The sequence below is a fragment of the Pseudophryne corroboree genome, chromosome 11 (genome assembly GCF_028390025.1).
Source record: "Pseudophryne corroboree isolate aPseCor3 chromosome 11, aPseCor3.hap2, whole genome shotgun sequence".
Lineage (NCBI taxonomy): Eukaryota > Metazoa > Chordata > Amphibia > Anura > Myobatrachidae > Pseudophryne > Pseudophryne corroboree.
In genome coordinates this window covers 197,845,924-197,979,963 of record NC_086454.1, presented here as the reverse complement: position 1 = coordinate 197,979,963, position 134,040 = coordinate 197,845,924, and the positions used below count along the sequence as shown (strand labels likewise).

At 47.9% G+C, this 134,040-nt stretch overlaps 1 protein-coding gene across 6 annotated transcripts; it reads left to right on the top strand.

Moving 5' to 3' along the window:
- Positions 1 to 15,515: 15,515 nt before the first annotated feature.
- Positions 15,516 to 70,409, top strand: ZNRD2 (zinc ribbon domain containing 2). Of its 6 annotated transcripts, none has more exons than XM_063945184.1 (4): positions 15,516 to 15,645; positions 18,341 to 18,453; positions 18,542 to 18,626; positions 69,938 to 70,409. In XM_063945184.1, the coding sequence occupies exons 1-4, from the start codon at positions 15,519 to 15,521 to the stop codon at positions 70,246 to 70,248; spliced, it is 636 nt and encodes a 211-aa protein (XP_063801254.1). In that variant the 5' UTR covers positions 15,516 to 15,518; the 3' UTR covers positions 70,249 to 70,409. The 6 variants fall into 6 exon arrangements, with proteins under 6 accessions (XP_063801254.1, XP_063801253.1, XP_063801256.1 ...); XM_063945183.1 differs by having other exon boundaries at positions 15,517 to 15,645; positions 18,308 to 18,453; XM_063945186.1 differs by lacking the exon at positions 15,516 to 15,645 and adding an exon at positions 15,688 to 15,944.
- The last annotated feature ends 63,631 nt before the right edge of the window (positions 70,410 to 134,040 follow it).

Genomic DNA, 134,040 nt, shown 5'->3' with positions numbered 1-134,040 from the left:
TGCTTTGAAGCAGGTGCACCCAACTTGTTGGGCGCATACAGGATAAATAGCGAGTCAGTCTTTCTGACTCCAGCTGTCCTGGAAACATATATTTTCAGGGCCCTGACTACGTCCAACAACTTGGAAGCCTCCAAGTCTTTTGTAGCCGCAGGCACCATGATAGGTTGGTTCAGATGAAACGCTGATACCACTTTAGGGAGAAACTGGGGACGAGTCCTCAATTCTGCCCTATCCATATGGAAAATCAGATAAGGGCTTTTACATGACAAAGCCGCCAATTCTGATACACGCCTGGCCGAAGCCAAGGCCAACAACATGACCACTTTCCACGTGAGATATTTCAAATCCACGGTTTTAAGTGGCTCAAACCAATGTGACTTTAGGAAATCCAACACCACGTTGAGATCCCAAGGTGCCACTGGAGGCACAAAAGGGGGCTGAATATGCAGCACTCCCTTAACAAAAGTTTGAACTTCCGGTAGTGAAGCCAGTTCTCTCTGGAAGAAAATCGATAGAGCCGAAATCTGGACCTTAATGGAACCCAATTTTAGGCCCATAGTCACCCCTGACTGTAGAAAGTGCAGGAAACGGCCCAGCTGAAATTCTTCCGTTGGGGCCTTCCTGGCCTCACACCACGCAACATATTTTCGCCATATGCGGTGATAATGGTTTGCGGTTACTTCTTTCCTAGCTTTAATCAGCGTAGGAATGGCTTCCTCCAGAATGCCCTTTTCCTTCAGGATCCGGTGTTCAACCGCCATACCGTCAAACGCAGCCGCGGTAAGTCTTGGAACAGACAGGGCCCCTGCTGCAGCAGGTCCTGTCTGAGCGGCAGAGGCCATGGGTCCTCTGAGATCATTTCTTGAAGTTCCGGGTACCAAGCTCTTCTTGGCCAATCCGGAACGATGAGTATAGTTCTTACTCCTCTTCTCCTTATTATCCTCAGTACCTTTGGTATGAGAGGAAGAGGAGGGAACACATAAACCGACCGGTACACCCACGGTGTCACTAGAGCGTCCACAGCTATCGCCTGAGGGTCTCTTGACCTGGCGCAATACTTTTCCAGCTTTTTGTTTAGGCGGGACGCCATCATGTCCACCTGTGGCCTTTCCCAACGGTTTACAATCAGTTGGAAGACTTCTGGATGAAGTCCCCACTCTCCCGGGTGGAGGTCGTGCCTGCTGAGGAAGTCTGCTTCCCAGTTGTCCACTCCCGGAATGAACACTGCTGACAGTGCTAACACGTGATTTTCCGCCCATCGGAGAATCCTTGTGGCTTCTGCCATCGCCGTCCTGCTTCTCGTGCCGCCCTGTCGGTTTACATGGGCGACCGCCGTGATGTTGTCTGACTGGATCAGTACCGGCTGGTTTTGAAGCAGGGGTTTTGCCTGACTTAGGGCATTGTAAATGGCCCTTAGTTCTAGAATATTTATGTGCAGGGAAGTCTCCTGACTTGACCATAGTCCTTGGAAGTTTCTTCCCTGTGTGACTGCTCCCTAGCCTCGAAGGCTGGCATCCGTGGTCACCAGGACCCAGTCCTGTATGCCGAATCTGCGGCCCTCTTGAAGATGAGCACTCTGCAGCCACCACAGCAGAGACACCCTTGTCCTTGGAGACAGGGTTATCAGACGATGCATCTGAAGATGCGATCCGGACCACTTGTCCAACAGGTCCCACTGAAAGGTTCTTGCATGAAACCTGCCGAATGGAATCGCTTCGTAGGAAGCTACCATTTTTCCCAGGATCCGCGTGCAGTGATGCACCGACACCTGTTTTGGTTTTAGGAGGCCTCTGACTAGAGATGACAGCTCCTTGGCCTTCTCTTCCGGGAGAAACACTTTTCTCTGTTCTGTGTCCAGAACCATCCCCAGGAACAGTAGACGTGTCGTAGGGACCAGCTGTGACTTTGGAATATTTAGAATCCAGCCGTGCTGTTGTAGCACTTCCCGAGATAGTGCTACCCCGACCAACAACCGCTCTCTGGACCTCGCCTTTATCAGGAGATCGTCCAAGTACGGGATAATTAAAACTCCCTTCTTTCGAAGGAGTATCATCATTTCGGCCAGTACCTTGGTAAAGACCCTCGGAGCCGTGGATAGACCAAACGGCAACGTCTGGAATTGGTAATGACAATCCTGTACCACAAATCTGAGGTACTCCTGGTGAGGATGGTAAATGGGGACATGCAGGTAAGCATCCTTGATGTCCAGTGATACCATGTAATCTCCCTCGTCCAGGCTTGCAATAACCGCCCTGAGCGATTCCATCTTGAACTTAAATTTATTTATATATGTGTTCAAGGATTTCAAATTTAAAATGGGTCTCACCGAACCGTCCGGTTTCGGTACCACAAACATTGTGGAATAGTAACCCCTTCCTTGTTGAAGTAGGGGCACCTTTACTATCACTTGTTGTGAATACAGCTTGTGAATTGCCTGTAACACTGCCTCCCTGCCTGAGGGAGTGGTTGGCAAGGCAGATTTGAGGAAACGGCGGGGGGGAGACGTCTCGAATTCCAGCTTGTACCCCTGAGATACTACTTGAAGGATCCAGGGATCCACCCGTGAGCGAGCCCACTGATTGCTGAAATATTTGAGACGGGCCCCCACCGTACCTGGCTCCGCCTGTGAAGCCCCAGCGTCATGCTGTGGACTTAGAGGAAGCGGGGGAGGACTTTTGCTCCTGGGAACTGGCTGTATGCTGCAGCTTCTTTCCCCTACCTCTGCCTCTGGGCAGAAATGACGCGCCTTTAACCCGCTTGCCCCTATTGGGCCGAAAGGACTGTACCTGATAATACGGTGCTTTCTTTGGTTGTGAGGGAACATTGGGTAAAAATGTAGACTTCCCAGCTGTTGCTGTGGAAACGAGGTCCGAGAGACCATCCCCGAACAACTCCTCACCCTTATAAGGCAGAACTTCCATGTGTCGTTTGGAATCTGCATCTCCTGTCCACTGCCGAGTCCATAACCCTCTCCTGGCAGAAATGGACATTGCACTAATTTTGGATGCCAGCCGGCAATTATCCCTCTGTGCATCCCTCATGTATAAAAGTGCGTCTTTTATATGCTCTACGTTTAGCAATATAGTGTCCCTGTCTAGGGTATCTATATTTTCTGACAGGGAATCTGACCACGCAGCAGCAGCACTGCACATCCAGGCTGAAGCAATAGCCGGTCTCAGTATAACACCTGTGTGTGTATATATAGATTTCAGGATAGCCTCCTGCTTTCTATCAGCAGATTCCTTCAGGACGGCCGTATCCGGAGACGGTAGTGCCACCTTCTTTGACAAGCGTGTGAGCGCTTTATCCACCCTAGGGGATGTTTCCCAGCGTGACCTATCCTCTGGCGGGAAAGGGTACGCCATTAGTAACCTCTTAGAAATTACCAGCTTTTTATCAGGGGAAGCCCACGCTTCTTCACACACTTCATTTAACTCTTCAGATGGAGTAAAAGCTACTGGTAGTTTTTTCTCTCCAAACATAATACCCTTTTTTGTGGTACCGGGGGTAACATCAGAAATGTGCAACACATTTTTCATTGCCACAATCATGTAACGTGTGGCCCTACTGGAAGTTACATTAGTCTCATCGTCGTCGACACTGGAGTCAGTATCCGTGTCGACATCTGTGTCTGTCATCTGAGGTAGCGGGCGTTTTAGAGCCCCTGATGACTTTTGAGACGCCTGGGCAGGCACAGGCTGAGAAGCCGGCTGTCCCACATTAGGTATGTCGTCAAACCTTTTATGCAAGGAGTCGACACTGTCGCGTAATTCCTTCCACAGCACCATCCACTCAGGTGTCGACCCCGCAGGGGGTGACATCACATTTACAGGCATTTGCTCCGCCTCCACATAAGCCTCCTCATCAAACATGTCGACACAGCCGTACCGACACACCGCAAACACACAGGGAATGCTCTGACAGAGGACAGGACCCCACAAAGCCCTTTGGGGAGACAGAGAGAGAGAGTATGCCAGCACACACCAGAGCGCTATATAACACAGGGATCCCACTATAAATGAGTGTTTTCCCTTATAGCTGCTTTTTTATATATCATATATATATATCTATACTGCGCCTAAATTTAGTGCCCCCCCTCTCTTTTTTTACCCTTCTGTAGTGTTCAGACTGCAGGGGAGAGCCAGGGAGCTTCCTTCCAGCGGAGCTGTGAGGGAAAAATGGCGCCAGTGTGCTGAGGGAGATGGCCCCGCCCCTTTTTCGGCGGACTTTCTCCCGCTTTTTCTGGAATACTGGCAGGGGTAATTTTACATCTATATAGCCTCTAGGACTATATATGATGTAGATTTGCCAGCCAAGGTGTCATATATTGCCCTCAGGGCGCCCCCCCCCCCCCAGCGCCCTGCACCCATCAGTGACCGGAGTGTGAGGTGTACATGAGGAGCAATGGCGCACAGCTGCAGTGCTGTGCGCTACCTTGGTGAAGACCGAAGTCTTCTGCCGACGATTTTCTGGACCTCTTCGTGCTTCTGGCTCTGTAAGGGGGACGGCGGCGCAGCTCCGGGAACGAACACCAAGGTCGGGTCCTGCGGTCGATCCCTCTGGAGCTAATGGTGTCCAGTAGCCTAAGAAGCCCAAACTACCACCTGTTAGGTAGGTTCGCTTCTTCTCCCCTTAGTCCCTCGCTGCAGTGAGTCTGTTGCCAGCAGATCTCACTGTAAAATAAAAAACCTAAATATACTTTCTTTCTAGGAGCTCAGGAGAGCTACTAGTGTGCATCCGGCTCAGCCGGGCACAAGATTCTAACTGAAGTCTGGAGGAGGGTCATAGTGGGAGGAGCCAGTGCACACCAGTTAGACCTAAAGCTTTCTTTATAGTTGTGCCCAGTCTCCTGCGGAGCCGCTATTCCCCATGGTCCTTACGGAGTCCCAGCATCCACTTAGGACGTCAGAGAAAAACTGTTAAATCCTTGTTCCAACATGTTTGGAACAACCTCCCTGCCGAGTTCCTTTAAAAACTGTGTGCAAGTGTACCTAGAGGAATTGATGCTGTTTTGAAGGCAAAGGGTGGCCACACTAAATATTACCGGCCTGTGTCCAGGAGGGGTGGGGTGGGGGGGTGTATCAGTTGGGAGGCTCCTGTCACTCGCTGCCCTGTTTACGAGAGCAGCGGTGAATAGACACTGGGGTAAATTTACTAAGATGGGAGTACTAATTAAGATGGGATGTTGCCCATAGCAACCAATCATATTCCAGGTATTATCTTCTAGAACAGGCTTTTTCAACCAGTGTGCTGTGGCACACCAGTGTGCCGCGACCAGTTGCAAGTTGTGCCGCGGAGCCAGAGCAGCTTCCTGCACCTTCAGAGTGAACTGTTGGCCCAGGCTCTTCTTAGAGGATCATTCATGCTCCGGCTGTGACCTGTGCCTTGATGATGCGGCGGTGTGATATCATAGGTCACGGCCGCCGCATCTCACCACCCAGCCAGCCCACCCTGCATACACATCTTCCAATTTCCGCCTGCATCCATAGCTTTCCTTGCCCACTGTTAGGGTCTCCTGCCCTGTGCTGCCACGTCGTCATGGCAACCGGGAGACAAGTGCTAGCGGAGTAACCTGAGCGCAGCTGATACTCCGGTTCGGGTCTTTTGCTGTGCAGTGGTTACAGGCAGGGGATCCGGTGCTGGTTTTTGTGCTCACAGTCTGTGAGGTCTGAGGGGGGCGTGGACAGCACCTGCTTTATAAGGCCTCTTCTCAGGTTAAGCAGATGCTGCTGAATCTTTGTTGGTTAGTCAGTTCCTGAAAGTTAGCCAGTACTGTGTAGCTTTGTATTTGTTGTTGCTTACTGCAAATAGGCCTGGGGATTTGGTACTACACTCTGCCAATCCAGACCTAGCAGTAAGACTGGAGTCAGTCGTTTAGCCTGCTGAGGTTCTTTTGCTATTCTGTGAACCCAGCAGGTTTGTGGCTGTACTTTCAGACCTGCCTGCTTAATCCTCTCTCACTGTGCAGGGCGTCCATGTGTCAGTTTAGTGGCAGTAAGCTGAACCTGGGCCCTGCAAGTGAGAATTAGGATTGTGGAGACTCTCCTTGTGTCTATTATTCCATCTCTGACCAAGGAGTTTACTGCCACACCCGTTGGTAACCCTTTAGGGTTTTGCTGTTGCCCTTAGCAACAGCATTTCGGGTTCTCTACGTATTAAAACACAACATCTTGCTTTTTCCATCTGAGCATTTCTAATACTAGGGAGACACCCAATTTCTTAGCCTCTGGGCTTCTCTGTTCACTCTGTGTTGGTTTTGTTACCCTATCACCTTCTGTGTACGTTATGTCATATTTCCCAGTCTGTCTGTGAGTTCATTTGTTTTGCATCCCTCTCTGTTCAAACACCAGTACATTCCTGCAGGCACTGGTGTGCATAACATATTCAGCAGCCCAATACTCCTGTTGAAATTTGTGGGAATATGGAGCATACCCCTCAAAATACGTTGCAACAGGTGGTCGATCAGGTGCAGGTCCTGACTCGTCAATTTAATGATTTGTCCATTAAAATGCACACCTCCCAGGCCGCTGGCGGAGCTCCCGCAGCAGCAGCACCTTCAGGGGTTAAGGAGCCGAAAGTAAATCTTCCGGATCGTTTTTCTGGAGATCGCTCGCAGTTCTTTTGTTTCAAGGAAAGCTGCAAGTTATATTTCCAGCTTAGGCCTCAGTCTTCTGGGTCAGAGATTCAGCGGGTGGGCATAGTGATTTCCTTGCTACAAGGAGACCCACAGGTCTGGGCATATGGGTTGCAGCCTGACTGTCCGTCGCTTAAAAGTGTTGATGCTTTTTTTACGGCACTGGGCATGTTGTATGATGACCCTGACAAGACGGCCTCAGCCGAGGCTCAGATTTCGATCCTTAAGCAAGGGCGAAGGCCAGTTGAGGTTTACTGTACGGAGTTTCGGAGGTTGGCCCATGATACCCAGTGGAATGACCCAGCCCTGAGACACCAGTACCGAAGAGGTCTTTCTAATCAGATAAAAGACCAACTGGTACAATATCCCTTGCCTGATAGCTTGGATCAGCTCATGCAGTTATCCATCCGGGTGGATAGACGGCTGAGAGAGCGTAGGCTTGAAAGGGAGACCGAGGTTTCCTTCTTTCCCAAGGGAACCTCAGACTCTGAGGAATTTTCCGAGGAGCCTATGCAGATTGGGGCTACCCACCTCTCCTCGCGTGAGAAGATGCGGAGGAGACAGCAGGGGTTGTGTTTGTACTGTGGGAATAAGGGTCATGTGGTAGTATCATGCCCAGAAAAGCCGGAAAACTTCAGGGCCTGAGGGTGATGGGAAATATCCTGTCAGGCCAGAAGCCAGAATTTCCCAAGAAGACTTTTATCATTCCGGTGACCTTGAAGATCCTCGGTCAAACTGTCAAGACTGAGGCCTTTGTGGACAGTGGGGCCGACGGGGTTTTTATGGACCGCCAATTCGCCCTGAAACACTCTGTTTCCTCAGTACCCTTGGCGTCGGAAATTGAGATTTGTGGGTTAAACGGGGAACCATTATCCCAGGGTAAAATTACCTCTTGCACTAGCCAGATTTCTTTGTTTATTGGAGCCACACACTCTGAAAAATTGTCCTTTTATGTGACTGTCTGTACTTTTGCCCCATTGGTGTTGGGGTTACCCTGGTTAAGGGCCCACAATCCTCAATTTGACTGGGTCTCTGGGGAGATTCTTAGTTGGGGTACTGATTGTTTCAGGAGTTGCTTGAGCCTTCCAGTCAGGCTCTCGCAGCTAAGTTTGCCAGGATTGCCAGGGTGTTATGCAGATTTTGCGGACGTGTTCTCCAAAAAAGTTGCAGAGGTACTACCTCCCCATCGCCCCTATGACTGTGCCATTGATTTGTTGCCGAATGCTAAGCTTCCCAAGAGCAGGTTGTACTCCCTGTCACGTCCTGAGACTCAGGCTATGGCAGAGTACATTCAGGAGAACTTGGCTAAAGGATTTATCAGACCTTCACAGTCTCCAGTTGGGTCGGGGTTCTTCTTCGTGGGTAAAAAGGACGGTTCATTGCGACCCTGCATCGACTTCAGGGAATTGAACCGTATCACGATTAAAAACTCATACCCACTGCCTCTCATTTCGGTCTTGTTTGACCAGCTTCGTACTGCCACCATTTTTTCTAAGATTGACCTACGCGGTGCGTACAATCTAATCCGAATAAGAGAGGGGGATGAATGGAAGACTGCCTTTAATACCCACTCAGGGCATTATGAATATTTGGTGATGCCTTTTGGGCTCTGTAATGCCCCGGCAGTCTTCCAGGATTTCATGAACGATGTGCTCAGGGAATATTTGGATAGATTCTTAGTTGTATACTTAGATGACATCCTAATCTTCTCCCATTCCCTGGAGGAACATCGGAAGCATGTACGCTTAGTCCTCCAGAAACTCAGAGACCACCGGCTTGGGGCGAAGCTGGAGAAGTGCGAATTTGAAGTTCAGCAAATCGCATTTCTAGGATATATTATCTCCCCAGAAGGTTTCCAAATGGAGGGTTCCAAGGTACAGGCAGTCCTGGATTGGGTGCAGCCCACTAGTTTGAAGGCGCTTCAGCGTTTCCTGGGCTTTGCAAATTTTTATAGACGATTTATCGCTGGATTTTCGTCTATAGTGGCGCCCTTGGTGGCACTCACTAAGAAAGGGGCGGATGTTGCTCACTGGTCTCGTGAGGCCAAAGCGGCTTTTGCCCGTCTCAAAAGGGCATTTGTCTCGGCCAAGGTGCTGCGACACCCAGATCCAGAGCGTCCTTTTGTGGTGGAGGTGGATGCCTCGGAGATGGGTATTGGGGCAGTGCTCTCTCAGATGGGAGTGTCTGATAATCGCTTTCATCCCTGTGCTTACTTTTCCCGTAAATTTTCGCCTGCCGAGATGAATTATGACGTGGGTAACCGGGAATTGTTGGCTATTAAGGATGCACTCGAGGAGTGGAGACACTGGCTTGAGGGGGCTAAGTTTGTGGTCTCAATTCTCACCGACCATAAGAATTTGGCATATTTAGAGTCAGCGAAGCGTCTCAATGCCAGGCAGGCACGATGGGCTTTGTTTTTTGCTCGCTTTAATTTTTTGATAACATATCGCCCTGGGTCAAAAAACATCAAGGCTGATGCGCTCTCGCTGAGTTTTGCTCCAATCCAGGAGACCACCGAGGAGCCGTTGCCCATTGTGTCCCCATCATGTATTAAAGTGGGCATTACCCAGGACCTCTTGTCATTAGTCCTTAGAGCACAGGAGCAGGCTCCTCCAGACCTTCCGGTAGGTCTTTTGTTTGTGCCTCCTAGGTTAAGACAGCGAGTGTTCCTGGAATTCCATGCCAAGAAGTCGGCAGGTCACCCGGGTATTGCCAGAACTCGGGAGTTGATATCTAGGGCGGTGTGGTGGCCCTCGGTGGCTAAGGATGTGGATCAGTGGGTTCGGGCATGTGACATCTGTGCCCGAAATAAGACTCCTAGAGGGGTTCCTGTTGGCCCATTACATCCACTCTCTATTCCATCTAAGCCATGGACCCACATTTCAATGGATTTTGTTGTGGACTTGCCCAAATCCTCGGGGATGACAGCCATCTGGGTTGTCGTTGACAGGTTTTCGAAGATGGCGCACTTCGTTCCACTGGTTGGGCTGCCATCGGCAAGACGCCTGTCTGAATTATTTATGCTGCATGTTGTGCGTCTCCACGGGTTGCCACTTGATGTGGTCTCTGACCGCGGATCCCAGTTTGTGGCCAAATTCTGGAGGGCATTTTGTTCCGATCTCCAGATTTCTGTCAGCTTGTCGTCAGGCTACCATCCGCAGTCTAATGGGCAGACTGAAAGGGTGAACCAGTCCTTGGAGCAGTTCCTCAGGTGTTATGTCTCCAAGTGTCAGACTGACTGGGTTGCTCATCTGTCAATGGCGGAGTTTGCCTATAACAACGCGGCTCACTCTGCTACAGGGATCTCTCCCTTCCTTGGTGTGTATGGGCATCATCCTAAGGCTAATTCTTTTGACCCCCTGGACTCCACGCCTGGTGGTTCCTCTGTCGTTTCGGTCCTTAGAGGTATTTGGAGGAAAGTGAAGAAAGCCCTTGTGTCTGTGTCATTAGAGACCAAAAGGGTTTTTGATAAGCGGAAAAGACCCTGCAGCTTCAAATTAGGAGATTTCGTCTAGTTGTCTAACAAGAATTTGAAGTTGAGACAGCCATCTCATAAGTTAGGCCCCCGGTTCATCGGCCCTTATAAGATCACCAGGGTTATCAATCCGGTGGCATTTCAGTTAGATCTGCCCCGTTCTTTGGGTATCAATAAAACATTTCATTGTTCCCTTTTAAAACGGGCGATTAGTAATCCTTCTTCCAGAGGAAGACCTTCCCCTCTTCTGATACGTGGCCAGAGGGAGTTTGTTGTTGAAAGGATTCTTGACTCCAAGATGGTTCGGGGTCGGCTGTCATTTTTGGTGCACTGGAAGGGGTATGGCCCGGAGGAGCGGTCGTGGGTGCGCAGTTGTGATCTTCATGCCCCCAGACTGATACGCTCTTTCTTCTCGCAGTTCCCCGATAAACCCGGTGGTAGGGGTTCTTTGACCCCTCGTCAGAGGGGGGGTACTGTTAGGGTCTCCTGCCCTGTGCTGCCACGTCGTCATGGCAACCGGGAGACAAGTGCTAGCGGAGTAACCTGAGCGCAGCTGATACTCCGGTTCGGGTCTTTTGCTGTGCAGTGGTTACAGGCAGGGGATCCGGTGCTGGTTTTTGTGCTCACAGTCTGTGAGGTCTGAGGGGGGCGTGGACAGCACCTGCTTTATAAGGCCTCTTCTCAGGTTAAGCAGATGCTGCTGAATCTTTGCTGGTTAGTCAGTTCCTGAAAGTTAGCCAGTACTGTGTAGCTTTGTATTTGTTGTTGCTTACTGCAAATAGGCCTGGGGATTTGGTACTACACTCTGCCAATCCAGACCTAGCAGTAAGACTGGAGTCAGTCGTTTAGCCTGCTGAGGTTCTTTTGCTATTCTGTGAACCCAGCAGGTTTGTGGCTGTACTTTCAGACCTGCCTGCTTAATCCTCTCTCACTGTGCAGGGCGTCCATGTGTCAGTTTAGTGGCAGTAAGCTGAACCTGGGCCCTGCAAGTGAGAATTAGGATTGTGGAGACTCTCCTTGTGTCTATTATTCCATCTCTGACCAAGGAGTTTACTGCCACACCCGTTGGTAACCCTTTAGGGTTTTGCTGTTGCCCTTAGCAACAGCATTTCGGGTTCTCTACGTATTAAAACACAACATCTTGCTTTTTCCATCTGAGCATTTCTAATACTAGGGAGACACCCAGTTTCTTAGCCTCTGGGCTTCTCTGTTCACTCTGTGTTGGTTTTGTTACCCTATCACCTTCTGTGTACGTTATGTCATATTTCCCAGTCTGTCTGTGAGTTCATTTGTTTTGCATCCCTCTCTGTTCAAACACCAGTACATTCCTGCAGGCACTGGTGTGCATAACACCCACCCACATCCATACCTTCCCGACCGCCGGCTGCTCAGTATTCGCAGCAATCCACTATGAACAACCCCCGCCACTGAGAGACAGGGAGGAGGACAGCTGACAGGTAGGGGCTAATATTTGTTATGTTATTTCTCCTTTGGGGAGCAATAGGATTTATGGGGGGAACAATGTGAATAATTCATGTGGGAAGCAATAGGATTTATGTGGGGAGAAATGTGATTGATTTATGTGTGAGCAACATGATTTATGTGGTGAGCAACATGATTTATGTGTGGAGCAACATGATTTATGTGGGGAGCAATGCCATTGTTTTTTTCTGTGTAGACCAGGGGTGGGGAACCTTTTTTCTACCGAGGGCCATTTGGATATTTATAAAATCCTTCGGGGGCCATACAAAAATTCTCAACTTAAAAAATTACCCTGCCCCCCAGTAGGTCTGCCCCTTAAAATGGGTGTGGCCAGTTAAAATGGGACGTGATACACATATGCCCCCAATAGTGCGGTGCCAGATCCACAATTGCCCCCACAGTGCCAGGTATACAGATGCCCCCACAGTGCCAGGTATACAAATGCCCCTCACAGTGCCAGGTATACAGATGTCCCCACAGTGCCAGGTATACAGATGTCCCCACAGTGCCAGGTATACAAATGCCCCTCACAGTGCCAGGTATACAGATGCCCCCACAGTGCCAGGTACACAAATGCCCCTCACAGTGCCAGGTATATAGATGTCCCCACAGTGCCAGTGTCAAAGTCGAAAAATATAGAAACCTACATTGCCTTGTTTTATCCCCATGCGTGTGCCCGCTGCACATGCACAGGCCCTCCCGTGTGTGCGCATATTCGCAGTCGCGTGCACGCTCAGGCGCACGGTATGTGCATTTACGGTAGAGTTTGTGCGCGTCTAGCATGCGACTCGATCGCTACATATTTAATCAAAATAATGTATTTTAGAAGTTAATATTCCCCTGAGTTCAGCAGGTATCAGTGGGTTTAAAATGGCTCTTTGACCTTAGAGATTCCCCTTTGCATGTTGGGAGGGCTTCACATGTTCTTATGCATAGTTAAGCACAGAAATAGTAATTGAAGATTCATTGTATTCCGAATAAATTACACCTAAGACCAGTCAGTTTCTTTCCCGCAGACGGAATACAATAGCCTTTAATTACACTAAGCTTTGAGATTCTATGTAGAGGGCTGACACCTTTGTTTACGAATGGGTTTAGGTTTCTCTCCAGAAGAATGATTGCTGAGATGTCATTGTCTCAACTGAAAGTGGACAGTGAGAAAACAAAACAAAACCCAGAGACAGGGTTTGTTTTGTATTCCCCAAACAATAGCTTCCCACAAGACAGGAATTTGAAATAATAACAAGTGTTAGTCATCACCTAACGTTTTGAATAACCAAGATCACATGGCCAGCTCAGCTCACTGATGCAGCTGGCCCGCATGCTGTGAAAGACACACCCACAGGTTGCATGTATACCTGAGAACTTGATATCAGAGCCGACTCTCCCAAAACCACTGAGGCAGATGTACAGTAGCTGCACACAGCTACACAGCTCTCAGAAGCATGGCTTGCTCATCACCAGGACCGATCTCCTTACTAAGGCTAAGTATCATACCCAATATCTCATAGATAAATAACATAGAATAGTTAAATATGTGTTTGTGGTAAAGTAGTTGTGAAATGATTATCATAGAATAGTTGAAATGGAGATACAAATGGCTTGGGGTTGATGGTGCTTGTGCAGTTATGTGATTGTTGTGTGTTTATGATGATACTCTATGAAATCTGTAATGAATTGGAACAGTAGACGATCTGTAGCATAGCATCTCTGGTATACATTTATGGATGGTGATTTATAACAGATTATAGTAGTTTTACATGATGCATCTTGCTGAAGGTTAGAAGTCAAAACATACTTCCTTTTGTTACTGTAGTCATGTGCTTGTAGCAATAGCAGGCTGATACTTGTGGGTACCTGGTGATCTGGTCTTGTGATGGCTCATATGGACAGCATGAGATATGTGGTGCTGATTCTGGAAAGATAGCATAGTCAACATACCATATGCTCTGGTTATTGAGATACTGTGTTGGCTTGAAATTGTGAAAGGTGATTAGATGGTTTGGAATTGTAAAATCAGCACATATGCATTATATTGAAGCTTAGACATTTTGGAAAATAGTGGAGTCTTATGTCTTCTGCTAAGTGATTATGGTGTAGCAAAGAATGCCATGTGTTTGGACTTGCAAATCTAAAATGGCTGCTGGCATTCCCTTTTGAACCATATGTTACAGACTTTGGAATCATGGGAGTTTTTCCCAAAATGGAGTCTAGCTTCTGTCCCATGCGGTATTGTAGGGACCATTGTATTGTTACTGTATGTTGTGTATATAAGGACAGCCAGCCTGGGTGAGCTCACTTTTCTCTCCACAAAGGTTCTCAGCATTGACTAACTGCGCAGCGATCATTCCCACATGTGTAAGTTCTTTGCAGACATTTTACCTCCTATTTGTTGTAAGCCATTCTCTCTCTCCTTCCCCTTAAATGTAATTGTGCCACTATTGTATATTAACGTGTAGTTCTTCTGTTAGGTATTTATGTTAGCATGGTAGTGTATAAACTGTATTGTATATTCTTTTGCAATTGAACTTTCATTCTCTCCCTTAAAGGTGTTAGAACCTTAGACCGGTATTTGAGTGTTTATTATATTGCTAAGGGTTCTCTGAGCGTCTCAGTCGCTCATACAGCTTTTAAACTAACAAGGTTACACTGCATTGCATCTACACATTATCACTGCACAAAGGTTTACAGTATAAGTACATTCGTTAAGGTATCGTTATTAAGGTTTAATTCTGTGAGCGTCCGTGCCGCATGTGTTCGTTTCCTGTTCACAAGCGTCCGTTACGCTATTAGCGTAACATTACGGTGATCAACCGCCTACAGTGTGCCCGATATCAACAGCGTATTCTCGCGAGAGTTTGTGTCGCTCGAGCGGCTCGCTCCCGATACAGCATCCGCTACGCTAAGGGCGTACCCTTACGGTACCACGTGCGCCAATTGCGTACTGTGTCTCTTAACCTTTTAGAGTGTTTAATATAGGATATATATTAGGCTTTATCACCAGGTATACAAATGCCCCTCACAGTGCCAGGTATACAGATGCCCCCACAGTGCCATGTATACAAATGCCACTCACAGTGCCAGGTATACAGATGTCCCCACAGTGCCAGGTATACAGATGTCCCCACAGTGCCAGGTATACAGATGCCCCCCACAGTGCCAGGTATACAGATGCCCTCCACAGTGCCAGGTATACAGATGCCCTGCCCCCCCCTCCCCTCCCCTCCGTGCTGCTTTCGGCGGGACACGGAGGAGAGCGCGGCTATGTTGGGCGGCGGCGGCATGTAGGACTTGAAACCAGCCGCCGGTTCGACAGCCAATCAGAGCTCGCGGACCGGCAGCTGCGGCTTCATGATTGGCTGCCGGTCCGCGAGCTCTGATTGGCTCACGAACCGGCGGCTGGTTTCAAGTCATACACGCCGCCGCTCCCACCCGACAGCCGCGCTCTCCTCCCTGTTCTGACAGCTGAGACACGCTGCCGCCAGACTGAGCGGCAGCGTGTCTCACTGACACAAGCTGGTGGGCCGGACCAAACGGCTTTGCGGGCCTTATACGGCCCACGGGCCGGAGGTTCCCCACCCCTGGTGTAGGCCAATGTATGTGTGGATTTTTTATTACTGTGAGGGCCAATGTATGTTTTTTTTGGGGGGGGTTCTGTGGGGAACGGATGGTGTGCCTTGGCAATTTTAAAACATTGTTTGAAGTGCCGCGAGTAAAAAAAGATTGAAAATCACTGTTCTAGAAGGTGCTAGATAAATGAGAAGTAGAATCTGATTGGTTGCTATGGGCAACATCCCATCTTAAATAGAACTCCCATCTTAGTAAATTTACCCCACTGTGCGCATGCGCACAGCGTCTATTCACGGGAGACGGCGGAACAGGGTGATTGCTAGCAGCTCAAAGGACGCTGGGCATGCCCCCTCTGTGATGAAAGGGGGGGGGGGGGCATACGTTGGTGGAATCCCTGTGAAGCCACGCCCGTTTAAAATGCCACGCCCCTTTTCGAGCGCAAGGAGTCCCGCATTCGAGAGAGAGAGACAGACAGTGTGTGTGGGTGGGTGTTTTGTAGGTATTTATATGCTTCCATAGTGATGACACAATCCCGATCACTATACATAAATGAATAAATATGAACAGTGTATGCAGCACATTAACCTCAACAGCCATATCAGTGGTAGTGATCCGGTGGCGGGACTGTCCTATGTGCTGCTGCTTATTGGCTGACCAGAGTGTCCTTTACTCTGCTGACAGCCAGTGTACCCAGCAGCAGTAGAAGTCTGCACAGTCGGATTAGTACTTTCATGTTCCAGGTCGGAGACAGTGCTTCCGGTTCTGTCGGCATGGCTCTGCAGGGTGAGCATAAATGTTTGGGTGTGCGGTATATGGTGAAGTTAGAGGATATTTACATGAAGCTGGAATCTAAAGAAGTAATTGGCGCTGTACATATGGAAAATGGAGGAAAACACGATCTGTGAATGGAAGCTATGTAACTGCTCGTGCTTTAAGCTGTAGGGCTAGGGATAATGACCCGTGCACAATCCTGTTTCCAAGTCAAAGCCATTGCTGGAAAACAGGGCAATGGACTTGTCACCGTATGCTGCAAAATACATAAACTGGTATGAAAACAAGAAGTGTATGGTGCTGGAATTATATGCTTTTATATAACGCTGACATATATTCTTGTACACACATTTATCTCTCTGAATTTGGTGACAGTAATTAACACAAAATGTTTATGAAATATGCAAGCTGGGCGCTTTTACCCAGTGTTTATGCATAGCGATGATTGTGAACATTGCTGGCAGGAAAACAGCTCAGTGCATACACAATGAGCTATATTCCCTGTGCCAGCGATGTTCACGGGAGGTTGGAGACTGTGGAAAGTACTTCACTCGGCTGTACAAACAGCCCGACGGACGGCGGCTAGCGATGATGCGGGAGCGCGCATTAGCGCTCATCACTAGCCCATACACACTGGATGAGTTTGAGCAAAAAATGCCAAAAGTGAGCTTCTTTAAGCTCAAAAAATCGCCCAGTGTGTATGGGCCTTAAGTAGTTGTGTAAAAACTTTTTAAAGCCGTTGCTCCAGTAACTTGTGGCTCAGTCTTGTGTCTGTTCCCATTCAAGATATTGCAAACACATTCTTTTCTGCAAAACTGACTTATATTTATACTTGCGCTATATGACTTTTTGTTTGGCTTTCTCATATTTATTAACAGTTGCTTTGTATGTATGAGGGGTGTGCAATATTTTTCCGGATGCACAAAAAGTATTATATTTACATACAAAGTGAACGTTCCATTTTTTTCAAAGTATTCATCAGAGGAGTCAATACAGAGTTGCATGCGCTTCATGCACTTTGTGAAGCAGCTGCACCAGTCAATAGCAGGTACGTCTTCTGCATGCTGGATGGAGGTCTCCATTGCAGCTTCCCAGTAACTCCAAACGAATCCCAGGATTCTTGCTCTTGATTTGTGGGAACATGAAGAAGTTGCAGGAAGCCAGATTTGGACTGTATGGAGAATGACAAAGCTCCTGGATGCATTCATGGGCCAGAGCATACAACACTTTCCTGGGCTTGTGGATGGGTGCATTGTCCTGATGGAGGAGGGCGAGTGCTTAGGAATGGCTTTCAGCACTTGTGGCAAGCATTGGGTGGTTTACCAGTCCCCAGTGACGGTGTGCTGCTGCACGAGTGGTAAGGTAACTTCATGACTAGTCTTGGTCACAGAAACAACCACCATCTGCCTGGCCACGCTGCACTCGCATCAGAACTTCTGTGGCGGTGCACCTACACCTGGGGTCCACTGGGCCAACTTGTTTGGTTTCAGGGTCGAAACTGTAGATCCAGGATTCATCGCCACTGATGATTTCCCAGACAGAGTTTGAGCAACCGTCATCAAATCTCTCCAGGATGTTGCTGCGCCAAGTCACCCTAGCTGCCTCCTCTTGAGTCAGCTGATGGGACACCCAGTGTGCAGAAACCTTGCTCAGGCTAAGCTTTTCGTGGAGTAGCAAGTGGATGGATCCCAATGAGATGTTATATCCTTCTCATGGTCATCCTGGCGTCCGCCTCAACTATGGCCCACATGGCAGCAATGTTGTCCCCAGTGATGGCGGACACGGGTCGGCCGCAACACTTTTCGACTTCCAGGAACTATGTCCTGTGCCGAAATTTTGCAAATCGCTCAAACATAGTTGTTTGGGACGGTACTTCTTCCCCTAAAAACAGCTTGCAGTTGGTCAAAACTCTCCTGCTGTCGCAGATCACTATTGTAGTCGTAAAAGATCATGGTTCTCCAGTGGCCTCTGCTGAGCTCCATAACAGGCTCGTGCCTTGACATATCACAAGAACTTTAGTCAGAGATTACTGTTCACAACCAGTCAAATTATGTCTACTCTACCTATGCACTGCACATCCAGAAACTTAGTGCACACCCCTCGTATAACCCAGATCAACATTGCTGCGTTACTGGATCATCTGTGCAGTCTGGCTGGACCAATATAAAATACAATATGTAGCGCTTGACTCCTGTATTAAGCTCCCTATGCTTATGACCAGTGCCATTTTACCTCTCACTCAGTCTCATTTTATTGGTGGCCTCCCACTTGTAAAGCCCAATGGAATATGCAGATGCTATATAAATAAATGCTAATAATGATATTGCCTCACTTCTGTACCTTGCATACTTTGTTATTCCTGTACTTTTTGTCAGGTGATGATACGTGGTCTCCCCCATCTGACTCAGATATGAAAATTTTGAGAGCACGGCGAGACCGTCAGGACAAGATTAGCCGATTGATGGGAGATTACCTGTTGAAGGGATACAAAATGCTTGGAGACTGCTGTGATTCATGTGGGGTGAGTGAATGCAAAGTGAAGAAAATACAATCCTTTTGCTGAAGTGCATTGAACTGACAAGTTTTGTTTTCCTCCACACCTCCTATAGACAATATTATTGCAGGACCGACAAAAACAATTACTCTGTGTCTCGTGTCAAGATCTTGATTCTGATACGGAGAAGGATAACCCAGGTAAAGAAATATCATTATGTTGACCATGGTATTTGCTGTTCTCTGCTTACCCAGTTTATTTCTGACATTTTAAGGGATTGCTTCAGAGTGTGGTATATTAGGTCGACATTCAGACTAGACTGTACATGGTCTGAATGTCAACATGTTAAATGTTGAAACTGACATAATGATGACATTGTGAGATTCGACAGTCCGCATGTCAACCAATGTGATTTGCAATGGCTTACTGCAACCCTACAATTTCCCTGTTGCCTGCATACTGTTGCACCATTCCCTAATCACAAGGGTTGGAGTTTTTATTACAGTCCTGGCTGGTCGCATGTTGTTGATTTGGTCCTCAGTCCATGTTAGACAAGATTGGAAAATCAACAGTGCTTAGAGTCTGTAGATACTACTTATACCCCTTTCACACCGCACAAATAACCCGTTATCGACCCGGCATATTGCCGAGTCAGCGTGCGGTGTGAAAGGGGTATAGCCGAAATCCCGGGTCGCCTTACCCGGCAATTCGACCCGAGAATATAGCAGTGTTATTCCCGGGTTGAATACCGGGTCAATGGCAGCGTAAACGGGCTCCTGGGTCGATGGGACCTGTTCACTACAACAGGGAGAGGCGACGCGGAGATGATCTCATCTCCAAGCTCCGCCTCCACCCCTGCTGCCGGCACCGCCGCTACGGCAACCCGCCAGGCATATTGCCGGGTCATGGAATCCAGCGGCAGCAGCCAATGCCGGATCCCACCCGGGAAGGATCCGTTTCCAATTCCCGGGTGGGATCCGGCATTGGCAGTGTGATAGGGGTATAAATGTTCTTTCTGCAGCAGGGTACATTGTGTTCCACAGGGAATACATCGGGTTGTAGAGTGGATCTTGATCCAGGCACCAACAGGTTAAAGCTTTAGCTGTCCCAGGATGCATTGGGGCCTCGTCTATCACCCCGCTTCCAGGCACTGTGAGCTCAGTTTCGAGTTGGTGCCTGCAGAGCGGGCTTGTCAACAGGGGGGCTGCGCTGGGCAGTCCTGAAAAAAGCTTTCTAAGAAGACTTCAAGGGCCTCGGCACTGTTATATGTCAGTGACATTCAATGCTGCAGCTCCATCACCTCCCAAGCGGCGTCGCATACTCCCGCGGCTCAGTTTCCGGGTACTTGTGGCGGAGACGCTCCGACTCTAGGCACACGGTCGCAGACGCTCTCCTGGTTCGCGTGGTTGCTACAGGGAGGAGGTAAGATGGTCCCCCAGACAGGACCAGTTACTAAATCGCGTTCCGATCGCAGTCTAGGGAGACGGACTGCAACGCTGGTGTGGACACTGTTGCACACAGGGACCCCACTATATATTGACCTGTAGCCCCTCCCCCGGCCCAGGGCGCCATCTCTGAGCAGATTTTCCCACCCTGGAGCTGCCTTCCACTCTTCCTCAAAGCCGCCTGTCTACAGCGCTGTGACTTTTTACAAACACTTAAGTATGTGTGTGTGTGTATATGTATGTATGTGTGAAATTGGCGCCAGAGGGTCGTATCAACACCTAATCATTAAAGCATCCCTAACCTGGATTCGCACATTGTATTTTTACAAATGACAATATGTTCCTTTAAAACATTTTTTATATAATGTCTTTGATCATACAGAAGTAGCAACAGTAACTTCCTCCCACAGTTGACACAATTCGATGGTCACATTGAGAATTATATGTAAGAAAAATAATTTGCAAGACTCCTCCTTTTCCTTACTGTAGATTGGAGGTCACGACTATTAAGTAGATAACCCAACACGTGTAGTCTTAAACTAAGACTTCATCAGGGTTAAATCTACAATTGTAGAACAATAATCAGGACATTTTACTTATACAACATTGAACAACAATTAAAATATGCAATTTACGATAAGAACATATAAAAAGGATGTACAGGCCATGATTTAACAGAGGAAACAGTGGGCGGGATTCAATTCTTTTCACCCCTTTCCACATCCGTTCTGTTTCTGCCCGCAGGGACGTTGTATCATTATTTCAGCTCGCTACCCCCGGAGTAGCGATGCACCCAACCCTTTACACAGCTAAACCTGTTTACTATGGGCGCAATATGCGCAATAACGGAGATCATTTTAGAAATGAAATTGGGCGTGATATATCATTTGAATCTCACCCAGTGAATACAAACATGAATAAAATACGATTTCATCAAAGAAAACATACCTCAATTGATAAATACTGTTAAATGTATAAATAAAGCAATGGGAAGAATAGTTCTCGTCCACTTGATATGACCAGGTGGACCACCAGGGCTTTAAACGTTTGGTCCAACAAAGCCTAATTGAAAACTATGTATGGAGGGAAGGGGACATTTGGCTTACAGTCGATGTCCAAACCTTATATTCGTCAATCCCACACGACAAGGGTATCTATGCAGTTAAAAAGACCTTGGAATTAGATCCGGGGAAAACTAGAAGAAATTTAATTCATTCTACACAGTATTGAATACATCTTGCAGCACAACTATTTCCAATTTGGAGACGCCCGCTACCTCCAACAGCAGGGGACTGCGATGGGACAAAATTTGCACCATTGTATGTGAACCTGCTGATGGGGGAGTGGGGAGGACCTCTTTGTCTATGGTACCCATTTTTTCTCAAAGAATATCAGATTCTATGAGCGTTCTATTGATGATCTGATATTTATATGGAACGGTGATCCACAAAGTCTAGCTTCTTTTATAGAAGCTATTCATCAAAACCAATTTAATCTAAAGTTCACCTATAAAAGGGATATCTCTCTAATTGAATATTTCTCTGGCTGGGTCCACAGGATTATCCACAGGATAACATTGGGACATTGTCGAGCGACAGCGAAAATGGCACCAACACGGTCACGAGCTTTCTGGCCTCCCAGGATGCATTTGGGCCTCCACTATATAGTCCCGCCCACTGACTCAGTCAGATCAGTTTTTTGCTTGGTGCGGCAGGAAGCCGCATGGTCACAGGGCTGCTGTGAACGCAGCCTTAAGTTTTCATTACTTTATTTTTATAGACTTACTATAATGTTTTTTAGAGCGACTTCTCTTAACAGCGTCTTAAACGCATATTAGAAGGAGTCGCTCCAACAACTCCCCACCGCGTCGCAACAACGCTAACCTCCGCGGTACAGTGCTGTCTCGACGGTCGTCTGTGTCGGCTGTTCTAGCAGGTCCAGCAGACGTAACCAGGTTGTGGCCGGAGCATGGGGAGACGGTGAGTCTATGGACTTCCTCTTACTAGAGGGGTCAGGACACAGCTACACTGATTTGGTGGAGACTACAAACAGTGTGTTGATGCGCCGAACATCTCGAGTGTGACAGCTCTACGCTCCGGGGATCATAGGCGCCAGGACTAGGTAGAGGCCGCGATCCTGGGAGTTTAAGTTAACGGGGGGATTCAGACGCTCTCCTGGCCGTCCCTCCTCCGAGTTCATGGCCAGTTCCCGCGTGTCTCTCGTTTCATGAACTTAATGACCTCACTTCCGGCTTAGACACTACCACGAGGGTACTCGGTCGCAGCTTAGACGCTGCGGTTGTGTACACTGGATATAAACCCGCCCAGACCGAGTCGCAGGCCTTTAGCGTCTGCATACACGTGGAGTCGCTCAGCGTCCGTGTCCGTTGGTGAGCGTCCGTGTCCATTATCAGTTACCAAGAGCGGCAGTGTACACCAGTAGCGTCTGAATCCACTCAGCGTCTTACGAGCGTCTTTGCTTGGATATGGAAGTGTGGTGAGTCTCCCTGTATCCCGCTCTCTGGAGGCAGGGTATACAGTACTAAAAATTCTTTCTACTTTTTAGTATGCATTGTTAATTTTTAGTACCTATTGCATATGAGACCTGTATATTACTGTGTTTTCTGCATGTTATGTTGAAACTAGAACCAGTTAAAACAGAAGTACAATTTTACTACTTATGTTTAAGTTATTATGGAGGTTGTATTCTCATATGACAATGTCTAATGCTTTAACATGTGACTGACTGCTAGTATGTGTGCTGACTTTTCTGGGTAATGTCAGTCCTGTTCTGACCCTCAAATCAGGTGAACTGTGGTCAGATTGATCTCAACTCTATATACTGACATATAGGGTGTTTTTCAGTCACAAAGTGTGTAGTCGATAACGGGTTAATACCATGTCTATGAGCGGCAAAAGTGATGAGGAGAACTTACCAAGCACTCCTATAACCCTAACATGCTTATCTTGTAAGTCTGGGGTAATTGATATGAATCAATTGGTCACTTATGAGGGTTTGTGTGCAAACTGTTTCGCTTTTCAGCGAAGTAAAAAACAGGAGTTAGTTCAACCTCCAGTAGAGCCACCATGGAATATGTTCGCAAAGGCTCTGTCTTCAATAGCGGACAGGTTAGCTCCGGTAGCACCACCTCAGGGGTTAGGTTACACTATGAACCCATACATGCAGCTCCCTTCCTATGGTTTGGTTCCAGTAGCCTCTACAAGCAACCAAGCGGCAGGTAAGACTAAGACAGATACGTCTGTATGGCAGACTACACAAGATGATACATCGGATGATGATGCGGAAACAATAGATTCAACTCCGTATGATGATCAGTCGCAGAGCTTTAGTTCAGAAGAAGTAGCTGAACTTATTAATGCAGTGAAGGCTGTGCTTTCTCTGGAAGAGCCAGCCAAGACAGCGTTAAAAGCAAAAGCACCTGTATTCAAACGAACAAAATCAGTGAAAGCTGAATCTCCAGCGTCCGATGAGTTGACGGAAATGATGGATGAGTCTTGGGCAGCGCCCAGTAAAAAGTATAAGATTCCTTAGAGATGGGATTCTTATTATCCATTTCCTGCTGTGGATTGTTCGAAGAGAGAAGTTCCTCCAAAAGTAGATGCACATGTTCTGCGACTCGTGCATAAATCTGCTTTACTACGGTCATCTACCTCATTGATGTCACAGACAGAAGGGTAGAGAGCCTATTGAAAAATATTTTCTCTGACGTCCTAGTGGATGCTGGGAACTCCGTAAGGACCATGGGGAATAGCGGCTCCGCAGGAGACTGGGCACAAAAGTAAAGCTTTAGGACTACCTGGTGTGCACTGGCTCCTCCCCCTATGACCCTCCTCCAAGCCTCAGTTAGATTTTTGTGCCCGGCCGAGAAGGGTGCATTCTAGGAGGCTCTCCTGAGTTTCTTAGTAAAAGTTTAGTTTTAGGTTTTTTATTTTCAGTGAGACCTGCTGGCAACAGGCTCACTGCATCGAGGGACTAAGGGGAGAAGAAGCGAACCTGCCTGCTTGCAGCCAGCTTGGGCTTCTTGGCTACTGGACACCATTAGCTCCAGAGGGACCGAACACAGGCCCAGCCTCGGAGTCCGGTCCCAGAGCCGTGCCGCCGGCCCCCTTACAGAGCCAGAAGCAAGAAGAGGTCCGGAAAATCGGCGGCAGAAGACATCAGTCTTCACCAAGGTAGCGCACAGCACTGCAGCTGTGCGCCATTGCTCCTCAGGCACACTTCACACTCCGGTCACTGAGGGTGCAGGGCGCTGGGAGGGGGGCGCCCTGAGCAGCAATAGAAACACCTTGGCTGGCGAAAATACATCACATATAACCCCCAGGGCTATATGGATGTATTTTAACCCCTGCCAGAATACAGCAAAAAACGGGAGAAAATTCCGCAGAGAAGGGGGCGGAGCCTATCTCCTCAGCACACGGGCGCCATTTTCCCTCACAGCTTCGCTGGAAGGACGTCTCCCTGACTCTCCCCTGCAGTCCTGCACTACAGAAAAGGGTAAAACAAGAGAGGGGGGCACTAATTAGGCGCAGTATAAATAAAACAGCAGCTATAAGGGGAAAAACACTTCTATGAGGTTATCCCTGTGTATATATATATATATATATATAATATAGCGCTCTGGTGTGTGCTGGCATACTCTCCCTCTGTCTCCCCAAAGGGCTAGTGGGGTCCTGTCCTCTATCAGAGCATTCCCTGTGTGTGTGCTGTGTGTCGGTACGATTGTGTCGACATGTATGAGGAGGAAAATGGTGTGGAGGCGGAGCAATTGCCTGTAATGGAGATGTCACCCCCTAGGGAGTCGACACCTGAGTGGCTGAGCTTATGGAAGGAATTACGTGACAGTGTCAGCTCTTTACAAAAGACGGTTGATGACATGAGACAGCCGGCTACTCAGCTCGTGCCTGTCTAGGCGTCTCAAAAGCCATCAGGGGCTCTAAAACGCCTGTTACCTCAGATGGCAGATACAGACGCCGACACGGATACTGACTCCAGTGTCGTCGATGAAGAGACGAATGTGACTTCCAGTAGGGCCACACGTTACATGATTGATGCTATGAAAAATGTTTTACATATTTCTGATAATACAAGTACCACTAAAAAGGGTATTATGTTTGGTGAGAAAAAACTGGCTGTAGTTTTTCCTGCATCTGAGGAATTAAATGAAGTGTGTGATGAAGCGTGGGTTTCCCCCGATAAAAAACGGATAATTCCTAAAAGGTTATTAGCATCATACCCCTTCCCGCCAGAGGATAGGGCACGTTGGGAAACACCCCCTAAGGTGGATAAAGCGCTCACACGTTTGTCAAAACAGGTGGCACTACCGTCTCCTGATAGGGCCGCCCTTAAGGAACCTGCTGACAGAAAGCAGGAGAATATCCTAAAATGTATATACACTCACACGGGTGTTATACTGCGACCAGCAATCGCCTCAGCCTGGATGTGCAGTGCAGGGGTGGCTTGGTCGGATTCCCTGACTGACAATATTGATACCCTAGATAGGGACAGTATATTACTGACTATAGAGCATTTGAAAGATGCATTTCTATATATGCGTGATGCACAGAGGGATATTTGCCGACTGGCATCAAGAGTAAGTGCGCTGTCCATTTCTGCCAGAAGAGGGTTATGGACGAGGCAGTGGTCAGGTGATGCTGATTCCAAAAGGCATATGGAAGTATTGCCTTACAAAGGGGAGGCGTTATTTGGTGTAGGTCTATCAGACCTGGTGGCCACGGCAACTGCTGGGAAATCCACATTTTCTCTAACGTCCTAAGTGGATGCTGAGGACTCCGTCAGGACCATGGGGAATAGCGGCTCCGCAGGAGACGGGGCACAAAAAGTAAAAGCTTTTGGACCTAGGTGGTGTGCACTGGCTCCTCCCCCTATGACCCTCCTCCAAGCCTCAGTTAGATCTTTGTGCCCGGCCGAGAAGGGTGCAATCTAGGTGGCTCTCCTGAGCTGCTTAGAAGTAAAAGTATACTTAGGTTTTTTTTATTTTCAGTGAGTCCTGCTGGCAACAGGCTCACTGCAGCGTGGGACTAAGGGGAGAAGAAGCGAACTCACCTGCGTGCAGAGTGGATTGGGCTTCTTGGCTACTGGACATTAGCTCCAGAGGGACGATCACAGGCCCAGCCATGGATGGGTCCCGGAGCCGCGCCGCTGGTAGGAAGGCTCCCTGAATCTCCCCTGCATCCTGCACTACAGAAACAGGGTAAAAAAGAGAGGGGGGCACTTATTTGGCAAAATAACAGATATAAGCAGCTATAAGGGATAGACACTTATTGTAAGGTTGTCCCTATACATATATAGCGCTCTGGTGTGTGCTGGCAAACTCTCCCTCTGTCTCCCCAAGGGGCTAAGTGGGGTCCTGTCCTCTATCAGAGCATTCCCTGTGTGTGTGCTGGGTGTCGGTACGTGTGTGTCGACATGTATGAGGAGGAAAATGATGTGGAGGCGGAGCAATTGCCTATAATGGTGATGTCACCCCCTAGGGAGTCGACACCTGAATGGATGGCCGTAATTAAGGAATTACGTGACAGTGTCGGCACGTTACAGAAAACTGTTGACGACATGAGACAGCCGGCAGCTCAGTTAGTGCCTGTCCAGGCGTCTCAAACACCGTCAGGGGCTATAAAACGCCCGTTACCTCAGTGGGTCGACACGGACCCAGACACAGACACTGACTCCAGTGTCGACGGTGAAGAAACAAACGTATTTTCCAGTAGGGCCACACGTTACATGATCACGGCAATGAAGGAGGTTTTGCACATCTCTGATACTGCAAGTACCACGAAAAGGGGTATTATGTGGGGTGTGAAAAAACTACCCGTAGTTTTTCCTGAATCAGATGAATTGAATGAAGTGTGTGATGAAGCGTGGGTTACCCCCGACAAAAAACTGCTAATTTCTAAAAAATTATTGGCACTATATCCCTTCCCACCAGAGGTTAGGGCTCGTTGGGAAACACCCCCTAGGGTAGATAAGGCGCTCACACGCTTATCAAAACAAGTGGCGTTACCGTCTCCAGAAACGGCCGCCCTTAAGGAGCCAGCAGATAGGAGGCTGGAAAATATCCTTAAAAGTATATACACACATACTGGTGTTATACTGCGACCAGCAATCGCCTCAGCCTGGATGTGCAGTGCTGGGGTGGCGTGGTCGGACTCCCTGACTGAGAATATTGATACCCTGGATAGGGACAGTATTTTATTGACTATTGAGCAATTAAAAGATGCATTTTTATATATGCGAGATGCACAGAGAGATATTTGCACTCTGGCATCAAGAGTAAGTGCGCTGTCCATTTCTGCCAGAAGAGGGTTATGGACGCGACAGTGGTCAGGTGATGCGGATTCAAAACGGCACATGGAGGTATTGCCGTATAAAGGGGAGGAGTTATTTGGGGTCGGTCTATCAGACCTGGTAACCACGGCAACGGCTGGGAAATCCACATTTTTACCTCAAGTCACCTCTCAACAGAAAAAGACACCGTCTTTTCAGCATCAGTCCTTTCGTTCCCATAAAGGCAAGCGGACAAAAGGACAGTCCTATCTGCCCCGGGGTAGAGGAAGGGGAAAAAGACTGCAGCAGACAGCTTCTTCCCAAGAACAGAAGCCCTCTTCCGCCAAGTCCTCAGCATGACGCTGGGTCCTTACAAGCAGACTCAGGTACGGTGGGAGGTCGTCTCAGAAATTTCAGCGCGCAGTGGGCTCACTCGCAAGTGAACCCCTGGATCCTGCAAGTAGTATCTCAGGGGTACAAATTGGAATTCGAGACGTCTCCCCCTCGCCGGTTCCTGAAGTCTGCTTTACCAATAGCTCCCTCCGACAGGGAGGCGGTATTGGAAGCCATTCACAAGCTGTACTCCCAACAGGTGATAATAAAAGTACCCCTCCTACAACAAGGGAAGGAATATTACTCCACACTGTTTGTGGTACCGAAACCAGACGGTTCGGTGCGACCGATTTTTAAATCTAAAATCTTTGAACACTTATATCAAAAGGTTCAAATTCAAGATGGAATCACTCAGAGCAGTGATAGCGAACCTGGAAGAAGGGGACTATATGGTGTCTCTGGACATCAAGGATGCCTATCTCCATGTCCCGATTTGCCCTTCTCACCAAGGGTATCTCAGGTTCGTAATACAGAACTGTCATTATCAGTTTCAGACGCTGCCGTTTGGATTGTCCACGGCACCCCGGGTCTTTACCAAGGTAATGGCCGAAATGATGATTCTTCTTCGAAGAAAAGGCGTATTAATTATCCCTTACTTGGACGATCTCCTAATAAGGGCAAGGTCCAGAGAACAGTTAGAAGTCGGAGTAGCACTATCTCAAGAAGTACTACAACAGCACGGGTGGATTTTAAATATTCCAAAATCGCAGCTGATTCCGACGACACGTCTGCTGTTCCTAGGGATGATTCTGGACACAGTCCAGAAAAAGGTGTTTCTCCCGGAGGAGAAAGCCAGGGAGTTATCCGAGCTAGTCAGGAACCTCCTAAAACCAGGAAAGGTGTCAGTGCATCAATGCACAAGGGTCCTGGGAAAAATGGTGGCTTCTTACGAAGCGATTCCATTCGGCAGATTCCACGCAAGAATTTTTCAGTGGGATCTGCTGGACAAATGGTCCGGATCGCATTTTCAGATGCATCAGAAAATAACCCTGTCTCCAAGGACAAGGGTATCTCTTCTGTGGTGGCTGCAAAGTGCTCATCTCCTAGAACAATGCTCTAAGCCTAGCAAAGCCTCTGCTTCAGGGTCAGCCGGTGTTGATCCAGTCGGACAACATCACAGCAGTCGCCCACATAAACAGGCAGGGCGGCACAAGAAGCAGGAGGGCAATGACAGAAGCTGCAAGGATTCTGCAATGGGCGGAAAATCATGTGATAGCACTGTCAGCAGTGTTCATTCCGGGAGTGGACAACTGGGAAGCAGACTTCCTCAGCAGACACGACCTACACCCGGAAAAGTGGGGACTTCATCCGGAAGTCTTCCTCATGATTGTGAACCGTTGGGAAAAACCAAAGGTGGACATGATGGCGTCACGCCTCAACAAAAAACTAGACAGGTATTGCGCCAGGTCAAGAGACCCGCAGGCAATAGCTGTGGACGCTCTGGTAACACCTTGGGTGTTCCAGTCGGTGTATGTGTTCCCTCCTCTGCCTCTCTTACCCAAGGTACTGAGAATTATAAGACGGAGAGGAGTAAGAACTATACTAGTGGCTCCGGATTGGCCAAGAAGGACTTGGTACCCGGAACTTCAAGAGATGCTCACAGAGGACCCGTGGCCTCTGCCGCTAAGAAGGGACCTGCTTCAGCAGGGACCCTGTCTGTTCCAAGACTTACCGCGGCTGCGTTTGACGGCATGGCGGTTGAACGCCGGATTCTGAAGGAAAAAGGCATTCCAGATGAAGTTATTCCTACCCTGATTAAAGCTAGGAAGGATGTAACCGCACAGCATTATCACCGTATTTGGCGAAAATATGTTGCGTGGTGCGAGACCAAGAAGGCCCCGACAGAGGAATTTCAACTAGGTCGTTTCCTACATTTCCTGCAAACAGGACTGTCCATGGGCCTACAGTTAGGGTCCATTAAGGTTCAAATTTCGGCCTTGTCGATTTTCTTTCAGAGAGAATTGGCTTCATTTCCTGAAGTTCAGACTTTTGTAAAAGGGGTACTGCATATACAGCCTCCCTTTGTGCCCCCAGTGGCACCTTGGGATCTCAATGTAGTTTTGGGATTCCTAAAATCACATTGGTTTGAGCCACTTGCCACGGTGGAATTAAAATATCTCACATGGAAAGTGGTAATGTTGTTGGCCCTGGCTTCTGCCAGGCGAGTATCTGAATTGGCGGCTTTATCCTATAAGAGCCCTTACCTGATATTTCATTCGGATAGGGTGGAATTGAGGACTCGTCCTCAATTTCTTCCTAAGGTGGTTTCAGCGTTTCACCTAAACCAACCTATTGTGGTGCCTGCGGCTACTAGGGACTTGGAGGACTCCAAGTTGCTGGACGTTGTCAGGGCCCTGAAAATATATGTTTCCAGGACGGCTGGAGTCAGGAAATCTGACTCGCTGTTTATCCTGTATGCACCCAACAAGCTGGGTGCTCCTGCTTCTAAGCAGACTATTGCGCGTTGGATTTGTAGTACAATTCAGCATGCACATTCTGTGGCAGGCCTGCCACAGCCAAAATCTGTAAAAGCCCATTCCACACGGAAGGTGGGCTCTTCTTGGGCGGCTGCCCGAGGGGTCTCGGCTCTACAACTTTGCCGAGCAGCTACTTGGTCAGGGGCAAACACGTTTGCTAAATTCTACAAATTTGATACCCTGGCTGAGGAGGACCTGGAGTTCTCTCATTCGGTGCTGCAGAGTCATCCGCACTCTCCCGCCCGTTTGGGAGCTTTGGTATAATCCCCATGGTCCTGACGGAGTCCCCAGCATCCACTTAGGACGTTAGAGAAAATAAGATTTTACTCACCGATAAATCTATTTCTCGTAGTCCGTAGTGGATGCTGGGCGCCCATCCCAAGTGCGGATTGTCTGCAATACTTGTACATAGTTATTGTTAACAAAATCGGGTTTTTGTTGTTGTGAGCCATCTTTTCAGAGGCTCCTCTGTTATCATACTGTTAACTGGGTTCAGATCACAAGTTGTACGGTGTGATTGGTGTGGCTGGTATGAGTCTTACCCGGGATTCAAAATCCTTCCTTATTGTGTACGCTCGTCCGGGCACAGTATCCTAACTGAGGCTTGGAGGAGGGTCATAGGGGGAGGAGCCAGTGCACACCACCTAGGTCCAAAAGCTTTTACTTTTTGTGCCCTGTCTCCTGCGGAGCCGCTATTCCCCATGGTCCTGACTGAGTCCCCAGCATCCACTACGGACTACGAGAAATAGATTTATCGGTGAGTAAAATCTTATTTTTACCCCAGGTAGCCTCTCAACATAAGAAGACGCCGTATTATCAGGCGCAGTCCTTTCGGCCCCATAAGGGCAAGCGGGCAAAAGGCTCCTCATTTCTGCCCCGTGGCAGAGGGAGAGGAAAAAGGCTGCAGCAAACAGCCAGTTCCCAGGAACAGAAGCCCTCTCCCGTTTTTTGCCAAGTCCTCAGCATGGCGCTGGGGCTTTACAAGCGGACTCAGGCACTCCCCTAAAGTCTGCTTTACCGACGTCTCCCTCCGACAGGGAGGCGGTATTGGAAGCCATTCACAAGCTGTATTCCCAGCAGGTGATAATCAAGATACCCCTCCTGCAACAGGGACAGGGGTATTATTCCACGCTGTTTGTGGTACCGAAGCCGGACGGCTCGGTGAGACCTATTTTAAATCTGAAATCCTTGAATACATACACAGGTTTAAATTCAAGATGGAGTCACTCAGAGCGGTGATTGCGAACTTGGAAGAAGGGGATTATATGGTGTCTTTGGACATCAAGGAGGCTTACCTCCATGTCCCAATTTACCCTTCTCACCAAGGATACCTCAGGTTTGTGGTACAGAACTGTCACTATCAGTTTCAGACGCTGCCGTTTGGTTTGTCCACGGCACCCCGGGTCTTTACCAAGGTAATGGCCGAAATGATGATACTCCTTCGAAGGAAGGGAGTTTTAGTTATCCCGTACTTGGACGATCTCCTGATAAGGGCAAGATCCAGGGAACAATTGGTAGTCGGGGTAGCACTATCTCAAGTAGTGTTGCGGCAGCACGGTTGGATTCTCAATATTCCAAAATCGCAGCTGATCCCGACGACACGTCTTCTATTCCTAGGGATGATCCTGGACACAGTCCAGAAAAAGGTGTTTTCTCCCGGAGGAGAAAGCCAGGGAGTTATCCGAACTAGTCAGAAACCTCCTAAAACCAGGCCAAGTGTCAGTGCATCAATGCACAAGGGTCCTGGGAAAAATGGTGGCTTCCTACGAAGCAATCCCTTTCGGCAGATTCCACGCAAGAACTTTCCAGTGGGACCTGCTGGACAAATGGTCTGGATCGCATCTTCAGATGCATCAGCGGATAACCCTGTCACCAAAGACAAGGGTGTCTCTCCTGTGGTGGTTGCAGAGTGCTCATCTTCTAGAGGGCCGCAGATTCGGCATTCAGGACTGGGTCCTGGTGACCACGGATGCCAGCCTGCGAGGCTGGGGAGCAGTCACACAGGGAAGAAATTTCCAGGGCTTGTGGTCAAGCCTGGAGACATCACTTCACATAAATATCCTGGAGCTGAGGGCCATTTACAATGCCCTAAGCCAAGCAAGACCTCAGCTTCAAGGTCAGCCGGTGCTGATCCAGTCGGTCAACATCACGGCAGTCGCCCACGTGAACAGACAGGGCGGCACAAGAAGCAGGAGGGCAATGGCAGAAGCTGCAAGGATTCTTCGCTGGGCGGAAAATCATGTGATAGCACTGTCAGCAGTGTTCATTCCGGGAGTGGACAACTGGGAAGCAGACTTCCTCAGCAGGCACGACCTCCACCCGGGAGAGTGGGGACTTCACCCAGAAGTCTTCCACATGATTGTAAACCGTTGGAAATAACCAAAGGTGGACATGATGGCGTCCCGCCTCAACAAAAAATTGGACAGGTATTGCGCCAGGTCAAGGGACCCTCAGGCAATAGCTGTGGACGCTCTGGTAACACCGTGGGTGTACCAGTCAGTGTATGTGTTTCCCTCCTCTGCCTCTCATACCCGAGGTACTGAGAATTATAAGACGGAGAGGAGTAAGAACTATACTCGTGGCTCCGGATTGGCCAAGAAGGACTTGGTACCCGGAACTTCAAGAGATGCTCACAGAGGACCCGTGGCCTCTACCTCTAAGAAGGGACCTGCTCCAGCAAGGTCCCTGTCTGTTCCAAGACTTACCGCGGCTGCGTTTGACGGCATGGCGGTTGAACGCCGGATCCTGAAGGAAAAAGGCATTCCGGAAGAAGTCATTCCTACCCTGATCAAAGCCAGGAAGGATGTGACCGCAAAGCATTATCACCGCATTTGGCGGAAATATGTTGCGTGGTGCGAGGCCAGGAAGGCCCCAACAGAGGAATTTCAACTGGGTCGATTCCTGCATTTCCTGCAAACAGGAGTTTCTATGGGCCTAAAAATTAGGATCCATTAAGGTTCAGATTTCGGCCCTGTCGATTTTCTTCCAGAAAGAACTGGCTTCAGTTCCTGAAGTTCAGACGTTGTCAAGGGGGTGCTGCATATACAGCCTCCTTTTGTGCCTCCAGTGGCACCTTGGGATCTCAATGTAGTTTTGGGGTTCCTAAAATCACATTGGTTTGAACCGCTTAAATCTGTGGATTTGAAATATCTCACATGGAAAGTGGTCATGCTGTTGGCCCTGGCTTCGGCCAGGCACGTGTCAGAATTGGCGGCTTTATCTTTATAAAAGCCCTTACCTGATTTTTCATACGGACAGGGCAGAATTGAGGACTCGTCCACAATTTCTCCCTAAGGTGGTTTCAGCGTTTCACCTGAACCAGCCTATTGTGGTACCTGCGGCTACTAGGGACTTGGAGGACTCCAAGTTGCTGGACGTTGTCAGGGCCCTGAAAATATATGTTTCCAGGATGGCTGGAGTCAGAAAATCGGACTCCCTGTTTATCCTGTATGCACCCAACAAGCTGGGTGCTCCTGCTTCTAAGCAGACTATTGCTCGTTGGATTTGTAGTACAATTCAGCTTGCACATTCTGTGGCAGGCCTGCCACAGCCAAAATCTGTAAAAGCCCATTCCACAAGGAAGGTGGGCTCATCTTGGGCGGCTGCCCGAGGGGGTCTCGGCTTTACAACTTTGCCGAGCAGCTACTTGGTCAGGGGCAAACACGTTTGCTAAATTCTACAAATTTGATACCCTGGCTGAGGAGGACCTGGATTCTCTCATTCGGTGCTGCAGAGTCATCCGCACTCTCCCGCCCGTTTGGGAGCTTTGGTATAATCCCCATGGTCCTTACGGAGTTCCCAGCATCCACTAGGACGTCAGAGAAAATAAGAATTTACTTACCGATAATTCTATTTCTCGTAGTCCGTAGTGGATGCTGGGCGCCCATCCCAAGTGCGGATTGTCTGCAATACTTGTACATAGTTATTGTTAACTAAATCGGGTTATTGTTGTTGTGAGCCATCTTTCCAGAGGCTTCTCTGTTATCATGCTGTTAACTGGGTTCAGATCACAAGTTGTACGGTGTGATTGGTGTGGCTGGTATGAGTCTTACCCGGGATTCAAAATCCTTCCTTATTGTGTACGCTCGTCCGGGCACAGTATCCTGACTGAGGCTTGGAGGAGGGTCATAGGGGGAGGAGCCAGTGCACACCAGGTAGTCCTAAAGCTTTACTTTTGTGCCCAGTCTCCTGCGGAGCCGCTATTCCCCATGGTCCTTACGGAGTTCCCAGCATCCACTACGGACTACGAGAAATAGAATTATCGGTAAGTAAATTCTTATTTTTTCTCTTGTAAGAGCAGTGGTAAGACCTGCTATGGCTTCGGCCTGGGTAGCAAAGGCAATGGGCGAATGGATAGAGGAACTAGAGAATGACATCCCCTCTCCTACTAGGGAGCAAGTGGATCGTTTTTGCCGTTTAAGACAATCTGCCCAGTATTTAAAAGAAGCAGCAATTGATATAGGTACAGTTGCTTCTTTTTTTTTTAATATTAAATTTTTATTGAGTTTTCATACAAATTATAAGTACATGTAAAGTGGTAAATGAGAAATAAAACAGAAAAGGGGGGGGGAAGACATGTACACAACAGAACTAAAAAAGACAAGGGAGAGGAAGGGTAGATATCAGGGACATCATAATACAACAATAAAATCAGAGTATGATGAAGGGGAAGAGGTCTAAAGCCCGTAGCAAATTAAGGTCCAGTGTGGTTCGGGGAACTAAGCACAGAAAGATCAGGTAGGTCAGTCGCGGCACCGGATACACCCATTTGGCCCGATCTCTCCCTATATAGGAACCACTTATACCACTTCTTACTCATAGTGGTTGTCCCTAGGGAACAGTCGCCCTCTGCGGTTTCAAACACATAGTGTTGGTGAACTTTTTGTTCTATCATCGATAACTTAGGGACGACCGCCGACTTCCATTTGGAGGCAATGGCGGCCTTAGAAGCTATGAGAATGTGGCCTAGAAGATATTTGTCACAATTGGACATCTCACCACGATAATAGTGAAATAGTGCCAATAGGGGGTCAGGTATGAGGACTACTCCCAGGACATGGGAAATAAAAAGGAACACCTCCATCCAGAGCGACCGGATTGCCGGGCATAACCAAAAAATATGAAGGATATCTCCCACCATCCCACAGTTCCTCCAGCAACTAGCGGAGACATCAGGCCAAATCTTGTGCAAACGTTCCGGTGTAAAATATACCCTATGGACCAATTTGTAATACATTTCACAGTGATTTACACATTTAGAAATTTTAAAGCAAGATTTTAAGACAGCTTTCCAGATATCCTCGGTGAAGACCGCAGGGAGGTCTTTTTCCCATTTAGTCTGTGAGGGGAATACCCCCTGCCGGGACTCAGTCACAAGATATTGGTACCATCTAGAGATGCCTCCTCTATTACCGCTAGGCATCAGAAGGGACATCAGCAATTTAGGGAAGCCAATATGGGGGACTCGGTTGAGAGAACAACTTTGAAGCCAATGCCTCAGTTGCAGATATTTATGAAAATCTTGTTTAGGTACCTGAAATTGGTCCTGGAGTAAGGAAAAGGGAACTAAAACACTGTCTCGAAGGACATCCTTCAGGGTGGAGAGGCCCATGTCCCGCCAATGGTGTAAGTGTAGGTCTGGGATCAAGGTGGCTATGGCGTGGAGAGACAATTGGGGGGAGGGCAGAACCCCGGCAGGGAGTGATTTAAGTACGGTTCTCCATGCTAACAACGTTGCTTGGACCGCTGAATATTCAGCAACTCTGGAAGGGATAGAAATAGTAGGCAACCAGAACAGGTCTGGCAGTAGAAAGGGGGATACAGCACACCGTTCCAAGGATACCCATGGTTTAGGGGTGTCCTGGGTGAACCAATCTCTGGCCTGGGCGAGTAAACATGCATCATGATATCTCTCTAAATCCGGATATGCCACTCCCCCAGCACCCTTCAGAGCAATTAAGGTGGATTTTGCTATTCTCGGTTTCGAGCCCCCCCACACATAGTTGGATAGCAATCTGTTAAATCTATTACAGATATCTTTAGGGAAGGTCCTGGGGATGGTACGAAAAAGGTACATCAATTTAGGTAAGAGAACCATCTTCGCAGCTGCCACTCGTCCAACCCAGGATACCTCCTGCACCATCCAGTCTTTAATAAATATCTCAAATGTTCGAAATAGGGGGTCGTAATTACATCCCATTAAATCCCGCCCTCTGGATATATGCACACCCAAATATTTAAGCGACCTGAGTTGCCATGCGTACTTGTAATCTTTCTTTAGACGCCTAAGAGCGTTATCAGAAACATTCAAAGGGAGGGCCTCAGTCTTAGTTGTGTTCAGCTTGTAGTAGGAGACCGCTGCATATGAGTCTAAGAGAGAGTGTAAATGTGGTAAAGACGATTCAGGCTCACTAAGGCAGACTAAAATATCGTCAGCAAAAAGACAGATTTTATGGTGCAGCCCTCCCACCACTGGACCAACAATGGAGTCCAGCGCCCTAATCCGCTCCGCCAGGGGCTCAATAGCCAGAACAAAGATGAGGGGTGATAGGGGGCAGCCCTGACGAGTCCCATTGGTGATTTCGAATGTGGATGAATTGCAACCATTGGTGAAAACCGAAGCCGAGGGCGAGGAATACAGAGCCAAATGGAGTCTAGTATCCTACCAGCAAATCCAAAGCAGCCCAGGGTAGCCCGTAAATAGTCCCAGTGGAGCCTATCAAATGCTTTTTCTGCATCAAGAGAAAGGAGCAAGAGAGGTTCGCCTCGGGCCTGGCAGCGTTCAATCAAATTGATAACTCTACGTGTGTTATCTGACGCTGGCCGTCCCAAAACAAAACCCACCTGGTCAGGGTTGATCAAACTAGACAAGAGAGGGGATATCCTATTCGTGAACAACTTAAGGTCAGTGTTCAGCAATGCTATTGGGCGATAGTTCTGGACCACTGCAGGAGATTTACCCGGCTTAGGGATGGTAACTATCCGGGCCTCTAACATCTCTTTCGGGAAACATGCGGAGTCCGAGGCTTCATTGAAAACTGACATCAAAAGTGGGGCAAGAGTTGGTTTAAAGGTTTTGTAAAAGTTAGAGGGGTACCCATCTGGGCCAGGGGCCTTATTTACTGGACAGGAATCAATGGCTGCCTCGACTTCCTCGAGCACCCAGGGCGCACTAAGGGATTCACGGGCCTGAGAATCAATAGTGGGGAGGGACAACCCCTCCAGAAACCCAGCTATATCTACTAAAGAGGGCTGAGGGGTATCAGGATCATCTCTGAGGTTGTACAGCTGCGAGTAATATTCAGCAAACGCATTCGCTATCTCTACCGGGTCGGTTACTTTAACTCCCGAAGATGTATGGATAGCATGTATGCGTTCCTTCGCTCTACGACCCCTTAGTTTACGCGCCAGCAAACGTCCCGCTCTGTTACCAAGTCTATAGTATTGTTGATTGAGTCGCTGCAAGTTACGATGAACTTCAGATAAAGCAAATGTATTCACCTTGTCTCGGGCAGCAAGGAGTCGCTTAAAGAGGGCTTTATTATCAGGGCTACTTTTATGTGCAGATTCCAGTCGGGCAGCCTCACTTTCGGCTGAGGCTTGTCTGCTTCTATACTCTCGTTTAAGTCTAGCCGCTATTTGGATTGCAGAGCCTCTAACCACGGCTTTCAGAGAACACCAATGGGTGAAAACGGTTGTATCCTTGGGACAATTAGTGGCTAGATATAAATCTAAAGATTGCTGGATGGCCTGGCGAGCCTCAGGGCGGGCTAGAAGGTACGGGCCTAGTCTCCAGGGGCCATAAGGGACCACCCTCTTATCGGCATCCCAAACCACAACAAGTGGCGAGTGATCCGACCAAGACATAGGTAATATGTCCACCTTACTGATAGCCGCTAGCGTCCACTTATCAACTAATGCTAAGTCTATTCTAGAGTACGAGCTATGCACGTGGGAGAAGAAAGTGTAATCTCGTTCTGCTGGGTGTTTGGCTCTCCATGCATCATACAACGCATACTCAGCTAGCAATTGACCAAATTTGCCTGAGGGATCCTGGGACGGACTGCTACGAAGAGTTCGGGTTGGGCGGGAGCGATCTATATTGGGGTCCAGCACCATGTTGAAGTCTCCAAGGATCAACAGGGCTCCTCTAGTATGCTCTTGGAGAATTCTACAAAAGGTTCTAAGAAATGCAATTTGTTTGGTATTAGGCGCGTAGCAAGAGACCAGAGTGGTCTCTACATTATCTAGCTGACCTACTAAGATTAAATATCTCCCGTCAGGATCTTCGTATTTAGAGGACAGAACAAACGGGCAGTGTTGTGCTATAAGGCGAGCCACGCCAGCTTTCTTGGCGGGTCCATTTGCAGTATAGCAAAGGGGGTAACGTGAATTAGTGAAGAGGGGGGGGGGGGTTTGACTCTGAAAATGGGTCTCCTGTACCGCAACCACATGTGCCTTAAGCTTATGAAAGTAATTCAAGGCTACTCTTCGTTTTTGGGGAGAGTTAAGCCCTTTGGCATTAATGGAGACTATCTTCACTATATTCAACTACAAGTAGAACTGATAACTCCGATGACCAATTCCTGTGCTGAAACCGATATACCTGATGGGGGGGGGGGGGACGGGACGGGGGGACGGACACATTGGAGAACATGAGCGGAAACAAAGGAAAAGTAAAAAACAAAACAAAACTAAATTGATCTCCCATGAGATCACAGCCAGTCGCCATAATGTGGCGACTGTGTAGACTAAAGGAGGGGTTAGTGGCATAACTCCCACCCCCCGCCATTCTTTTTTACTCTAAACCAAAGAATATAGGAACGTCTTGATAACATAAGAGCAGATGAATGCACATATGTGCACACGGAACCCTAAGAACAATAAGAACAAATAAGGCGGAACAAAACAAAAAGCTCCAACATGGGAACAGAACATATAATTCTAACATTAGAACCAGTCCAGCGACTCGTACTGCGTGTCAAGCTCTTAAACCAACCCACCAGGCCGACATTAATGTAAACAGTTATGTCCGGGGAGGCGCCAGGCACAGCACCCCAAATAGAGGGCAACTAGTAAAGCAAAATGAGTAATCAGTGAAATATTTCCAAAACATGAACACATCTCCCGCTATACTCGGCGCCCCCCCCCCGACACACCACGGCCCCTCATGCAGGGGCAGAGGCAACAGTGACCTAACAAACCCCTTTATCTGGAGAGTCACTGGAGTCCTAACAGTAGGAACATAACAGCAATATAAGATGTCCGACCCAAAGCAGGCATCCTCACTTCACCGACAACCAGTCCTGCTGAAGTCGACGGGGGGAGGAGTCCGCCACGGGTTCTGCAATATTCCACGATTTAAGCAACTTTTCTCCTTCATCTGCAGTAGCGATAGAGACTGTAGAGCCATCTCGGTGAACCAGGAGCTTGGTGGAGAAACCCCAACGGTATGGAATATCAGCCTTCCTGAGGGCCGCAGTGATCTGATGAAATGATCGCCGTTTATAGAGGGTGGCTGCAGACAGGTCACCAAAGAGTTGAAGTCCTTGAAGAGCTGAAGATGTATCAGACGTCGGTCTAGATGTTTTCAATAAGGCCTCTTTAACATGAAAGTAGTGCATCTTCATTAGGACGTCTCTAGGTGCATCGCCTGGGGCTGCTCTGGCCTTCGGTAACCGGTGTATTCGGTCAATAAGGAAGTCTGCAGATGGTGACTTAGGCAATAAAGCTTTAAAGAGGGCCACCGCGTAATCGTGCAGACTGCTGTGTGACACAGACTTGGGTACTCCGCGTAATTTAAGATTGCTGCGACGCGATCTGTCCTCCAGATCTGTGACTTTGTCCCGTAAAAGCTTCACCTCTGCTTCTAATGCATCATGAGAGTCCAGTAGGCCGTTGTGGGACCCCACGACTTCCTCCATTTTAGTTTCCAAATGGTCTGTGCGGCCACCCAGGTCATCTATAGATTGTTGGCATGCCGTTAACGTGGTACGGAACTCAGCCGCCACCTCCTCTTTAAAACGGGACAGAAGGAGCTTCATAGTGCCCACAGTGAGGGGCTCACCATCTCCAACCCTATCCAGGGTCGTAGCAGCCGGAGGCACCTCCAGTGAAGGAGGGGTCTGGGGGACCGCGCCTTTTGTAGAGGGCCCGGCGACTTTAGAGCCAGACATTTTCGGAGATGACTTGAAAAATGACAGCTGCTGTGCAGGCTTTGACGGTTTGCTGCGCCTAGTAGGCATAATAAGGCCCAGAAGAAGATAGCTCAACGGATCCAAACACGGAAGATGGAAAAATCTGAAGGCTCCACTTTCTTAGAGACGATCAAGACATTACGTAGATAATGGCAGGGGTAGGAGAAATCTCTTGGTTTACATTGGCATGAGCAAGGTAGACAGGGCTACACGGCTAGCCATCCTCTCGCGGATACAGAATTCCCGGCAACTTCCGGTGCAGACACAGGGGTGCATCCCATCCACAAGGAATGATTCCAGCCAAATGGGTGACAAGACGATAGGGCTAAGGACCAAGTCCTTCTTATTTGCCCCCTCGGTTGCGGTATGTTGGGCTTCTATCCTCAGCTGCGTCGACCTCCCGAACCGCCCGGCAAGCCACCCACAGCCGTGGGATTTCACCCAGAGGGGCGGGGGCGTCACAGGACCCCCAAACGTCTAAAGGGGAACCAGAGGGGGGAGGAGGTCCCTGCTGCCCACAGGGGCCCGCTCTCTCCCCAGGACGCGGGAAGGCGCTGCTGACGGGTCCCAGATACACGGGGGGGGGGGGGGGTATCCACAGTGAGAGCCGCTGATCTGAGCTCCAGACAGGCAGGGGGGCCGCGGTCAGACCACAGCCGCACGAGACGGGCGCCCGGCAGGAGTCTACGGGAGGGGAAGAGAGGTGTGCTGTGACCTCGTCTGAGCCGGGTCTGCCAGTCGCACTCACCCGGGGGGGGCCGCCGGACGTCTCCTCCGCGCTGCGGCTGAACTTCTCTCCTGTGATCGGCTCCCAAGATGGCCGCCGCCCGTGTCACGGAGCGCGCTGTTTGGCCCCGATCCGGAGCACCCCCGACACCCAGCAAAGGGCACTGGGCAGGCTTTAGTGGGGCTTCAGCAGGTGCAGGGCCCAGGCGGGCCTCCCAAACGTCCCGGGAGGGCAGCGGCACGGCCGGGGGGTATGTGTAGAAATTTAGGCCCCGGCTTCAGGGCAAGGAGTAGGCCGCAATCCGCGGGAGCCAGGAAACCGGCTCCCCGACTCCGCAGCACCACTTCCTCGCCTTCTCACTAACTTAGTACAGTATCCAGAGGACACAGGGCATAAAATAAAACTTGGGAAGGCTAGTTTTATATATATATATATATATATATATATATATAAACTCCCAGATCCCTGAGAGCTCATATGGAGTGCTGCTTGCTCATTCAGCCTCCAGGCCACGCCCCCGGTACAGTTGCTTCTAAAGCTTCAGCCTTGTCAGTAGTCACTCGCAGAGCAGTCTGGCTACGTACCTGGAAGGCGGATGCGGAATCCAAGAAGAAATTGGAAGCATTGCCTTTTGTAGATAAAATATTATTTGGAAAACCGTTATCGGATATCCTAGAATCCGAGGCTGAATCGAAAAAGGTCAGATTTCCGGCTACCTATAACCCTAAGTCCAAGGGTTTAAAATGTCGCTCTTTTCGTTGGCAAAGCAAAGCGAGAGCTAAAGAGGAGCCTAAGCAGCCCCAGTTTAAATCCAGGGGTAGGAAGCAGTGGGCTAGCAAAAAGCGAGCTTCCAAACCTGAACAGAAACCCTCAGCCTGAAGAGACGGGCCTCCGCCTGGAGGATTCCAGGGTTGGGGGCCGACTCCTTCAATTTGCACACATGGCAACAGTCAACAACAGATGCCTGGGTGCAGAAGGTAGTATCTCAGAGGTATGGGTTCCCATTCAGGAGGCAGCCTCCTCAAAGATTTTTTTGCACCAGCCCGTCTCGTATAGAGTCGAAGGCCAATGCCCTGCAAGAAGCAGTCCAAAAATTACTGCAGTCAGGTGTGATTGTCCCAGTACCTCCATCACAAAAGGGACAGGGGTATTACTCAAATCTATTTCTAATCCAGAAACCAAATGGGTCATATCGACCAATTCTAAATCTGAAAATGTTGAACAGATACATATGGATTCCGAAGTTCCACATGGAGACGTTACGCTCCAGAATGTTGGCTATGGAACCGGGAGACTACATGGTATCTCTGGATGTACGGGATGCTTACCTACATGTGCCTATAGCACTATCACATCAGTGTTACCTCAGGTTTGCCATCCTCAAGGAACACTTCCAGTTCCAAGCTCTGCCCTTCGGGCTAGCTACAGCACCCAGGGTGTTTACCAAGATCATGGTGGTTATGGCAGCTTGTCTGCGCAAGCAAGGGATAAGAATATTCCCATACCTAGACCTATTAATCTTAGCCCAGTCGCAAGATTTACTGTTGAGCCATCTCCAACAGACGATAGTTTGTTTACAGAGACACGGGGGGCTCATAAATTGGGAGAAGTCGTCCCTGAATCCGTCACAGCGGATGGTTCATTTGGGAGCCATATTGGATTCAGACCTACACAGAGTTCTCTTACCAGAGAAAAAAATAGTCAAGGTGCAGGTCATGGCTCAGGAAGCGTTGCAAGCCCAGACAATGTCAGTCCATGCAGCAATGCGACTGTTGAGTCTGATGGTATCAACCTTCGACATGGTGGATTATGCGCAATTCCACTCCAGACCGTTGCATCATCTCATTTTGACCAAATGGAACGGAAATCATCAAACGATAAAGAAGCAGATGATAAAGATTCCACTAAATGTAAAAAGGTCTCTAGCATGGTGGCTACAGACAGACCATTTAAACAAGGGGAGACCCTTTTGAATAAAAGCGTGGCAAGTCCTGACAACAGATGCCAGCCTGCAAGGCTGGGGGGCGGTACTCTGAAGCCTAGGGTTCCAGGGAAAATGGACCGCAAGGGAAAGTCGCCTGCCGATAAATCTGTTAGAAATAAGAGCCGTTTACTGGGCTCTGGTTCAGGCAAAGGACAATATACAAGGAAGACCAGTCCAGATCTGCTCAGACAATGCAACGGCAGTAGCATACCTCAATCATCAAGGAGGAACTCACAGCAAGAGTCTGATGGAGGAAGTAACTCCCATTCTAAAATGGGCGGAACTCCATCTCCCGGCATTGTCAGCAGTATTTGTCCCGGGTGTACTAAATTGGGAAGCGGATTTTCTCAGTCGGCACACCATTCAGGAAACCGAATGGGCACTACACCCAGAAGTGTTTCAGACACTGGCGAACAGATGGGGTCTACCAGAGATGGACCTTATGGCGTCTCGTCTAAACAACAAAGTTCCGAGGTACGTATCAAGAACCAGGGACCCAGGAGCGGTCCTGGTAGACGCACTGTCAGTAGAATGGAGGTTTCAGCTGGCATATCTGTTCCCTCCAATATCTCTGCTACCCAGAGTAGTGAGAAAGATAAAACAGGCAAAAGGAGCAATCATTCTAATAGCTCCAGCTTGGCCAAGAAGGCATTGGTACACAGATCTGTTGAGAATGTCCGTGGAAGCACTGATACTGCTCCCTCATCGTCCAGATCTATTAATGCAGGGTCCTTGTTGTCACAGTCATCTGGATCGCCTGTCTTTAACGGCGTGGCTGTTGAAACCTCTATCTTAGAGGCTAAAGGATTTTCAAAGCAAGTAATCCAAACCATCCTTCGGCCCGTGTGTATCCTAGAATATGGCAAGCCTATATTCATTGGTGTTCTGGAAAAAATTACAATCCGAGATCTTTTAAAGTAGCTAGGATTTTGGATTTCCTGCAGGCAGGATTGGATAAAGGGTTGAAGGTTGCTTCCTTGAGGGTGCAAGTCTCAGCGTTGACTGTATGGTTTCAGCAGAAGATTGCTGACCTACAGGATGTACGTACGTTTTTCCAAGGAGTAGTACATATTCAACCTCCATTTGTTCCTCCTGCAGCTCCCTGGGATTTGAATTTAGTTCTTAAATTTCTCCAGGGTCCTCTGTTTGAACCACTTGAGAGAGCAGATCTTAAGTGGTTAACGGTTAAAGTTCTTTTTTTACTGGCAATGGCGTCAGCCAGAAGAGTGTCAGATTTAGGAGCATTATCATGTAAGTCTCCTTTCCTAAGTTTTTTTTCCAGACCGTGCAGTTCTCAGAACGAGATCTAGTTATCTTCCAAAGGTGGTATCAAAATTTCACCTGAATGAAGAGATTGTAGTCCCAGCTTTTCAGGTATCGGGACTATCTGCGGGAGAAGCGTCGCTGGACGTGGTCCGGGCTTTAAAAATCTACATAGATCGTACTAGTGCCATCCGGAAAACAGATTCCCTCTTCATCCTCTACGGATTCCATAGAAGAGGCTGGCCTGCTAGTAAACAGACGCTGGCGAGATGGCTCCGAATGGTAATATCTGAAGCTTATTCTCATGCAGATCTCCCTATTCCGGCTAATGTCTCTGCACACTCTACACGTAAGGTAGTTCCTTCTTTGGCAGCACAACAGGGTGCATCAGCAGAACAGATATGTAGGGCAGCCACATGGTCTTCCATAAACACATTCATCAGACATTATGCCTTGGATACTTTTGCCTCTCATGACGCAGACTTCGGGCGAAAGGTCCTCCTGTGCAATCAGGAGCGTCCCCACCACTAAAATGGCTTTGGGAATCCCAATGTTATCCTGTGGATAATCCTGTGGACCCAGCCAGAGAAATGAACGTTATGGTAAGAACTTACCGTTGATAACGTGATTTCTCCTATGTCCACAGGTATCCACAGGGATCCCACCCTGACGCATCTGATTTGAGGATCTAGACAATCACTAAAACCTCTTCCTTCTTGTATGGAAGGGTGTGCATGTGTGTTCTTATCCCCTGTACAGGTCTCTACCTAATGTTCCTGCCTAAAATCGCTGTGGAAAGAACTGATCTGACTGAGTCAGTGGGCAGGACTATATAGTGGAGGCCCCAATGCATCCTGGGAGGCCAGAAAGCTCGTGACCGTGTTGGTGCCATTTTAGCTGTCGCTCGACAATATCCCAATGTTATCCTGTGGATACCTGTGGACATAAGAGAAATCACGTTATCAACGGTAAGTTCTTACCATAACGTTCATTTATATATCAAATTAAAAGTAATTGGGCCATTTTGTCTCGGGTGTGTTTTCTGGTGTGAGGGTATACTTACAGGTGACAGCAGTTATAAGAACCTACACCGTGGAAGAATATTCATTGTAAATACAGGTTGAGTATCCCATATCCAAATATTCCGAAATACGGAATATTCCGAAATACGGACTTTTTGGAGTGAGAGTTAGATAGTGAAACCTTTGTTTTCTGATGGCTCAATGTACACAAACTTTGTTTAATACACAAAGTTATTAAAAATATTGTATTAAATGACCTTCAGGCTGTGTGTATAAGGTGTATATGAAACATAAATGAATTGTGTGAATGTACACTCACTTTGTTTAATGCACAAAGTTATTATAAATATTAGCTAAAATGACCTTCAGGCTGTGTGTATAAGGTATATATGAAACATAAATGCATTCTGTGCTTAGATTTAAGTCCCATCACCATGATATCTCATTATGGTATGCAATTATTCCAAAATACGGAAAAATCCGATATCCAAAATACCTCTGGTCCCAAGCATTTTGGATAAGGGATACTCAACCTGTACTAAAATCTGAGTGTTTCAGAAGGCTATACACTAAGCGCATTTGGTTTTTGTTTTGTATCTGTTATCTTTTGGGAGTCCACTAACGGGGGCTCTCCAAATTGCTGCTGGTGACTTGAGCGCAAGGTTAAAGACATTTTTGTATTTGTGTGTATTTGTGCACTCCTCTATAGTATATTGTCTATATATGGTGTTTGTCACTGATGCATTTTATTGTTTTTGTGGTTACATGTATGTATTTTGATATATATTTCATACTTGTTGCTTTGTGTCCTGTGGGTACAATTTATATTGGAAAGTGGTGTACTACATCAAGTCTATTGTCTATACCTATTTGATAGGGTTTTTGGTCTGTTGATACAATACAGACATGGTTGTGATAAATAATTACATACCGCATTGGGGTTTATTGTACCGTACCTACAGGAGACATTCATATGGTGACAGCAGATGTTTGTTAACCTTATTGTTATGAGATGGTACTGTTGTTGTGGGATACAGTTTTGTCTAATGGCCTGTCTGGCTCCTTTTTATCCCACACCTTTTAGATATAGAATTGCCTTGTCAGTTCTTTAGAGTATTTATGCAGACTGACAGTTTATGGAACATTGATACATTTTATATTATATCTTACTTAGGAATTGTAAATGAGCAACAATGTGCCAGCTGTTATGGTTGCTTGGCAACTGTTAGTGGCGCTTATTTTAACCCTTTAGGTGTAGAAGTGCCTTGTCCATACTTTAGAGCAGTGTTTTTAAACCACTGTGCCGTGGCACACTAGTGTGCCCTGAGCAGTCTCCAGGTGTGCCGCCATAGAAACACAGCCAGGCCCGTCAGTGTTTTGCTGCTACTGAGGCCCTGGAATGATCAATATTGGTGGGTTTAGTGGTTGCAGAGCCAGTTCTAATTTTGGGCTCGGGCAGTGTTGGGCTCTTCTGGCTTTCTCAGATGTGGCTAAGGCGTTACCTATGGAGAAGCTGCGACATGACATGCAACTGCATCATGCATCACCATTATTTCTCATACGTCCTAGAGGATGCTGGGGACGACATCAAGACCAATGGGTATAGACTGGATCCGCAGGAGACATGGGCACTCTAAAGACTTTTCATTGGGTGTGAACTGGCTCTTCCCTCTTTGCCCCTCCTCCAGACCCCAGTTTTAGAAATGTGCCCAGGTCGACTGGATGCACTCTTAGGAGCTCTACTGAGTTTCTCTGAAAAGACTTATGTCAGGTTTGTTATTTTCAGGGAGAACTGCTGGCAACAGACTCTCTGCTTCGTGGGACGGAGGGGGCAGAAGTAGGAACCAACTTCCTGAAGAGTTTCATGGCTCTGCTTCTGGCTGACAGGACACCATTAGCTCCTGAAGGGTACTGAACGCTAGCCGTGCCTAGATGCTCACTCCCACAGCACGCTGTCACCCCCCTCACAGAGCCAGAAGTCAGAAGACAGGTGAGTAGAAGAAGATAGATCTTCTATCAAGAAAAGTGACGGCTGAGGTACAGGGCGGCTGGCGGGAGCGCAGCGCGCCATTGCTGCCCACACACAGGCACTGCAGGCAGCAAAAACACCTCTATAAACTGGCAAATAGGGGGCATAAGATGCCTAGTCACAGCCCTACCCCCTGCCAGTATAAATATTAGGAAAAGTTTCTGAGGTAAAGAGGGCGAAGCTTCTTCCTCAGGCAGCCAGCACACTGCTCAGTGCCATGTTCTCTCTCCTCAGGCTGCAGAGAAATCGCTGGTCCTTCTTCACTTCTGACTACAAGTATCAGGATGCAAAACAGGGGGGGGGGGGGGGGGGTCACAAGCGATTTTGGTGCTTTACAAGTGTGTTTTACTGTGTAAAAAGCGTTGCATGTCAGTGGGCATTCTGTGTTCACAGGCATTAGATACTGGCGCTGGGGTTGTGATCTGGCTGCTCCTAAACGGTGTCCCTCTGACAGATTTTACTGTGGGTCTATCCCCTAATAAGTCCCAGTGTGTCTGTGTGTGTGTTGTACACGTGTGTAAGACATGTCAGAGGCAGGGAGTTCCTCCCCAGAGGAAACCATTTTAGGGACACAGAAGTGTAATGTGGTGACGCTGCCGGCACACCAAGAGCCTGCATGGGTGAAAGAAATACGTGATAGTATGCATCATATCAACAGGAGATTAGATAAGTCTGAATCTCATGCCGATTGCTGGAGAAAATCTGTGGAAGATGTGATTTTTCAGGGCTCTGTTCTTTCATCCGCAGGCGACCCCTCTGGGTCACATAAGAGACCATTTGCAAATATTGTGAATACTGATACCGACACGGACACTGATTCTTGTGTTGACGATAGTGACTCCAGGGAAATAGATCATAAATTGGCAAAAAATATACAATATATGATTGTGGCTATAAGGGAAGTTCTGGAAGTCACGGAAGCCACTCCTGTACCTCAGGAGAAGGCTTATTTCTATAAAGAAAAGAAATCTAAGGTCACTTTCCCTCCTTCCCACGAGCTTAATACACTCTTTGAAGGGATGTGGGTGAATCCCGAAAATACATTTCGTATTCCCAAGAGAAATCGGATAGCTTATCCTTTCCCGGTGGAGGACAGGAAAAAATGGGAGTCACCCCCTGTGTTAGACAGTGCACTGTCCAGGTTGACAAAGACGGTAATTCTCCCTGCACCTGGCACGGCTTCACTAAAAGAGCCGGCAGACCGAAAGATAGAAACTACATTGAAATCCATTTATGTTGCCAATGGTACGCTGCTCAGGCCCACAATTGCTTGTGCGTGGGTGAGTCGCGCTATTGAAAAATGGTCAGAAAGCGTGTCTTCAGAAATTGACACGATTGATAAAGATGAGATATTCCTTAAGTTAGGGAATATCAAAGACGCTGCCGCATACATGCTAGAAGTGATGAAAGATATTGGACTCTTGAATTCACAAGCCGCTACCATGGCAGTATCTGCTCGGCGGGCGTTGTGGATTCGCCAGTGGAACGGGGATGCAGATTCCAAAAGAAATATGGAGGCTCTCCCATATAAAGGTGAGGCCTTATTTGGCGATGGACTGGATGCATTTGTCTTGGCGGCTACCGCAGGTAAGTCGACATTTTTGCCGCCTGCACCGGCAAAAAAGACATATCACCCGCACATGCAGTTCATTCGGCCCAATAAATACAAAAAAGCGAGAGGTTCCCCCTTCTTTGCGGGTAGGTGAAGGGGAAAAGGAAAGAAGTCCACAGCAGCTTCAGGTTCCCAGGAGCAGAAGTCTACCCCTACTTCTGCCAAATCTTCAGAATGACGCTGGGGCTCCTTTGCGGGAGGCCGCTCGGGTGGGGGCACATCTCAGATTGTTCAGCCAAGGTTGGATTCTGTCTGACCTGCATCCCTGGGTGTTGCAAATAGTGTCCCAGGGATACAAGCTGGAGTTTCAAGCCGTTTCCCCATGCCGATTTTTAAAATCGACCTTGCCAGCTTCTCTTCCAGAAAGGGAAGCAGTAACAGCGGCAATCCAAAAATGATGTCAGGATCAGGTCATAGTCCTGGTACCTTTGTCACAACAAGGGGAGGGGGTTTTATTCAAGCCTTTTTTTGTAGTTCCGAAGCCGGACGGCTAGGTCAGACCGATCCTAAACCTGAAAAATCTGAATCTCTACTTGAAACGATTCAAGTTCAAATGGAATCCCTGAGGGCAGTGATTTCTAGTCTGGAGGAGGGGGGAGTACATGGTGTCGGTAGACATAAAAGATGCTTACCTGCATGTTCCCATTTATCCTCCTCACCAGGTTTATCTGAGATTCGCGGTTCAGGATTGCCATTACCAATTCCAGACGTTACCTTTCGGTCTCTCCATGGCGCCGAGGGTATTCCCCAAGGTGATGGCGGAGATGATGGTTCTATTGTGTCAAAAAGGAGTCAATATAATTCCTTATCTAGACGATCTCCTGATAAAGGCGAGATTCAGGGAGCAGTTGTTACAAAACATCACACTCTCCCTGTCAATACTCCAACAACACGGTTGGATCATAAATTATCCAAAGTCACAGTTGGTACCGACAAGATTGTCTTTTCTCGGGATGATTCTGGACACAGAAGTTCAGAGAGTATTTCTTAAGGGTGTAAAAGGCTCTGGAAATCCAGAAAATGATAAAACAGATATTGAAACCATCGAGTGTGTCGATCCATCAGTGCATTCGGTTGTTGGGGAAGATGGTGGCGGCCTACGAGGCCATACAGTTTGGCAGGTTCCATGCCAGGGTATTCCAGTGGGACCTGTTGGACAAGTGGTCGGGATCCCACCTACACAGGCACCGGAAGATAATCCTGTTGTCAAAAGCCAGGATTTCGCTCCTGTGGTGGCTACACAGTTCTCACCTACCAGAGGGACGCAGGTTCGGGATTCAGGACTGGCTCCTGGTAACCACGGATGCAAGTCTCCGAGGCTGGGGAGCTGTCACTCAGGGAGAAAGCTTCCAGGGAAAGTGGTCAAGTCAGGAAGCCTGCCTTCACATAAACGTGCTGGAATTGAGAGCCATTGACAATGGCCTTCAACAAGCAATACATCTTCAAGATCATCCCGTTCAGATCCAGTCGGAGCAGTCGCGTACATAAACAGGCAAGGCGGAACGAAAAGCAGAGCGGCAATGGCAGAGGTGACGAAGATCCTCCTCTGGGCAGAAAGACATGTAAAGGCTCTGTTGGCAATTTTCATTCCGGGAGTAGAAAACTGGGAAGCAGACTTCCTCAGCAGACACGATCTCCATCCAGGAGAGTGGGGCCTACACCAAGAAATCTTCAGAGGGGACAAGTCTTTGGGGAGTTCCTCAAGTAGACATGATGGCATCTCATCTCAACAAGAAGCTTCAGAAATATTGTTCCAGGTCGAGAGACCCTCAAGCAATAGCAGTGGATGCGCTGGTGGCCCAGTGGGTGTTCCGGTCGGTGTATGTCTTCCCTCCACTTCCGCTGATCCCAAAAGTACTCAGGATCATAAGAAGAACAAGAGTTCGAGCAATCTTCATTGCCCCAGACTGGCCAAGGAGGGCTTGGTACCCAGATCTACAGGAGTTGCTCATAGAAGATCCTCGGCCTCTTCCTCTTCTCGAGGACCTGCTGCAGCAGGGGCCGTGCGTGTATCAAGACTTAATGCGGCTACATTTGATGGCATGGCTGCTGAGCGCCGGATCCTAGCCCGAAAGGGTATTCCCAAGGAAGTCATCCCCACCCTTATTCAGGCCAGGAAAGGAGTAACGTCGAAACATTACCACCGTATTTGGAGAAAATATGTGTCTTGGTGTGGATCCAAGAATGCTCCTACAGAAGAGTTTGAGTTGGGACGTTTTCTCCATTTTCTGCAGGCTGGTGTGGATGCGGGCCTTAGATTGGGGTCAACCAAGGTCCAGATTTCGGCCTTATAAGTTTTCTTTCAAAAACAATTGGCCTCCCTTTCCAGAAGTTCAGACATTCGTGAAAGGAGTTCTGCACATCCAGCCTCCATTTGTGCCTCCAGTGGCACCATGGGACCTTAACGTGGTATTGCAGTTCCTTCAATCAGATTGGTTTGAGCCTCCACAAGAGATAGAGTTGAAGTTTCTCACTTGGAAAGTGGTGATGCTTTTGGCATTGGCATCCGCGCGGCGGGTGTCTGAATTGGGGGCCTTGTCTCACAAAAGCCCTTACCTGATCTTCCATGAAGATAGGGCAGAGTTGAGGACTCGTCAACATTTTCTTCCGAAGGTGGTTTCATCTTTCCACATAAACCAACCTATTGTGGTGCCAGTAGTTACTGACACGTTCACTGAGTCAAAGTCTCTAGATGTGGTTAGGGCTTTGAAGATTTATGTCGCTAGAACAGCTCGAATACGGAAAACAGAGTCTTTGTTTGTCCTGTATGCTCCCAACAAGATTGGGTGTCCTGCTTCCAAGCAGACTATTGCGCGTTGGATCAGAAGTACGATTCAGCACGCTCATACTACGGCTGTATTGCCGTTACCGACGTCGGTGAAGGCCCATTCCACTAGGAAGGTGGGCTCATCCTGGGCGGCTGCCAGGGGGGGTCTCGGCATTGGAACTTTGCAGAGCAGCTACTTGGTCGGGGTCAGACACATTTGCTAAATTCTACAAGTTTGACACCTTGGCCGATGAGGACCTAAAGTTCGGTCAATCGGTGCTGCAGGGTCATCCGCACTCTCCCGCCCGTACTGGAGCTTTGGTATAGACCCCATGGTCTTGATGTCGTCCCCAGCATCCTCTAGGACGTATGAGAAAATAGGATTTTGATACCTACCGGTAAATCCTTTTCTCCTAGTCCGTAGAGGATGCTGGGCGCCCGTCCCAGTGCGTACTTTACCTTCAGTTTAGTTATTAGAGTTACACAAGTTGTGTTATCTTAGTTTTCAGCATGTTCCTGCAATTGGTTCATGCCTGTTGGTGTGTGTTATGTTGAATGCCATGTGTGCGGCATGGTTGAGGGTGTGAGTTGGTATATATTTCACCACTAGTTTAAATAATTCTTTCCCTCGAAATGTCAAGTCTCCCTGGGCACAGTTCCTACAACTGGGGTCTGGAGGAGGGGCATAGAGGGAGGAGCTAGTTCACACCCAATGAAAAGTCTTTAGAGTGCCCATGTCTCTTGCGTATCCCGTCTATACCCCATGGTCTTGATGCTGTCCCCAGCATCCTCCACGGACTAGGAGAAAAGGATTTACCGGTAGGTATCAAAATCCTATTTGAATGTGCCTTGGCAATATTTAAATCTTGTTCAGTGTGCCGCGAGTTGTAAAAGGTTGAAAATCTCTGCTTTAGAGTACTCATGCATACTGACAGTCTATGGAACATTGATATACTTTATATTCTATCTGATTTATGGATAGTGAATGAGCAACGATGTGCCAGCTGTTACGGTTGCTTAGCAACTGTTAGTAGCGCTTATTGCAACCTGTAAGTTCCCTTGCTGTCCCGGCTTGCGGTCCATGTACAGGAAGCCGGAAGATGGGGTAACATGTTTGATTGTGGTACTTGGTGGAAGCGCACGGAGCTTGTGCGTTCCAGCGCCTTGCTGGCTTGCGGTCCACGGACTGGAAGCTGTGTTTGATGTTAAGCACAGTAAGCACTTTGGATAAGTCTTTGGGAGATATCTGAAGTTATAACTATTATGTATGTGGGCTAGTGATGAGAAGGCTTTCAGTCTTTGTATTATTGATTGATATCTTTGATTATTTGTCACCGTGATATTGGGTGATGATGTCATCAATTAGAACCTTTTGGCGCCATTATTTGAAGTGGTGTGGTATATAAGGAGCCAGTTAGGCATTATCAGCTTTGCTGCAGGATGTTTGAGTTAAAAGTACCCCTGTTGTTGCTAAGCTATTATGACGTGTCTCCTGATGAAGGCCCTTTGTTTGCTGAAAACGTTTGAGAGATACGTGGAAACTGAGCATATTACACTGAATATATATTGAAATAAAAGTTCTTTTCTCTGACGTCCTAGTGGATGCTGGGAACTCCGTAAGGACCATGGGGAATAGCGGCTCCGCAGGAGACTGGGCACAAAAAGAAAGCTTTAGGACTACCTGGTGTGCACTGGCTCCTCCCCCTATGACCCTCCTCCAAGCCTCAGTTAGATTTTTGTGCCCGACCGAGCTGGGTGCAATCTAGGGGGCTCTCCTGAGCTTCTTAGAAAAAGTTAGTTTTAGGTTTTTTATTTTCAGTGAGACCTGCTGGCAACAGGCTCACTGCATCGAGGGACTAAGGGGAGAAGAAGCGAACCTGCCTGCTTGCAGCCAGCTTGGGCTTCTTAGGCTACTGGACACCATTCGCTCCAGAGGGACCGAACACAGGCCCAGCCTCGGAGTCCGGTCCCAGAGCCGCGCCGCCGGCCCCCTTACAGAGCCAGAAGCAAGAAGAGGTCCGGAAAATCGGCGGCAGAAGACATCAGTCTTCACCAAGGTAGCGCACAGCACTGCAGCTGTGCGCCATTGCTCCTCATGCACACCACACAATCCGGTCACTGATGGGTGCAGGGCGCTGGGGGGGGGGCGCCCTGAGCAGCAATATAAACACCTTGGCTGGCAAAAATACATCACATATAACCCCCAGGGCTATATGGATGTATATTAACCCCTGCCAGATTCCAGAAAAAAGCGGGAGAAAAGTCCGCCGAGAAGGGGGCGGAGCCTATCTCCTCAGCACACTGGCGCCATTTTCCCTCACAGCTCCGTTGGAGGGAAGCTCCCTGGCTCTCCCCTGCAGTTAATACACTACAGAAAGGGTTAAAAAGAGAGGGGGGGCACAATTTAGGCGCAGTATACAAATATATGCAGCTATAAGGGAAAACACTTTTTTATAGGTGCTATCCCTGTGATATATAGCGCCCTGGTCTGTGCTGGCATACTCTCCCTCTGTCTCCCCAAAGGGCTTTGTGGGGTCCTGTCCTCTATCAGAGCATTCCCTGTGTGTGTGCTGTGTGTCGGTACGGCTGTGTCGACAGGTATGTGGAGGATAATGAGGTGGAGGCGGAGCGAATGCCTGTAAATATGTTGTCGCCCCCTGCGGGGTCGACACCGGGGTGGTTGAACTTATGGAAGGATTACGTGAAAGTGTCAACTCCTTACATAAAAGGTCGACGACACGGAACAGCCGGCTACTCAGCTTGTGCCTGTTCCAGCGTCTCAAATGTCATGGGGGGCTTTAAAATCGCCCGCTACCTCAGATAACAGACACAGATGTCGACACGGATACTGACTCCAGTGTCGACATCGATGAGACTGGTGTACCCTCCAAATAGGTCCACCCGTTACAGGATTGAGGCAATGAAAAATGTATTACACATTTATGATTATACCCCAGGTACCACATAAAAGGGTATTGTGTTTGGTGAGAGAAAACTATTAGTAGTTTTTCCTGCATCTGAGAAATTAAATGAGGTGTGTGAGGAAGAGTGGTCTTCCCCCGGTGAGAAATTGATAATTTCTACAACGGTTATTGGCAGCGTACCCTTTCCCGCCAGAGGATAGGTCACGCGGGGAAACACCCCATAGGGTAGATACAGCGCTTACACGCTTATCAGAAAAGGTGGCACTACCGTCTCCGGATACGGCCGCCCTGAAGGAACCTGCTGATAGAAAGCAGGAGGTTACCCTATAAGATAGGGTCACACACTAGGGCATTATATTGCGACCAGCCGTTGCTTCGGCATGGATGTGCAGTGCTCCCGCTGCGTGGTCAGATTCCCTGTCGGAAAATAACTATGGATAGGGACAATATTTTGCTGAAAATAGAGCATATAAAAGACGTGGTCTTATACATGCGTGATGCACAGAGGGATATTTGCCGGCTGGCATCAAAAATAAGAGCTAGGTCCATTGCCGCCAGACGGGGGTTATGGACTGGACAATGGTCAGGCGATGCCGACTCGAATCGGCACATGGAAGTTGCCCTATAAGGGGGTAAAACTGTTTGGGGATAGTTTTTCAGACCTCGTTTCCACAGCTACTGCTGGGAAATCGATTTTTTTGCCACAGGCTACCCCACAACAAAAGAAAGCACCGTATCATCAAGTACAGTCCTTTCGGCCCCAGAAAAGCAAGAGGGCTAGAGGCTCATCCTTTCTGCCGAGAGGCAAAGGTAGAGGAAAAAGCTGCAACACACAGCTAGTTCCCAAGAGCAGAAGTCCTCCCTGCGTCCGGTAGGTCCACAGCATGGTGCTGGGGCTGCTCAGGCGGACCCGGGTACGGTGGGGGCCTGTCTCAGATATTTCAGCGGACAGTGGGCTCTCTCACATGGATCCCTGGGTCCTTCAAGCAGGATCTCAGGGGTACAGGCTGGAGTTCGAGACGTTCTTCCCCCCGCCGTTTCCTAAAATCTGCCTTACCGGCACCTCCCTCTGCCAGGGAGACGGTGTTGGTGGATATTCAACACTATAATCACAACTAGTGATTGTCAAGGTACCCCTCCTTCAGCAAGGAAGGGGTTACTATTCCACAGTGGTTGTGGTACCGAAACGGTTCGGTGAGACCCATCTTGAAATTAAAATACTTGAACTTTTATATCAGAAGATTCAAGTTCAAGATGGAATCGCTCAGGGCGGTTATTACGAGCCTGGACGAGGGGGATTACAGGGTCTCCCTGGACATCAAGGATGCGTACCTGCATGTCCCCATTTACCCCCCTCACCAGGAGTACCTCAGATGTGTGGTACAGGACTGTCACTATCAGTTCCAGACGCGGCCGTTGGAGTTGTCCACGGCACCGAAGGTCTTTACCTAGGTAATGGCCGAAGTGACGATACTCCTTCGCAAGAAGGAAGTTTTTTATTATCCCGTACTTGGACGATCTCCTGATAAAGGCGAGGTCCAAAGAACAGTTGGTAGTGGGGGTAGCAGAAGTGCTACAACAGCACGACTGGATTCTCAATATTCCAAAGTCACAGCTGGTCCCGACGACACGTCTTCTGTTCCTGGGAATGTTTCTGAACGCAGACCAGAAAAGAGTGTTTCTTCCAGTGGAAAAAGCCGAGGAGTTGTCATCTCTAGTCAGAGACATCCTAAAACCAGGACAGGTGTCGGTACATCAATGCACACGAGTCCTGGGAAAAATGGTAGCTTCGTACGAAGCATAATTCCATTCGGAAGACTCCACGCAAGGACGTTCCAGTGGGACTAATGGTCCGGGTCCCATCTACAGATACAACAGCGGATAACCCTGTCAGCAAGAAACAGGGTGTCGCTGCTGTGGTGGCTGCAGAGGGCTCATCTACTAGAGGGCCGCAGATTCGGAATACAGGACTGGGTCCTGGTGACCACGGATGCCAGCCTTCGGGGCTGGGGTGCAGTCACACAGGGAAGAAATTTCCAAGGAGATTTCGCTTCACATAAATATTCTGCAGCTAAGGGCCATTTACAATACCCTAAGCCAAGCAAGGCCCCTGCTTCAGAACCAGCCGGTACTGATCCAATCAGACGACATCACGGCGGTCGCCCATGTAAACAGACAGGGCGGCACAAGAAGCAGGATGGCGATGGCAGAAGCCACAAGGATTCTCCGATGGGCGACCTACACCCAGGAGAATGGGGACTTCATTCAGAAGTTTTCCAAATGCGGGTAAACCGTTGGGAATGACCACGGGTGGACATGATGACGTCCCGCCTCAACAAAAAGTTGAAAAGATATGGCGCCAGGTCAAGGGACCCTCAGGCGATCGCTGGGGACGCTCTAGTGACACCATGGGTGTACCAGTCGGTTTATGTGTCTCCTCCTCTACCTCTCATACCCAAGGTACTGAGAATAATAAGAAGGCGAGGAGTGAAAACCATACTCTGGGTTCCGGATTGGCCATGAAGAGCTTGGTACCCGGAACTTCAAGAGATGCTGGCAGAGGACCCTTGGCATCTGCCGCTCAGACAAGACCTGCTGCAGCAGGGACCCTGTCTGTTCCAAGACTTACCGCGGCTGCGTTTGACGGCATGGCGGTAGAACACCGGATCCTAAAGGAAAAGGGTATTCCGAAGGAAGTCATCCCTACCCTGATCATAGCCAAGAAGGATGTCACCGCAAGACATTATCGCCGCGTTTGGCGAAAATTTGTTGCTTGGTGGGAGGCCATGAAGGCCCCGACGGAGGAATTTCAACTATGTCGATTCCTGCAAGCAGGGGTGACGTTTGGGCCTCAAATTGGGGTCCATCAAGGTCCAGATTTCGGCTCTGTCGAATTTCTTCCAGACAGAACTGCCTTCACTGCCTGAAGTTCAGACTTTGGTTAAAGGAGTACTACATATTCAGCCTCCTTTTTGTGCCTCCTGTGGCACTTTTTGGATCTCAACGTGGTGTTGGATTTCCTAAAGTCGCATGGGTAGAGCCACTTAAAACCATGGAGCTAAAGTATCTCGCGTGGAAAGTGGTCATGCTGCTGGCCTTGGCCTTGGCCAGGCGTGTGTCAGAATTGGCGGCTTTGTCATGTAAAAGACCTTATCTGATTTTCTATATGGATAGGGCAGAGCTGAGGACTCGTCCTCAGTTTCTCCCGAAGGTGGTCTCAGGTTTTCACTTGAACCAACCTATTGTGGTGCCTGCGGCTACTGGGGACTTGGAGGATTCCAAGTTGCTGGACGTAGTCAGGGCCCTGAAAATTTTATTTTTCCAGGACGGCTGGAGTCAGGAAAACTGACTCGCTGTTTATCCTGATGGCACCCAACAAGCTGGGTGCTCCTGCTTCTAAGCAGTCTATTGCGCGCTGGATTTGTAGCACTATTCAGCTGGCGCATTCTGCGGTAGGATTACCGCAGCCTAAATCAATAAAAGCCCATTCCACAAGGACGGTGGGCTCATCTTGGGCGGCTGCCCGAGGGGTCTCGGCTTTACAACTTTGCCAAGCAGCTACTTGGTCAGGGGCAAACACGTTTGCAAAATTCTATGAATTTTGATACCCTGGCTGAGGAGGACCTGGAGTTCTCTCATTCGGTGCTGCAGAGTCATCCGCACTCTCCCGCCCGTTTGGGAGCTTTGGTATAATCCCCATGGTCCTTACGGAGCTCACAGCATCCACTAGGACGTCAGAGAAAATAAGAATTTACTTACCGATAATTCTATTTCTCGTAGTCCGTAGTGGATGCTGGGCGCCCATCCCAAGTGCGGATTGTCTGCAATACTTGTACGTAGTTATTGTTAACTAATCGGGTTCTTGTTGTGAGCCATCTATTCATATCACAAGTTGTACGGTGTGATCGGTGTGGCTGGTATGAGTCTTACCTGGGATTCAAAATCCTTCCTTATTGTGTACGCTCGTCCGGGCACAGTATCCTAACTGAGGCTTGGAGGAGGGTCATAGGGGGAGGAGCCAGTGCACACCAGGTAGTCCTAAAGCTTTCTTTTTGTGCCCAGTCTCCTGCGGAGCCGCTATTCCCCATGGTCCTTACGGAGTTCCCAGCATCCACTACGGACTACGAGAAATAGAATTATCGGTAAGTAAATTCTTATTTTTTTAAAATAAAATTCTGGAGAGTGCCCCCATTGGAAAATTTTTCTATGATACTTCGGTATTGGGCAGGACACCCCAACTGTTGACTCTCTCTGATGATGTGAGTGTGACACACATACATACATACATACATACATACATACATACATACATACATACATACATACATACATAATTAGTATTGTATACTAGGCCAGTGCGGTTTTAACTAATAATTATCTGCATTTTGACTGTGTGTGTCTGTATCAGCTGTGTGGATTTCACTTTCAGTGTTTCCCAGATATATCTATCGCTATATTCTGTACCCTAAGGGACTTGGTGCGTCAGGGTCAATTATATAGTGCGTCACAGTATTTACCGATTTTATACTGTGTACTCACTTACCTACTACCTGATTTATTCGCAGGTGTTGTTTACTGGATACTCAGTCACATACTAAAGAATTTATTTCGCAGGTAGTGTACTCTTTCTGGCTTTATCTTATTCATACGCTCTATTGTTGTATTTACTGAAATGTCTTAACAAAAAGGGCAGTAAATCCGTGGACGCTCCTGCATCATGCAGGGCATGCACCAAGGATTTACTTGAGGGGCAAGTTTTACATGATGGTTTGTGTAATGTGTGCCATACCTCTCCCAGTCAGTCCACAGCTCCTGCAACCAATCAGGAGCCACCCTGGGCTAAGTTCTCAACTCTGTTGAGTACTCTGGACCGCCTTACGCCTACTGTGGGATCATCTGTGCCACTACATCCACAAATTGTCCTTCAAGTTAATCCGCCTTGGGTGGATTATTTTGTCTAACCAGTTGCAGCAATTAAACCAATCTTTGGTTAGACCTAAATCTGCTATAGGTCACACTCTTGTCCCTGGGTCATCTAAGCGGGATGCTACTTCCTCACAATCCACGCATCTCTCAGAAGTTTCTGCTGATGAGGATGGGGAACTAACAGTCCTGTCAAACACTCAATGAGATGCTTCTGACGAGGACTCTTCTTTACAGGTTGATGTCCCTGACTTGGTGGTTGCTATTAGACAGATTCTCCAAATATCTGATGATGAGGATTCCACTGTGGTGTCTAAGAAACCTGACAAGTTTAAACGTCAGAAGGTATCTAAAACTCTATTACTACATTCTGACCATTTAGTGGCCATATGCCGAGAACCCTGGTCTGGGCCAGGGAAGAAATCCCCCCTTTCTAAACGGGCTTTAGCTTGATATCCTCTCCCTGCAGAGTTATGTAACAAGTGGGAAAATCCACCGCCAGTGGATTCCCATGTCTCCCGTTTGGTGGTATCTTCTACGCTGCATGTCACTATTGTCACCTCACTAAAGGAACTGACAGATAAACGTGTGGAGGGATGTCTGAAATCTATTTTCTCCCTAACAGGTGCTGTACGTAGACCCACTATTGCTGCCTCCTGGGCGGCAAAATGTATTGAAGCATGGGTTTAGGCACTGGAGGAAGAGCTACCCGAGGAATTATCTGACAAGGCCAGGCAATATCTGTCTCACATTACCACCGCTGCCTAATATATTCAGGAAGCCTCCTCTGAGGCAGGTGTATTGGCGGCTAAGGCGCCTACTACGTCTGTCCTAGCCCACTGTATTCTGTGGTTGAGGTCATGAAAGGTGGACCTGGACTCCAAAAAGATCTTGGAGGTACTCCCTTTTAAGGGAGACGTCTTGTTTGGGAAGACCTAAATAAAATTGTGTCTGATTTAGCGGCTGCAAAACTGCATTTCTCCCAAAACCTACTCCCTCTGCACAAAGGGCAAAAGGTAACACTTTTCGTTCCTTTCGGCCTCATGGGAAAGCAAAAGGTCAGGCATAACCGAGACAGTCTCATGCTACCAAAACCACAAAGCCCAAGACAAAACAGTCCTGGGCTGCCAGTCAGCCTGCTTCTAAACAAGACAAGCCTGCCGCGTGACGGGGCGGGCCTCCCCCTGGGAGATCCCAGGGTGGGAGGCTGACTTCTACAGTTCACCCAGGTCTGGTTAAAGACCACTTCAGATGCATGGGTGCGGGAAGTAGTCTCTCGCTGGTATGCAGTCTCCTTCAAGAGACGTCCTCCTCGTCAGTTTTGCACCACTGTTATCCCTTAGGATCCGTTAAAAGCGCAAGCTCTACATTGGTTGCGAATTCCCTCCTGGATACAGGAGTGGTGGTGCCGGTACCTCTGTCCCAGAGAGGCAAAGGATACTATTCGACCCTGTTTCTAGTTCTGAAACCCAATGGGTCTTTCCGGCCTATACTCAACCTCAAATCTTTGAACAAGTTTGTGAGAGTAGCAAAGTTCCGTATGGAAACTCTGCGCTTAATTGTACTGGCCATGAAACCTGGAGACTATATGGTATCCCTGGATATACAGGATTCATACCTGCATATACCTATTGCCATGTCACATCGGCAATATCTACAGTTTTGTGATTGGCAACATCCACTATCAGTTTCAGGCTCTGCCATTTGGACTGGCTACGGACTCTCTGATCTTCACCAAGGTTATGGCCGTGATGACTGCTCATCTACATTGCCAAGGAATCAGGATCCTGCCGTATCTAGACACCTTGCTGATCCTGGCAAGCTCCCACGATGTCCTTCTCGGTCATCTACAACTGACAGTAAACTTCCTACAAGCCCACAGGTGGCTCATCAATTGAAGTCCTCGCTGGTCCCAGCTCAGAGCATGGTGCACCTGGGGGCACTGCGGACGTGCACAATCAACAGCTGTTTCTGTCTCCAGAGAAGGTCCTGAACATTCAGGACAGAATAAGATGCTTCCTTTGTCGGCCCAGAGTGTCGATACACTCTGCAGTGCAAGTACTGGGTCAGATGGTGTCGGCATTCAACATGGTGGAGTATGCTCCATTTCATTCCCGCCCTCTGCAGAGGTTAATCCTTTCCAAATGGGACAGCCTACCTCATCGGATCAGGTCTCATATGATCACTTTGACTCCGGAGGTTCGTCTGTTGCTGACCTGGTGGCTTCAGGACCAGCAATTAAGCATGGGCCGTCCCTTCTGGATCCCCGATTGGGTTCTGCTGACAACGGCTGCCAACCTGAGGGAATGGGGCGCGGTGTTGGAGCAACACTCTTTTCAGGGTCGGTGGACCAAAGAGGAATCACTCCTCCTGATAAACATTCTGGAGTTGAGGGCAGTGTTCAATGCCTTGTCTCCTGCCCTGTCTCTAGTACAGAACAGGCCTGTTCTAGTACGGTCACACAAAGCCACCACGGTGGCATACATCAACCATCAAGGCGGCAGTTGAAGCCGCATGGCAATGTTGGAAGTCTCAAAAATCCTTCAATGGGCGGAACGCCATCTGCCAACAATATCGGCAGTGTTCATTCCGGGTGTCCTCAACTGGGAAGCGGACTTCCTTAGTCGCCAGGATGTGCACGCCGGAGAGTGGAGTCTTCATCCGGAAGTCTTCCAACTCCTAGCAGACAAGTGGGGCGTACCAGATGTAGACCTGGTGGCGTCTCGACACAATCGCAAAGTTCCGGTCTTCAGATCAAGGACCAGGGATCCTCAAGCAGTGTTCGTGGACGCACTATCCATTCCATGGAACTTTCGACTGCCGTACGTGTTCCCTCCAGTGACACTCCTGCCCAGGGTCCTGTGGAAGTTCAAGCAAGGAGGAGTACTACTTCTAGTCGTTCCAGCGCGGCCCAAACGGCATTGGTTCTCAGACCTGCAGGGTCTAACAATAGAGCGTCCTCTCTTCCTCAACAACCAGGGCCTTTGTCTCTACCCAGACCTGGCCAGTCTGGCTTTGACGGTGTGGCTCTTAAAGCTTCACTTCTAAGGGCAAAATAATTTTCTGAGGCAGTCATCCAAACTATGTTGAAGGCCCTCAAACTTGCATCTGTCCGGATCTATTACAGAGTCTGGAATTCTTATTTCACCTGGTGTGCTGATAAGAACTATGATGTTCACAGATTTAAGACGTCCAGAATCCTGGGTTTCCTGCAACAAGGCTTGGATTTAGGCCTTCGTCTGGCCTCTCTCAAGGTTCACATATCTGCCTTGTCGGTGTGGTTTCAGAGAACAATTGCGTCTATACCTGACGTTCATACATTCACTCAGGGTGTATTGCGGATTCAACCTCCCTATGTCCCTCCTGTGGCTCCATGGGATTTGTCTGTTGTCCTGAATGCCCTGCAAGAGTCTCCATTTGAACTTCTTGAGTCAGTGTTCCTTAAATGGCTTACGGCTAAGGTCTTGTTCTTACTGGCTATTGCCTCTGCCAGAAGGGTGTCGGACCTAGGCGCATTGTCCTGTCGTCCACCCTTTCTGCTATTTCATTGTGACCGAGCAGTTCTTAGAACTCACCCTCGCGTCCGCAGTACAATTGTGCAAGGTGACTACGTGGTCCTCAGTGAACACGTTCATTGGGTTCTATGCTTTTGATACTTTCGCCTCCCGGATTGCTTCCTTTGGATGCCGGGTTCTTATACCCGCTAAGGCGCATCCCCTTCCTTGAAGAACTGCTTTAGGACATCCCCGATGTATTTCCTGTGGAACACAGTGTACCCTGCTGCAGAAAAGGAGATTTATGGTAAAACTTACCAATGTTTAAATCTTTCTGTGAGGTACACTGGGTTCCACAGGGTGCCCACCCTGACGCACCTAGCTTCTATGGGTTTGTATGGCATTAGCCGCTGGTCCCTTCTCCTCCTGTTGTGACTTGTGGTTCTATGTAACTAACATATATCTTCTCTTTTACCTGCTCCTGCATTGGACTGGTTAACGAAACTGAGCTCAGTGCCTGGAGGTGGGGTTATAGAGGAGGCCCCAATGCATCCTGGGACAGCTAAAGCTTTAACCTGTTGGTGCCTGGATCTAGCTCCATCTCTACACCATGATGTATTCCCTGAGGAACCCAGTGTACCTTGCAGAAAGATTTAACAATGGTAAGTCTACCATAAATCTCCTTATCATCCTGTAACCGTCCTTTCTATATCTAAATTGCATGTATTTCTCTTACGTCCTAGAGGATGCTGGGGACTCCGTAAGGACCATGGGGTATAGACGGGCTCCGCAGGAGACATGGGCACTATAAAGAACTTTAGAATGGGTGTGCACTGGCTCCTCCCTCTATGCCCCTCCTCCAGACCTCAGTTAGATCCTGTGCCCAGAGGAGATTGGGTGCATTACAGGGAAGCTCTCCTGAGTTTCTCTGAAAAAGAATTTTGTTAGGTTTTTTATTTTCAGGGAGCACTGCTGGCAACAGGCTCCCTGCATCATGGGACTGAGGAGAGCGAAGCAGACCTACTTAAGTGATAGGCTCTGCTTCTTAGGCTACTGGACACCATTAGCTCCAGAGGGAGTCGGAACGCAGGTCTCCCCTCGCAGTTCGTCCCAGAGCCGCGCCGCCGTCCTCCTCACAGAGCCGGAAGATAGAAGCCGAGTGAGTATAAGAAGAAAAGAAGACTTCTTAGGCGGCAGAAGACTTAAGATCTTCCCTGAGGTAAGCGCGCAGCGGTAACGCTGCGCGTCATTGCTCCCACACACAACACACACTAGCAGGCACTGATGGGTGCAGGGCGCAGGGGAGGTGCCCTGGGCAGCAATAAAAACCTCTAAGTCTGGCATTTATAAGTATATGGGCTGCGGAGGCAGTAATTATAAAAATCCCCCGCCAGTTTTATACATTTGAGCGGGACCGAAGCCCGCCGCTGGAGGTGGCGGAGCTCGATCCCTCAGCACTAACCAGCGCCATTTTCTCCACAGAGAACTGCAGAGAAGCTGGCTCCCCGGTCTCTCCCCTGCTGAACACGTTGACACAGGGCTGAAAAGAGGGTGGTGGGGGGGGGTGCACTTGTAAGGCGCAGTGAGTGTATTACACAGTTAATTATTTTTATATATATATATATATATATATATATATATATATATATATATATAAAAAGTGCTATATTATCTGGTAAATAGTTTCCAGTGTCAGTTGGCGCAGGGTGTGTGCTGGCATTCTCTCTCTCTCTCTCTCTCTCTCTCTCTCTCTCTCTCTCTCTCTCTCTCTCTCTCTCTCTCTCTCTCTCTCTCTCTCTCTCGGGCCTTATTGGGGAACTGTCTCCTTATAACTATATCCCTGTGTGGGTGTCGGTACGAGTGTGTCGGCATGTCTGATGCGGAAGGCTCATCTAAGGAGGAGGTGGAGCAGAGGATTGTGGTGTCTTCGTCGGCAATGCCGACTCATGATTGGTTGGACATGTGGAATGTTTTAAATGCAAATGTGACCTTATTACATAAGAGAATGGACAAAGCAGAGTCCAGGGAAAAAGCAGGGAGTCAATCTACGGCTTCGACTGGGTCACAGGGCCCTTCTGGGTCTCAAAAACGTCCCTTATCCTAAATAGCAGACACTGATACCGACACGGATTCTGACTCCAGTGTCGACTACGATGATGCGAGGTTACACCCAAGGGTGGCCAAAAGTATTAATTATATGATTATTGCAATAAAAGATGTTTTGCATATTACAGATGACCCCTCTGTCCCTGACACGAGGGTGCGCATGTATAAGGAAAAGAAACTTGAGGTAACCTTTCCCCCATCTCATGAGCTGAACGAGTTATTTGAAAAAGCTTGGGAAACTCCAGTCAAAAAGCTGCAGATTCCCAAGAGGATTCTTATGGCGTATCCTTTCCCTGCACAGGACAGGGTACGTTGGGAATCCTCACCCAGGGTGGACAAGGCTTTAACGCGCCTGTCCAAGAAGGTGGTGCTACCGTCTCCAGACACGGCAGCCCTCAAGGATCCTGCTGATCGCAGACAGGAAACTACTTTAAAATCTATTTATACGCATACGGGTGCTTTACTCAGACTGGCAATATCATCGGCATGGGTATGTAGCGCAGTTGCAGCTTGGACAGATACCTTGTCAGCTGACCTTGATACCCTAGACAGGGATACCATTTTATTGACCTTAGGTCACATTAAAGACGCAGTCTTATATATGAGGGACGCTCAAAGAGACGTTGGGCTGCTAGGTTCGAGAGCCAACGCCATGGCGATTTCTGCTAGGCGAGCCCTGTGGACCCGCCAGTGGACGGGTGATGCCGACTCAAAGAAGCATATGGAGGTTTTGCCATACAAAGGTGAAGTTTTATTTGGGGAAGGTCTCGCGGACCTGGTTGCCACAGCTACCGCGGGTAAATCTACCTTTTTGCCTTTTTTGTTCCCCCACAGCAAAAGAAAACTCCACAATATCAGATGCAGTCCTTTCGGTCGCATAAGTCCAGAAGAGGTCGGGGCTCATCTTTCCTCGCCAGAGGTAAGGGTAGAGGGAAGATAACACCTGCTCCGGCTAGTTCCAAGGAGCAGAAGTCCTCCCCGGCTTCTACTAAATCCACCGCATGACGCTGGGGCTCCACTGAGGGAGTCAGCACCGGTGGGGGCACGTCTTCGAGTCTTCAGCCAGGTCTGGGTTCTGTCAGACGTGGATCCTTGGGCGATGGATATTGTATCCCAGGGCTGCAAACTGGAATTCGAAGAGGTGCCCCTTGCCGATTTTTCAAGTCAGCCTTGCCAGCTTCTCCCCCAGAGAGGGAAGTAGTGTTAGCTGCTATTCAAAGCTGTGTCAACAGCAAGTGGTTGTCAGGGTTCCCCTAGTCCAACAGGGGAAAGGGTACTATTCAACCCTGTTCGTGGTCCCGAAGCCGGATGGTTCGGTCAGGCCCATTTTAAATCTAAAATCCCTAAACCTGTACTTGAAAAAGTTCAAATTCAAGATGGAATCGCTTCGGGCGGTGATCTCCAGTCTGGAAGGGGGGGATTTTATGGTATTACTCGACATAAAGGATGCATACCTTCATGTCCCCATATATCCTCCTCATCAGGCGGACCTGAGATTCGCTGTACAGGACTGTCATTACCAGTTTCAGACGTTGCCGTTTGGGCTTTCAACGGCCCTGAGGATTTTCACCAAGGTGATGGCGGAGATGATGGTGCTCCTGCGCAGGCAGGGAGTCACAATTATCCCATACTTGGACGATCTCCTGATAAAAGCGATATCGAGAGATCAATTGCAGAGGAGCGTGTCGCTCTCCCTGAGAGTGCTACAACACCACAGTTGGATTCTCAATCTGCCAAAGTCACAATTGATTCCAACGACTCGACTATCATTCCTAGGCATGATTCTGGACACTGATCAGAAGAGGGTTTTTCTCCCGATGGAAAAAGCCCAGGACCTCCAGAACATGGTCAGAGACTTGCTAAAACCAAAAAGAGTGTCTGTTCATCAATGCACTCGTGTTCTGGGAAAAATGGTGGCAGCCTACGAGGCCATCCCCTTCGGCAGGTTTCATGCAAGGACGTTTCAGTGGGACCTGCTGGACAAGTGGTCCGGGTCCCATCTACAAATACATCAGAAGATAAGCCTGTCCCCCAGGGCCAGGGTGTCTCTCCTGTGGTGGCTGCACAGTGCTCACCTTCTAGAGGGTCGCAGGTTCGGCATTCAAGACTGGGTTCTGGTGACCACGGACGCGAACCTCCGAGGATGGGGAGCAGTCACACAAGGAAGAAATTTTCAGGGGCTATGGTCAAGCCAGGAGGCTTGTCTACACATCAATGTCCTGGAGTTGAGGGCCATATACAACGGTCTACGACAAGCGGAGAATCTTCTTCGCGACCTACCGGTTCTGATTCAATCGGACAACTTCACAGCCATGGCTCGTGTAAACCGCCAAGGAGGGACAAGGAGCAGAGTGGCAATGGCGGAAGCCACCAGGATTCTTCGCTGGGCGGAAAATCATGTAAGCGCTCTGTCAGCGGTCTTCATTCCGGGAGTGGACAACTGGGAAGCAGACTTCCTCAGCAGACACGATCTCCATCCATTAGAGTGGGGACTTCATCAAGAAGTTTTTACAGAGATAACAAGTCTTTGGGGAATTCCTCACATAGACATGATGGCGTCCCGCCTCAACAAGAAGCTTTGGAGGTATTGTGCCAGGTCAAGGGACCCTCAGGCAGTAGCGGTGGACGCCCTGGTGACACCATGGGTGTTTCAGTCGGTCTATGTATTCCCCCCTCTTCCTCTTATCTCAAAAATATTGAGAATCATAAGACTAAAAAGAGTGAAAACAATACTCATTGTTCCAGATTGGCCTCGAAGGGCCTGCTATTCAGATCTTCAGGAGATGCTCACAGAAGATCCGTGGCCTCTTCCTCTCAGGGAGGACCTGTTGCAACAGGGGCCCTGCGTGTTCCAAGACTTACCGCGGTTACGTTTGACGGCATGGTGGTTGAACGCCGAATCCTAGCTGGGAAAGGTATTCCGGAGGAAGTCATCCCTACTCTGATAAAGGCTAGGAAGGAGGTGACGGCGAAACACTATCACCGTATCTGGAGGAAGTATGTATCTTGGTGTGAAGCCATGAATGCTCCTACGGAAGATTTCCATCTGGGCTGTTTTCTCCACTTTCTACAGACAGGAGTGGATATGGGCTTAAAATTGGGCTCCATTAAGGTACAGATTTCGGCCCTGTCTATTTTCTTTCAGAGGGAGTTGGCTTCTCTCCCAGAAGTCCAGACTTTTGTAAAGGGAGTGCTGCACATCCAGCCTCCTTTTGTGGCACCATGGGACCTTAACGTGGTGTTACGGTTCCTGAAGTCTCACTGGTTTGAACCTCTTCAAACGGTTGAATTAAAATTTCTCACTTGGAAGGTGGTCATGATGTTGGCCTTGGCATCTGCAAGGCGGGTGTCCGAATTGGCGGCCTTGTCTCACAAGAGCCCCTATTTGATTTTCCATGCGGATAGAGCAGAGTTGAGGGCTCGTCCTCAATTTTTGCCTAATGTGGTTTCTTCATTTCATATGAACCAACCTATTGTGGCGCCTGTGGCTACGGATGTCTTGGAGGATTCCAAGTCCCTGGATGTAGTCAGGGCCTTAAAAATCTTTGTAGCCAAGACGGCTCGGGTTAGGAAAACAGAAGCACTGTTTGTCCTGTATGCAGCCAACAAAGTTGGCACTCCTGCTTCGAAGCAGACTATTGCTCGCTGGATCTGTAACACGATTCAGCAGGCTCATTCTACGGCAGGCTTGCTGTTACCAAATTCGTTAAAGGCCCATTCCACTAGGAAGGTGGGCTCTTCTTGGGCGGCTGCCCGAGGCGTCTTGGCTTTACAGCTTTGCCGAGCAGCTACCTGGTCGGGTTCAAACACTTTTGCAAGGTTCTATAAGTTTGATACCCTGGCTGATGAGGACCTTGCGTTTGCTCAGTCGATGCTGCAGAGTCGTCCACACTCTCCCACCCGGTCTGGAGCTTTGGTATAAACCCCATGGTCCTTACGGAGTCCCCGGCATCCTCTAGGACGTAAGAGAAAATAAGATTTTAAACCTACCGGTAAATCTTTTTCTCCTAGTCCGTAGAGGATGCTGGGCACCCGTCCCAGTGCGGAAAAAATCTGCAAGGCTTGTATATAGTTGTTGCTTACATAAGGGTTATGTTACAGTTGAGATCAGTCTTTAGCTGATACTGTTTTGTTCATACTGTTAACTGGTTGCATATATTCCAGGTTATACGGTGTGGATGGTGTGGGCTGGTATGAACCTTGCCCTTAGATTTACAAAATCCTTTCCTCGTGTTGTCCATCTCCTCTGGACACAGTTTCTCTAACTGAGGTCTGGAGGAGGGGCATAGAGGGAGGAGCCAGTGCACACCCATTCCAAAGTTCTTTATAGTGCCCATGTCTCCTGCGGAGCCCGTCTATACCCCATGGTCCTTACGGAGTCCCCAGCATCCTCTACGGACTAGGAGAAAAAGATTTACCGGTAGGTTTAAAATCTTATTTTCTTTTAGATTTGCAACTTCTTACATTTAATATCTCTCTGTTATATGCCTTAGGGTGGCCAATTCCGGGCATCGGGATTGAAAAATGGTCAATCCTGGGATTGGCTTGTATCCTGTGTGGCCGCCCCGCACACACAACTCGCTACTACGTGGCGGGTCACTTCCTACGGGTGACAGGCGGCTGGCTGCGTAGCGTGACCTCTGACTTCATGTCACGTTGCGCAGTGGGAGCCAGGAGGAGGGAGTCGGACAGCGTCTGAACCACCTGAGGACGCTCAATGCTGCCCGGCATTACAAAAAACAAAGGGCTTCCTGATCATGAAATTCCCGGGATTGTCCACCCTAATATGCCTATTGCTTTTTCCAGTTACTCTGTCTGATTTTTCTTGTATTTCATTTGTTTTTCAGCCCTCAATCCTCAAGCTGCTCTGTCTCAGGTGCGAGAGCATCGGCTTCCTTTGCAAGACAACCATGTACGAGATCTCCCAACTGCTGCAAGTCCCAGAACAAACATTGTCCCTGTCCCCGAGAATCCTGTTAATACCACCCCTAATGTTCCTGAGCCAATCCTTGTTGCCGAGACTGCACTTCTGGAGAAGATTAGCTGGGCTTCTAATCAACTCAAAGAAACCAGTTCTGTAGAATATAGCTCACAGTTATGTGCGCTTATTGGCACTTGTGCTGAGAGCTTGCGTTCTCTTAAAGACCTTCACCACTGAATGCTAAGATACTGTAGTGCAACTACTTCCTGAAACAGGACTTATTCAGTACCTCACTCGCCAACCTCCAACCCCTTTGTTTTCCAGTTTTCATTGAAATGTCCATCGGTCTGTCTCATTTGATGCTTGTAACAATACTGATTATATAAGCTATCAAACAACTGTTTATTTTGACTCTTTATTTACTGTAAGTGTCTTTATTTCATTTTAGTCTTTGCTGAATTTTCACATACTGTTGTGATATGAGTTCATGTGTAAATTAATATGAAGCCCTCCTTTATGCAGTAAGTACAGTAATCCTGTATACATTGAGTGTGTGTGTGTGTATATATATATATATATATATATATATATATATATATATATATATATACACAATATTCAGAGGGCGCACAACAATATTACTATTTCAAAAGAAATCCAACCAGCGTGACCCAAAAGACAGTAGATTTAATAAAATGAATTAAAATTCTAATACATTAAAATGCAATACAATGGTATAATGTTTCATAAGTAAAATAATCATTTGTACAAAAACATGGTACTTTCTAAAAAGATTTTTTACACAACCCAACGCGTTTCGTCCGCTATGGACTTCATCAGGGGTACAGGTCGTAGCTGGTGATGTAGATGGAGGAAAAGAACAAAAGAGCCCTGGGCAGCAATTAGTTACCTTTTTGGCTCAAATAGCACATAATACAGTGTATAACACTGTATATGTGCAAAACCCCCCGCCATTAGCATTATAAAAAGCGGGAGAAGCCCGCCGCTGAGGGGGCGGGGCTATCTTCCTCAGCACAGCCAGCGCCATTTTCTCTTCACAGCTCCGCTAGAAGGACGCTCCCCAGGCTCTCCCCTGCAGTATCCAGTACAACAAGGTTAAAGAGAGGGGGGGCACATAAATTTAGGCGCAATTTGTGTTAATTAGCAGCTATTGGGAAAAATCACTCAGTATAGTGAAAATCCCTGTGTTATATAGCGCTGTGGTGTGTGCTGGCATACTCTCTCTCTGTCTCCCCAAAGGACTTTGTGGGGTCCTGTCCTCAGGCAGAGCATTCCCTGTGTGTGTGTGGTGTGTCGGTACGGCTGTGTCGACATGTTTGCTGAGGAGGGCTACGTGGAGGCGGAGCAGGAGCCGATAAGTGTGATGTTGCCCCCTACGGGGCTGACACCGGAGTGGATGGATATGTGGAAGGTATTAACCGACAGTGTCAACTCTTTACATAAAAGGTTCGATGACGTAACAGCCTTGGGACAGCCGGCATCTCAGCCCGCACCTGCCCAGGCGTCTCAGAGGCCATCAGGGGCTCAAAAACGCCCGCTAGCTCAGATGGCAGACACAGATGTCGACACGGAGTCTGACTCCAGTGTAGACGAGGATGAGACAAATGTACAGTCCACAAGGGCCATCCGATGCATGATTACGGCAATGAAAAATGTGTTGCACATTTCTGACATTAACCCGGTTACCACTAAAAAGGGTATTATGTTTGGGGAGAAAAAGCAGCCAGTGACTTTTCCCCCATCTGATGAATTAAATGAATTGTGTGAAGAAGCGTGGTGTTCCCCTGATAAGAAACTAGTGGTTTCTAAGAGGTTACTGATGGCGTACCCTTTCCCGCCAACGGATAGGTTACGCTGGGAGACATCCCCTAGGGTGGACAAGGCGCTCACACGATTATCTAAAAGGGTGGCACTGCCGTCTCAGGATACGGCCGCCCTAAAGGAGCCTGCAGATAGAAAGCAGGAGGCTATCCTGAAGTCTGTATATACACACTCAGGTACTATACTGAGACCTGCTATTGCTTCAGCATGGATGTGTAGTGCTGCAGCAGCATGGTCTGATACCCTGTCAGACAACATTGATACCCTCGACAGGGATGCTATATTGCTAACCATAGAGCATATAAAGGACGTCGTCTTGTATATGAGGGATGCACAGAGGGACATTTGCCGGCTGGCATCTAGAATTAATGCAATGTCCATTTCTGCCAGGAGAGTATTATGGACTCGGCAGTGGACAGGTGATGCTGATTCTAAAAGGCACATGGAGGTTTTGCCTTATAAGGGTGAGGAATTGTTTGGGGACGGTCTCTCGGACCTCGTATCCACAGCAACAGCTGGGAAGTCGACTTTTTTACCTCGGGTTCCCTCACAGCCTAAGAAAGCACCGTATTATCAAGTACAGTCCTTTCGGCCTCAGAAAGGCAAGCGGGTCAGAGGCGCATCCTTTCTGCCCAGAGGCAGGGGTAGAGGAAAAAAGCTGCACCAGACAGCCAGTTCCCAGGAACAAAAATCCTCCCCTGCTTCCACTAAGTCCACCGCATGACGCTGGGGCTCCACAGGTGGAGCCAGGTGCGGTGGGGGCGCGTCTCCGGAACTTCAGCGACCAGTGGGTTCGCTCACAGGTGGATCTCTGGGTTCTACAAGTGGTATCTCAGGGATACATGCTGGAGTTCGAGGTGACTCCCCCTCGCCGTTACCTCAAATCAGCCTTGCCAGCGGCTCCCAGGGAAAGGGAGGTAGTGCTGGCGGCTATTCACAAGCTGTACCTTCAGCAGGTGATAATCAAGGTTCCCCTCCTTCAACAGGGACGGGGTTACTATTCCACAATGTTTGTGGTACCGAAACCAGACGGTTCGGTGAGACCCATTCTAAATTTAAAATCCTTGAACACTTATGTAAGGAAGTTCAAGTTCAAAATGGAATCGCTCAGGGCGGTTATTGCAAGCCTGGAAGAGGGGGATTTTATGGTGTCGCTGGACATCAAGGACGCTTATCTGCATGTCCCCATTTACCCACCTTACCAGGAGTACCTCAGGTTTGTGGTACAGGACTGTCCTTACCAATTCCAGACGTTGCCGTTTGGTCTGTCCACGGCACCGAGGGTATTTACCAAGGTAATGGCCGAAATGATGATACTCCTTCGCTAGAAGGGAGTTATAATTATCCCGTACTTGGACGATCTCCTTATAAAGGCGAGGTCCAAGGAACAGTTGTTAGTCAACGTAGCACTATCTCGGGAAGTGCTGCAACAGCACGGCTGGATTCTGAATATCCCAAAGTCACAGCTGATTCCTGCGACGCGTCTCCTGTTCTTGGGCATGATTCTGGACACAGAACAGAAGAAGGTGTTTCTCCCGGTGGAGAAGGCCCAGGAATTGTCATCTCTGGTCAGGGACCTCCTGAAACCAAAACAGGTGTCGGTGCATCACTGCACGCGAGTCCTGGGAAAGATTGTAGCTTCTTACGAAGCAATTCCCTTCGGCAGGTTCCATGCAAGGATCTTTGAGTGGGATCTGTTAGACAAGTGGTTCGGATCGCATCTTCAGATGCATCGGCTGATCACCCTGTCCCCGAGGGCCAGGGTGTCTCGGCTGTGGTGGCTGCAGAGTGCTCATCTTCTCGAGGGCCGCAGATTCGGCATACAGGACTGGGTCCTGGTGACCACGGATGCAAGCCTCCGAGGTTGGGGGGCAGTCACTCAGGGAAGGAACTTCCAAGGACAATGGTCAAGTCAGGAGACTTCCCTTCACATAAATATTCTGGAACTAAGGGCCATTTACAACGCCCTGAGTCAAGCAGAACCCCTGCTTCAAAACCAACCGGTGCTGATTCAGTCAGACAACATCACGGCGGTCGCCCATGTAAACCAACAGGGCGGCACAAGAAGCAGGATGGCGATGGCAGAAGCCACAAGGATTCTTTGATGGGCGGAGAATCACGTGCTAGCACTGTCAGCAGTGTTCATTCCGGGAGTGGACAACTGGGAAGCAGACTTCCTCAGCAGGCACGACCTCCACCCGGGAGAGTGGGGACTTCATCCAGAAGTCTTCACGCTGATTGTAAATCGTTGGGAACGGCCACAGGTAGACATGATGGCGTCCCGCCTCAACAAAAAGCTAAAAAAATATTGCGCCAGGTCAAGAGACCCTCAGGCGATAGCTGTGGACGCACTAGTGACACCGTGGGTGTACCAGTCGGTTTATGTGTTCCCTCCTCTTCCTCTCATACCCAAGGTACTGAGGATTGTAAGAAAGAGAGGAGTAAGAACTATACTCATCGTTCTGGATTGGCCAAGAAGAACTTGGTACCCAGAACTACAAGAAATGATCTCAGAGGACCCATGGCCTCTGCCTCTCAGACAGGACCTGTTACAGCAGGGGCCCTGTCTGTTCCAAGACAGAGGAATTCCAGCTGGGTCGATTCCTGCACTTCCTACAGTCAGGAGTGACTATGGGCCTAAAATTAGGATCCATAAAGGTCCAGATTTCGGCCCTATCTATTTTCTTTCAAAAAGAACTGGCTTCACTGCCTGAAGTTCAGACGTTTGTTAAGGGAGTGCTGCATATTCAGCCCCCTTTTGTGCCTCCAGTGGCACCTTGGGATCTTAACGTTGTGTTGGATTTCCTGAAATCCCACTGGTTTGAGCCACTTAAGACCGTGGAGCTAAAATATCTCACGTGGAAAGTGGTCATGCTATTGGCCTTAGCTTTGGCTAGGCGTGTGTCAGAATTGGCGGCTTTGTCGTGTAAAAGCCCTTATCTGATCTTCCATATGGACAGGGCAGAATTGAGGACTCGTCCCCAATTTCTCCCTAAGGTGGTATCAGCGTTTCATTTGAACCAACCTATTGTGGTGCCTGCGGCTACTAGGGACTTGGAGGACTCCAAGTTACTAGAAGTAGTCAGGGCTTTGAAAATCTATGTAGCCAGGACGGCTGGAGTCAGGAAAACTGACTCGCTGTTTATCCTGCATGCGCCCAACAAGCTGGGTGCTCCTGCTTCAAAGCAAACTATTGCGCGCTGGATCTGTAACACGATTCAGCAAACTCATTCTGCGGCAGGATTGCCGCATCCTAAATCAGTAAAAGCCCATTCCACAAGGAAGGTGGGCTCTTCTTGGGCGGCTGCCCGAGGGGTCTCGGCTTTACAGCTTTGCCAAGCTGCTACTTGGTCGGGTTCAAACACATTTGCTAAGTTATACAAGTTTGATACCCTGGCTGAGGAGGACCTTGCCTTTGCTCATTCGGTGCTGCAGAGTCTTCCGCACTCTCCCGCCCGTTTGGGAGCTTTGGTATAATCCCCATGGTCCTTACGGAGTTCCCAGCATCCACTAGGACGTCAGAGAAAATAAGAATTTACTCACCGGTAATTCTATTTCTCGTAGTCCGTAGTGGATGCTGGACGCCCGTCCCAAGTACGGCCTCTCTGCAATACATGTGTATAGTTATTGCTTAACTAAAGGGTTATTGTTATGAGCCATCTGTTACTGAGGCTCAGTTGTTGTTCATACTGTTAACTGGGTATGGTTATCACGAGTTGTACAGTGTGATTGGTGTGGCTGGTATGAGTCTTACCCTGGATTCCAAATCCTTTCCTAGTAATGTCAGCTCTTCCGGGCACAGTTTCCCTAACTGAGGTCTGGAGGAGGGGCATAGAGGGAGGAGCCAGTGCACACCAGATATAGTACCTAATCTTTCTTTTAAGAGTGCCCAGTCTCCTGCGGAGCCCGTCTATTCCCCATGGTCCTTACGGAGTTCCCAGCATCCATTACGGACTACGAGAAATAGAATTACCGGTGAGTAAATTCTTATTTTTTCCTATGTATATTTTCATATATTATGTTGCCGAGGGTGGGTAAGGGCGCCCCCTCCCTCCATTTTTTCCTCAGGTTTTCATAATTCTGGCTGGCTCATTGGCGGTCTATGACGGCCTCTGTGCTTGCTTGAACCGGTTGTTCTCGTTTTCTGAAGTTATGATTGTCCTTAGCAGGACTTTCTTTCACAATGTTAATGTTATATTTTGTGTGTTTTCTATGTTTCTGTCCCTCTTTTCTTCTCCCCCTCCCTTTCTCCTCCTAATGTGTCCACCCCGGTATGATTTGTATCTGTTTTTCAGCGGCTGTAGATATCATGATTACTGCACAGGTTTTCAGGTTTTCCCAGTTCATTTGATGCATGGCTAGTTTGAGTGTCGGCACGTGGAATGTGGGAGGGATTAACTCCCCAGCTAAACGCAGAAAGATTTTGCTCTACCTTCGGAAGGTGGGGATGGATGTTGTTTTCATTTAGGAATCTCACCTTATGCCAAATGAGGTGGTAAAACTGAACACTATGGGTTGGTCTGTGGTAGCCTCTTCCTCCTTCTCTTCTAAGGCTAGGGGAGTGATTATTTTAGCACGGCACACGGTCCCTATCTCTGTCCATGCGATTTTAGATGACACTCAGGGTCGGTATGTACTGGCAGATGTCACATTGTATGCATCCAGGTTCCTACTTTGTAATATCTATGCTCCCAATCAGTACTCTAAGCAATTTTATGCGAACATGGGCACTAAGCTACTCTGAAATTCCTATAATCTTGGGTGGAGATTTTAATTTATATTCTTCTCCAACCTTGGATAAATCCCCCCCCTCGCGCTCCCCCCTCGTTACCACGCATTGGTATCCCCTATATTTGCTCGCAGTTGTCCTTAGTGGATGTGTGGCGCGCATGCTACCCATTAGAAAGGGAATTTACATGCCTCTCAGCTGCGCACCACACGTTCTCGAGGATTGATTATCTGCTGTTATCTGACTCCTTTTTCTCAAAAGTGGCTGACTCTAAAATTGAGGATATCTGTATTTCGGACCATGCTTTATGCTGGATGAAATTGATGCTCCTCTCAGAAAAATCCCCTTTTCGCTCCTGGCACTTCCCCTCTCATTTAAGTGGCTCTCTGAAATTCCGCTCCTCATTAGATGCAGCGTGGCTGGTTTATCATACGCACAATGGAGAAACCCTAAGCGATGATCCTGCTCTTTTCTGGCAGGCGTCAAAATCAGTTATTCGGGGGCACATTATGTCCTATAGTAAAAAAAAGGGATTTAGATTTAAACTCACAATATTTGGAAGCCCAGGCGGCTCTTACTCTCTCTTTTCAGGAATTTAAATCCTCCCCCTCCCCTTCTACTACGGAACGGTACCTTACACAAAAAACACTGTTTGATACCCTACTTTCTCAAATGGAAGCTAAATATTCATTTTCAAGAGACTGTGGCATTTACAGATATGGCAATAAGTCTGGCAAACTGTTATCCCGTTTGTTAAAAGGCAGACACCCTAAAGTGGTCATTCACTCTCTGCTCACCCAAGGTGGGGATAGAGTACGGACCTCAGCCGAGATTGCTGAGGTGCTACAGTCTTTTTATACCACTCTTTATGCACGTCCTGTTATTAACCAGACCCACAAGTCTAGCTTTTGGTCTTCTACTGATCTGCCTCAAATGTCAGAGTCGCACTGTACCTCTCTTCTTGCATCTATCACCACTGAGGAAGTTTCTTTAGCAATAGCTGGACTGAAGACTGGGAAGACTCCGGGCCCTGACGGTTTTGCCAATGACTACTATAAAATTCTATCTACTAGACTGTGCGAACCTCTTTCTGTCTTATTTAATTCTTTTATGCAGGGTGCTTCCTTGCCCCAATATTTTACTTCCGCGGTCATAAAAGTTATCCCGAAGCCTGGCCGGGATCCTGAGTCTCCCAGTTCTTATCGTCCGATCTCCCTTCTAAACACGGATTATAAATTGTTCACTAAAATCCTCTCGAATAGACTCAAATTCATAGTCCCTGATATAGTTCATACAGACCAGACTGGATTTGTCTGGGGTCGGCAATCAGTGAGCAATATCCGAAAGGTCTTGACTGTTATGCAGGCCTTTCAGCTTTCCAAACCCACTGACACTAATGTATTATTGTCACTTGATGCCGAAAAGGCGTTCGACCTGGTCACCTGGGACCATCTGTATGAAACGCTTCACCGCTTTGGTGCACCTGAGGACTTTGTCTCTCTTATTTCCCGATTATATGAATCTCCCTCCACTCAAGTTTTGGGGAATGGTATCCTCTCATCCCCTTTTCTTATCCAGAGTGGCACACGTCAGGGCTGCCCCTTGTCACCTTTATTATTTGCCTTAGCTTTAGAACCCCTAGCTGTTTCCCTGAGAAATTCTCCCAGATTTACAGGCATAAAAATAATGGACACCATGGTAAAATTACCACTATGCTGACGACATGCTTCTATTTATTTCTCAGCCTGATACGTCCATCCCTGCGATTGTCTCCCTGATTGAACAATTTGGTTCCTTTGCGGGATACAGAATTAATATATCTAAATCCGAGCTTCTCCTCCTTTCAGGAGACTCTTCCCTCTTTCCATTACACCCGGTCCTGTCCCGATTCCCAGTGGCTCGAGAGAGTCTTAGATATTTAGGAGTTCAGATCCCTACTTCCCTCCCGGATCTATATGCGGTTAATTTTGGTCCTATTTTGTCCAAGGTGTCTAAAATCCTTACAGACTGGGCGTCTCTGCCCTTGTCTCTTATGGGTCGCGCAGAAGTTATTAAATCTGTTGTTTTTCCCAAGATTGCTTATTTTCTTCTTATGCTCCCTATTGCCCTTGTTGAGAAAGATGTCCTTTTTCTTAAACAGTGTTTCACTAGATTTCTATGGGCAGGTAAACGACCAAGAGTCCCCTGCACTAGGTTACAGCTATTACGTGAAGAGGGAGGTATGGGAATCCCGGATCCTGTTCTATTTAGTAGAGCAGCGATGTACCGCTATATCACAGACTGGCTTTGGGGCAGATGAGTATTTACGAACTTGCCACTTGAACTGGCCGTATTCCATCCTTTCTCCCCTGCTGCACTCTTACACACCCCAAACTCCCGTCTCCCATCTGAGATAAAACATAATATTCTATTTTGGCATACATATCAAGCATGGCAGGCCACTCACACTAAAGCCCAGAGAAAACCTGACACCTCTCTTCACACTACGTTTTGGGGTAACCCATGTTTCCTTCCTGGCCTTGATAACGCACATTTTTTGAGTTGGAGAGAAAAGGATATCGCAGCTATTAGAGACATATACGACCCAGGAGGCAACGCAGTGCTTTCTTTCTCTGATATCCAGATAAAATTTGGTATTTCCCACCGGGAATTTTTTATGTACCTGCAGGATAGACACTTTGCTCAATCCCAGTCTCACCCAATGATTTCTGAGGCTACCACAGACCCGCTGCGCACCTTAATGGTGCTTACTAAAGATTGTCCTTACCATCTTAGTTACTTCAGAAACACCTTTAGGGTCTCATATAGAGACCGGCTCTGGGATTCCGCGTTGTCTTCATGGGCCAGAGATATCCCCAATATGGGATCGTGCGCTGAATTGTTAGATAACATTTTACCCACTTTTAGGTTCTTATACTCTGCCTCTTTGCAAGAGGTTCACTTGAAGACGCTCCAAAGGGCATATATAGCGCCTAATCAGAGGGCACACATTGTCCCAGACGACACTGGCTGTTGCATCAAATGTACTGCGCAGAGTGCCACCTTGTACCACAATATGTGGTCTTGCCGGAAAATATCTAAGTTTTGGTACAAGGTGGTCGCTTATCTCAACACAGTATTTAACTTACGGTTAATAAAACGCCCGAGGGCTTGTTTGCTACTTGATTTTAGGGAGTGGTCTATTGGGCCTGAATATAGACATTGTTCCGGTACACTCTGTTATCCTGACAATTGCCAAGAAACAAATTCTTAATAATTGGATCAAACCGTCTACCCCTTCTTTGATGGCTGTGAAACACATGACCCTCCGGATTATTTATTTTGAGAGGCGTGCTACTCTTCCTGATATTGAATTGGGGGTCAGGCGGTTTGCCAAGAAGTGGGAGAGGTATATTGATTAGTGATGAGCGGGTTCGGATCCTCGGGATCCAAACCCGCCCGAACTTCACCTTTTTTTTCACGGGTCCGAGCGACTCGGATCCTCCCGCCTTGCTCGGTTAACCCGAGCGCGCCCGAACGTCATCATCCCGCTGTCGGATTCTCGCGAGATTCGGATTCTATATAAGGAGGCGCGCGTCGCCGCTATTTTCACACGTGCATTGAGATTGATAGGGAGAGGACGTGGCTGGGGTCCTCTCCGTTATAGTAGAAAAGACTGAGTGACTTAGTTATAATTGTGGGGAGGATTGGGGACGGGGAGCAGCTGTTAGGGAGTACAGTGCAGGGTTTTGATTATAATACCAGTGAGTTTAATCCGTTGTTTCTCTGCCTGAAAAAAACGCTCCACCATATCTGTGCTCACTCGGTGTGCTGCACTGCTGCATATATCTGTGCTGAGTGCACTGCTCACACTGCCTAATTGTGGGGACTGGGGAGCAGTTATAGCAGGAGTACAGTGCACAGTTTTGCTGACAGTGACCACCAGTCCAGTATACGTTTGTCTGCCTGAAAAACACTCCTGTGGTGGCTTTTTTTTTCTTCATACTAGTTTAGCAGTCTGCTGACAGTGTCCACCAGGTCAGTTATTATTATACAGTATATTATATATATATATAGCAGTGCGGTAGGCCACGGCTGTACCTACCTCTGTGACGTCAGTGCACTCGTCGTCCATAAGTAATATAATACTATAGTATCCATCCATCTACATTGTATACCTGTGGTGGTTTTTTTTTTTCTTCATACTAGTTTAGCAGTCTGCTGACAGTGTCCACCAGGTCCGTTATTATTATTATACAGTATATTATATATATATATATATATATATATATATATATATATATATATATAGCAGTACGGTAGGCCACGGCTGTACCTACCTCTGTGTCGTCAGTGCACTCGTCGTCCATAAGTAATATAATACTATACTATCCATCCATCTACATTGTATACCTGTGGTGGCTTTTAGTTGTGCGCATTAATATATGGAGAACAAAAATGTGGAGGTTAAAAAAATAGGGAAAGATCAAGATCCACTTCAACCTCGTGCTGAAGCTGCTGCCACTAGTCATGGTCGAGACGATGAAATGCCATCAGCGTCGTCTGCCAAGGCCGATGCCCAATGTCATAGTACAGAGCATGTAAAATCCAAAACACAAAAGATCAGTAAAATGACCCAAAAATCAAAATTAAAAGCATCTGAGAAGCGTAAACTTGCCAATATGCCATTTACGACACGGAGTGGCAAGGAACGGCTGAGGCCCTGGCCTATGTTCATGGCTAGTGGTTCAGCTTCACATGAGGATGGAAGCACTCATCCTCTCGCTAAAAAAAAGAAAAGACTTAAGCTAGCAAAAGCACAGCAAAGAACTGTGCGTTCTTCGAAATCACAAATCCCCAAGGAGAGTCCAATTGTGTCGGTTGCGATGCCTGACCTTCCCAACACTGGACGGGAAGAGCTTGCGCCTTCCACCATTTGCACGCCCCCTGCAAGTGCTGGAAGGAGCACTTGCAGTCCAGTTCCTGATAGTCAAATTGAAGATGTCAGTGTTGAAGTACACCAGGATGAGGATATGGGTGTTGCTGGCGCTGGGGAGGAAATTGACAAGGAGGATTCTGATGGTGATGTGGTTTGTTTAAGTCAGGCACCCGGGGAGACACCTGTTGTCCGTGGGAGGAATATGGCCATTGACATGCCTGGTCAAAATACAAAAAAAATCAGCTCTTCAGTGTGGAATTATTTCAACAGAAATGTGGACAACTGGTGTCAAGCCGTGTGTTGCCTTTGTCAAGCTGTAATAAGTAGGGGTAAGGACGTTAACCACCTCGGAACATCCTCCCTTATACGTCACCTGCAGCGCATTCATAATAAGTCAGTGACAAGTTCAAAAACTTTGGGCGACAGCGGAAGCAGTCCACTGACCAGTAAATCCCTTCCTCTTGTAACCAAGCTCCCGCAAACCACACCACCAACTCCCTCAGTGTCAATTTCCTCCTTACCCAGGAAAGCCAATAGTCCTGCAGGCCATGTCACTGGCAAGTCTGACTAGTCCTCTCCTGCCTGGGATTCCACCGATGCATCCTTGAGTGTAACGCCTACTGCTGCTGGCACTGCTGTTGTTGCTGCTGGGAGTCGATCGTCATCCCAGAGGGGAAGTCGGAAGACCACTTGTACTACTTCCAGTAAGCAATTGACTGTCCAACAGTCCTTTGCGAGGAAGATGAAATATCACAGCAGTCATCCTGTTGCAAAGCGGATAACTCAGGCCTTGACAACTATGTTGGTGTTAGACGTGCGTCCAGTATCCGCCGTTAGTTCATGGGGAACTAGAGAATTGCTTGAGGTAGTGTGCCCCCGTTACCAAATACTATCTAGGTTCCACTTCTCTAGGCAGGCGATACAGAGAATGTACACGGACGTCAGAAAAAGAGTCACCAGTGTCCTAAAAAATGCAGTTGTACCCAATGTCCACTTAACCACGGACATGTGGACAAGTGGAGCAGGGCAGACTCAGGACTATATGACTGAGACAGCCCACTGGGTAGATGTATTGCCTCCCGCTGCAAGAACAGCAGCGGCGGCACCAGTAGCAGCATCTCGCAAACGCCAACTCGTTCCTAGGCAGGCTACGCTTTGTATCACCGCTTTCCAGAATACGCACACAGCTGAAAACCTCTTACGGCAACTGAGGAAGATCATCGCAGAATGGCTTACCCCAATTGGACTCTCCTGGGGATTTGTGGCATCGGACAACGCCAGCAATATTGTGCGTGCATTACATCTGGGCAAATTCCAGCACGTCCCATGTTTTGCACATACCTTGAATTTGGTTGTGCAGAATTATTTAAAAAAACGACAGGGGCGTGCAAGAGATGCTGTCGGTGGCCAGAAGAATTGCGGGCCACTTTCGGCGTACAGGCACCGCGTACAGAAGACTGGAGCACCACCAAAAACACCTGAACCTGCCCTGCCATCATCTGAAGCAAGAGGTGGTAACGAGGTGGAATTCAACCCTCTATATGCTTCAGAGGATGGAGGAGCAGCAAAAGGCCATTCAAGCCTATACATCTGCCCACGATATAGGCAAAGGAGGTGGAATGCACCTGTCTCAAGCGCAGTGGAGAATGATTTCAACGTTGTGCAAGGTTCTGCAACCTTTTGAACTTGCCACACGTGAAGTCAGTTCAGACACTGCCAGCCTGAGTCAGGTCATTCCCCTCATCAGGCTTTTGCAGAAGAAGCTGGAGGCATTGAAGGAGGAGCTAAAACAGAGCGATTCCGCTAGGCATGTGGGACTTGTGGATGGAGCCCTTCATTCGCTTAACCAGGATTCATGGGTGGTCAATCTGTTGAAATCAGAGCACTACATTTTGGCCACCGTGCTCGATCCTAGATTTAAAACCTACGTTGGATCTCTCTTTCCGGCAGACACAAGTCTGCAGAGGTTCAAAGACCTGCTGGTGAGAAAATTGTCAAGTCAAGCGGGACGCGACCCGTCAACATCTCCTCCACATTCTCCCGCAACTGGGGGTGCGAGGAAAAGGCTACGAATTCCGAGCCCACCCGCTGGCGGTGATGCAGGGCAGTCTGGAGCGACTGCTGATGCTGACATCTGGTCCGGACTGAAGGACCTGCCAACGATTACTGACATGTCGTCTACTGTCATTGCATATGATTCTGTCACCATTGAAAGAATGGCGGAGGATTATATGAGTGACCGCATCCAAGTAGGCACGTCACAGTCCGTACGTATACTGGCAGGAAAAAGAGGCAATTTGGAGGCCCTTGCAGAAACTAGCTTTATTCTACCTAAGTTGCCCTCCCTCCAGTGTGTACTCCGAAAGAGTGTTTAGTGCCGCCGCTCACCTTGTCAGCAATCAGCGTACGAGGTTACTTCCAGAAAATGTGGAGAAGATGATGTTCATTAAAATGAATTATAATCAATTCCTCCATGGAGACATTCACCAGCAGCAATTGCCTCCAGAAAGTACACGGGGACCTGAGATGGTGGATTCCAGTGGGGACGAATGAATAATCTGTGAGGAGGGGGATGTACACAGTGAAAGGGTGATGAATCGGACGATGATGATGTGGACATCTTGCCTCTGTAGAGCCAGTTTGTGCAAGGAGAGATTGATTGCTTCTTTTTTGGTGGGGGCCCAAACCAACCAGTCATTTCAGTCACAGTCGTGTGGCAGACCCTGTCGCTGAAATGATGGATTCGTTAAAGTGTGCATGTCCTGTTTATACAAACTAAGGGTGGGTGGGAGGGCCCAAGGACAATTCCATCTTGCACCTCTTTTTTTTCTTTCATTTTTCTTTGCGTCATGTGCTGTTTGGGGAGTATTTTTTTGAAGGGCCATCCTGCGTGACACTGCAGTGCCACTCCTAGATGGGCCAGGTGTTTGTGTCGGCCACTAGGGTCGCTTAGCTTAGTCACACAGCTACCTCATTGCGCCTCTTTTTTTCTTTGCGTCGTGCTGTTTGGGGAGTATTTTTTTGAAGGGCCATCCTGCCTGACACTGCAGTGCCACTCCTAGATGGGCCAGGTGTTTGTGTCGGCCACTTGTGTCGCTTAGCTTAGCCATCCAGCGACCTCGGTGCAAATTTTAGGACTAAAAATAATATTGTGAGGTGTTCAGAATAGACTGTAAATGAGTGGAAATTATGGTTATTGAGGTTAATACTATGGGATCAAAATGACCCCCAAATTCTATGATTTAAGCTGTTTTTTTAGGGTTTTTTGAAAAAAACACCCGAATCCAAAACACACCCGAATCCGACAAAAAAAATTCGGTGAGGTTTTGCCAAAACGCGTTCGAACCCAAAACACGGCCGCGGAACCGAACCCAAAACCAAAACACAAAACCCGAAAAATTTCCGGTGCACATCACTAATATTGATACTCTAGACCCGGATATACAGTCGTTCATCTATAAACTTTTTGAGACCACAACGTGGTATCTATATAGACAAATCGATAGGGCCTCTTGACAACCTAGGCCCATGTACTGTTCCTTTGGAACCCCCTGCTGTTTTCTTAGGAAATGCAATTATATTAATTTTAATACCCCCATGCTGTATGTTTAGTCTGATGCCATATGGGTACTGAACCTTCTCTTTGGTTAGAATGGCTAACCATGCCTGAATTACTTCTTTAATATTTTTACTTAGGACTTCTGTGGCCGCTACTCATTCATGATATGATTATACTTGTATTGTTTTCCCCATTTGTTTCTCCCCCCCCCCCCCCCCTCCTGTCTGTCTTCTTTACTGACCTCTCGGATATACTGATGTCCTGTGAATCCTCAGGTAGAATTGTATGCTTAGCCTTAGGTATATGGTGATTTCTTATGCTAAGATGCACGTCGGTAATGTTTTCATCATTTCCTAGACCTCATGTAGGTTAAGATTGTTTATCCTTTACCTCTTACTCAAGCCTACAAGTACCGACTATGTATCTGTGGTTTCACTGATGTGGCTTAAAAGCACCTTACGATGGATTATTGTAACTATACCGGTTTCTCTCCGGTTTTTGGTATGTCTGTATCATGAAGGTCTTCCCTGTTCTTGTATTTCTATAAAAAATCTAATAAAAATTGTTGAATTAAAAAAATAAGATTTTACTTACCGATAAATCTATTTCTCGTAGTCCGTAGTGGATGCTGGGGACTCCATCAGGACCATGGGGATAGCGGCTCCGCAGGAGACAGGGCACAAAAGTAAAAGCTTTAGGATCAGGTGGTGTGCACTGGCTCCTCCCCCTATGACCCTCCTCCAAGCCTCAGTTAGGATACTGTGCCCGGACGAGCGTACACAATAAGGAAGGATTTTGAATCCCGGGTAAGACTCCTACCAGCCACACCAATCACACTGTACAACCTGTGATCTGAACCCAGTTAACAGCATGATAACAGCGGAGCCTCTGAAAAGATGGCTCACAACAATAATAACCCGATTTTTGTACCAATAACTATGTACAAGTATTGCAGACAATCCGCACTTGGGATGGGCGCCCAGCATCCACTACGGACTACGAGAAATAGATTTATCGGTAAGTAAAATCTTATTTTCTCTAACGTCCTAGTGGATGCTGGGGACTCCGTCAGGACCATGGGGATTATACCAAAGCTCCCAAACAGGCGGGAGAGTGCGGATGACTCTGCAGCACCGAATGAGAGAACTCCAGGTCCTCTTTAGCCAGGGTATCAAATTTGTAGAATTTTACAAACGTGTTCTCCCCCCGACCACGTAGCTGCTCGGCAGAGTTGTAATGCCGAGACCCCTCGGGCAGCCGCCCAGGATGAGCCCACCTTCCTTGTGGAATGGGCATTTACATATTTTGGCTGTGGCAGGCCTGCCACAGAATGTGCAAGCTGAATTGTACTACACATCCAACTAGCAATCGTCTGCTTAGAAGCAAGAGCACCCAGTTTGTTGGGTGCATACAGGATAACAGCAAGTCAGTTTTCCTGACTCCAGCCGTCCTGGAAACCGATATTTTCAGGGCCCTGACAACATCTAGCAACTTGGAGTCCTCCAAGTCCCTAGTAGCCGCAGGTACCACAATAAGCTGGTTCAGGTGAAACGCTGACACCACCTTAGGGAGAAACTGGGGACGAGTCCGCAGCTCTGCCCCGTCCGAATGGACAATCAGATATTGGCTTTTGTGAGACAAAGCCGCCGATTCTGACACTCGCCTGGCCGAGGCCAGGGCCAACATCATGGTCACTTTCCATGTGAGATATTTCAAATCCACAGATTTGAGCGGTTTAAACCAATGTCATTTGAGGAATCCCAGAACTACGTTGAGATCCCACAGTGCCACTGGAGGCACAAAAGGGGGTTGTATATGCAGTACTCCCTTGACAAACTTCTGGACTTCAGGAACTGAAGCCAATTCTTTCTGGAAGAAAATTGACAGGGCCGAAATTTGAACCTTAATGGACCCCAATCTGAGGCCCATAGACACTCCTGTTTGCAGGAAATGCAGGAATCGACAGAGTTGAAATTTCTTCGTGGAGCCTTACTGGCCTCACACCACGCAACATATTTTCGCCACATGTGGTGATAATGTTGTGCGGTCACGTCCTTCCTGGCTTTGACCAGGTTAGGAATGACCTCTTCCGGAATGCCTTTTTCCCTTAGGATCCGGCGTTCAACCGCCATGCCGTCAAACGCAGCCGCGGTAAGTCTTGGAACAGACATGGTACGTGCTGAAGCAAGTCCCTTCTTAGCGGCAGAGGTCATGAGTCCTCTGTGAGTATCTCTTGAAGTTCCGGGTACCAAGTCCTTCTTGGCCAATCCGGAGCCACGAGTATAGTTCTTACTCCTCTACGTCTTATAATTCTCAATACCTTGGGTATGAGAAGCAGAGGAGGGAACACATACACCGACTGGTACGCCCATGGTGTTACCAGAACGTCCACAGCTATTGCCTGAAAGTCTCTTGACCTGGCGCAATACCTGTCCAGTTTTTTGTTCAGGCGGGACGCCATCATGTACACCTTTGGTCTTTCCCAACGGTTCACAATCATGTGGAAAACTTCCCGATGAAGTCCCCACTCTCCCGGGTGGAGGTCGTGCCTGCTGAGGAAGTCTGCTTCCCAGTTGTCCACTCCCGGAATGAACACTGCTGACAGTGCTATCACATGATTTTCCGCCCAGCGAAGAATCCTTGCAGTTTTTGCCATTGCCCTCCTGCTTCTTGTGCCGCCCTGTCTGTTTACGTGGGCGACTGCCGTGATGTTGTCCCACTGGATCAATACCGGCTGACCTTGCTAAGCTTAGAGCATTATAAATTGCCCTTAGCTCCAGTATATTTATGTGGAGAAAAGTCTCCAGACTTAATCACACTCCCTGGAAATTTTTTCCCTGTGTGACTGCTCCCCAGCCTCTCAGGCTGGCCTCCGTGGTCACCAGCATCCAATCCTGAATGCCGAATCTGCGGCCCTCTAGAAGATGAGCACTCTGTAACCACCACAGGAGAGACACCCTTGTCCTTGGAGATAGGGTTATCCGCTGATGCATCTGAAGATGCGATCCGGACCATTTGTCCAGCAGATCCCACTGAAAAGTTCTTGCGTGGAATCTGCCGAATGGAATCGCTTCGTAATAAGCCACCATTTTTCCCAGGACTCTTGTGCAATGATGCACTGACACTTTTCCTGGTTTTAGGAGGTTCCTGACTAGCTCGGATAACTCCCTGGCTTTCTCCTCCGGGAGAAACACCTTTTTCTGGACTGTGTCCAGTCCCTAGGAACAGCAGACGTGTCGTCGGAAACAACTGCGGTTTTGGAATATTTAGAATCCACCCGTGCTGTCGTAGAACTACTTGAGATAGTGCTACTCCGACCTCCAACTGTTCTCTGGACCTTGCTCTTATCAGGAGGTCGTCCATTTTCTTCGAAGAAGAATCATCATTTCGGGCATTACCTTGGTAAAGACCCGGAGTGCCGTGGACAATCCAAACGGCAGCGTCTGAAACTGATAGTGACAGTTCTGTACCACGAACCTGAGATACCCTTGGTGAGAAGGGCAAATTGGGACATGGAGGTAAGCATCCCTGATGTCCCGGGACACCATATAGTCCCCTTCTTCCTGGTTCGCTATCACTGCTCTGAGTGACTCCATCTTGATTTGAACCTTTGTAAGTGTTCAAATATTTCAGATTTAGAATAGGTCTCACCGAGCCTTCTGGTTTCAGTACCACAATATAGTGTGGAATAATACCCCTTTCTCTATCGTCCTAAGTGGATGCTGGGGTTCCTGAAAGGACCATGGGGAATAGCGGCTCCGCAGGAGACAGGGCACAAAAAAGTAAAGCTTTTACCAGATCAGGTGGTGTGCACTGGCTCCTCCCCCTATGACCCTCCTCCAGACTCCAGTTAGATTTTGTGCCCGAACGAGAAGGGTGCAATCTAGGTGGCTCTCCTAAAGAGCTGCTTAGAGAAAGTTTAGCTTAGGTTTTTTACTTTACAGTGAGTCCTGCTGGCAACAGGATCACTGCAACGAGGGACTTAGGGGAGAAGTAGTGAACTCACCTGCGTGCAGAGTGGATTTGCTGCTTGGCTACTGGACACTAGCTCCAGAGGGACGATCACAGGTACAGCCTGGATGGTCACCGGAGCCGCGCCGCCGGCCCCCTTGCAGACGCTGAAGAGAGAAGAGGTCCAAAATCGGCGGCTGAAGACTCCTGAGTCTTCATAAAGGTAGCGCACAGCACTGCAGCTGTGCGCCATTTTCCTCTCAGCACACTTCACACAACAGTCACTGAGGGTGCAGAGCGCTGGGGGGGGCGCTCTGAGAGGCAAATAAAAACCTTATTAGAGGCAAAAAATACCTCACATATAGCCCACAGAGGCTATATGGAGATATTTAACCCCTGCCTAACTTCAAAAATAGCGGGAGACGAGCCCGCCGAAAAAGGGGCGGGGCCTATCTCCTCAGCACACAGCGCCATTTTCTCTCACAGAAAAGCTGGAGAGAAGGCTCCCAGGCTCTCCCCTGCACTGCACTACAGAAACAGGGTTAAAACAGAGAGGGGGGGCACTGATTTTGGCGATATTGTATATATATAAAAGATGCTATAAGGGAGAAACACTTATATAAGGTTGTCCCTATATAATTATAGCGTTTTTGGTGTGTGCTGGCAGACTCTCCCTCTGTCTCCCCAAAGGGCTAGTGGGTCCTGTCCTCTGTCAGAGCATTCCCGGTGTGTGTGCTGTGTGTCGGTACGTGTGTGTCGACATGTATGAGGACGATGTTGGTGAGGAGGCGGAGAAATTGCCTGTAATGGTGATGTCACTCTCTAGGGAGTCGACACCGGAATGGATGGCTTATTTAGAGAATTACGTGAGAATGTCAACACGCTGCAAGGTCGGTTGACGACATGAGACGGCCGACAATCTATTAGGACCGGTCCAGGCGTCTCAGAAACACCGTCAGGGGTTTTAAAAACGCCCATTTACCTCAGTCGGTCGACACAGACACAGACACGGACACTGAATACAGTGTCGACGGTGAATAAACAAACGTATTTCTCATTAGGGCCACACGTTAAGGGCAATGAAGGAGGTGTTACGTGTTTCTGATACTACAAGTACCACAAGAAAGGGTATTATGTGGGAGTGAAAAAACTACCTGTAGTTTTTCCTGAATCAGATAAAATAAAATGAAGTGTGTGATGATGCGTAGGGTTACCCCGATAGCAAATATTGGCGTTATACCCTTTCCCGCCAGAAATTAGGGTACGTTGGGAAACACCCCTTAGGGTGATAAGGCGCTCACACGCTTATCAAGTGGCGTTACCGTCTCCAGATACGGCCGCCCTCAAGGAGCCAGCTGATAGGAAGCTGGAAAAATATCCTAAAAAGTATATACACACATACGGTGGTTATACTGCGACCAGCGATCGCCATCAGCCTGGAGATGCAGTGCTGGGTTGGCTTGGTCGGATTCCCTGACTGAAAATATTTTATTCATGTAGAGCATTTAATAGGATGCATTCTATATATATGTATGTGAGATGCACAGAGGGATATTTGCTCTCTGGCATCAAGATAAGTGCGTTGTCCATATCTCCCAGAAGATGTCAGGGACACGACAGTGGTCAGGTGATACAGATCCCATACGGCAGATGGAAGTATTGCTGTATAAAGGGAAGGAGTTATTTGGGGGTCGGTCCATCGGACCTGGGGACCACAGCAACAGCTGGGAAATCCAACCTTTTTTACCCCAAGTTACATCTCAGCTAAAAAAGACACCGTCTTTTCAGCCTCAATCTTTCCTTTCCCATGAGGGCATGCAGGCAAAAGGCCAGTCATATCTGCCCAGACATAGAGGTAAGGGAAGTAGACTGCAGCAGGCAGCCCTTTCCCAGGAAAAGAAGCCCTCCACCGCGTCTGCCAAGTCCTCAGCATGACGCTGGGGCCGTGTAAGCGGACTCAAGGTGGGGGGGTAGTCTCAAGAGTCTCAGGGCGCAGTGGGATCACTCGCAAGTTGACCCCTAGATCGTACGAGTATTATCCCAGGGGTAAAGATTGGAGAGTCGAGACATCTTCTCCTCGCAGGTTCCTGAAGTCTGCTTTACCAACGGCTCCCTCCGACAGGGAGGCAGCATTGGAAACAATTCACAAGCTGTATATCCAGCAGGTGATAATCAAAGTACCCCTCCTACGACAAGGAAAAGGGTATTATTTTTCCACACTATATTGTGGTACTGAAGCCAGACGGCTTGGTGACACATAGTCTAAATCTAAAATGTTTTGAACACTTACATAAAAGGTTCAAATCGAGATAAAGTCACTCAGAGCAGTGATAGCGAACCGGAAAAAAGGGGACTATATGGTGTCCCTGGACATCAAGGATTACCTCCATGTCCAAATTTTGTCCTTCTCATCAAGGGTACCTCTGGTTCGTGGTACAGAACTGTCAATATCAGTTTCAGACGATGCCGTTTGAATTATCCACGGCACCCCGGGCCTTTTTACCAAGGTAATGGCCGAAAAGATGTTTCTTCAAAGAAAAAAGGCATCTAAATTATCCCTTACTTGCACGACCTAAAAAGGGCAAGTTCCAGAGAACAGTTGGAGGTCGGAAGAGCACTATCTAAAGTAGTTCTTCGACGGCACGACTGGATTCTAAATATTCCAAGAATCGCAGCTGTTTTCCGACGATACGTCTGCTGTTCCTAGGGATGATTCTGGACACGGTTCAGAAAAAGGTTTTTCTTCCCGAGGAAAAAGCCAAGGAGTTATCCGACCTGTCAGGAACCTCCTAAAACCAGGAAAGGTGTCTGTACATCAATGCACAAGAGTCCTGGGAAAAATGGTGGCTTTTTACGAAGCAATTCCATTCGGCAGATTCCATGCAAGAATTTTCCAAAGGGATCTGTTGGACAAATGGTCAGGGTCGCATCCTCAGATGCACCTGCGAATAACCCTGTCGCCAAGGACAAGGGTATATCTTCTGTGGTGGTTGCAAAAGGCTCATCTATTGGAGGGCCGCAGATTCGGCATACAGGATTTGATCCTGGTGACCACGGACGCCAGCCTGAGAGGTTGGGGAGCAGTCACACAAGGAAGAAACTTCCAGGGGGTATGGACGAACCTGGAAAAGTCTCTTCACATAAACATTCTGGTACTAAGAGCAATCTAAAATGCTCTAAGCCAGGCGGAACCACTCCTGCAAGGAAAACCGGTGTTGATTCAGTCGGACAACATCACGGCGGTCGCCCATGTAAACAGACAGGGCGGCACAAGAAGCAGGAGTGCAATGGCAGAAGCTGCCAACATTCTTCGCTGGGCGGAGAATCACGTAATAGCACTGTCAGCAGTGTTCTTCCCGGGCGTGGACAACTGGGAAGCAGACTTCCTCAGCAGACACGATATTCACCCGGGAGAGGGGGGTCTTCATCCAGAAGTCTTCCACATGCTAATAAACTGTTGGGAAAGACCAATGGTAGACATGATGGCGTCTCGCCTCAACAAGAAACTGGACAAGTATTGCGCCAGGTCAAGAGATCCACAGGCAATAGCTGTGGACGCACTGGTAACACCTTGGGTGTACAAATCAGTATATGTGTTTCCTCCTCTGCCTCTCATACCAAAGGTATTGAAGATTATACGGTGAGGAGGAGTAAGAACAATACTAGTGGCTCCGGATTGGCCAAGAAGGACTTGGTACCCGGAACTTCAAGAGTTGGTCACGGACGACCCGTGCCCTCTACTTCTGAGAAGGGACCTGCTACAACAGGGTCCCTGTCTCTTTCAAGACTTACCGCGGCTGCGTTTGACGGCATGGCGGTTGAACGCCAGATCCTAAAAGGGAAAGGCATTCCAGAAGAAGTCATTCCTACCTTGATTAAGGCAAGGAAGGAAGTCACCGCGAAACATTATCACCGCATTTGGCGAAAATATGTCGCGTGGTGCGAGGATCGGAGTGTTCCGACGGAGGAATTTCAACTGGGTCGTTTCCTACATTTCCTACAATCAGGATTGTCTATGGGTCTCAAATTGAGATCTATTAAGGTTCAAATTTCGGCCCTGTCAATATTCTTCCAAAAAGAATTGGCCTCAGTTCCTGAGGTACAGACTTTTGTTAAAGGAGTACTGCATATACAGCCTCCTGTGGTGCCTCCGGTGGCACCGTGGGATCTAAATGTAGTTTTAGATTTCCTCAAATCCCATTGGTTTGAACCATTGAAAAAGGTGGATTTTAAATATCTCACATGGAAAGTGACTATGTTACTGGCCCTGGCTTCCGCCAGGAGAGTATCTGAATTGGCGGCTTTATCTTATAAAAGCCCTTATCTAATCTTCCATTCGGATAGGGCAGAACTGAGGACTCGTCCGCATTTTCTCCCTAAGGTGGTATCAGCGTTTCACCTGAACCAACCTATTGTGGTGCCTGCGGCCACTGGCGACTTGGAGGACTCCAAGTTGTTGGACGTTGTCAGAGCCTTAAAAATATACATTTCAAGGACGGCTGAAGTCAGAAAATCTGACTCGCTGTTGATACTATATGCACCCAACAAGTTGGGTGCCCCTGCTTCTAAGCAGACGATTGCTCGTTGGATTTGTAACACAATTCAACTTGCTCATTCTGTGGCAGGCCTGCCACAGCCTAAATCTGTTAAGGCCCATTCCACAAGGAAGGTGGGCTCATCTTGGGCGGCTGCCCGAGGGGTCTCGGCATTACAATTCTGCCGAGCAGCTACGTGGTCGGGGGAAAACACGTTTGTAAAATTCTACAAATTTGATACCCTGGCAAAAGAGGACTTGGAATTCTCTCATTCGGTGCTGCAGAGTCATCCGCACTCTCCCGCCCGTTTGGGAGCTTTGGTATAATCCCCATGGTCCTTTCAGGAACCCCAGCATCCACTTAGGACGATAGAGAAAATAAGAATTTACTTACCGATAATTCTATTTCTCGGAGTCCGTAGTGGATGCTGGGCGCCCATCCCAAGTGCGGATTATCTGCAATACTGTACATAGTTATTGTTAACAAATTCGGGTTATATTGTTAAGGAGCCATCTTTAAGAGGCTCTTTCTGTTATCATACTGTTAACTGGGTTTAGATCACAAGTTGTACGGTGTGATTGGTGTGGCTGGTATGAGTCTTACCCGGGATTCAAATTGCCTCCCTTATTGTGTACGCTCGTCCGGGCACAGTACCTAACTGGAGTCTGGAGGAGGGTCATAGGGGGAGGAGCCAGTGCACACCACCTGATCTGGTAAAAGCTTTACTTTTTTGTGCCCTGTCTCCTGCGGAGCCGCTATTCCCCATGGTCCTTTCAGGAACCCCAGCATCCACTACGGACTCCGAGAAATAGAATTATCGGTAAGTAAATTCTTATTTTCCTTGTTGTAGGAGGGGTACTTTGATTATCACCTGCTGGGAATACAGCTTGTGAATTGTTTCCAATACTGCCTCCCTGTCGGAGGGAGACGTTGGTAAAGCAGACTTCAGGAACCTGCGAGGGGAAACGTCTCGACTTTCCAATCTGTACCCCTGGGATACTACTTGTAGGATCCAGGGGTCCTGTACGGCCCCAGCGTCATGCTGAGAACTTGGCAGAAGCGGTGGAAGGCTTCTGTTCCTGGGAATGGGCTGCCTGCTGCAGTCTTCTTCCCTTTCCTCTATCCCTGGGCAGATATGCTTATGGGGACGAAAGGACTGAGGCTGAAAAGACGGTGTCTTTTTCTGCATAGATGTGACTTAGGGTAAAAACGGTGGATTTCCCAGCAGTTGCCGTGGCCACCAGGTCCGATGGACCGACCCCCAAATAACTCCTCCCCTTTATACGGCAATACATCTTTGTGCCGTTTGGAATCTGCATCACCTGACCACTGTCGTGTCCATAAACATCTTTTGGCAGATATGGACATCGCACTTACTCTTGATGCCAGAGTGCAAATATCCCTCTGTGCATCTCGCATATATAGAAATGCATTCTTTAAATGCTCTATAGTAAATAAAATACTGTCCCTGTCAAGGGTATCAATATTTTCAGTCAGGGAATCCGACCAAGCCACCCCCGCGCTGCACATCCAGGCTGAGGCGATCGCTGGTCGCAGTATAACACCAGTATGTGTGTATATACTTTTTAGGATATTTTCCAGCCTCCTATCAGCTGGCTCCTTGAGGGCGGCCGTATCTGGAGACGGTACCGCCACTTGTTTTGATAAGCGTGTGAGCGCCTTATCCACCCTAAGGGGTGTTTCCCAACGCGCCCTAACTTCTGGCGGGAAAGGGTATACCGCCAATAATTTTCTATCGGGGGAACCCCGCGCCTCATCACACACTTCATTTAATTTATCTGATTCAGGAAAAACTATAGGTAGTTTTTCCACACCCCACATAATACCCTTTTTTGTGGTACTTGTAGTATCAGAAATATGTAACACCTCCTTCATTGCCCTTAACAAGTAACGTGTGGCCCTAAAGGAAAATACGTTTGTTTCTTCACCGTCGACACTTGAGTCAGTGTCCGTGTCTGTGTCTGTGTCGACCGACTGAGGTAAAATGGGCATTATAACGTCCCTGACGGTGTTTTAGACGCCTGGACAGATACTAATATGTTTGCCGGCCGTCTCATGTCGTCAACCGACTTGCAGCGTGTTGACATTATCACGTAATTCCTTAAATAAGCCATCTATTCCGGTGTCGACTCCCTAGAGAGTGACATCACCATTACAGGCAATTTGCTCCGCCTCCCAACATCGTCCTCATACATGTCGACACACACGTACCGACACACAGCACACACACAGGGAATGCTCTGATAGAGGACAGGACCTACTAGCCCTTTGGGGAGACAGAGGGAGAGTTTGCCAGCACACACCAAAAACGCTATAATTATACAGGGACAACCTTTATATAAGTGCTTTTCCCTTATAGCATTTTAATATATGTAGTCATATCGCCAAATCAGTGCCCCCCCCTCTCTGTTTTAACCCTGTTTCTGTAGTGCAGTGCAGGGGAGAGCCTGGGAGCCTTCCCACCAGCATTTCTGTGAGGGAAAATGGCGCTGTGTGCTGAGGAGAATAGGCCCCGCCCCCTTTTCGGCGGGCTTCTTCTCCCGTTTTTCTGAGACCTGGCAGGGGTTAAATACATCCATATAGCCCCCAGGGGCTATATGTGATGTATTTTTAGCCAGAATAAGGTACTATCATTGCTGCCCAGGGCGCCCCCCCCAGCACCCTGCACCCTCAGTGACCGCTGTTATGAAGTGTGCTGACAACAATGGCGCACAGCTGCAGTGCTGTGCGCTACCTTATGAAGACTGAAAAGTCTTCTGCCGCCGGTTTCTGGACCTCTTCACTTTTCGGCATCTGCAAGGGGGTCGGCGGCGCGGCTCCGGGACGAACCCCAGGGTGAGACCTGTGTTCCGACTCCCTCTGGAGCTAATGGTGTCCAGTAGCCTAAGAAGCCAATCCATCCTGCACGCAGGTGAGTTCACTTCTCTCCCCTAAGTCCCTCGATGCAGTGAGCCTGTTGCCAGCAGGACTTACTGAAAATAAAAAACCTAACAAAACTTTTACTCTAAGCAGCTCTTTAGGAGAGCCACCTAGATTGCACCCTTCTCGGCCGGGCACAAAAATCTAACTGAGGCTTGGAGGAGGGTCATAGGGGGAGGAGCCAGTGCACACCACCTGATCCTAAAGCTTTTATTATTGTGCCCTGTCTCCTGCGGAGCCGCTATCCCCATGGTCCTGACTGAGTCCCCAGCATCCACTAGGACGTTAGAGAAAAAAAGTAAGGATATAATGTGGTGGACATTTCTAATAGAAGAAATCATAATAGTAAGTACTGATTTAACAAGTTAATTTAAATCTTAGTATAATATTAAAATAATTGCTTAGTCACTTACATAAATGAAATTAAAACTTCTTATTGGAAGTCAGATGTTCATCATTCATTATAATTGAAGTTTCTAAATGTATAGGAAAAATTGATTTAATTCCCAATCTAATTCATATTCTTTTTATCTATATTCATATCTATCATACTCACATTCAATTCTAGCAATGGATATAACCGGTTATGAAGTATCCTCCAGGATTAATTGAGTACCATATGATATCTACATAAATCAAATGATAAATTAATTGGTTCCTAATTCTTTTTCCAATTTTAAATTTACCTATATTCATATGTATCATACTCACATTCAGTTCTAGCAATGGATATGACCAGTTAGGAAGGGTCCTCCAGGGCTAGTAAAGTACCGAAGTGTATCTATATAGCTTAAATTAGAATTAAAGTTAAAAGGTACTTAATGGAGTTCAAAACATAGATTTAATAGTTGGGATCATATTAACTGGTAAACTTACTTTAAACAAAGCCAAATCAATGACATCAGGACAGGGTATCCAGAGAAATAGATAATGCCCAACTATGATTAAGATTAAAGTTAAGGTTAGAATGGTTGTTACTGCAATTAAAAGGCCTATCCAATTAGAAGCCAAAGGTTACTACTTACAATGAAAAATTCTGGATGTGTGTGGCTGCCTCCTCTCCTGAATGTCAAGTGAACTGGAGAGTGTGGGTCTGGCTTATTTATACCCATATGGGTATTACCTCACTTCCTGTATCTTATTGATAGGTTAATTTAATTACATAGATTAACTGGATACTAAGCTAGTAACAGTAGAATATAATAGTAAGATTAATGATAGTGAGCGTTATGGTATACTCCAAATTTAAATAATACTTATGACTATCACTTAAATAGTTCATTTACTAAACAAAAATGTATAGCTTCCGCCATGCGTTCCACCTGCAGCGTGGTGGAACGCACGGACTTCCGCCTTATGCACTGCTTCCTGTTAGAGCGATGGGCGAACTAATCACTATATTAGTAATGTAATATATTAAGCCCAGGGAGATGTACTAATAATACCCTCTGATTAAGCCCAGGGAGGTAGACTCCGATGCAGGATCTCTGAGTCCTGATCGGAGATAATCTCCTCCCGCTGCGCGTTCCATCTAGAGCGGAGATGGAACGCGCCGCGTCACTTCCGGATCCGGCTATGCGTTCCACCCATCCTAACGGTGGAACGCACGTCTTCCGGATCTGCGCAATCACTCAACGGTGCGCTCCACTTTCATTAGTGTGGAGCGCATTGGAGGGGAAAATGGGTTCCGCCTACAACATTAGTACATAAAGGATTATTAAACAAAAGGGAATATAATGATGCGCTGACAATTCCTTTAATTGCTAGAAATAGAGATTACAATCCCTCTGACAGCCAGTAATGAAACATTATTTTCTCAATATCTTTACAGTGCATAGTTGTTGACAATTTAATATTATTGCATGGATATAGTAATATAGTTCTAATGATCGTCAAATTCCATATATTCGAATATTGAGGAATTTATTCATAAAGAAAAACATTGATCACTTTTAACAGCAATATACATATCCATGAGGCAATAAAATGGCATATGTTAAGTAGACATATAGTCACATTTTGGAAATACTATCTGACAATAATAAAATGGTACTTATACTTAGATAATATTACCATAAAACTTTAGATAGTTTTGAACAGACTTAGGGTCACATTTCTGAAATATTCACTTTTCTACAATGATGCAATGACACTTATATTTAAATGACATGGTCATAAAATCGCTTTTAGATTGCAATTCTACCACTATATGGGAAAAACCTTCTATAATGGAAGAAAAATTAAATCTAGACAATAATGTATTGAAGAACAGATCTTCTGCTAGCAGCCTAAGGAGGAGACGATATCTATATTTTCGTTGAGACCTACCGGATATAAAGTATTTAATGTATAGATCCAGTAAGACTCTTGTTTCGCTAATAATAGGTCTCTATCCCCTCCTCGTTTATCAATTTTAATATGTTCTAATACTGTAAAGGTCAGACCAGTCACTTCTGATTTATGTGCTTCTGCGAAGTGCCTAGGTAGACTATGTGACATCATTTTGTTTCTAATATTTCTCTGACGTCCTAGTGGATGCTGGGACTCCGTAAGGACCATGGGGAATAGCGGCTCCGCAGGAGACAGGGCACAAAATAAAAGCTTAAGGATCAGGTGGTGTGCACTGGCTCCTCCCCCTATGACCCTCCTCCAAGCCTCAGTTAGATTTTTGTGCCCGGCCGAGAAGGGTGCAATCTAGGTGGCTCTCCTGAGCTGCTTAGAATAAAAGTTTAGTTTAGGATTTTTTATTTTCTCTATCGTCCTAGTGGATGCTGGGGTTCCTGAAAGGACCATGGGGAATAGCGGCTCCGCAGGAGACAGGGCACAAAAAGTAAAGCTTTTCCAGATCAGGTGGTGTGCACTGGCTCCTCCCCCTATGACCCTCCTCCAGACTCCAGTTAGATTTTTGTGCCCGGCCGAGAAGGGTGCAATTCTAGGTGGCTCTCATAAAGAGCTGCTTAGAGAAAGTTTAGCTTAGGTTTTTTATTTTACAGTGATTCCTGCTGGCAACAGGATCACTGCAACGAGGGACAGAGGGGAGAAGAAGTGAACTCACCTGCGTGCAGGATGGATTGGCTTCTTGGCTACTGGACATCAGCTCCAGAGGGACGATCACAGGTACAGCCTGGATGGTCACCGGAGCCGCGCCGCCGGCCCCCTTGCAGATGCTGAAGTAAGAAGAGGTCCAGAATCGGCGGCTGAAGACTCCTGCAGTCTTCTAAAGGTAGCGCACAGCACTGCAGCTGTGCGCCATTTTCCTCTCAGCACACTTCACACGCAGTCACTGAGGGTGCAGGGCGCTGGGGGGGGGCGCCCTGGGAGGCAAATGAAAACCTATTAAAAGGCTAAAAATACCTCACATATAGCCCCCAGAGGCTATATGGAGATATTTAACCCCTGCCTGGATTCACAAAATAGCGGGAGACGAGCCCGCCGGAAAAGGGGCGGGGCCTATCTCCTCAGCACACGGCGCCATTTCCTCTCACAGCACCGCTGGTCAGGACGGCTCCCAGGTCTCTCCCCTGCACTGCACTACAGAAACAGGGTAAAACAGAGAGGGGGGGCAAATTTAATGGCAATATTTTGATATATATAAAGCAGCTATAAGGGAGCACTTATTATAAGGCTATCCCTGTCATATATAGCGCTTTTTTGGTGTGTGCTGGCAGACTCTCCCTCTGTCTCCCCAAAGGGCTAGTGGGTCCTGTCTTCGTGTAGAGCATTCCCTGTGTGTCTGCTGTGTGTCGGTACGTGTGTGTCGACATGTATGAGGACGATATTGGTGTGGAGGCGGAGCAATTGCCAAATATGGGGATGTCACCTCCTAGGGGGTCGACACCAGAATGGATGCCTTTATTTGTGGAATTACGGGATAGCGTCAACTCGCTTAAGCAGTCGTTTGACGACATGAGGCGGCCGGACAATCAATTAGTGCCTGTCCAGGCGCCTCAAACACCGTCAGGGGCTGTGAAACGCCCTTTGCCTCAGTCGGTCGACACAGACCCAGACACAGGCACTGATTCCAGTGGTGACGGTGACGAATCAACCGTATTTTCCAGTAGGGCCACACGTTATATGATTTTGGCAATGAAGGAGGCGTTACATTTAGCTGATACTACAGGTACCACTAAACAGGGTATTATGTGGGGTGTGAAAAAACTACCTATAGTTTTTCCTGAATCAGAAGAATTAAATGACGTGTGTGATGAAGCGTGGGTTGCCCCTGATAAAAAGCTGATAATTTCAAAGAAATTATTGGCATTATACCCTTTCCCGCCAGAGGTTAGGGAGCGCTGGGAAACACCTCCTAGGGTGGACAAGGCGCTAACACGCTTATCTAAACAAGTGGCGTTACCCTCTCCTGAGACGGCCGCACTTAAAGATCCATCAGATAGGAGGATGGAAAATATCCAAAAAAGTATATACACACATGCAGGTGTTATACTACGACCAGCTATAGCGACAGCCTGGATGTGCAGTGCTGGGGTAGTTTGGTCAGAGTCCCTGATTGAAAATATTGATACCCTGGACAGGGACAATATTTTACTGTCCTTAGAACAAATAAAGGATGCATTTCTTTATATGCGTGATGCACAGAGGGATATCTGCACGCTGGCATCACGGGTAAGTGCTATGTCCATTTCGGCCAGAAGAGCTTTATGGACGCGACAGTGGACAGGCGATGCGGATTCAAAACGGCATATGGAAGTTTTGCCGTATAAAGGGGAGGAGTTATTTGGAGTCGGTCTATCAGATTTGGTGGCCACGGCTACAGCCGGGAAATCCACCTTTCTACCTCAAGTCACTCCCCAACAGAAAAAGGCACCGATTTTTCAACCGCAGCCCTTTCGTTCCTTTAAAAATAAGAGAGCAAAGGGCTATTCATATCTGCCACGAGGCAGAGGTCGAGGGAAGAGACAGCAACAGGCAGCTCCTTCCCAGGAACAGAAGCCCTCCCCGGCTTCTACAAAAGCCTCAGCATGACGCTGGGGCTTCTCAAGCGGACTCGGGGACGGTGGGCGGTCGTCTCAAAAATTACAGCGCGCAGTGGGCTCACTCGCAGGTAGATCCCTGGATCCTGCAGATAATATCTCAGGGGTACAGGTTGGAATTAGAGACAGATCCACCTCGCCGTTTCCTGAAGTCTGCTTTACCAACGTCCCCCTCCGAAAGGGAGACGGTTTTGGAAGCCATTCACAAGCTGTACTCTCAGCAGGTGATAGTCAAGGTACCTCTTCTACAACAAGGGAAGGGGTATTATTCCACTCTATTTGTGGTACCGAAGCCGGATGGCTCGGTAAGGCCTATTCTAAATCTGAAGTCCTTGAACCTGTACATAAAGAAGTTCAAGTTCAAGATGGAGTCACTCAGAGCAGTGATAGCGAACCTGGAAGAAGGGGACTTTATGGTATCCTTGGACATCAAGGATGCGTATCTCCACGTTCCAATTTACCCCTCACACCAGGGGTACCTCAGGTTCCTTGTACAAAACTGTCACTATCAGTTTCAGACGCTGCCGTTTGGTTTGTCCACGGCACCTCGGGTCTTTACAAAGGTAATGGCCGAGATGATGATTCTTCTTCGAAGAAAAGGCGTATTAATTATCCCATACTTGGACGATCTCCTAATAAGGGCAAGGTCCAGAGAACAGCTAGAGATGGGATTAGCACTATCTCAAGAGGTGCTAAAGCAGCACGGATGGATTCTGAATATTCCAAAATCCCAATTAATGCCGACAACTCGTCTGCTGTTCCTAGGGATGATTCTGAACACGGTTCAGAAAAAGGTTTTTCTTCCCGAGGAAAAAGCCAAGGAGTTATCCGACCTGGTCAGGAACCTCCTAAAACCAGGAAAGGTGTCTGTACATCAATGCACAAGAGTCCTGGGAAAAATGGTGGCTTCTTACGAAGCAATTCCATTCGGCAGATTCCATGCAAGAATTTTCCAAAGGGATCTGTTGGACAAATGGTCAGGGTCGCATCTTCAGATGCACCTGCGGATAACCCTGTCTCCAAGGACAAGGGTATCTCTTCTGTGGTGGTTGCAGAGGGCTCATCTATTGGAGGGCCGCAGATTCGGCATACAGGATTGGATCCTGGTGACCACGGACGCCAGCCTGAGAGGCTGGGGAGCAGTCACACAAGGAAGAAACTTCCAGGGAGTGTGGTCGAGCCTGGAAAAGTCTCTTCACATAAACATTCTGGAACTAAGAGCAATCTACAATGCTCTAAGCCAGGCGGAACCTCTGCTTCAAGGAAGACCGGTGTTGATCCAGTCGGACAACATCACGGCAGTCGCCCATGTAAACAGACAGGGCGGCACAAGAAGCAGGAGTGCAATGGCAGAAGCTGCCAGGATCCTTCGCTGGGCGGAGAATCACGTGATAGCACTGTCAGCAGTGTTCATTCCGGGCGTGGACAACTGGGAAGCAGACTTCCTCAGCAGACATTGCGCCAGGTCAAGAGATCCGCAGGCAATAGCTGTGGACGCGCTGGTAACACCTTGGGTGTACCAGTCGGTGTATGTGTTTCCTCCTCTGCCTCTCATACCAAAGGTATTGAGAATCATACGGCAAAGCGGAGTAAGAACGATACTAGTGGCTCCGGATTGGCCAAGAAGGTCTTGGTACCCGGAACTTCAAGAGATGGTCACGGACGATCCGTGGCCTCTACCTCTGAGAAGGGACCTGCTTCAACAGGGTCCCTGCCTCTTTTTCAAGACTTACCGCGGCTGCGTTTGACGGCATGGCGGTTGAACGCCAGATCCTAAAAGGAAAAGGCATTCCAGAAGAAGTCATTCCTACCTTGATTAAGGCAAGAAAGGAAGTCAACGCGAAGCATTATCACCGCATTTGGCGGAAATATGTTGCGTGGTGCGAGGATCGGAGTGCTCCGACGGAGGAATTTCAACTGGGTCGTTTCCTACATTTCCTGCAATCAGGATTGTCTATGGGTCTCAAATTGGGATCTATTAAGGTTCAAATTTCGACCCTGTCAATATTCTTCCAAAAAGAATTGGCCTCAGTCCCTGAGGTCCAGACTTTTGTCAAAGGAGTACTGCATATACAGCCTCCTGTGGTGCCTCCGGTGGCACCGTGGGATCTAAATGTAGTTTTAGATTTCCTCAAATCCCATTGGTTTGAACCACTACAAAATGTGGATTTGAAATATCTCACATGGAAAGTGACTATGTTACTGGCCCTGGCGTCCGCCAGGAGAGTATCTGAACTGGCGGCTTTATCTTATAAAAGCCCTTATTTAATTTTCCATTCGGATAGGGCAGAGCTGCGGACGCGTCCGCATTTTCTCCCTAAGGTGGTATCAGCGTTTCACCTGAACCAGCCTATTGTAGTGCCTGCGGCTACAAGCGACTTGGAGGACTCCAAGTTGTGGGACGTTGTCAGAGCTTTAAAAATATACATTTCAAGGACGGCTGGAGTCAGAAAATCTGACTCGCTGTTTATACTGTATGCACCCAACAAGTTGGGTGCGCCTGCTTCTAAGCAGTTGATTGCTCGTTGGATTTGTAACACAATTCAACTTGCACATTCTGTGGCAGGCCTGCCACAGCCTAAATCTGTTAAGGCCCATTCCACAAGGAAGGTGGGCTCATCTTGGGCGGCTGCCCGAGGGGTCTCGGCATTACAACTCTGCCGAGCAGCTACGTGGTCAGGGGAGAACACGTTTGTAAAATTCTACAAATTTGATACCCTGGCAAAGGAGGACCTGGAGTTCTCTCATTCGGTGCTGCAGAGTCATCCGCACTCTCCCGCCCGTTTGGGAGCTTTGGTATAATCCCCATGGTCCTTTCAGGAACCCCAGCATCCACTAGGACGATAGAGAAAATAAGAATTTACTTACCGATAATTCTATTTCTCGGAGTCCGTAGTGGATGCTGGGCGCCCATCCCAAGTGCGGATTATCTGCAATACTTGTACATAGTTATTGTTAACTAATTCGGGTTATTGTTTAGGGAGCCATCTTTCAGAGGCTCCTCTGTTATCATACTGTTAACTGGGTTTAGATCACAAGTTGTACGGTGTGATTGGTGTGGCTGGTATGAGTCTTACCCGGGATTCAAAATCCTCCCTTATTGTGTACGCTCGTCCGGGCACAGTACCTAACTGGAGTCTGGAGGAGGGTCATAGGGGGAGGAGCCAGTGCACACCACCTGATCTGGAAAAGCTTTACTTTTTGTGCCCTGTCTCCTGCGGAGCTGCTATTCCCCATGGTCCTTTCAGGAACCCCAGCATCCACTACGGACTCCGAGAAATAGAATTATCGGTAAGTAAATTCTTATTTTCAGTGAGTCCTGCTGGCAACAGGCTCACTGCATCGTGGGACTAAGGGGAGAAGAAACGGACTCACCTGAGTGCAGAGTGGATCGGGTTTCTTAGGCTACTGGACATTTGCTCCAGAGGGACGATCACAGGTTCAGCCTGGATGGGTCACCGGAGCCGCGCCGCCGTCCCCCTTACAGAGCCAGAAGAGACGAAGAGGTCCGGTGAAATCGGCGGCAGAAGACGATCCTGTCTTCAGACTAAGGTAGCGCACAGCACCGCAGCTGTGCGCCATTGCTCTCAGCACACTTCACACTCCGGTCACTGAGGGTGCAGGGCGCTGGGGGGGGAGCGCCCTGAGACGCAATATTACAGTATATACCTTAGGTGGCTAAAAAGAATACATCACATATAGCTCCTGGGCTATATGGATGTATTTTACCCCTGCCATTTTACACAGAAAAAGCGGGAGATAAGGACGTCGTGAAGGGGCGGAGCCTATCTCCTCAGCACACAAGCGCCATTTTCCCTCACAGCTCCGCTGGAAGGACGGCTCCCTTACTCTCCCCTGCAGTCCTGCTTCAGAATCAGGGTAAAAAAGAGAAGGGGGGGCACGTTTGGCAGCAAATAAATATATTAACAGCAGCTATAAGGGAGTAACACTTATATAAGGTTATCCCTGTATATATATATAGCGCTGGGTGTGTGCTGGCAGACTCTCCCTCTGTCTCTCCAAAGGGCTAAGTGGGGTCCTGTCCTCTATCAGAGCATTCCCGGTGTGTGTGCTGTGTGTCGGTACACGTGTGTCGACATGTATGAGGAGGAAAATGAGGTGGAAGCGGAGCAGTTGCCTGTGTTAGTGATGTCACCCCCTAGGGAGTCGACACCTGACTGGATGATTGTATTTAAACAATTAAGTGATAATGTCAGCAATTTGCAAAAAACTGTTGACGACATGAGACAGCCGGCAAATCAATTAGTGCCTGTCCAGGCGTCTCAGACACCGTCAGGGGCCCTAAAACGCCCGTTACCTCAGTGGGTCGACACAGACACAGATACTGAGTCTAGTGTCGACGGTGACGAGACAAACGTGATGTCCAGCAGGGCCACACGTTACATGATCACAGCAATGAAAGAGGCATTGAACCTTTCTGACACTACAAGTACCACAAAGAAGGGTATTATGTGGGGGGTGAAAAAACTACCAATAGTTTTTCCTGAGTCAGATGAAATAAATGAGGTGTGTGATAAAGCGTGGGGTTTCCCCGATAAAAAACAGCTAATTTCTAATAAATTATTAGCACTATATCCTTTCCCGCCAGAGGTTAGGACGCGCTGGGAAACACCCCCTAGGGTAGATAAGGCGCTCACACGTTTATCTAAACAAGTAGCGTTACCGTCCCCTGATACGGCCACCCTCAAAGAACCGGCTGATAGAAGACTGGAAAATATCCTAAAGAGTATATACACACATACTGGTGTTATACTGCGACCAGCAATCGCCTCAGCCTGGATGTGTAGTGCTGGAGTCGCATGGTCGGATTCCCTGACTGAGAATATTGATACCCTGGATAGGGACAGTATTTTGTTAACTATAGAGCATTTAAAGGATGCATTGCTATATATGCGTGATGCACAGAGGGATATTTGCACCCTGGCATCAAGAGTCAGTGCTATGTCCATCTCTGCCAGAAGAGCGTTATGGACGCGACAGTGGTCAGGGGATGCAGATTCCAAACGGCACATGGAAGTATTGCCGTATAAAGGGGAGGAGTTATTTGGGGCTGGTCTATCGGACCTGGTGGCCACGGCAACGGCTGGAAAATCCACCTTTTTACCCCAGGTCACTTCACATCAACAGAAAAAGACACCGTCTTTTCAAACTCAGTCCTTTCGTTCCCATAAATACAAGCGAGCAAAAGGCCACTCTTTTCTGCCCCGGGGCAGAGGAAGGGGAAAAAGACTGCACCATGCAGCCGCTTCCCAGGAGCAGAAGCCCTCCTCTGCTTCTGCCAAGTCTTCAGCATGACGCTGGGGCTTTACAAGCAGACTCAGATATGGTGGGGGCCCGTCTCAAGAATTTCAACGCGCAGTGGGCTCACTCGCAAGTGGATCCCTGGATTCTACAGGTAGTATCACAGGGGTACAAACTGGAATTCGAGGCGTTTCCCCCTCATCGGTTCCTGAAGTCTGCTTTACCAAAGTCTCCCTCCGACAGGGAGGCAGTTTTGGAAGCCATTCACAAGCTGTATTCCCAGCAGGTGATAATCAAGGTACCCCTCTTACAACAGGGAAAGGGGTATTATTCCACGCTGTTTGTGGTACCGAAGCCGGACGGCTCGGTGAGACCAATCTTAAATCTGAAATCTTTGAACACTTACATAAAAAGGTTCAAATTCAAGATGGAGTCACTCAGAGCAGTGATAGCGAACCTGGAAGAAGGGGACTATATGGTGTCTCTGGACATCAAAGATGCTTATCTCCACGTCCCAATATACCCTTCTCACCAAGGGTACCTCAGGTTTGTAGTACAAAACTGTCATTATCAGTTTCAGACGCTGCCGTTTGGATTGTCCACGGCACCTCGGGTCTTTACCAAGGTAATGGCCGAAATGATGATTCTTCTACGAAGAAAAGGCATCTTAATTATCCCTTACTTGGACGATCTCCTGATAAGGGCAAGAACCAGGGAACAGTTAGAAGTCGGAGTGGCACTATCTCAGGTAGTGTTACGTCAGCACGGGTGGATTCTAAATATTCCAAAATCGCAGCTGATTCCAACGACACGTCTCCTGTTCCTAGGAATGATTCTGGACACAGTCCAGAAGAAGGTGTTTCTCCCGGAGGAGAAGGCCAGGGAGTTATCCGAGCTAGTCAGGAACCTCCTAAAACCAGGACAGGTCTCAGTACATCAGTGCACGAGGGTCCTGGGAAAAATGGTGGCTTCTTACGAAGCGATTCCATTCGGAAGATTCCATGCAAGAACGTTTCAGTGGGATCTACTGGACAAATGGTCCGGATCGCATCTTCAGATGCATCAGCGGATAACCCTGTCGACAAGGACAAGGGTGTCTCTCCTGTGGTGGCTGCAGAGGGCTCATCTTCTAGAGGGCCGCAGATTTGGCATTCAGGATTGGATCCTGGTAACCACGGATGCCAGCCTGAGAGGCTGGGGAGCAGTCACACAGGGAAGGAATTTCCAGGGCTTGTGGTCAAGCATGGAAACATCTCTTCATATAAACATTCTGGAACTAAGGGCCATTTACAATGCCTTAAGTCAAGCAAAACCTCTGCTTCAGGGTCAGGCGGTGTTGATCCAATCGGACAACATCACGTCAGTCGCCCACGTAAACAGACAGGGCGGCACGAGAAGCAGGAGGGCAATGACAGAAGCTGCAAGGATTCTTCGCTGGGCGGAAAATCATGTGATAGCACTGTCAGCAGTGTTCATTCCGGGAGTGGACAACTGGGAAGCAGACTTCCTCAGCAGACACGACCTTCACCCGGGAGAGTGGGGACTTCACCCGGAAGTCTTCCACCTGATTGTAAACCGTTGGGAAAAACCAAAGGTGGACATGATGGCGTCACGTCTAAACAAAAAACTGGACAGATATTGCGCCAGGTCAAGGGACCCTCAGGCAATAGCAGTGGACGCTCTGGTAACGCCGTGGGTGTACCAGTCAGTGTATGTGTTCCCTCCTCTGCCTCTCATACCAAAAGTATTGAGAATCATAAGAAGGAGAGGAGTAAGAACTATACTCGTGGTTCCGGATTGGCCAAGAAGGACTTGGTACCCGGAACTTCAAGAGATGCTCACGGACGAACCGTGGCCTCTACCTCTAAGAAAGGACCTGCTACTGCAGGGGCCTTGTCTGTTCCAAGACTTACCGCGGCTGCGTTTGACGGCATGGCGGTTGAACGCCGGATCCTAAAGGAAAAGGGCATTCCAGAAGAAGTCATCCCTACTCTGGTCAAAGCCAGGAAGGAAGTAACCGCAAAACATTATCACCGCATTTGGCGTAAATATGTTGCGTGGTGTGAGGCCAAGAAGGCCCCTACAGAGGAATTTCAACTGGGTCGTTTCCTGCATTTCCTGCAAACAGGACTGTCTATGGGCCTAAAATTAGGGTCCATTAAGGTTCAAATTTCGGCCTTGTCGATTTTCTTCCAGAAAGAACTGGCTTCAGTACCTGAAGTTCAGACATTTGTGAAAGGGGTGCTGCACATACAGCCTCCTTTTGTGCCTCCAGTGGCACCTTGGGATCTCAATGTTGTATTGAGTTTTCTAAAATCACATTGGTTTGAACCACTTTCCACTGTGGACTTAAAATATCTCACGTGGAAGGTGTCGATGCTGTTAGCCTTGGCTTCAGCCAGGCGTGTGTCAGAATTGGCGGCTTTATCGTATAAAAGCCCTTACTTAATTTTTCATTCTGACAGGGCGGAATTGAGGACTCGTCCTCAATTTCTACCTAAGGTGGTTTCTGCATTTCACATGAACCAACCTATTGTGGTGCCTGCGGCTACTAGGGACTTGGAGGACTCCAAGTTGCTAGACGTTGTCAGGGCCCTGAAAATATATGTTTCCAGGACGGCTGGAGTCAGGAAAACTGACTCGCTGTTTATCCTGTATGCACCCAACAAGCTGGGTGCTCCTGCTTCAAAGCAGACGATTGCTCGTTGGATTTGTAGTACAATTCAACTTGCACATTCCGTGGCAGGATTGCCACAGCCAAAATCAGTAAAAGCCCATTCCACAAGGAAAGTGGGCTCATCTTGGGCGGCTGCCCGAGGGGTCTCGGCTTTACAACTTTGCCGAGCAGCTACTTGGTCAGGGGCAAACACGTTTGCTAAATTCTACAAATTTGATACCCTGGCTGAGGAGGACCTGGAGTTCTCTCATTCGGTGCTGCAGAGTCATCCGCACTCTCCCGCCCGTTTGGGAGCTTTGGTATAATCCCCATGGTCCTTACGGAGTCCCAGCATCCACTAGGACGTCAGAGAAAATAAGATTTTACTTACCGATAAATCTATTTCTCGTAGTCCGTAGTGGATGCTGGGCGCCCATCCCTAGTGCGGATTGTCTGCAATACTTGTATATAGTTATTGTTACAAAAATTCGGGTTATTATTGTTTGAGTCATCTTTTCAGAGGCTCCTTTGCATTTATCATACTGTTAACTGGGTTCAGATCACGAGTTGTACGGTGTGATTGGTGTGGCTGGTATGAGTCTTACCCGGGATTCAAGATCCTTCCTTATTATGTACGCTCGTCCGGGCACAGTATCCTAACTGAGGCTTGGAGGAGGGTCATAGGGGGAGGAGCCAGTGCACACCACCTGATCCTTAAGCTTTTATTTTGTGCCCTGTCTCCTGCGGAGCCGCTATTCCCCATGGTCCTTACGGAGTCCCAGCATCCACTACGGACTACGAGAAATAGATTTATCGGTAAGTAAAATCTTATTTTCTTAAATGTTCCTGGATTCTGATTTTCAACTTGCGTTTTGTCTTTCCTACATATGAGAGACCACATGGAGAGTTTATTTTGTAAATTACATATTCTGTAATACAGGTGACCCGATCTTTTACTATACGGAATTTGCCATTATCCATTTTAAGCGATCATTTTTTGGGCAACAAATGGGGATGTTTCCCCTGTAATCAGTGCATCTGCTGCAAATACATGCAAAAGGCCTCTGTTAAATTAAAAACCTTGAGAGTAAAACTTTATTGCACACCTGCCGACACACACATACTTACCTATGTTGACCCGCCGACTGCCACGTCTCCTGATCCGACGATCCGGGGTACCTGTGAATCAAATTATACTCACCTCAATCCAGTGTCCGGATATAAATCCTCGTACTTGGCAAAACAAATAAACGCACACCCGTACCAGCGGACTGAAAGGGGTCCCATGTTTTCACATGGGACCCCTTTCCCCAAATGCCGGGAACACAACGTGACTCCTGTCAGGTCCCTTCAGCCAATCAGCAAGCGCAACGTCCTGGCACTCTGCTGATTGGCTGCACGTCTGAGCTGTCAGACAGCGCTTCGCAAAGCCTCTCCATTATACTCAATGGTGGGAACTTTGCGTCAGCGGTGAGGTCACCCGCGGTCAGCGGCTGACCGCGGGTAACCCCACCGCTGACGGCAAAGTTCACACCATTGAAAGTAATGGAGAGGCTTTGCGATGCGCTGTCTGAGGTCACACGCGCATACAGCCAATCAAGTGAGTGCAACGAAGTAGCGCTTCCTGATTGGCTGAAGGGACCTCGTTGACAGGAGTCACGCGGTGTCCCGGCATTCGGGGAAAGGGGTCCCATGTGAAAACATGGGACCCCTTTCAGTCCGCTGGTACGGGTGTGCGTTTATTTGTTTCTCTATCGTCCTAGTGGATGCTGGGGTTCCTGAAAGGACCATGGGGAATAGCGGCTCCGCAGGAGACAGGGCACAAAAAGTAAAGCTTTCCGATCAGGTGGTGTGCACTGGCTCCTCCCCCTATGACCCTCCTCCAAGCCTCAGTTAGATTTTTGTGCCCGGCCGAGAAGGGTGCAATCTAGGTGGCTCTCCTAAAGAGCTGCTTAGAGAAAGTTTAGCTTAGGTTTTTTATTTTACAGTGAGTCCTGCTGGCAACAGGATCACTGCAACGAGGGACTTAGGGGAGAAGAAGTGAACTCACCTGCGTGCAGGATGGATTGGCTTCTTGGCTACTGGACATCAGCTCCAGAGGGACGATCACAGGTACAGCCTGGATGGTCACCGGAGCCTCGCCGCCGGCCCCCTTGCAGATGCTGAAACATGAAGAGGTCCATAATCGGCGGCAGAAGACTCCTCAGTCTTCTAAAGGTAGCGCACAGCACTGCAGCTGTGCGCCATTTTCCTCTCAGCACACTTCACACGGCAGTCACTGAGGGTGCAGGGCGCTGGGAGGGGAGCGCCCTGGGAGGCAAATGAAAACCTATTTGGCTAAAAAATACCTCACATATAGCCTCCGGGGGCTATATGGAGATATTTAACCCCTGCCAGAATACACTAAAGAGCGGGAGACGAGCCCACCGAAAAAGGGGCGGGGCCTATCTCCTCAGCACACAGTGCCATTTTCCTTACACAGCTCCGCTGGTCAGGACGGCTCCCAGGTCTCTCCCCTGCACTGCACTACAGAAACAGGGTAAAACAAGAGAGGGGGGGCAAAATAGTGGCAAAAATTATATTATAAAAGCAGCTATACAGGGAGCACTTATTATAAGGCTATCCCTGTCATATATAGCGCTTTTGGTGTGTGCTGGCAAACTCTCCCTCTGTCTCCCCAAAGGGCTAGTGGGGTCCTGTCTTCGTTAAGAGCATTCCCTGTGTGTCTGCTGTGTGTCGGTACGTGTGTGTCGACATGTATGAGGACGATATTGGTGTGGAGGCGGAGCAATTGCCAAATATGGGGATGTCACCTCCTAGGGGGTCGACACCAGAATGGATGCCTTTATTTATGGAATTACGGGATAGTGTCAACACGCTAAAGCAGTCGTTTGACGACATGAGACGGCCGGACAATCAGTTAGTGCCTGTCCAGGCGCCTCAAACACCGTCAGGGGCTGTAAAACGCCCTTTGCCTCAGTCGGTCGACACAGACCCAGACACAGGCACTGATTCCAGTGGCGACGGTGACGAATCAACCGTATTTTCCAGTAGGGCCACACGTTATATGATTTTGGCAATGAAGGAGGCGTTACATTTAGCTGATACTACAGGTACCACTAAACAGGGTATTATGTGGGGTGTGAAAAAACTACCTATAGTTTTTCCTGAATCAGAAGAACTAAATGATGTATGTGATGAAGCGTGGGTTGCCCCCGATAAAAAGATGCTAATTTCAAAGAAGTTATTGGCTTTATACCCTTTCCCGCCAGAGGTTAGGGCGCGCTGGGAAACACCTCCTAGGGTGGACAAGGCGCTCACACGCTTATCTAAACAAGTGGCGTTACCCTCTCCTGAGACGGCCGCACTTAAAGATCCATCAGATAGGAGGATGGAAAATATCCAAAAAAGTATATACACACATACAGGTGTTATACTACGACCAGCTATAGCGACAGCCTGGATGTGCAGTGCTGGAGTAGCTTGGTCAGAGTCCCTGATTGAAAATATTGATACCCTGGATAGGGACAATGTTTTACTGTCTTTAGAGCAAATAAAGGATGCATTTCTTTATATGCGTGATGCACAGAGGGATATCTGCACACTGGCATCACGGGTAAGTGCTATGTCCATTTCGGCCAGAAGAAGTTTATGGACGCGACAGTGGTCAGGCGATGCGGACTCAAAAATCGGCATATGGAAGTTTTGCCGTATAAAGGGGAGGAGTTATTTGGAGTCGGTCTATCAGATTTGGTGGCCACGGCTACAGCCGGGAAATCCACCTTTTTACCTCAAGCTACTCCCCAACAGAAAAAGACACCGACTTTTCAACCGCAGCCCTTTCGTTCCTTTAAAAACAAGAGAGCAAAGGGATATTCATATCTGCCACGAGGCAGAGGAAGGGGGAAGAGACACCAACAGGCAGCTCCTTCCCAGGAACAGAAGCCCCCCCCCCGCTTCTACAAAAGCCTCAGCATGACGCTGGGGCTTCTCAAGCGGACTCGGGGGCGGTGGGCGGTCGTCTCAAGAATTTCAGCGCGCAGTGGGCTCACTCGCAGGTAGATCCCTGGATCCTGCAGATAATATCTCAGGGGTACAGGTTGGAACTAGAGACAGATCCGCCTCGCCGTTTCCTGAAGTCTGCTTTACCAACGTCCCCCTCCGAAAGGGAGACGGTTTTGGAAGCCATTCACAAGCTGTACTCTCAGCAGGTGATAGTCAAGGTACCTCTTCTACAACAGGGAAAGGGGTATTATTCCACTCTATTTGTGGTACCGAAGCCGGACGGCTCGGTAAGACCTATTCTAAATCTGAAGTCCTTGAACCTGTACATAAAGAAGTTCAAGTTCAAAATGGAGTCACTCAGAGCAGTGATAGCGAACCTGGAAGAAGGGGACTTTATGGTGTCCTTGGACATCAAGGATGCGTACCTCCACGTTCCAATTTACCCCTCACACCAGGGGTACCTCAGGTTCGTTGTACAAGACTGTCACTATCAGTTTCAGACGCTGCCGTTCGGATTGTCCACGGCACCTCGGGTCTTTACAAAGGTAATGGCCGAGATGATGATTCTTCTTCGAAGAAAAGGCGTATTAATTATCCCATACTTGGACGATCTCCTAATAAGGGCAAGGTCCAGAGAACAGCTAGAGATGGGATTAGCACTGTCTCAAGAAGTGCTAAAACAGCACGGCTGGATTCTGAATATTCCAAAATCCCAGTTAATGCCGACAACTCGTCTGCTGTTCCTAGGGATGATTCTGGACACGGTTCAGAAAAAGGTTTTTCTCCCGGAGGAAAAAGCCAAGGAGTTATCCGAGCTTGTCAGGAACCTCCTAAAACCAGGAAAGGTGTCTGTACATCAATGCACAAGAGTCCTGGGAAAAATGGTGGCTTCTTACGAAGCAATTCCATTCGGCAGATTCCATGCACGAATTTTCCAGAGGGATCTGTTGGACAAATGGTCAGGGTCGCATCTTCAGATGCACCAGCGGATAACCCTGTCTCCAAGGACAAGGGTATCTCTTCTGTGGTGGTTGCAGAGTGCTCATCTATTGGAGGGCCGCAGATTCGGCATACAGGATTGGATCCTGGTGACCACGGACGCCAGCCTGAGAGGCTGGGGAGCAGTCACACAAGGAAGAAACTTCCAGGGAGTGTGGACGAGCCTGGAAACGTCTCTTCACATAAACATTCTGGAACTAAGAGCAATCTACAATGCTCTAAGCCAGGCAGAACCTCTGCTTCAAGGAAAACCGGTGTTGATCCAGTCGGACAACATCACGGCAGTCGCCCATGTAAACAGACAGGGCGGCACAAGAAGCAGGAGTGCAATGGCAGAAGCTGCAAGGATTCTTCGCTGGGCAGAGAATCATGTGATAGCACTGTCAGCAGTGTTCATCCCGGGAGTGGACAACTGGGAAGCAGACTTCCTCAGCAGACACGACCTTCACCCGGGAGAGTGGGGACTTCATCCGGAAGTCTTCCACATGCTGGTAACCCGTTGGGAAAGACCAATGGTGGACATGATGGCGTCTCGCCTCAACAAAAAACTGGACAGGTATTGCGCCAGGTCAAGAGATCCGCAGGCAATAGCTGTGGACGCGCTGGTAACGCCTTGGGTGTACCAGTCGGTGTATGTGTTTCCTCCTCTGCCTCTCATACCAAAAGTATTGAGAATTATACGGCAAAGAGGCGTAAGAACGATACTAGTGGTTCCGGATTGGCCAAGAAGGACTTGGTACCCGGAACTTCAAGAGATGATCACGGAAGATCCGTGGCCTCTACCTCTAAGGAGGGACTTGCTTCAGCAGGGTCCCTGTCTGTTTCAAGACTTACCGCGGCTGCGTTTGACGGCATGGCGGTTGAACGCCGGATCCTAAAGGAAAAAGGCATGCCGGAAGAAGTCATTCCTACTTTGATTAAAGCAAGGAAGGAAGTAACCGTGCAACACTATCACCGCATTTGGCGAAGATATGTTGCGTGGTGCGAGGATCGGAGTGCTCCGACGGAGGAATTTCAACTGGGTCGATTCCTACATTTCCTGCAATCAGGATTGTCTATGGGTCTCAAATTGGGATCTATTAAGGTTCAAATTTCGGCCCTGTCGATTTTCTTTCAAAAAGAATTGGCTTCAGTTCCTGAAGTCCAGACTTTTGTTAAGGGAGTGCTGCATTTACAGCCTCCTGTGGTGCCTCCAGTGGCACCGTGGGATCTCAATGTGGTTTTGGAATTTCTAAAATCTCATTGGTTTGAACCACTAAAAAAGGTGGATTTAAAATATCTCACATGGAAAGTGACCATGTTACTAGCCCTGGCTTCGGCCAGGAGAGTGTCAGAACTGGCAGCTTTATCTTACAAAAGCCCATATCTGATTTTCCATTCGGACAGGGCAGAACTGCGGACTCGTCCGCATTTTCTCCCTAAGGTGGTGTCAGCATTTCATCTGAACCAGCCTATTGTAGTGCCTGCGGCTACAAGTGACTTGGAGGACTCCAAGTTACTGGACGTTGTCAGAGCATTAAAAATATATATTGCAAGGACAGCTGGAGTCAGAAAATCTGACTCGTTGTTTATATTGTATGCACCCAACAAGATGGGTGCTCCTGCGTCTAAGCAGACGATTGCTCGTTGGATCTGTAGCACAATCCAACTTGCACATTCTGTGGCAGGCCTGCCACAGCCTAAATCTGTAAAGGCCCACTCCACAAGGAAGGTGGGCTCATCTTGGGCGGCTGCCCGAGGGGTCTCGGCATTACAACTTTGCCGAGCAGCTACGTGGTCAGGGGAGAACACGTTTGTAAAATTTTACAAATTTGATACTCTGGCTAAGGAGGACCTGGAGTTCTCTCATTCGGTGCTGCAGAGTCATCCGCACTCTCCCGCCCGTTTGGGAGCTTTGGTATAATCCCCATGGTCCTTTCAGGAACCCCAGCATCCACTAGGACGATAGAGAAAATAAGAATTTACTTACCGATAATTCTATTTCTCGGAGTCCGTAGTGGATGCTGGGCGCCCATCCCAAGTGCGGATTATCTGCAATAATTGTACATAGTTATTGTTAACTAATTCGGGTTATTGTTTAGGAAGCCATCTTTCAGAGGCTCCTCTGTTATCATACTGTTAACTGGGTTTGATCACAAGTTGTACGGTGTGATTGGTGTGGCTGGTATGAGTCTTACCCGGGATTCAAAATTCCTCCCTTATTGTGTACGCTCGTCCGGGCACAGTACCTAACTGAGGCTTGGAGGAGGGTCATAGGGGGAGGAGCCAGTGCACACCACCTGATCGGAAAGCTTTACTTTTTGTGCCCTGTCTCCTGCGGAGCCGCTATTCCCCATGGTCCTTTCAGGAACCCCAGCATCCACTACGGACTCCGAGAAATAGAATTATCGGTAAGTAAATTCTTATTTTTGCCAAGTACGAGGATTTATATCCGGACACTGGATTGAGGTGAGTATAATTTGATTCACAGGTACCCCGGATCGTCGGATCAGGAGACGTGGCAGTCGGCGGGTCAACATAGGTAAGTGTGTGTGTCGGCAGGTGTGCAATAAAGTTTTACTCTCAAGGTGTGTGTCTCCTGTTTTTATTTGGGTATTTTTTTCCCAGTAGTACTACAGGTACCAGCGGGCCCGTTTCTCCCGCATGCTGGTACTTGTGGTTCTCCAAGTACCAGCTTGCGGGGGAGGCTTGCTGGGACTTGTAGTACTACTGGAAAAAACAATATTCTTTACATTTTCTCAAGGCTATCAGCCTCCCATCCGCAGCCCTTTGATGGGGGGGACAGCCTCGGGCTTCACCCCTGGCCCTTGGGTGGCTGGGGGGGGGACCCCTTGATTGAAGGGGTCCCCACACCCCAGGGTACCCCGGCCAGGGGTGACTAGTTGGATATTTAATGCCACGGCCGCAGGGCACTGTATAAAAGTGACCCCCGGCTGTGGCATTATCTGTCCAGCTAGTGGAGCCCGATGCTGGTGTAAAAAATACGGGGGACCCCTACTCTTTTTGTCCCCCGTATTTTTTGCACCAGGCGCAGAGCCCGGTGCTGGTTTTAAAAATACGGGGGAATCCCCTGTCCATTTTCCCCCCGGATTTTTAGAACCAGGACCAGCTCGAAGAGCCCGAGGCTGGTTATGCTTTGGAGGGGGGACCCCACGCCATTTTTTTCCGAGTTTTTTCCCGTTTTTAAAAAAAACGGAACAAAATCCGTCAAATCGTCCGTTTTTCGTCAGCGGGACTGTCGAATCCGTTTTTTATTGCATATGGTCAATTTCGGCACCCACTTGCCGAAATTAGACTGTCGAATTGTGTCGAATTGAAAAACGGCCGAAAAATTGCCGCGATTCGCCGCTAATTGCATATACCCCATAGTGGTAGAATTGCAATCTAAAAGCGATTTTATGACCATGTCATTTAAATATAAGTGTCATTGCATCATTGTAGAAAAGTGAATATTTCATAAATGTGACCCTATGTCTGTTCAAAACTTTCAAAACTATCTAAAGTTTTATGGTAATATTATCTAAGTATAAGTACCATTTTATTATGGTCAGATAGTATTTCCAAAATGTGACTATATGTCTACTTAACATATGCCATTTTATTGCCTCATGGATATGTATATTGCTGTTAAAAGTGATGAATGTTTTTCTTTATGAATAAATTCCTCAATATTCGAATATATGGTATTTGACGATCATTAGAACTATATTACTATATCCATGCAATAATATTGAATTGTCAACAACTATGCACTGTAAAGATATTGAGAAAATAATGTTTCATTACTGGCTGTCAGAGGGATTGTAATCTCTATTTCTAGCAATTAAAGGAATTGTCAGCGCATCATTATATTCTTAAGAGGTTTACCCTTTTGTTTAATAATCCTTTATGTACTAATGTTGTAGGCGGAACCCATTTTCCCCTCCAATGCGCTCCACACTAATGAAAGTGGAGCGCACCGTTGAGTGATTGCGCAGATCCGGAAGACGTGCGTTCCACCGTTAGGACGGGTGGAACGCATAGCCGGATGCGGAAGTGACGCGGCGCGTTCCATCTCCGCTCTAGATGGAACGCGCAGCGGGAGGAGATTATCTCCGATCAGGACTCAGAGATCCTGCATCGGAGTCTACCTCCCTGGGCTTAATCAGAGGGTATTATTAGTACATCTCCCTGGGCTTAATATATTACATTACTAATATAGTGATTAGTTCGCCCATCGCTCTAACAGGAAGCAGGGCATAAGGCGGAAGTCCGTGCGTTCCACCACGCTGCAGGTGGAACGCATGGCGGAAGCTATACATTTTGGTTTAGTAAATGAACTATTTAAGTGATAGTCATAAGTATTATTTAAATTAGGAGTATATCATAACGCTCACTATCATTAATCTTACTATTATATTCTACTCTTACTAGCTTAGTATCCAGTTAATCTATGTAATTAAATTAACCTATCAATAAGATACAGGAAGTGAGGTAATACCCATATGGGTATAAATAAGCCAGACCCACACTCTCCAGTTCACTTGACATTCAGGAGAGGAGGCAGCCACACACATCCAGAATTTTTCATTGTAAGTAGTAACCTTTGGCTTCTAATTGGATAGGCCTTTTAATTGAAGTAACAACCATTCTAACCTTAACTTTAATCTTAATCATAGTTGGGCATTATCTATTTCTTTGGATACCCTGTCCTGATGTCATTGATTTGGCTTTGTTTAAAGTAAGTTTACCAGTTAATATGATCCCAACTATTAAATCTATGTTTTGAACTTCATTAAGTACCTTTTAACTTTAATTCTAATTTAAGCTATATAGATACACTTCGGTACTTTACTAGCCCTGGAGGACCCTTCCTAACTGGTCATATCCATTGCTAGAACTGAATGTGAGTATGATACATATGAATATAGGTAAATTTAAAATTGGAAAAAGAATTAGGAACCAATTAATTTATCATTTGATTTATGTAGATATCATATGGTACTCAATTAATCCTGGAGGATACTTCATAACCGGTTATATCCATTGCTAGAATTGAATGTGAGTATGATAGATATGAATATAGATTGGGAATTAAATCAATTTTTCCTATACATTTAGAAACTTCAATTATAATTAATGATGAACATCTGACTTCCAATAAGAAGTTTTAATTTCATTTATGTAAGTGACTAAGCAATTATTTTAATATTATACTAAGATTTAAATTAACTTGTTAAATCAGTACTTACTATTCTTCTTTCAATATCTCTTTCCTTTAATGTTTCTTGAAATATTAGAGAATGTATTTTCTCCCTCATTATTAAATCTGTCTTTTTCCTCCATCTACATCACCAGCTACGACCTGTACCCCTGATGAAGTCCATAGCGGACGAAACGCGTTTGGTTTTGTGTAAAAAATCTTTTTAGAAAGTACCATGTTTTTGTACAAATGATTATTGTACTTATGAAACATTATACCATTGTATTGCATTTTAATGTATTAGAATTTTAATTCATTTTATTAAATCTAGTGTCTTTTGGGTCACGCTGGTTGGATTTCTCTTTTGAAATAGTAATATTGTTGTGCGCCCTCTGAATATTGTATCTATAACCTATGTTTATCACCCACTAGCAGGGAGTTTTTCAAGAGGTGCTGCCTGACTTTAATACAGCGCGAGATAAGGGTATTGTTGTTCTATTATATATATATATATATATATATATATATATATATATATATATATATATATATAATATTATAGTGTGTGTGTATGTATGTATGTGTGTATATATATATATATATATATATATGTATATATATATATATGTGTGTGTGTGTGTGTGTATATATATATATATATATATATATATATATATATATATATACTGCTCAAAAAAATAAAGGGAACACTGAAATAACACATCCTAGATCTAAATGAATGAAATATTCTTATTAAATACTTTGTTCTTTACATAGTTTGTGCAAGGAGGAACAGGAGGAGCACTGCCAGAGCCCTGCAAAATGACCTCCAGCAAGCCACAAATGTGCATGTGTCTACTCAAACGATCAGAAACAGACTCCATGAGGGTGGTATGAGGGCCCGACACCCACAGGTGGGGTTGTGCTTACAGCCCAACACCGTGCAGGACGTTTGGCATTTGCCAGAGAACACCAAGATTGGCAAATTCGCCACTGGCGCCCTGTGCTCTTCACAGATGAAAGCAGGTTCTCACTGAGCACATGTGACAGACGTGACAGAGTCTGGAGACGCCAAGGAGAATGTTCTGCTGCCTGCAACATCCTCCAGCATGACCGTTTTGGCAGTGGGTCAGTAATGGTGTGGGGTGGATTTCTTTGGGGGGCCACACAGCCCTCCATGTGCTCGCCAGAGGTAGCCTGACTGCCATTAGGTACCGAGATGAGATCCTCAGACCCCTTTTGAGACCATATGCTGGTGCGGTTGGCCCTGGGTTCCTCCTAATGCAAGACAATGCTAGACCTCATGTGGCTGGAGTGTGTCAGCAGTTCCTGCAAGACGAAGGCATTGATGCTATGGACTGGCCCGCCCGTTCCCCAGACCTGAATCCAATTGAGCAGATCTGGGACATCATGTCTCGCTCCATCCACCAATGCCACGTTGCACCACAGACTGTCCAGGAGTTGGAGGATGCTTTAGTCCAGGTCTGGGAGGAGATCTCTCAGGAGACCATCCGCCACCTCATCAGGAGCATGCCCAGGCGTTATAGGGAGGTCATACAGGCACGTGGAGGCCACACACACTACTGAGCCTCATTTTGACTTGTTTTAAGGACATTACATCAAAGTTGTATCAGCCTGTAGTGTGTTTTTCCACTTTAATTTTGAGTGTGACTCCAAATCCAGACCTCCATGGGTTAATAAATTTGATTTCCATTGATAATTTTTGTGTGATTTAGTTGTCAGCACATTCAACTATGTAAAGAACAAAGTATTTAATAAAAATATTTCATTCATTCAGATCTAGGATGTTATTTTAGTGTTCCCTTTATTTTTTTGAGCAGTGTATATGTATGTATGTATGTGTGTATATGTATGTATATATGTATGTGTATATATTTATTATTTTCTCTAACGTCCTAGTGGATGCTGGGACTCCGTCAGGACCATGGGGAATAGCGGGCTCCGCAGGAGACAGGGCACATCTAAAAAAGCTTTTAGGTCACATGGTGCATACTGGCTCCTCCCCCTATGACCCTCCTCCAAGCCTCAGTTAGGTTTTTGTGCCCGTCCGAGAGGGTGCAATCTAGGTGGCTCTCCTAAAGAGCTGTTTAGAAAAGTTTTTTTTTAGGTTTCAATCTCAGTGATTCCTGCTGGCAACAGGATCACTGCATCGAGGGACTTAGGGGAGAGATTTCCAACTCACCTGCGTGCAGGATGGATTGGAGTCTTAGGCTACTGGACACTTAGCTCCAGAGGGAGTCGGAACACAGGTCAGCCTGGGGTTCGTCCCGGAGCCGCGCCGCCGATCCCCCTTACAGACGCTGAAGAGACGGCAGAACGGAGGTCCGGAAAGCAGGCGGCAGAAGACTCCTCAGTCTTCTTGAAGGTAGCGCACAGCACGGCAGCTGTGCGCCATTGTTGTCACACGGCTCACTGACTCAGTCACGGAGGGTGCAGGGCGCTGCTGGGGGCGCCCTGGGCAGCAATATAATTACCTTTAGTGGCAAAATAAATACATCACATATAGCCATTAAGGCTATATGTATGTATTTTAACCCAGGCCAGTTTCTTAAAAACCGGGGAAAAGCCCGCCGAAAAAGGGGCGGAGCTTATTCTCCTCAGCACTCAGCGCCATTTTCCTGCTCAGCTCCGCTGGTGAGGAAGGCTCCCAGGTCTCTCCCCTGCACTGCACTACAGAAACAGGGTAACAAAGAGAAGGGGGGCATAAATTGGCGATATTTATATATTAAGAGCGCATATATAGTAAACAACACCTTCTAGGGTTGTTTATATACATTTATAGCGCTTTTGGTGTCTGCTGGCAAACTCTCCCTCTGTCTCCCCAAAGGGCTAGGGGGTCCTGTCTTCGATTAGAGCATTCCCTGTGTGGCTGCTGTGTGTCGGTACGTGTGTGTCGACATGTATGAGGACGATGTTGGTGTGGAGGCAGAGCAATTGCCGATGATGGTAATGTCACCCCCTAGGGAGTCGACACCGGAATGGATGGCTTTAGTTATGGAATTACGTGATAATGTCAGCACATTACAAAAGTCAGTTGACGAAATAAGACGCCCGGCAAACCAGTTGGTACCGGTTCAGGCGTCTCAGACACCGTCAGGGGCTGTAAAACGTCCTTTACCTCAGTCAGTCGACACGGGTACCGACACAGATGAATCTAGTGTCGACGGTGAAGAAACAAACGTATTTTCCAATAGGGCCACACGTTATATGATCACGGCAATGAAGGAGGCTTTGCAGATCTCTGATACTGCTGGTACCTCAAAAAGGGGTATTATGTGGGGGGTGAAAAAACTACCTGTATTTTTTCCAGAATCAGAGGAATTGAATGACGTGTGTGATGAAGCGTGGGTTAACCCCGATAGAAAACTGCTAATTTCCAAGAAGTTATTGGCATTATACCCTTTCCCACCAGAGGTTAGGGCGCGCTGGGAAACACCCCCTAGGGTGGATAAGGCGCTCACACGTTTATCAAAGCAAGTGGCGTTGCCGTCTCCTGATACGGCCGCCCTCAAGGATCCAGCAGATAGGAGGCTGGAAACTACACTGAAGAGTATATACACACATACTGGTGTTATACTGCGACCGGCAATAGCCTCAGCCTGGATGTGCAGTGCTGGGGTAGTGTGGTTGGATTCTCTGACTGAAAATATTGATACCCTGGATAGGGACAGTATTTTATTGACTCTAGAGCAATTAAAGGATGCTTTCCTTTATATGCGAGATGCTCAGAGGGATGTTTGTACTCTAGCATCAAGAGTAAGCGCGATGTCCATATCTGCCAGAAGAAGTTTATGGACGCGTCAGTGGTCAGGTGATGCGGATTCCAAGAGGCATATGGAAGTATTGCCATATAAAGGAGAGGAATTGTTTGGGGTCGGTCTTTCGGACCTGGTGGCCACGGCAGCTGCCGGCAAATCCACTTTTTTACCTCAGACCCCCTCCCAACAGAAAAAGACACCGTCTTTTCAGCCGCAGTCCTTTCGCTCCTATAAAAAGCGACCAAAAGGACAGTCTTATCTGCCGCGAGGCAGAGGAAAGGGTAAGAAAGGGCAGCAAGCAGCCCCTGCCCAGGAACAGAAGCCCGCCCCGGCTTCTACAAAGCCATCAGCATGACGCTGGGGCTTTACAAGCGGACTCAGGAACGGTGGGGGGTCGACTCAAGATTTTCAGCAATCAATGGGTTCACTCACAAGTGGACCCGTGGGTCCTGCAGATAGTATCTCAGGGTTACATGCTGGAGTTCGAAAGGTCTCCCCCTCGCCGGTTCCTAAAGTCTGCTTTACCAACGTCTCCCTCAGAAAGGACGTCGGTTTTGGAAGCCATTCACAAGCTGTATTCTCAGCAGGTGATAGTCAAGGTACCCCTCCTACAACAGGGAAAGGGGTGTTATTCCACACTATTTGTGGTACCGAAACCGGACGGTTCGGTAAGGCCTATTCTAAATCTGAAATCCTTGAACCTGTACATAAAGAAATTCAAGTTCAAGATGGAGTCACTCAGAGCAGTGATAGCGAATCTGGAAGAAGGAGACTTCATGGTGTCCTTGGACATAAAAGATGCTTATCTACATGTCCCGATTTACCCCTCACACCAAGGGTATCTCAGGTTCGTGATACAAGACTGTCATTATCAGTTTCAAACGCTGCCGTTTGGGTTGTCCACGGCCCCTCGGGTCTTTACCAAGGTAATGACCGAAATGATGGTTCTTCTACGAAGAAAAGGCGTATTAATTATCCCTTACTTGGACGATCTCCTGATAAGGGCAAAGTCCAGAGAACAGCTGGAAGTCGGTGTAGCGCTAACACAAGTAGTGCTTCAGCAACACGGGTGGATTCTAAATCTTCCAAAATCTCAATTGACCCCGACAACACATCTGCTGTTCCTGGGCATGATTCTGGACACGGTTCAGAAAAAGGTATTTCTCCCGGAAGAGAAAGCAAGGGAGTTATCCGAACTTGTCAAGAACCTCCTAAAACCAGGAACTGTGTCAGTACATCAATGCACAAGAGTCCTGGGAAAGATGGTGGCTTCGTACGAAGCGATTCCATTCGGCAGATTCCATGCACGAACATTTCAGTGGGATCTGCTGGACAAATGGTCCGGATCGCATCTGCACATGCATCAGCGGATAACACTGTCACCGAGAACAAGGTTGTCTCTCCTGTGGTGGTTGCAGACTGCCCATCTGTTAGTGGGCCGCAGATTCGGCATACAGGACTGGGTCCTGGTGACTACGGATGCCAGCCTACGAGGTTGGGGAGCAGTCACAAAGGGAAGAAACTTCCAGGGCGTGTGGTCAAACCTGGAGACGTCTCTTCACATAAATATACTGGAGCTAAGAGCGATCTACAATGCTCTAAGCCTGGCAAAATCGCTGCTTCAGGGTCAGCCGGTGTTGATCCAGTCCGACAACATCACGGCAGTCGCCCACGTAAACCGACAAGGCGGCACGAGAAGCAGGAGTGCAATGGCAGAAGCTGCAAGGATTCTGCGCTGGGCGGAGAATCATGTCGTAGCACTGTCAGCAGTGTTCATCCCGGGAGTGGACAACTGGGAAGCAGATTTCCTCAGCAGACACGACCTTCACCCGGGAGAGTGGGGACTTCATCCAGAAGTTTTCCACATGATTGTGAACCGTTGGGAAAAACCAAAGGTGGACATGATGGCGTCTCGCCTCAACAAAAAATTGGACAGGTATTGCGCCAGGTCAAGAGACCCTCAGGCAATAGCTGTGGACGCTCTGGTAACACCGTGGGTGTACCAGTCAGTGTATGTGTTCCCTCCTCTGCCTCTCATACCAAAGGTACTGAGAATTATACGGAAAAGAGGAGTAAGAACAATACTGGTAGCTCCGGACTGGCCAAGAAGAACTTGGTATCCGGAACTTCAAGAGATGCTCACGGAGGATCCGTGGCCTCTACCTCTAAGAAGGGATCTGCTTCAGCAGGGACCTTGTATGTTCCAAGACTTACCGCGGCTGCGTTTGACGGCATGGCGGTTGAACGCCGGATTCTAAAAGAGAAGGGCATTCCTGAGGAAGTTATTCCTACTTTAATTAAAGCCAGGAAAGAAGTGACCGCACAACATTATCACCGCATTTGGAGAAAATATGTTGCGTGGTGTGAGGCCAAGAAGGCTCCAACGGAAGAATTTCAATTGGGTCGATTCTTACATTTCCTGCAAGCAGGATTGTCTATGGGCCTCAAATTGGGGTCCATTAAAGTTCAAATTTCGGCCTTATCAATTTTCTTCCAGAAGGAATTGGCGTCAGTGCCTGAAGTACAAACTTTTGTCAAAGGTGTACTACATATACAACCCCCAATAGTGCCTCCAGTGGCACCGTGGGATTTGAACGTGGTTCTAAATTTTCTCAAATCTCATTGGTTTGAGCCTTTAAAATCGGTAGATTTAAAATACCTTACATGGAAGGTAACCATGCTGTTGGCCCTGGCTTCAGCCAGGAGAGTTTCGGAGTTGGCAGCTTTGTCATACAAAAGCCCATATCTGATATTCCATTCGGACAGGGCAGAATTGAGGACACGTCCTCAATTTCTCCCTAAGGTGGTTTCGGCATTTCACTTGAACCAGCCTATTGTGGTGCCTGCGGCTACTAGCGACTTGGAGGACTCCAAGTTACTGGACGTTGTCAGAGCATTAAAAATATATATTTCAAGGACAGCTGGAGTCAGAAAATCTGACTCGTTGTTTACATTGTATGCACCCAACAAGTTGGGTGCTCCTGCGTCTAAACAGACGATTGCACGTTGGATATGTAGTACAATCCAACTTGCACATTCTGTGGCAGGCCTGCCACAGCCTAAATCTGTAAAGGCCCATTCCACAAGGAAAGTGGGCTCATCCTGGGCGGCTGCCCGAGGAGTCTCGGCATTACAACTTTGCCGAGCAGCTACGTGGTCAGGGGAGAACACGTTTGTAAAATTTTACAAATTTGATACTCTGGCTAAAGAGGACCTGGAGTTCTCTCATTCGGTGCTGCAGAGTCATCCGCACTCTCCCGCCCGTTTGGGAGCTTTGGTATAATCCCCATGGTCCTGACGGAGTCCCAGCATCCACTAGGACGTTAGAGAAAATAAGAATTTACTTACCGATAATTCTATTTCTCATAGTCCGTAGTGGATGCTGGGCGCCCATCCCAAGTGCGGATTGTCTGCAATGCTTGTACATAGTTATTGTTACAAAAATCGGGTTATTACTGTTGTTGTGAGCCATCTGTTCAGAGGCTACTTCGTTTGTGTTATCATACTGTTAACTGGGTTCAGATCACAAGTTGTACGGTGTGATTGGTGTGGCTGGTATGAGTCTTACCCGGGATTCAAGATCCTTCCTTATTGTGTACGCTCGTCCGGGCACAGTACCTAACTGAGGCTTGGAGGAGGGTCATAGGGGGAGGAGCCAGTACGCACCATGTGACCTAAAAGCTTTTTTAGATGTGCCCTGTCTCCTGCGGAGCCCGCTATTCCCCATGGTCCTGACGGAGTCCCAGCATCCACTACGGACTATGAGAAATAGAATTATCGGTAAGTAAATTCTTATTATTTTTATTTATTTTTACGGACGTGTCCATCCTCGTCTAGACTCCATATGTAATTAGTTGCAGCACCCAGGGTGCGCTACAGTCGGCAGCTTCCGTGTGACTTGGCCAACATAGTGTCTTTTTCTTTTCCCCCAAAATTGTCTTATTCGCATCACTGTGCAAATAAGAGCCACAAGCAGACTTTGATTATTAAAATGATATGCAGCATGACTATGTTCTATGTGAGTTGTACAGTATCTGCATAACGAAGTGCTATGTTACACTGTTTGGAAGAATTTTTTTTATTGCGGGAGCAGGGTACACCGGTTTCCACAGGGAAACATCGGGGTGTAGAGTGGATCTTGATCTAGAGGCACCAACAGGTAAAGCTTTAGCTGTCCCAAGATGCATAGGGGCCTCCTCTATAACCCCACCTCCAGGCACTGAAATCTCAGTTTTGAGTTGGTGGCTGCAGCAGCAGGTCACTGAACAGGGGTGCTGCGCTGAGCACCCCTGAAAGCTTTCCAACATAGAAAATTTTTAGCTTTTCTGACCTTGCTGGCAGCGTTGGCCTGTTCCCGGGTACCTGTGGCGGAGGCATTCCCGACTTAGGCACGGTCGCAGACTGCTCTCCCGGATTACGTGGCTGCTACGGGGAGGAGGTAAGAGGGTCTCCTAGGTGGGACCCGCCATTAAATCGCGTTCCGTCTGGGGAGATGGACCGCGGCACTGACGTGGACACTGCGATTGGGCAGGGACCCCACTAGACCACCAGGGCAATCTAAGAACAGGTTAGGTGTATTAACACCTGTTTAATAAGGCTCCACCATAGGGGAGGCGGCGCTTTACCTGTAGCCCTCCCCTGGCCCAGGGTGCCATCTCCTCATAGATTTCCCGCCCTGGAGCTGCCTTGCTCTCCCCCACAGAGGGCGCCATCTTAACAGCATAGCTGCAGCAGGTCTCCAGGATTGCAGGGCAAGGTCTTCCATGTAAAGCTGCCTGTGTATAGCGCTGAGACTTTACATTCACTTGAGTATCCTACATGTCTTAGAGAGAGCGGTAGTTGGGAAAGGTGTACATTGTAGAGTATATTGTGGAAGTATTCTATATCCTCCAGTTGCAGATTTATTGTAATAATAATTTCTGCATTGCTTGTGACTGTGTGCCTGTATCTGCTGTTTGGTTTCACTTTCAGTGTTTCCCAGATATAACTCACTATATTCTTTATCCTGTGCTAGGTGTGTTTGGGTCTTACAATATAGTCATACACAGTATTTATATATCAATATAAGTATATTTCTACTGTGTTACAGTCACGTTATACCGTTTTATTCCACAGGGTTTTGCTTTTGTCGGGCTTAATAATCGTACTGTCAGCCCATTTGTTGCATATATAATGTGTAACAGAAAGCCCCTGCCAATAGGAGCCTCCATGGGCAGCATTCACTACCATGTTGGGTACTCTAGTGGAACGCCTTGCGACCCCTATGGGGCTGCCTGTGCCATTACCCCCACAAATTGTGTCCTTGGTTAATCTGCCTTGGGCAGAAAATTTGTCTAACCAACTGCAACAACTAAAACAGTCCCTGGTTAGACAGAAATCTACGTCGGGTCACTCCTGTGCCCCTGGTCCCTCTAAGCGGGCTGCTTCCTCCTCATACTCTACAAACCTCTCTGATGTCTCATCTAAAGACGAAGGGGAGCATATGGTCCTGTCAGACACTGAATCATGTTTTACTGATGACGATTCTCCCTTACAAATTGATGTCCCTGACCTGGTGGTTGCTCTTAATCATATACTTCAAATCACAGGTGAGGAGGATTCCACTGCTTTGGCAAAGAAAACTGCTAAGTTTAAACAGCAGAATATGGTTAAAACTGTTTTACCTCATTCTTATCATTTAGTGGACATCAGATGGGAACCCTGGTCTAATCCAGAAAATAAATTCCCTATAACCAAACGGGCCTTGGCTCGCTACCCTCTCCCTGCAGAGTTGTGTAACAAATGTGAGATTCCGCCGCCGGTGGATTCTCATGTCACCCGCCTAGTGGTGTCGTCCACTCTGCCTTTCACCACTGTTACTTCACTGAGGGTGCTGACAGATAAGCGTGTGAAGGGATGCCTGAAGTCTGTGTACTCCCTTACAGGGGCTATTCATAGACCCACTATAGCCGCATCTTGGGCTGCAAAAGGTATTGAGGTGTGGGTTCAGGCGTTAGAGGAGGAGCTGCCTGAGGATATTTCTGACCATGCCAAACAATACCTGTCTCACATTACCACCGCCTTTTATTACATTCAAGAGGCGTCCTCTGAGGCGGGGGTATTAGCAGCCAATGTGTCTGTTATGACTGTCCTGGTGCACTGCATACTGTGTGTAAATGCTGATTTACTTACATTACTAAAAGCAATACATTATCACACTTAAATTCAAGCCGCTGCGGCCGCTGTATGTAATCCTAAACCTACGTACATTTTACTCAGCGTGCAAAGGCCCGTACCGTGTACGCACTTTGCGTACACACGCTGCAACGTATGTACAAAGTACACGCAGTGCATACACTCACACACCGACACACGGAGAGCACAATGCAGCTGCACGTGTGGCTAAAATACACTTTAAACCTTAGCAGGAAGGAGACACGACACCAATTGTATTTAAGATGCTGGGATCGGACTCACCAACACATAATTGCTGAAAGGGGGTTACAACAGATATACAGTCACAATAACAGAAGAGAGGCTACAATCAATGGTACATACGTTTTGGTTTTGCCAGCGCCACACGGTCCGGTGCTCAGCCAATCAGGCAAGATGACCTTCAGAGAGAGATGAATGACCGGCTAGGTAGCTTGGCTTTTATACAGTTAGTCAAAACACAATACAATAGAAACTGTAACCTCTTCATCTATAGGACAAAGGGCTGGTCATTTACAGTACAGGAGGGGTCATAGGTTGGTTTGAATAGGTGGGCGATGTCTGGTCCAGGTGTGCTTGCAGTTGGTCTCCACTGGGTTCCCACCGAATATCAGAGTACAGTAAACACAGTATAATATTAATATCCTGTTCCTGCGCATAATTATGCGCAGGAGCGTGTTATCTTCTGCAAACTGGTACCGGAATGTTGCCCCTAAAATACCCTACAGTTGGATACCAAACGCCACCTCATAACCTAATGCTGTCCCCTCATATCCTGTAAAGGTGAATCCCTTTGTTGTTGTACCTTTTAAACAAGTATAACTTGCTGGTGTAGTGCGTGTGGGCTATGTGTACATTGTGCACTATGTGGATTAAATATGAGATATGTCTTTGAGGCTTTTTTTTCATGCGAATACAAATGCTACCGTAATTACTCATACCACGCGCTGATATGCAGGACCGCATGAGCGGTCATACGCAACTTGCAATTATGCGCACGCACGGCAGAACAAGTATGCGCATGGAGGCCATCTGTGTGGAGTTTGTACGTGATGTGTGTACTGTAATATTTTCTGACTTCGACAGTCCACCCTTTGGCAGTTATCAATAACTGCCACTCTTTTAACTAATAAACTAAAAATATTACCTATACAATATATACAAAGCTTGGATGATCGGGGAAGAGTTGTAGGTGGGAAATGTATAGCCTAGTGGTATAGTAAAAACATGTATGTATGAATCCATGTCTGAGGGGCATGTATCATCGTGCCGTATATGTTCTAAGTAAGCTTCAAGGTATTGCGAAGTATACATTAAATCCTTCTTATCCCGTATTAAGTGTCTGTACTTGGGCAAACAAACACTGCCGAGCTCCTTTCGGGCAAGGGCTTTTGACCCTTGCTTTTTCGGCTTCAAATACCAACAAATGGGGAGCACATTTAGTTCATACGTGGAGGGAGAACATATGTGAATGCTACGATCTGTGGATAACACCTGTCGACTATGTGTGCCATTAACTGGAGGTTGTAGAGATGAAAGTTATACCCCTTTTACACCTACGAGCACGGGTCGCAGCCGGGAGCCTGACACGGGAGCTGCCCCCTGCTGCGACCCGTGCTCGGTCCCTTTCCCATTAGCAGTCACAACCCGGCATATGCCGGGTTGGTGACGCTTCTAGCTACACGGCAGGGGCGGCGCAGGGAGATCACATGATCTCCCAGCGCCGCCCATCCATACAGTGTAAACGGGAGCCGTGTCGCATCGACACGGCTCCCGTTTACACTACACCCTACCCGGATCATTCCCGTGTCCTACCCAGGTAAATAGCCGGGTAGGATTCACGGGTCACTTGATCCGGGTTTACCCTTTTCCACTTGCCAAAAACACGGGTAAATGCGCGCCCCCGTGCATTTACCCGTGTTTTTTGAGCTAGTGGAAAAGGGGTATAAGACACATATATAAAAATACATTCACATAAACATTTGGGTAGGGTTGACGTCTTTTCTGGTTGGATGTTTCTGAGTGAAGGGGGAAACAGAAAAATGGTGAAAGAAACAGGCCATGAAATTCATTTGCAATCCTTATCATAACACTGTTTCTATTGATGGGTTATAAATCAAATCTGCTGCTGTGACAACGCTCTCGCTCCTTAGACTCATCAAATTTGTCCCGTGCTTGCGCCACGTTAGAATTTGAACACACCTGAATATCAGACCAATAATTATGATGACTCCCAGGATACAAAGGAGAAACTTTCCCACACTCATGATAACATTCTGCACCCACTCTCCTAACCCTGAGAACCATTTGCGTGGGTTCAACCATGAGACCCAGCCAGTCAGTTCATTACCCACAGCCGTCAAGGTAAGATGCTTTCTCCTGAACTCCCACTTCAACTGCAAGATCTCGTCCATCTTTTGATCGATGATCTCCGTGGGGTCAGTGCTATTCGTAATATAGGTACAGCACTTCACACCATATTGAGTTGCCAGGGTAACACCGTACCCACCTGTCACAGCTGTAATGTAATTGAGGACCATCCTGTGCTGAATCAGCTCCTTCTTGTAGGATTGTAACTCCCTTCCTGTATACCTGAAGGTGTCATCATACATCTCAGTGATATTATCTATCAAGTTTGCTAGCGCAAGGATGTACCTATAATTTATAGTTCCTCTGGCAGTACGGGTGATATCTAATGCGAGAAGCAACTAAATCCCGGTGGATTCGTGGATCAAATCAGAGGCTGCGTGCTCTGCCCTATCTATGAGGTGTCTCTTGATGATGTGTTCATAATGGGTATGAGTAGAAGGAGTCTGAGCTTTGCAGTGAACGGCTTTCATTTTGTCGTGGGTTATGGTCATGACCTCTGGTAGTACTCTCCCAATATAACACAATCCCTCAGTGCTCGAAGTAAGCCACTTGTACGCTTTCCTCCCACATATGAAATGGGCATCATCTGGGAGAACATAGGGGACAAAATGTAACAACACCATATTGCAAATCTTCCATGTAAAGAATCCAGTCCCTAGTTCTCCCATTTGCTCAGTACAAGTATCGGGCTGGATGATGTGGGCACAATACCCCTGCGATACCTTTCCAACCCACATGGTTTTGCTTCCATGTGTATACCGGTACCGAAAATACTTCCCACTGTTGGCTATCTTGCGTACAAGTTCAGAGTCGATAGGTATCCTATCAGCTCTGTGCAAAAAGGTCATTATCTGTTTATTCCACGTCACTTCCCAATTTCCTGGTTTTCGGAAATTGGAAATATTAAAACACAACAGTGAGCTATCTACATGATACTGGTGGAGCTTCAAACTAGGGGGCCTAGATATATTGAATTTCTTGTCCACCGGTCTCCCACCCCGTAATTCGAGTTCCTCATCTATTGCTAAAGGGTATGGTACTAATCCTGACTTACTCTGTCCTTGAGGTACCTGTGAGCACACCCAACATTCTGTCTGGTTTAAGAACTTACCCACTAATGAGTGGTAATCACTCAACGGTTGTCGGTCCATGTCGATATTAATATTGGACTGACATCTCTGGATGCACCCATCTTCGACTATGGTCTCACAATTCCTACAAATACAATATTCATCAGACAATAACCCCTCACATTGCCTCCGAGCTCCGTGACTACCAGAGCGCTTACTGATACCAGCCTTTACTAGAGTGATGTGCTGCTCCTGAGATTCTACAAATCCGTACTCGCCATCAGAACCCATTCCAGATCCTTGCTCGACTTCTCTGGGACTCTCACCAAAACAGATTGTCCTGGGCAAAAACAGAATTACCAGAAAAACCCGGAACGCAGTCTCTTGAGGTAGATCCATTTCGTTAGGGAAATAAGAGGGAGGAGAGAGAGAAAAGGGCAGTGGGAGGGGAAAAAAGAAAACTGGTACGAAAACCGTCTTTGATCTTGTTGTTCTCCACGCTCAGGTGCCGTTTCAACAGTCCTGTCTCTCAGCTTTCCCGGAACAAACACTCTAGTGATACGAGGTTCTCTTCACCTTGCTCTTTGTCACAAGTTTTCTCCGGGTCAGCGACCTTCTTGCAGTGGGACGAGTGGACCCAAGTCTCTCTTTCGGCGACCTTTAGTGCTGTTGTGCTGGTTAACAAGACTTGATACGGTCCTTCCCACCGGTCTATGGGGCAACCTGAGTGTAAATTTTTTTGAATCATCACATAATCCCCAGGCTCAATGTCATGATAATTACTGTTCGGTAGGTCAGGAATCACCAGCTTTAGATTTCTTTGTTGATTTCTCAGCTGCTGGCTCATCCTAACCAAATATTTCACAGTTATTTCGTTATTGCATTTCAAATCATCCTGGGGGTCTATCATTACATGGGGTTGTCGACCACAAGGAATTTCAAAGGGTGATAAGTTAAGCGGTGACCTGGGAGTGGTTCTGATGCTGTACAACACTAGTGGCAAAGCTTCTGGCCACAGCAATCCAGTTTTAGCCATCACTTTGCTCAGC

Excerpts from the sequence above, each read along its gene's own strand:
- ZNRD2 (XM_063945183.1), top strand. The coding sequence starts at position 15,519 with ATGAAAGGGGGGGGGGGGGCATACGTTGGTGGAATCCCTGTGAAGCCA. Across the intron at positions 15,646-18,307 it reads GAGACAGACAGTGTGTGTGG|GTGATGATACGTGGTCTCCC; the intron begins GTGGGTGTTTTG and ends ACTTTTTGTCAG. Across the intron at positions 18,627-69,937 it reads TACGGAGAAGGATAACCCAG|CCCTCAATCCTCAAGCTGCT; the intron begins GTAAAGAAATAT and ends TTTGTTTTTCAG.